At 42.5% G+C, this 144,179-nt stretch overlaps 1 protein-coding gene across 1 annotated transcript; it reads right to left on the bottom strand.

The window, feature by feature from the left end:
* Positions 1 to 16,057: 16,057 nt before the first annotated feature.
* LOC135052734 (vomeronasal type-2 receptor 116-like) lies at positions 16,058 to 101,788 on the bottom strand. The gene is made up of 6 exons (XM_063957445.1): positions 101,730 to 101,788; positions 94,667 to 94,766; positions 92,827 to 93,129; positions 45,371 to 45,595; positions 17,429 to 17,552; positions 16,058 to 16,965 (listed from the first exon to the last, which is right to left on the bottom strand). Exons 1-6 carry the CDS (start codon positions 101,786 to 101,788, stop codon positions 16,058 to 16,060), a joined length of 1,719 nt encoding a protein of 572 aa, XP_063813515.1.
* Between the last annotated feature and the right edge of the window lie 42,391 nt (positions 101,789 to 144,179).

Here is a 144,179-nt window from a genome sequence, read left to right on the forward strand (position 1 = left end):
GACATGGGCCTGTTAGCAGGATTGTCAGGGGTTCCATGTCGAAGGAGATGTCCGTCCGTGACTTTTCCTGACCACAACCAGCCCCTCTATACAAATCTGATGCTTGGATCAGGAGCCAGGGCAGTGTGGTGGTGCAGAAATCAAATCCATGCTTCACATGGTAGGCCACAGGGTGAGCTTGTAATGGAAGAGAGGGTAGTCCTGGGCTAGTGGATGTTAGAACCTGGGCCCCCTACATCACTTTCCTGGGTGGCTGAGCAGTCAGGCAGGCAGAGGACTGGTTGGGGCATCTTTCACATGTTGCGTCAACAGTATGGTATGAGTGGAAAGGACCCCCTTGTTTATCAAAGTGTCTGGGCCCAGGACTGTTGATGGTGGCCCCTTTGATGGTGGCCATGTAGGCAGCAATGACTGGTGCTGTGGCTGATACACTTGGCTCTGCTGCATCAGCCCCACATAGCATGTGTTCTCTGTCATGTGGTCTGGTGCCTGCAGTTGATGCCATCTGTATCCACACCATACAGACAATCAAGCACCTTACTGACAACCAGTGGAGCCAAGGGGGGAGTGGGTACTCTTTACTTGGGCCTATTGGAGTGGCCTGGGTGGGCCTAGGAGGGCATGCGTCCTGCTGCCCTCCTCTCCATTGTAGACAGTGACATCTTGGGGTGGGGAGAGAGAGGGTTGTCTGCTGCAGAAGCCTCTCTCCCCAGTCCAGCACACACTCTGTTGTATGATGTGCTGGGGACAGTGTTAGTTGCAGAAGCAGTCGATCCTCTCTCTGCCTGATGTGCGGGTGATGATTGTACTCCCGCCGTGGGTGGTGACACCCCAACCACCGCCTGTCCTCAAGATGGCGATTCCCTTCCCTGCATGGGTGGTTGCTTTGCGGCTACACATTAAATACTATTTTAAATATTTCACAAGGAGGGAAGCTGGCCACACCTCTCTGCATTGGCCATGCACTATCCCATTACATGGTCCCAGCACAGCTGTCAGTGCCCCTGCTGACAACAAGGGTCTAAAACTTGGGTCACATCCATTCATACTTCAGGCAACCCAGGTCACTCACAGGAAAAACACTGGTACCAAGCAGGGTTGCAGACCTGGCTCCCACAGTCTAGGTTGGCTCTCTTCTCTTACAGCCAAAACCCAGATCAAGCCTTCTCCATGGGAAAAAATGTTTTTGCTGTATGTGTAAAGGGTTATAAGTTATATTGGAAAGACTAAAAAGGATCTTAATATCATACTATATCATTCTCAGAATAATAAATGTGGCTTAGGAAACCATAGCCTTCCTCATCACTTTATACATTAACATAACTGTAATACAGATCTTTTGTTATGTAAGGGAATGGAATTTGTAGTACCGGACAAAAAAGGATGGTATTAAGCTTAAAAAATTAACTAGAAAAAATATTCTTAGGATAATTATACATTATACTGTACACTACTGTATGTCCTAGTGGTGTAAAGGAAAAATATGAGATACTATATACCCTTTCCTGTGATGTTTTATGTGAATGTGCTGCCTATCCTCTGGATAATAGGCACAATTGTTTAGAGTCCTGTAACCTCTATTGTCCCTCCATTAATAACTTTCCTTCCTTTATTGTCTTCCTCTTCGATAAACTTGTGAGCTGATACTGTAGGTGCACTTGTTAATTCCTGGCTAAAACACACGCAATGTACAGTATGCTATAGGGCACACACACACACATATATATATATATATATATATATATATATATAGTTGTAATGTTCTGATTTTTTTGTCCTGTATAAAAGAAAATATCCTCATTTCATTATTGTTTAAAAATGTTAATTTGATTCTTAATAGCAATATGTAATGCAGTCAAATGCAATAATTAAAAAAAACTTGATAAAATGCCTGTTTTAATTAAGGTTAAGAATAAATAATATAAATGATGCATAATTTACAAATAAACTTGGAACAAAATCAATTCATTTTGTGGCACAAATATATTATCTGAAATAGTACTAACTATCTAACTTTTATTAACTGCTATTTAAAAATGAGAATATATTTGAAAAAATATTTATGCTCAAAAGTGAAATAGAAATAAAATCAAGAAGTGAAAAGAAAAGAAAAAATAAAGATCAATTTAAAACCAAAGAGTTGTCCACAGGTGTTTGTGTATTTATATTTCATAATTGTATATAATATATATTGACCACAGTAACAATTTGCAGGAAATATTCTGTAATTTTCCTCTTTTTCCTTAATACTGATTCAAAAATGGACTTCATAAGAAGACAACCCAATGCGTTTCATCTTTTCTCCAAGACTTCATCAGGGGTGAATCGATGATTGTATAAGAACTTATCAATAAAACATTCATAATTGTGTATAATAGATATACAGAACATCTCACATAAAAACATAAAAAAATGTGCAGTATATACAAAAGAGCAGACAAAAAACATAAAGTGAGAAAAATCATGGACAACCTTCCCAGATAACATAAATACATCTTTGGAACGTACCTCAACTGAATGGTAAGTATGAATAGTGTATGGAACCACAGTCTAAACAGATCATTCGTGAATGCTTGATGACAAGACCTTATATGCGATTAGGACTTCAAATTGGCCAGTCAGTCAAGCCTAATAGGAAACAATTCCATCAAGTGCATTAAGCCAAATGATGCTATACATAAGACCCGATTAACTGGTCCAGGAAAAAACACAAACCTTGTAGTAAGACAATTTGCACATGGAAAATCAGATGCTCAGGTTCAGAGACAAATCACTTAACAGGCGAACCTAGCAAGTTCATATCAGTAAGTTAATTAATGGAATTCAATCAATATATATTAATTAATTTAAATTGATATCAAATTGATAAATGTTCGACCCATAGAATGACTATTTAACACCATAAAAGACTTTACACCGCACTTAAATTCATATGATGGTCCAATATAGCATATCCCCTCTCATAAATGTCTTGCGGGGAATAGTGCTTATGAAGATAATGCATATCGTAAAGTATTAAATTATATGTTGGAAAAAGGGGTGTCATTAAAAACACAGTGATTTTCTGACCTTACACTGAGATTCATTGGTGTACTTAACATCATAAATCCTTCAATTATTAAATCCACTGACATACATTGTCGCAAGATCTGTGATAACATTCTAACAAATATAAACATAGTTTACATAGTATCCAAAGCATAATTTACATAGTATCTAAAGCAAAGTTTACAAAGTATAAAAAAAAATAGCAGGAACCTAATTCACAACAGTGCCTTAATACTTTAGAAGTAATCCTTACCCTCAATGGATCTGCAAAGGTGGTTCAGCATCTGTGTAATGAAACACTGAGCCACAAAACTGCTTTATAAAGGGAATAAAAATGACATCATCACACTTGTTAATGTGATTGGTGCACCAAAAAAAACAAAAAACAGTAATTTAAAAAGGGCTATAAATTTACCATCAACTTAGTGAATATTAATAATTGGTGTGCAAATTCATAATCACTTAAAAAGCTTATAATACTTATAAACTACTGAGAAAAACGTTTATTGGTGTTATACCCATAATGCCATTCAAGAAAATCATTACACCCACACCTTGATTGACAGTCCCCAGCCACCAATAACTTATATGCAGGTCGGGATGCTGGACTGTCAGTTCATTTACACCTCATGGGCATGTAGCGGCTAACAACCACAGCCCATCCTTGAAGCATAAAGGTGTGCTACCTAGCACACACATCTACTCGCGGCAGACTATACTGCCGCGCTCGATCTCTGCGCCCACACGCTGCCGCTGGCCAGAGCCCATGCATTCCAGCACCATTACTATGCACTCCCCAGGGACGGCCAGACTCTTCCTATTATGTGCTCCCGTCACATGACCCTATCACTCCAATAGCATAACTCCAGGGTTCTGAGCACCTAGGGATGACGGCTAACAGTCTTTATTCTTAAAAATGAAGATTCCTCCGTTTAGGATAAACGGGACCCATAGATACAAACCTTTGAATATATATATATATATATATATATATATATAGTGAAACTATAAACCCCAGTGAATATATTATAAATACCTAAAACAACCCCTGTCCCGGAAGCATCTGTCAATTATCACCTATCTCTGTGTTACATATATATTATACATAGGCACAACGATACTTAAACATTAACACAACAATACTTGTACATGAGTTCCTAAATTAGGGGATAAATAATATAGGGGTTAATTCATTAATTATTATTCATGGACCCGCTCTTTATTCATGAACTTGTTCCTAACTAGAATACAGTGAAATTAATTACCCTATTTATCTACTCTATTCGAAACAGTGAAATTAATAACCCCATTAAGCTACTCTATACGTAACACAACAATATTTGTACATAAGGTCCTAAGCTAGGGAATAAATAATTTCGGGGACAAATCATTAATGATTAATTATGATCCTGCTCCTAATTACAATACAGTGAAATTAATTAACCTATTCAGCTACTCTATTATTCATAGACCCACTCCTAATTACAATACCGTGAAATTAATTACCCTATTTAGCTACTTAAATGTGAATCCTATTTAGTTGTATCACACAATGAATAGTTTATTCAATTTATTTATTATCTAGCATGTGACCAAAACAAGACAAAAAGACATATAAAATATTACATATGAGATGCACACATAACCACTTTATCAAGAATTATCTATCTATAATTTAGATCCAAGGCACTATTATGAAATGAAGGCCACTACTGTACAATAAAAGATCGATATCAATTTTTTATAGTCACAAAAGGATATCATGGAACGTTAAATATAACTATATATAATACCTAATCTAAATATACTCAATAATACAACTATACCCCCTGTGCTGAACACAATTCTTCTATTGTGTTATATTTTTATTTTCAGTTCCTTCTAACGGGGAATTTAGAAGAATCAGACTGCCATTTCTACATCTAGTGCAGTAATTTGCATTGAGTATACTACACTTACCAGTGCAGAAGGAGAGTATTGATTTGGTATGTATGTATATATATATATATATATATATATATAAGTTCCAAACAGTCCACACTCTGGCCTTTCAAGTATATGCTGGGGTGACTTCCATTATAGTGATAGGTATTGACCCATCACTTTCCAATATACATCCAAAAGTAAAGGAGCACTCACCAGTCTTCAAAAGCAAGTTTTCTTTATTTTCAGTGGATCATATGAAACAGGGGTGTATCGACGTTTCGGTCCCCAGTTTGGACCTTTGTCAAGAACATCTAGTATGGTGAATAGCCCTCATTTATACCCAAATGTGGCCCTCCCACCAATCATCCAATTAGAGGGATCCCAAATTTTATACATTAAAATACAGACATAGTACAACAAATACAAACAAGACTTACTAACATATAACAATAAATGTGCAAATCTTACTTTAAAATCATATATCCATTGTGAACCGCCATATAGACTGCTGTGATCACTGCAGAAGCGGCGTGCGTTCCACTGCGTCCCGTACTTCCGGTCTGTGGAACGCACGCTCCGGTCACATGACCGGAAGTGTGTACTGAAAGCTGGTATAGATAGACTTAGAGTGCTCTGCAAATCTCAGTACTTCCTGTCTCTGGAACGCAAGTTCCAGTATCTTATCAGGAAGTGATAGGTGTATGTAAACAGTTGCCTCCGTTGTCATAGCGATCAATAGTCTAAAACGAGATTCTAAGAGTATTCATATATTAGCAAGTATCACCATGGATATATGTATCTCAAACAAGGCCATATTTGGCTAATATTACAAAGACTCTGGTATGATTTAAATTACATTCTAATATTGTAAAACTATATTATTGTTATCTAGTTTATTTATCTGTTAACAAACTTCAACAATTAAGGGCATGGGCACAGACCATCCTTATTATGGAAATCCAAAGTCGCAAAAAAAATGTGATATTAGGAAAAACAAAAAACAAAAATAAAAATAAAAATAAAAATAAAAAATAAAGATAAAAATAGAAATATGTATTTGCTGAAGACGTGAATTTAGAGAATTATTCCAAAAATATCCCATAATGAATGCCTTCATTTAGGCCTCGCGGGCGAATAGTGTCAAGCCGGTAGATCCATGATGCCTCTCGTTGCAACAATAATTTTGCTCTGTCTCCTCCCCTTTTCAGTGGTAGTATCCGATCTATGATCATGCATTTGAGTGATGCCAGAGTATGTTTCGCTTCATAAAAATGCCTTGCGACAGGCTTGTCTGAATGTCCAACACTTAGTGCTGTTCTGATGGATAGGCGATGATTCGCCATTCTCTCTCTAAATGGACGAATCGTTTTGCCCACATACATCAGAGAGCATGGGCACATAAGTATGTAAATGATGAAATCAAACATACAGCTTACTCGCTGCTGAATCTTAATTTTCTTTCCAGTATGCGGATGATGGAAGTATTCACCAGAATTCATACTTCTGCACGTAGTGCAGTTGACACATCGATAGCACCCCATTTTCTGTGGTTGTAGCCATGAGTCAGAGTCAGATTTTAATAATCTATCAGGTTGCATAAGGATATCTTTCAAATTTCGCCCCCGTTTGAAGCTAATTAGAGGCTTAGTTGGTAGATATTTGTTGAGAGCAACATTGCGCCATCGTATGCTAATTTATTTATGGATATCTATGAGAATACACAGATACTCCCGCTGTTTGGAGATAGTATCGGCTTCTACCGTCGCTTTATAGACGACATATTCCTGATTTGGACGAATAATGTGGTGGCATTGCAAAATATGTTGAAAAGCCTTAATGAGCTGGACTCTCCAATCAGGCTGACTATGGAGTTCAGTAGAAATGAAATTAACTTTTTAGATGTGACCATCTATGCCACAGAGTTTGGGTATGGACACAGACTATTCAGGAAATCCACGGATCGCAACACTCTGCTGCAGTTTGGAAGTTACCATCCTGGTTCCCTTAAATTAAACATGCCGGTCTCACAATTTTTGCGAGTACTTCGCAACAATTCAGACCCAGATACAGCCAATATACAACTTGAAGAGATGAAGTTGAGATTTTCCTCTAGAGGATACAGCGAACAGATTATCAACAACTGCTTGCATAAAGCACGGAAGATCTTCTCCTCTGGAAATCGGAGGAAACAGAAGGTGCAAAATCCATTTGTGGTCACTACGACATTTGATACTGCAGGTTCAGCAGTACGACAAGCAGTAAAAGATCTCTGGCCGGTGGTGAAGAGTGATCCAGCTCTCAACAAATATCTACCAACTAAGCCTCTAATTAGCTTCAAACGGGGGCGAAATTTGAAAGATATCCTTATGCAACCTGATAGATTATTAAAATCTGACTCTGACTCATGGCTACAACCACAGAAAATGGGGTGCTATCGATGTGTCAACTGCACTACGTGCAGAAGTATGAATTCTGGTGAATACTTCCATCATCCGCATACTGGAAAGAAAATTAAGATTCAGCAGCGAGTAAGCTGTATGTCTGATTTCATCATTTACATACTTATGTGCCCATGCTCTCTGATGTATGTGGGCAAAACGATTCGTCCATTTAGAGAGAGAATGGCGAATCATCGCCTATCCATCAGAACAGCACTAAGTGTTGGACATTCAGACAAGCCTGTCGCAAGGCATTTTTATGAAGCGAAACATACTCTGGCATCACTCAAATGCATGATCATAGATCGGATACTACCCCTGAAAAGGGGAGGAGACAGAGCAAAATTATTGTTGCAACGAGAGGCATCATGGATCTACCGGCTTGACACTATTCGCCCGCGAGGCCTAAATGAAGGCATTCATTATGGGATATTTTTGGAATAATTCTCTAAATTCACGTCTTCAGCAAATACATATTTCTATTTTTATCTTTATTTTTTATTTTTATTTTTATTTTTATTTTTGTTTTTTGTTTTTCCTAATATCACATTTTTTTTGCGACTTTGGATTTCCATAATAAGGATGGTCTGTGCCCATGCCCTTAATTGTTGAAGTTTGTTAACAGATAAATAAACTAGATAACAATAATATAGTTTTACAATATTAGAATGTAATTTAAATCATACCAGAGTCTTTGTAATATTAGCCAAATATGGCCTTGTTTGAGATACATATATCCATGGTGATACTTGCTAATATATGAATACTCTTAGAATCTCGTTTTAGACTATTGATCGCTATGACAACGGAGGCAACTGTTTACATACACCTATCACTTCCTGATAAGATACTGGAACTTGCGTTCCAGAGACAGGAAGTACTGAGATTTGCAGAGCACTCTAAGTCTATCTATACCAGCTTTCAGTACACACTTCCGGTCATGTGACCGGAGCGTGCGTTCCACAGACCGGAAGTACGGGACGCAGTGGAACGCACGCCGCTTCTGCAGTGATCACAGCAGTCTATATGGCGGTTCACAATGGATATATGATTTTAAAGTAAGATTTGCACATTTATTGTTTCATATGATCCACTGAAAATAAAGAAAACTTGCTTTTGAAGACTGGTGAGTGCTCCTTTACTTTTGGATGTATATATATATATATATATATGTATATATATATATATAATGTTATAACTCTCTTTTATAAATGCATTGTAATATCTGGTGCTTGACATGTTTCATTTATGTGTTGTAAGAAATATGTGTTGAATATATCTTTGTGGCTAGTCTGTGTGAATGCGTAGGCTACCATATATCGCTGTGCATGCTGCGTGTATGCTCCATCTGTTTGGAGTTTATATGTGGTGTGTATGTAATATTTTTGACTTTCACAGTCCACCCTTTGTCAATAGACAATAACTGTCATAACTGACACACTAAAAATAATTGAAAAAAAATATTTCAAACACACAATCTATGACCTAGACACACGTATGTATTAATTTCACAAATCAGACATTGACTATATTTGGGGAAGACAGGGATGAGGATGGGACATCCTCTATATGCACTCGGCAGTCACGGGACAACTGGTTGGATGTGGGATGACATTAAACCTGTAGAGTATGCTGAAACAGTGCTATGGCCTATGATGTCTGATTTGAACAAACGTTGCACACATACATGTACTTACATCTTTGCAAACTGATGTTTGGATTCTATAAATGTTTTGCTGGGTAGAGGGAGAAAACACAAACAAATCGTGAAAGAGACATATAAAATATTCCTGGTATATATTCCTATCATTTCCTGAACATTGTTTCCATTTCTGGAACGTATGCTAGGTCTGTTTAATCATTGAACAAAGTTTATTATTTCAGTTATTGTCCTTCCTAGATAACATAAACCTTCGGAGTTCGGGGAGAGCAACTCAAAAACTTTTCTTCCACATATATTAATGAGCTCTTTATCTGCTATGTGTGAATAGGCCATTGTCTTATTGTTCTTGATTACCTCCCAATTTCCTGATTTCTTGAAATTGGTGAGATTTAAACATACCAGGGATTTATATATGGTACTGGTGGATCTTAATACTAGCAGATCTAGTTATATTATATTCCTTGTCCACCGGTCCCCCCCCCCTCAGTATCATTCAAGTACCTCAGCTAACTCTAAAGAATATGACTCTAGTCCTGCATTATTTTGTATTAGAGGTACCTGTGAGCAGATGCAACATTACATTTGGTTTAAGACCTTACCCACTAGTGAGTGGTAATCACTCAAGGGATGTCTGTCAAATGCTGCCTTATTGCTAGACTGACATCTCTGGATGCACTCATCTTCAAGTATAGGGTCCCGATGACTACAAAATACAGTATTCCTCAGACAATAGCCACATTACCTCTGAACTCCGTAACTACTAGACCTTTGATTTTCTCTGGCTTTAACAAAGTGATAGGCTGATCCTGGGATCCTATAAAGATATCACTCCTTTCTCCAGAACCAGTTCCAGTTCCACACTCGACTCCTCATGAGACCTCACAAAAATAGAATGTCTTGAAAAAAATATTTGTCAATGGGAAAAAGAAAGATAGAACAAAACAAATCTTGCTTATAGCAAATCCATTACTACGACTTGTCTTTTTGCAATTCTTTAGTACGCACAGGTAGTGTTCAGTGCCGCCTCTCAGTCTTCACGGAACAGACTCTCGGGTGATACTTCTGCAATCTCACTCCCTTTACAAGTTCCTTCTGGACTACTGACTTTCCTGCAATGGGAATTCGTGGACCCAAGTCTCTCTCTCGGCTACTTTCACTAGGATCGTGCTGTCAACAAAACTTGATACGGTCCTTCCCACCTGTCTATTAGGCAACCTGAGCATAAGAACAATCAGACAGTCTCTTGGTTCACAATCAAGACAGTTAGTAGTTGGCATATCAGGAATCAACAGTTTCAAGTTCTTTTGTTACGTTCTCAAATGCTGGCTCATCTCGATAAGGTACTGTACTGTCACCTCATTGGTGTATTTCTGATCATGGTGTGTATAGATCATGACATTTGGTTGTCTTCCAAAAAAACACATTTTTTTTTAAAGAGGGTGATTCGTTAAGTGGGGATCTGGGAGTGGTTCCGATGCTACATAACATTAGTGGTAGTGTCTATGACCACAATAGTCCAGTTTCAAGCTATCCCTTTGCTCCTAATCCTAGGGGTACCATATCTACACACAAATATCTGCACAATTTTCTTTGCGGTAAACACAGCAGTATTTGTGGTGGCAGGAAATGCATCTTCCCAATTTGAGAAAACATCAGTGCACACCAATACATATTTCAAATTCCTACAGGGTGTTAACTGTACGAAGTCGATTTGTATTACCTGAAAAGGTCCGTCTGCAGAAGGAGTATGGGATGGCTCTGTCAGTGATACCTTACCAAATGTTCTTCCTCATGCAAGTAAGACAGGTCATTGCTTTCCTTCTTGCCTGAGAAGAGAACCCTGGTTTATGCCAGTATTCTCTTACCAATTTGCACATACCTTCCCTACCCTAGGTGAGTCAGAACATGTGCTGCCTCAGCTAGGCCTAGGAGATACATCCTGGGGGCCACTGGCTTACCTTGTCCATTTCTCCGGAGTCCTGAGGACTCCTGAACATACCCCTTTGCATTCCAGACCTCCTTTTCCTGTAGGGAACACAAATTTGCATCTTAATTTAATTGTTGTATGATTGCAAATATAGAGTACCATGAGCATAACTCAAAAAAAAAGAAAAAAAATCTCTAGAGAGAAAAAAAAGAAAAGATATCAGGTCTGCATTAACCAACGGGCTGTCACTGATGTCTGGTCTCGTAGTAAAGGTCTGATTCAGATATTCCATACCATCATGCATATCAGTGTCTATACAAAAATGTCCCTTCACCAGTATTCTCATCCTCCACCCTTTGTGCATGGCAAGGCACACTGAAGTAATATACTGGTGCCATCGTGCTGATGAGACATACCGGGTTCGGACAGAACTTTGAAGGACCAATATGGCATGTGGTGTATGAACTGTCAAATCATGTACCAGTACTACGACCCAGGTATTTGACCCTTGTCCCACACAATTGCAGTTTATCCCTTAAAACCTGGTGTCCTGTCTGGAAAAGACGAAACAGAAACTGCTTTGTATCTGCCAGGGACGACTCAAATGAATCAGTGCATAACAACAAGTCATCAACATATTATATCAGCACCGACCCATTCTCAGGCTGAAAGGTCTGTAAACAGTCATGTAGGGCAAGGGAGAAAATACTCAGGCTGTCACTTGAAACCTTGGGAGAATAGGGTCCATGTATTGTACCCCCTTTGTGAACGCAAAAGATGAAGAGGAAACTGTGAAGAAAACAGAATAGAGGTTGGTGACAGATAAGTTTGTAGAGGTGGAGAGGATTTTATAAAAATGACAGCTGGATTGGGCACTACGGGGAATTGATTCACTACTTGGTCTACCTCCCCTTAAAGCTTGTTCTTGCTGTTTCACTACTGGGACTACCTCATCCATTCCATCAATCCAGTGTCCTGTCCATCCTAAGTTCATAGGGAACCCGGTATCTGTGAGATAATTTCCTCTACCTGTTATGGACATGAATCTAGAACAGTGGAATGCAACATTAGTCTTTGAGGAGTATCTAACATACCTGTTACCTTCTGAGCAGGAGTACAATATATGTATTACACATTTCAATTTACATAACAAAATCTCTGTCGATTAAGTTAGTCAGGGGCCACTGCTGCTAGGGAAATAGAAAAAGGTTTAGCATCATAGATGCCCAATCGTAACTTCAGCAGGTTTTGTCAAAGGGTAATGTTGCAGTTCTCTCGTTCCTCCCATTTGCCGAATTAGTGTTTACCAGTAATCTTATCCTGACGGGGAATTTTCTAGTACTAAAAAAACAACCAAATAAGCTTCTAGGTCATGCAAAGTATTCATTCAATCCTTCTCATCCCGTATTAAGGGTCTGTATATGGTCCAACAAACATTTCAGAGATTATGTAGACAAGGGCATTCCTAGAAATGAATACTTCTTATGTGGTAATTAAAAATAAATTCCCGGGGTTTACCCCATCTCGGTCTGCTTTCCTACTGGGAAATACTAATGTGCAGACAGGATAATCTCCATTTATGTCATTTCTTTCTTGATTTTTGTTTTATTTTTGTCTATATCTGTACTTGAATGGCTCCATACTTACCAGTTCCACTGGTCTCAGCCACTTCCCCTGCAGGCTACAGCTCCTCTTTTACCAGGTTGGATACTACTCCTCTGAATGCATGAGAAATGGCTGAAACCAGTCAGGTCACCTTCTCCTCCTAAATAAAACTTTGACATTCATTAGTGCATATATATTGGTTACATTCATATTTTTCATATTTTTATTATTTTCTATAGTTTGTATACTGGCTGTAACTGCTTCCACATCCACATATGGCAGTGTACTTGCTTTCTATTTTTACTTACTTATTTTTGCTATGAGTTCAAACAGTTATTATGTTTTTGTTCTTGTCTTATATGACTTTAGTTAAACATACTACCTGCAACCTCATGATCAAAACCACCAATCACTTGAAAATGATATTCCACCATTCATACGTACTCAATCATTACAAAAAGCCTTTGTGTGTGGACTATATTTCCCACACATATTACACCGAGTGGACCCTCTTAGCCTCTGCTCCTCAGCCTGAACCCTGGCTCCTGAACGCCTCTCGGTTGCGCATTTGGCTCCCATTGTGGGCTTTTTTCACAACCCCAAATGGACAATGCAAGCAAACGATGAAAGTTCTCAGAGTTATTTCACCAACTCCTTCTCCTCTGGAAATACCATGGGCATCTTCTGTAGTGACTACCGCGTACCCAGTGAAGATCCCTACCAGACACCTCAGCAATGGAAGTATGACATATTAACAGCAAAAAATCAATACTAACAAATTTGCAGCAGCGTTCAGGTCTGAATTACCCCAACAGTCCTCTGCGCCAAATACAAAATTGCAAGCAATGTGGAAGCTTCTATGAAGAATCCTACTTCTACTGGCTCCATAAAGCAAACACAAGGCATCTCCAATGGCAAGCAAACCACACAGATGAAAGTCCTCTACCAGCAAATCGGTGCAGGCAACAATACAGGAAACGTGCCTCCAAGCCATGGACCTACAATCAAGCTACATAATGGTATGGTGTTCAAATGCCTGTACAAAATATTTTCCTCATGAATACTGAATTTTAAAAATCACAGTGGTTACACTCATGGTTAAAGTTGTGGATAAAATGTGTTCAAGAAATGTTTTAAAAGGTATTGAAAAGGACTACATTAGTTTATTGTGTGGTCAATCAAAATTATTTCTCATGACTGGAAGGGAATGACTGTTGCCAGATAGGTGATTTGCGTAAAATATATTTTAGGAATATTGAGATTAAAGAGATATTGTCTGAATTAGAATATTGTTAAGGATGAAAGGTGGTTTTAACCCAAGTGAACAGTATGGAAATACATTTTATAGTAAGAAACAGGTTTAATAGGTTTGAACATAGGTAAATGTTTAAATTGTTTTGGAAATAAAGTTTTGTATACAGTATGTGTGTTTATTTGTGTTTACTGTAAGACATTGTGTAGGGAACAGGTTTATTCCACTCAAGCCATAAATTAGGCTAGTGAGGTTACAATATAACAAATAATTGTTTCACAATCAAATGGACCCTGTAATCCACAAGTGTATATTTTAATCAGATTCAAGATTTGCAATACAGTACCTTTGGTATTTATAAACAATCTGGCCTATTGCCAATGTATACTGCAGACCAGAGACAATGACAACATAACAACATAACATTTTTTATCTACTACCAACAAGTCCCAATTGTTGATGCTAACAACCAAGGCAAACACATACATTTACACTTTGATGATTAACACATTTTATGACCCCAATATATATGTACTGTTATCCACCTTGGTGCAGAACAATTACACATGTTTTAGGACACTTTTGAATCTGGCAGCAATCCGTTACAAGGGAACCAATAGGAATATGCCAGTTTGAAATGGTTATGTTATGTATACATGTAGATGAGTTAGTTAGAGTCAAGAGATAAAGGAAATCAGAAGGACAGAGGAAGATGCAGAGAAAAAGCTAAGTGCAGGAGGAAAGGAGACATGGTCAGACAGAGAAAAGGATCTTAAGATGGTAACTATGGAACTGCAAGTGTACAATTTGTGTTAGTAATTGTCTAATAATTTCATGTTTTTTATTAAGGAAGCACAAGTATAAATATTAATAGTGTGTATGTATATATATATATATATATATATATATAAAACTATATATCACTACTGTGTATATCTTATTCTGTATGATTTGAGTTTGCCTGTGAATAAACAATGAGATGATAAGATCTGTGAATACCATGTTTGAACTCCTTTTGGAATCATGATTTCATAACTCATATGTATGAGAACTGCATATATGTATCAGCTGGATAGTATCTAAGTCATACATAATATATTTGCAGATAAATATGATAAACGTATATTATAAAATATACATATAGATTCTACTTTTCAATAATTGGCACTCCAGACACTACTATAAAAGTATAAGATAATATAAGATTCCTCAACAAGTATCCCCTGCCTCACCCCACCGCACGTCACGGCTCTACGCTAGCATGCAAAGAGGGGCTATCTTTGATATAAATAGGCACTACTACTCCCAGTACTTTGGAGAGGGGAGAGGCAGGCACTTAATCATGTTATGTATAAAGGGAGATCCAGGGCACCACTCAGTATGTCTCTGTTGTTCCTGCTGGAGGGATGTGTTGAAGAAGGTTACATTTGTGAACCAAAATGTTGACTCTATGTATTAAAGTGGTGATGTGAGTAATAAAACTCTGAAATATTGCTTGTGAAAAAAACTGCAACCAGCAATAGATCCTCTTAGTGTACCCTGTCTCCGCTTTATATAATTTGTGGACCCCAGGAAATAAATATATCTGGAATTAATGGATAAGAAGAGGGCGCCCATAGTGCAAATCAATTTTTTTATTTAAAAACAGTTCTTGTAAAACACCACAATACAAAATACACCTTCTGACCAAGAATCTCACCGCTGTGGGCTGGACACCACAAGATGTAAAACAGAAAGCCACGGCAATAATGTAATACTTCACTAGGGAAAGAGTCAGGACCATAGACTGTATCTACTGGTCACCATAGGGTCCATCTGGACACTGCTCACTACCAGCATGACAATAATCTGGGCACACACAACATTGGATAGGCCAAAATCTTATGTGTTCCATGTAATCACTTTGTCAGTATAACGAGGCTGCAATCTCTCTTGTGGTGTTTTAAAAGAACTTTTTTTAAGTGAATTAAAAAATTCACTTGCAATATGGGTGCTCTCTATTCCCACACACAGACATATATATATATATATATATATATATAAATATTTTTTTTTCCTTTGTCCATGTCACTAAATCCAGATCTTTCTATACGTATTTACATAAACCAATTTAGAATGAAAATATTGTTAATGAAGCAAAATTTAAGGAAAACAACAGGTTTTGAATCGTATAATGGTAATGTACAGTATCTGATGGTTTATATAGTGTTTTTCCCCAGTATTGTTTTTCTGGAGTTAAATGCAGGTTTTCTAAGCAAAATATACAGTTTTGGGAAAAATATACAGCCCAGAACACCAGCACATGAGGTCAGTATGGCGAATATCTCCACAGCCACCATGTATTTCCCTTTGGTGCTCAGATAGGCTGGGATCATTGCAATCCAGACACTGCAGAACACCAGCATGCTGAAGGTGATGTACTTGGCCTCATTAAAGCTGTCTGGTAATGTCCTCACCATGAAAGCCAGAGCAAAGTTCACAGATGCCAGGATCCCTATGTAACCCAACATAGAGTATAACCCAAGCACTGACCCCTCATTACACTGAATGATGATCATTCCCTTATAGGAGTGATGGTCATACTCCTGGTATGGAGAAGAAACAGTCAGCCAGATACCACAGATCAGAACTTGGAGAGAGGAAAACACAATGACCACATGTTTAGATACTTTGAGTGTGACCCACTTCCTCCAGGAGCTTCCGGGTTTGGTGGCTTTGAAAGCAATGAAGACAGTGACAGTCTTGGCCAGTACAGAAGAGACAGCTGTGGAGAAGAAGATCCCAAATGATGTCTGTCTGAGTCTGCATGTTATATCCACCGGCTGGCCAAGGAACAAGAACACACTGAGGAAGCTCAGCAACATGGAGATCAGTAGAATGAAGCTTACAGCCCGGTTATTGGCTTTCACAATTGGGGTGTTCCAGTAATAAATAAAGTTCCCTAATATAAATAATGTTATTGCAGAGAAAGATGAAGCTGTTACTGCAGATATTTGCACCACAATGTCCTTTTCATAGGACAGAAAGTCATATATTTTGGGTACACATCTCACTCTTCTCTCATCCGGCCACTCTTCATCAGGACATCTATGGCAGATCTCACTATCTAATGTAATATAAAACCATACATATAATCTCGGTGGGTCAGTTCTTTTGTTCGTTATAAACAATCAAACTGTATGTATATTCAATATAAATCTGCAAAAAAAATTAATGTGTTTTGTCAGCAAAGGGAGCATTGGACATTTGTTCTTCTGAAATGTTTTCATGGGGTATGTACCCAAATGGGGTGTATCAGAGTATTTTTTTCTTTATTGTAATACTTCTGTCTCTCAATAAAAAGTGGTAATTAACTGAAACAAAGTACTGCAATATAATATGTAGTGAATTTGGAATGTGGTATTTTATACTTTAATGTGAGAACATCAATATAGTTTTGTGCTATTTGTATTGTGTTTTTATTCTATGGTACAGTTTGTCTTCTATACTTATATGTTACTATGACAATTGTTAAATCTTTACTCTATTATGTTGATTTATCTAATGTATATACTGTAACACATTCCTACCTGTTGTATTAGATATTTCTCCCTCAGAACATGGGACACAGTCATAGCAGCAGACATGGAATCCCCCATTAAAAGCTTTTCTGTATCCAGGAGGACATCTGTCATTGCACCGAGATGTTGGGATCTTGTACATGTATTAAAATATAAAATATGATTCCGGTTTTTTATAAATCATTTAATTTAATTATTGTTTCTTTTTATTTGCAAAACCGTTTACTATTTTTTAAAATTTCTCTTAGGGATATAATATACTGATATGACCTCATCCTCCAGTGATAACATGGACCATATCTTCTGTCCCTCAAGTCTGTTTCCTCTTTGGCATTCTAAAATTCACTTTCTCCTTCTCTCCCCACATTAACGCTTTATTTTAATACTGACGCCAGATTAGGGGTATAAAATATACCTTTTTATTAAAGCATTTCATCCTTCCTGTTTATTTGATTCTCCAGCCCTGCACAATATATATTTCTCTGGTCACCCTCCAGCTGTTTTTCCCTTCACTTTAGAGTGTAAGCTCCTCCTTCTTGTTCTTCCTTAGTACACCGCCTTTCACCAGCACTCCATGGCCTTGTCTCCTTCCTACTGCCACTCTGATTCTTGTAGCTTGCCCACATGCTGGGTACAGGATCACTGCACTGCCCTGACTCCCACCTTTGCCTCCAGCTATCTTCAATGAGTTGTCATACAGTATGTAAGCCCCAATTGTCACTTCCAGTCTGGTGTAAGCTTCTTTTTTGACACTTATGTTATGGCGTTCCTTTGTGTATTTTATGTAAAACCTACTGTAATGCCCTGTTAATGAGAAATGTTTTGTATGTGTACTCTGTACAGCGGTGTGTACATTTTGCGGCACCTAATAAATAAAAGGTAATAATAATACTGTGGGATTACACACATGAGAAATTGCACCTATTGAAATATACAGTAAATAGACTAAATTCTGTAAATCCTAGAACTTGTTTTGTTGGTGTTACATTGTACACAGCAGATCATTCATAATAATGTTTACAACGTATTTATTTTCTAATCATTCCTAACATATTCCAGCATTCATTGTTCTGTGTATAATCCACATCCCTCCTGCACAACAGCTCTGACCACTTACTGCATATCAAGGAAAGATGCTTCCCCCGGTCACACACTCCACATTGTGATCACTCTGCAGCTTATTTCTAATATATAATAATTTATGGTCAGATATCACTCTGACTCTTATTATAGGATTTACTATCAGACATGTAACAGTTTCCAAGTACTTCTAGAAGATGGTTTACATATAAGACTGATTACAGCAGTACATGTCCTTATTACTTATATTATTATTATTTATGTATGTAATTTACAGATGCTGAGGTAAGTAGATGAGGGTGCACAATCCCACACATCTATACCAGCTGCAGGGGTTGCAATGTTATCAGGGGGCTCTGGTTCCCTGCACCTGGCTGTTACAATCAGGGCCGGCGCTACCACTAGGCAGCTTTAGGCAGCTGCCTATGGGCGGCGACCACTGGAGGGTGGCACTCAATGAAACAGAGAACGCTTTCTTTATTACCCTGCCTCGCCTCAGCTCAGCCAAGCTCCTGCTCTACTTTAAGAGACGAGGAGCAGCCAGGGATGTTGTATGCGCCCAATTGTCTCGGTGCGGGTGCTGACAATTGTTCGTGAGTGAGTCAGTGAATCCCTCCCTCTCTCCCTCCCTCCCCTCCCTTCCTCCCCCCCTCCACGATTGTGCTCCCGAATGTTACCTCCCCCCCTGCAAGATTATGCTCCCCTCCGCATTATTACCAGCCCCCACTCCCGAGATTGTGTACCCAAACATTACCCGCTACCTCCCCACCGCCTGCATCTTGTTACCATCCAGGGCTGCCAGGGCCAGGCTGAGGAAGGTCAAGACCTCCCCTTTGCACTCAAAACACGGCAGCATTAGGACCCGGGACATCCTCCATGACCATGCGCCCTCCCGCCCCCCGGCTGTTGCTGCTGTGTGGCTGAGCCTGACATCGAGCGGAGCTGAGCTGCCCTGAGCCACTGAACAGCGGTCACACCAGCTGCAGCTACTGTGCCACACTTTTCCAGTTATCTGGCTGGACACATAGCACCTGCGAATGACATCTGCCTCCCGGGCTCCTCACAGCCAGCTGCGCAGTGCGAGGTGGCACTAGGTGAGCACTACTGGGTGCATTGTTTGTGTGTGGGTGACATTGTGGGTTACATTGGGTGTATGCTGTGTATGGGTGCCAGTGAATGACTGCTGTGTGTGGGTGCCAGTGAATGACTGCTGTGTGTGGGTGCCAGTGAATGACTGCTGTGTGTGGGTGCCAGTGAATGACTGCTGTGTGTGGGTGCCAGTGAATGACTGCTGTGTGTGGGTGCCAGTGAATGACTGCTGTGTGTGGGTGCCAGTGAATGACTGCTGTGTGTGGGTGACATTGGGTGAATGCTGTGTGTGGATTACTGCTGTGTGTGGGTGTCAGTGAATGACTGCTGTGTGTGGGTGCCAGTGAATGACTGCTGTGTGTGGGTTACATTGGGTGAATGCTGTGTGTGGGTGCCAGTGAATGACTGCTGTGTGTGGGTGCCAGTGAATGACTGCTGTGTGTGGGTGACATTGGGTGAATGCTGTGTGTGGATGACTGCTGTGTGTGAATGTGTGTGACAGGGGGTGACTCCTGTGTGAGTGACTGTGCTAAGTTTAAATTTCCACCATATCTGCCGTGGTGCTCCTGATTTGAGATTTCTATGTCCCTGCTTGGGGAAGGAGCTGCATTGGATGATAAATCGCATTGGGGAGAGGGGCTAGGGGTTAAAGAAAAGAAAGCTAGTTAGAGGTGTGGGGATGAGTGAAGGAATCAGGTGGGGCAAGGAAGCAGGCAGGGAGTGAAACAAGCAATGAGAGGTGAGGGAATGAGGGGGGGCAGGGGTAGAGAGGGAAGAAGGAGACAAATGGGTAGCAGGCAAAACGCGAGGTGTAAGTAAAGGTGAGAGACACCGGCATTCAGACACTAAGGAGAGCAAATGTTTTTTGGGATTTTTTTTTTTTTTTTGGGGGGGTGGGGGTGTTAGGCTGAAGTTTTGCCTAGGGTGCCGAGATACCTTGCACCAGCCATTGTTACAATCACATAAGATCAGGCTACTGCTGACAGGGTCAGGGCTATGGTTGTGTGTCAGCGTCTGCTCCAGCCTTTAGTTTCCCAGCCCTCAGCTACTGCCTGTGGATGTGAGTTACTGATAAGCTGTAACTGGAGTATGTCCCTCTCACACACACGCTGCAGCAGCCCTGGCAGGGAGTGGGAGGAAGATGGAGGCTGGGGCTCTTCACTAGCTTTGCATGGATTTGTTATAGGGTCTGGTTGTTCTGCAGTGCCAGGAATGCTGAGTGATGCCACTGAGGTCAGGAATGCTGAGTGATGACACTGAGGTCAGGAATGCTGAGTGATGACACTGAGGCCAGGAATGCTGAGTGATGACACTGAGGCCAGGAATGCTGAGTGATGACACTGAGGCCAGGAATGCTGAATGATGACACTGAGGCCAGGAATGCTGAGTGATGACACTGAGGCCAGGAATGCTGAGTGATGACACTGAGGTCAGGAATGCTGAGTGATGACACTGAGGCCAGGAATGCTGAGTGATGACACTGAGGCCAGGAATGCTGAGTGATGACACTGAGGCCAGGAATGCTGAGTGATGACACTGAAGCCAGGAATGCTGAGTGATGACACTGAGGCCAGGAATGCTGAGTGATGACACTGAGGCCAGGAATGCTGAGTGATGGTACTGAGGCCAGGAATGCTGAGTGATGGTACTGAGGCCAGGAATGCTGAGTGATGACACTGAGGCCAGGAATGCTGAGTGATGACACTGAGGCCAGGAATGCTGAGTGATGACACTGAGGTCAGGAATGCTGTGTGATGACACTGAGGCCAGGAATGCTGAGTGATGACACTGAGGTCAGGAATGCTGAGTGATGACACTGAGGCCAGGAATGCTGAGAGATGACACTGAGGTCAGGAATGCTGAGTGATGACACTGAGGCCAGGAATGCTGAGTGATGACACTGAGGCCAGGAATGCTGAGTGATGACACTGAAGCCAGGAATGCTGAGTGATGACACTGAGGCCAGGAATGCTGAGTGATGACACTGAGGCCAGGAATGCTGAGTGATGGTACTGAGGCCAGGAATGCTGAGTGATGGTACTGAGGCCAGGAATGCTGAGTGATGACACTGAGGCCAGGAATGCTGAGTGATGACACTGAGGCCAGGAATGCTGAGTGATGACACTGAGGTCAGGAATGCTGTGTGATGACACTGAGGCCAGGAATGCTGAGTGATGACACTGAGGTCAGGAATGCTGAGTGATGACACTGAGGCCAGGAATGCTATGAGATGACACTGAGGTCAGGAATGCTGAGTGATGACACTGAGGCCAGGAATGCTGAGTGATGACACTGAGGTCAGGAATGCTGAGTGGTCAGTAATGCTGAGTGACGACACTGAGGTCAGGAATGCTGAGTGATGACACTGAGGTCAGGAATGCTGAGTGATGACACTGAGGTCAGGAATGCTGAGTGGTCAGTAATGCTGAGTGATGACACTGAGGTCAGGAATGCTGAGTGATGACACTGAGGCCAGGAATGCTGAGTGATGACACTGAGGCCAGGAATGCTGAGTGATGACACTGAGGTCTGGAATGCTGAGTGATGACACTGAGGTCAGGAATGCTGAGTGATGACACTGAGGTCAGGAATGCTGAGTGATGACACTGAGGTCAGGAATGCTGAGTGATGACACTGAGGTCAGGAATGCTGAGTGATGACACTGAGGTCAGGAATGCTGAGTGATGACACTGAGGCCAGGAATGCTGAGTGATGGTACTGAGGCCAGGAATGCTGAGTGATGGTACTGAGGCCAGGAATGCTGAGTGATGACACTGAGGTCAGGAATGCTGAGTGATGACACTGAGGCCAGGAATGCTGAGTGATGGTACTGAGGCCAGGAATGCTGAGTGATGGTACTGAGGCCAGGAATGCTGAGTGATGACACTGAGGTCAGGAATGCTGAGTGATGACACTGAGGCCAGGAATGCTGAGTGATGACACTGAGGCCAGGAATGCTGAGAGATGACACTGAGGTCAGGAATGCTGAGTGATGACACTGAGGCCAGGAATGCTGAGTGATGACACTGAGGTCAGGAATGCTGAGTGGTCAGTAATGCTGAGTGATGACACTGAGGTCAGGAATGCTGAGTGATGACACTGAGGTCAGTAATGCTGAGTGATGACACTGAGGCCAGGAATGCTGAGTGATGACACTGAGGACAGGAATGCTGAGTGATGACACTGAGGTCAGGAATGCTGAGTGATGACACTGAGGTCATTAATGCTGAGTGATGACACTGAGTCCAGGAATGCTGAGTGATGACACTGATGCTGAGTGATGACACTGAGGCCAGGAATGCTGAGTGATGACACTGAGTTCAGGAATGCTGAGTGATGACACTGAGGCCAGGAATGCTGAGTGATGACACTGAGGCCAGGAATGCTGAGTGATGACACTGAGGTCAGGAATGCTGAGTGATGACACTGAGGTCAGGAATGCTGAGTGATGACACTGAGGTCAGGATTGCTGAGTGATGACACTGAGGTGAGGCTCAGGCTCCCTATCTGGGCTGTCACATGCCAGGTGTCTGTGAGACAGGGAGCATAGCCACTATGGTATTACCCTCAGTATTCTCCCATAATATACTGTATGTGAGCAGACACCTAATGCTGGCATCCTTCCTCAGTGATAAACTCACACAGATCCCATAGGAGGGATCCGGTTAGGATCCCGTCTATCGGGATACCAGCTGTCAGAATACTGATGCTGGAAACACGACACAGCGGTTAATTCAGGTTGCATTGCTGTCATGATGGGACCGTAATTCGCCCTCCATGGTGCCAATGCGCAGGCGCAGGTTCCATCCTGCATATGCGCACCCACCAAATGTGATAGGTGCGATTTCCTCTGCCTGAATTACAGGCATACAGTAGGTGTTCGCGGGGCATGTGCGGGGTGGCGACGGACCATTGTGGGGGCAGTGTGGGGAAACCAGAGGCGGGTCAGCTGCATTTTCAGGGTTGCGGCATGACATCACACACAGCCGCTCTGATGTAAAAAATGTTGGCTGCCCTCCTGCATATACATCCCTAATTTCTGCATGAGCAATGAAATCGCAATTGTTTTCCAATTGCATCGCCAGGCCCGCCAATTATCATGCCGGGAGGCCTTGCCCTGCGATGGGCAGCCCCCAGAATGCCACAGAAGGAATTGCAGACCCTGTTTTTTGCAAAATCTGCAATCTCTACTGAATAACCCCCACTATTAGGAATGCTGACACCAGCATCCCGATTAGGTGCACCATCCCAGCACCGGAATCCCATCAGCCAGGATGCCAAATGGCAAGCCAGCGGGACGATGCAGGGATGGGGGAAGTTAGGGTAAGGCTGCCGGGGGAGGGTTAGGTTTAGGCTCTGGTGAGGGAGGGTTAGGGGGCCGGGGGGAAAGGTAAGGTAGGTATATATACTCTGTATATAGATGATCAAGCTGCTGCTGCAGGTACAGGGGGGTGGGAGAGGAGCACTGGAGCCCCCAGGAGGACACATCAGTTCAGCTCCTACTGCCTGGCCGCGCACCTCATAGCACCCTACACATCATACTCAGTATAGATCTACCCCAGGCTGCCTGCATCAGTGTCCATGCTGTGAGTTACCCCCCAGCAGACACGGACATGGACACCACTGCACTGAAGCTGGATGTGCTGAAGTTCACAAAGCTGTGTTCCACTACAAGGTATGATCCCAGCCCCGGCTGCCTTACCCTGTACACTGCAGCGTACACCTGCGTTGTGGCAAGCTGCATTACATCACTTACCCATGTTGCTGTACACTGTATATAGATCATGTATGTTGTGTGACAGTAAGCACCTGTCCCCATTCCAACTCCTGTGCACAGTGATACCCAACAGTGGAGAAAGTGACTATTTACTCTCCTAGAACAAAGTTGTCATTTTATACAATCCTGGCCGTAATGAGCATAATGTGTAAGGGCCACTACAACTGCTCTTTTCCCATGAGCGCCAAAGTATATCAAAGCATACCAAAAAATATGCTTCGGGCCAGCCCTGTGTGTGCCTTAATACTTTACTGCTTGCATAACATCTTTACAGTGAGACTGGCACGACTTTTGGATATAATAGAAACTGTAGCACCTTTTATATAATGCCACCAGAACCACTGTGTTCATACACTGTATGCTGGTGTAAATCCAGGTCTGTTATAAGCCAGTGCCTCCACCAGTCATTGACCTCACCGCACATCACTGATAGTGAGCAGGGAGTGTACACAGCTTTTATGCTGGCTGATTATAATAAATAGATGTTGCTATTATTAGTATCTCAGATGGAACTGTGTAGTAAGATATTTGGGGTATTGTATTCATTAGCGGGTGAAAGGGGAAACCTGTCAAGTCATTAGATAAATTATCTAATGTGAATTAGTACTGCACCAAGCAACACAGGCCATGAAAGTATTATCTGTTAAGACACTGAAAGTAATCTTACAGGAGGGCTATAAAGCCTAGAGGCTTACCCATAGCAGATCAGTTCCGATCAAAGCTAGTTTTGTCTGCAGCGGATATAGCCTTCCACAAATCCCCTCCAGCTTTTAAATTGAGACAAAGTTAATAGGCGGGACCCTGGAGAATCAACTGAACTTCATTTTTTAAACTACTTAATCAATGACCATCATCTGGGACATATCCTAAACCATCTGAGATAAGAGCAAAGTATTCTCATTTGTTCATGCTATTATTGTAACTGAGTATAACTTGTTACTTTCATGTTTTTATTGATGTAACTTAGATAAATAAATGCTTATCCTTTTTTAAATGTCCTGTGTAAATCTCCATATTTAATACATTGTATCCCAGAACCTGGGTCTCTTGGGTTTTTTACACAAGATGCCTCCTGAGGAGTAACCATATGGTCACACAGCAGCTGCACACAAAGATGAAATGGTTGCAACAGTAGCGTTCACCTCTGAATTAGCTCCTGGATTTTGGAGGTGGAGTGTGTAGAAAGTCAAGAACAGATTGTGAGGGAGGGGGGGGGGGGGCAGAAAGCCTGACAAGGAAGTTAATATTGACATGGCAGAACTGTTCGATGAGAGCATGAATTTGAAGTTGCAGAAAACAGTGTGACTTCATTGACTGTAATTCAGTGGAAAGGGAAAATTGCATAGGTCGGAGGAATGTAAAGTGTGTCATGGTTGATGTGGTAACCACCAATGCTTAATAGCAGCAACCAGGACAGTAATATCTAGATCAAGGTAAATGTGTAATTAAAGAGTAAAAAGGCCTCTTTGGGGCAGAAAGGATATCCATGTACAAATAAGAGAGTTAAGAAAATAGTAGAATGTAATAAGTACAACTGTTAGGCGCCGAGGGTCCGCCCGTCAGTGTGGCCCGGCGCCTAGCAACTAGGGACGCCGCATGCGGACAGCCGCCGGCTCCCTAGCAACGTTAGACGCCGGGCGCACGGAGCCGCTCAGACCCTAGCAACGGGGACGCCACTGTCGGACCGCGTTCCCCGTTGCTGGGTCTAGATTAATCACCTCATTGGTATCCTGGCCGTGCAGCATGCAGCTGCACGGCATGATTGGTAATTACCCTGTCTGGCTCCTGATTGGAGAGCTCCCAGTTAAAAGCACTCTCTGGACTTCTCACAGACGCCGGTAATAGCTTCCTGTTTGCTGTGTCTGTTGCAGAGAGTTTTCCAGTCCTGTCTATCCGGTCGTTCTTGTCCTCAGTGGTCCAATACTCGGAAGTTGTCATCTTTTCCTGGAGTCCTGACCGAGCACCTTTAACATCCTGTGGTGTTCGTGAGTCGCGGCGTAGCCGTGTGTTGCGGCTTGACCGCTTACTATTTATTATTTGGTTATATTGTGTTTCGGAGCTTTTGCGGAGGATTCCGCTCCCACAAATCCACTCTGGTATCCAGCGATGCTGGATAGGAGTAACGGATTCGTGGATTTTTGGTTGTCCTTTTCCCTGGCGGTTTGTCCGCACATACTTCTGGTTTAAGTTAGTTAGCTTGTAGCCCCTGGCCTGGTTGCTTAGTCAGAGGGCCCCTTGTTATCACCCTGTCTCGGATTTCCCTTTGTCTCCCATTAAGACCTGAGGGGGCATCGGAGTTGGGCAGACATAATCCGCCCTTCAAACGCGGCTGCCATGGGCTCAAGCAACCATAGTCTCGCAGGGGATTTCTGATAACACGGGCGAGACAACGGAGTTAGGGCGCCAGGGGTTACTAGGCTATCCTGCTCCCGTAACCAGCATTCCATTCCAGTACTCTGACCTCCGTCATAAGATCACCTCTGGTCAGACGTACTGGTATCATAACATTATTACCGGCCTGACTAAAATTTAAAATTAAACAGGGTTTGATTTTTTCCCTTATTTCAGTTTGGAAGATTTGTCGGCCTCATGAATCCCACTGGTGTAGGGCCAAATCCTGGCCAGCTTCTAGTTAGTCAGATTCAAGAACTTACTCAGATGGTTCAGGATCTATCCCTTCGGGTGAGGTCACAGGAAGATCTGTTACGGACTTCCCCGAGGGTCGTTCCTGAACCAAAAATGCATTTGCCTGACCGTTTTTCTGGGGATTGAAAGCAGTTTTTTAATTTTAAAGAGTCTTGTAAACTTTATTTTCGTTTAAGACCAGTCTCCTCAGGTACGGAATCTCAGCGGGTCGGAATTATTATTTCTTTACTTCAGGGGGATCCCCAGACCTGGGCTTTTGGTTTAAGAACAGACGATCCGGCATTGTTGTCTGTAGACGCCTTTCTGGGGTCTTTAGGGCTATTGTATGATGACCCTGATAGAGAGGCATCCGCCGAGAGTCATTTGCGTGCTCTCAGACAGGGTAAGAATCCCGCAGAGATTTATTGTACGGAGTTTCGCCGTTGGTCGAACGACTGTGGATGGAATGACCCAGCCCTGCGCAGTCAGTTTCGCCTCGGCTTATCTGAGTCTATAAAAGACAGTCTCCTTCAGTATCCCGCTCCTGAGACTCTTGATAAACTCATGGAGCTTTCTATTAAGATTGATCGTCGTCTCAGAGAGCGGAGGGCTGAAAAAGGAGCATCTGTCGGGTCTACTCCTGGTGTTTTTTCCATTCCTGTGGACATAGAGGAGCCCATGCAGATAGGTCTCTCCAAGCTGTCTCCTGAAGAAAGAACCAGAAGGCAAAATTCTGGTCTTTGTTTGTACTGTGGGAGTAAGGGACATTTTGCCCGTAATTGTCCGAACAAGTCGGGAAACGCCTCGACCAAGTGAATTGTGAGGGGGTTCACTTTGGTCTGCAGCTTATCTCCTCAAATAATTCACTGTTAGTCCCAGCTAAAGTTTCCTTTGGCAGCCTCTGTTCCTCGGTGTCAGCTTTTGTTGACAGTGGAGCTGCAGGGAACTTTATGGACTTAACGTGGGCCAAGGCCTTAGGTATTCCTCAGTTAGCCTTGGGTAGGTGTATCACCATGCATGGTTTAGATGGGAGTCCCTTGTCCAATGGGGTTATTTCTCTCTGTACACCTCCTGTACTATTTTCGGTAGGAGCTCTTCATTCCGAAAAAAATTGAATTTTTCCTTACCCATTGCCCAGCAGTTCCAGTGGTTCTGGGTCACCCTTGGCTGGCCTTTCATAATCCCATCATTGATTGGCAGTCGGGGGAGATCTCACAGTGGGGTACCATCTGTAATAAGGAATGTATTACGCTTCCCATCAGAATAGCTGCTGTCATTCCCGCACCCATTCCTGTGGAATACCAGGATTTTGTTGATGTATTTTCCAAGGGCAATGCGGACATTCTGCCTCCCCATCGGCCTTATGATTGTGCTATTGAGCTAATTCCTGGTGCCACTTTGCCTAAGGGAAGGTTATATGCATTGTCCGGACCAGAAACTGTGGCCATGAATGAATATGTTAAAGAAAGCCTAGGGAAAGGATTTATCAGGCCGTCTAAATCCCCTTTAAGTGCAGGCTTCTTCTTTGTGGAGAAGAAGGATGGATCACTCAGACCTTGCATTGACTTTAGAGCCTTGAATAAAATCTCAGTAAAAAATACTTACCCTTTGCCGCTGATTTCTGTCCTCTTTGATCAGCTACGTTCGGCTGTGATTTTTTCTAAGATTGACCTGAGAGGAGCATATAACCTCATCCGAATCAAGTCAGGGGATGAGTGGAAAACGGCATTCAGTACTCAGTCGGGTCACTATGAGTATCTGGTTATGCCATTCGGCCTGTCTAACGCTCCGGCAGTTTTCCAGGATCTCATTAACGATGTGCTCCGTGATTTTCTTGGAAGATTCGTAGTTGTCTATTTAGACGATATCTTGATATATTCTGACTCTATTGAACAACACGTTACCCAGGTGCGTCAGGTTCTAAAAAAATTACGTGAAAATCACCTATATGCCAAGCTGGAGAAGTGTGAATTTCATGTCACGGAGGTATCCTTTTTAGGGTACATTATTTCCCCTCGGGGATTCTGTATGGAACCGAAGAAGCTCCAAGCCATCCTTAGTTGGGCGCAACCCACCAACTTAAAAGCAATTCAGCGCTTTTTTGGGTTTACGAATTATTATAGAAGATTTATTCACTCTTTCTCCGACCTAGTTGCTCCCATTGTGGCACTGACTAAGAAGGGAGCGGATCCAACCAACTGGTCACGTGAAAGCTGAGTTATCTTTTCAGGCCTTGAAACAAGCCTTTGTCTCAGCCCCGGTCCTCAGACATCCCAACCCAGAATTGCCTTTCATTGTTGAGGTTGATGCCTCGGAGGTTGGATTAGGGGCTATCCTATCTCAGAAGGATCCGGATTCTCTAGAATTACATCCTTGTGCCTTTATGTCCAGGAAATTCTCATCTGCTGAATCCAACTACGATGTTGGTAACCGGGAATTACTGGCTATTAAATGGGCTTTCGAGGAGTGGAGGCATTGGCTTGAGGGAGCAACACATACCATTTCAGTTTTGACTGATCACAAAAATCTTCAGTACATTGAATCAGCTAGACGGCTGAATGCCCGGCAAGCTCGTTGGGCTTTATTTTTTACTCGTTTCAAGTTTATTATCACCTTCAGGCCAGGTTCCAAGAATGCCAAGGCGGATGCCCTGTCACGCAGTTTTCTTCCAGTTCATGATAACAGTCCTGTTACTCCCATACTTCCGTCTTCAGTCATTCGGGCAGGCCTCACACAAGATTTATTTACCCAGTTAAAGCAGCTTCAACATCAAGCTCCTGGAAATACTCCTGCTGGTCGTCTTTATGTCCCTGAGTTTTTGAGAGCAACTGTTTTGACGGAGTTTCATGATAGCAAAGTTGCCGGGCATCCGGGGATCGCTAAGACTTTGGAATTAGTCTCCCGCTCAGTATGGTGGCCTGGTCTTTCCAAAGACATTAAGGAGTTTGTTTTTTCGTGTCAGGTCTGTGCACAGCATAAAGTTCCCCGTTCCTTGCCTATCGGTCAACTTATGCCCTTGAATGTTCCTCTCAGGCCATGGTCTCATATTTCCATGGATTTTGTGGTGGACCTTCCTCTGTCAGCCGGATGCCGAGTCATATGGGTGGTAGTTGACCGTTTTAGCAAGATGGCCCATTTCATTGCCCTTCCCCGATTGCCATCTGCCCAGGGATTGGCAGTTTTGTTCCTCCGCCATGTTTTCAGACTCCATGGGTTACCCACTGATATTGTTTCTGATCGGGGTCCACAATTCATTGCACAATTTTGGAAGTCTTTTTGTGCCTCTTTAAAGATGAAATTGTCTTTAACGTCTGGCTACCATCCCCAATCCAACGGGCAGACTGAGCGAGTTAATCAATCATTAAAACAATATTTGCGTTTGTACTCGGCCAAACTCCAAAATGACTGGTCCGAGTTTCTTCCGTTGGCGGAGTTTGCTTACAACAATGCCTGTCATTCCTCCACCAATGTGTCTCCATTTTTTACAGTTTTTGGTTTTCACCCCAGAGCTAATTCCTTTTTTCAACATTCCTCTGTCTCCTCACTGACCTTGACCGCTCATCTCAGACTCATTTGGAGAAAAGTGCACCTTGCTCTCAGAAAAGCGGCATTTCGGGAGAAAAATTTTTCTGACAGGCTCCGGCGGCCGTGCACTTTTAAAGTTGGAGATAGGGTGTGGTTGTCGACTCGCAACATTAGACTTCGACAAACCTCAGCCAGATTGGGCCCTAAATTTATTGGACCATTTCATATTATAAAAAAAATCAATCCAGTTGCTTTCCGGTTACGTTTACCAAGAACTCTCCGGATCGGAAATACTTTCCATTGCTCCTTGTTGAAACCATACGTTTCTTCCAGTAGATTTCCTCGGAAGATCTCTCAGGGGAAATCACCAATAGATGTACAGGGTCAGCAGGAGTTCTTGGTGGAGAAGGTTCTCGATTCCAAGTTGTCCCGGGGTCGGCTTTATTTTTTGGTACATTGGAGAGGTTATGGTCCAGAAGAAAGGTCTTGGGTCCTGGATGAGGATCTCCATGCCCCGAGGCTCAAAAAGGCATTTTTTCGAGAATTTTCTCAGAAACCTGGCCTTAGGGGTTCCTTGACCCCTCCTCAAGGGGGGGGTACTGTTAGGCGCCGAGGGTCCGCCCGTCAGTGCGGCCCGGCGCCTAGCAACTAGGGACGCCGCATGCGGACAGCCGCCGGCTCCCTAGCAACGTTAGACGCCGGGCGCACAGAGCCGCTCAGACCATAGCAACGGGGACGCCACTGTCGGACCGCGTTCCCCGTTGCTGGGTCTAGATTAATCACCTCATTGGTATCCTGGCCGTGCAGCATGCAGCTGCACGGCATGATTGTTAATTACCCTGTCTGGCTCCTGATTGGAGAGCTCCCAGTTAAAAGCACTCTCTGGACTTCTCACAGACGCCGGTAATAGCTTCCTGTTTGCTGTGTCTGTTGCAGAGAGTTTTCCAGTCCTGTCTATCCGGTCGTTCTTGTCCTCAGTGGTCCAATACTCGGAAGTTGTCATCTTTTCCTGGAGTCCTGACCGAGCACCTTTAACATCCTGTGGTGTTCGTGAGTCGCGGCGTAGCCGTGTGTTGCGGCTTGACCGCTTACTATTTATTATTTGGTTATATTGTGTTTCGGAGCTTTTGCGGAGGATTCCGCTCCCACAAATCCACTCTGGTATCCAGCGGTGCTGGATAGGAGTAACGGATTCGTGGATTTTTGGTTGTCCTTTTCCCTGGCGGTTTGTCCGCACATACTTCTGGTTTAAGTTAGTTAGCTTGTAGCCCCTGGCCTGGTTGCTTAGTCAGAGGGCCCCTTGTTATCACCCTGTCTCGGATTTCCCTTTGTCTCCCATTAAGACCTGAGGGGGCATCGGAGTTGGGCAGACATAATCCGCCCTTCAAACGCGGCTGCCATGGGCTCAAGCAACCATAGTCTCGCAGGGGATTTCTGATAACACGGGCGAGACAACGGAGTTAGGGCGCCAGGGGTTACTAGGCTATCCTGCTCCAGTAACCAGCATTCCATTCCAGTACTCTGACCTCCGTCATAAGATCACCTCTGGTCAGACGTACTGGTATCATAACAACAACAACAGTGCGGAAGCTACTCCTAATCAGGGCTTTTTTAGAGAAGGATGGAAGGGAGACCATGAAAATATGGTACAGGAGAGGAGAATGAGGCTGAGAATGAGGCTGGACAGAGATTTTTTTAATAGCCAGAGACAGCATAGAGGGAATGTACATAAACATGGATAAGAGATGAGATCCATTTACATTGTGTAGAGTTAGACCATTGCAGAAGAATAAAAAGACTGGAGGCAGCAGGTTCAGAAACATTGTCAGTTGGGATGTTAAAGAACAAAACATGAGAAAGGGAAGGTTGTAAGAGAAAAAGAAAGGTATCCAAGTGGCAAAATTATCAAGGAATTCATAGACTATTTTAGTTATGCAAATGTTGAATAGGTGATAGAGACAGATAGGGAGGACATCAAAGGAGGATGAGAGGGAAGATTCAGGGCAAATAACCTGGAAGGTGTAGTTGAGGATAATGAATAATCTTTTTGTTGCTTGTCAGGTCAGGGATTATAGAAAATGAACAAAATTACAAAGAAGACAGCAGTATGCCGGTTGTGTCATGTGAGGACAGCAAAGAAGTTAAGAGAATTAGAGATTAAGTAATCATGAACAGAAAGTACAGTATGTTTGGTGCACATCACTTTGTTATTACAAAGTGCACAAGAAAGAGGGAGAGAGAAAAAAAATGGTGGTGATATTTCGGGTTTGCAGGGTGGGCAATGTTTTTATCAAAGAGGTTGATATAAAGAGTAGAGGGAAATGAGTCAAGAAACAGAAAGGGAGGGAGATCATCAGTAGACTGGATCGGAAGAAGTGTGAGTGGGACATACTATTTTGTGATGTTGTGTTGAAAAGAAAGAAGAGTTAAAGAATCAAAGTGAAAATAAATGCTAGAAAACATTTAGGTTATTGCTACAAAAATAGAAAAAAATCACAAAATTGTTCACTAGCTCACACTGGGGCAGATGTATTAACCTGGAGAAGGCATAAGGAAGTGATAAACCAGTGATACGTGCAAGGTGATAAAGGCACCAGCCAATCAGATTCAAACTGTTAATTTACATAATGGAGCTGATTGGCTGGTGCCTTTATCACCTTGCACATATCACTGGTTTATCACTTCCTTATGCATTCTCCAGGTTAATACATCTGCCCCCACTGGCTGGTACATCAATTCACATAATAATAAAATCTTTACAAAAACAATTAAAAACAGCAAAAATTCAAAGTGAATTAATTTCATTAGCTGCTGTATTCAACATTAAGCTATGAGTATTAAAATTCACTAGGATATTTCATGTAAGCATATAAAGGGTTAATAGTATCAGGGCCGGACTACCCATCTGCCCTCCGGCTCTCTTGTTTGGCCACCCTTGCCTGAAGTGTGTGTCTCAAGAAAATTGAGGTGTACTGTGAGTACACGCCCCCTAACTCATGGTACACCCCTGTGAGCTTTGTTGCAAGCCCTTGTCCCCCCCATCTGACGTGTCTGTTTCAAGGGAAATGTGGGTGTGCAATGAGTACATGCCCCCTGATTTGTGTGTCTGTGCGCTCCCCCTGTGACATGTGCACACACTCACAAATGTCAGTGCTGATTTGTAGCCCCAGTACGTCCTTAAATAGCATATAACATAATCTGGCTTTCTTGTTATGCACATGCATGCACATATGGATATAGTTTGTATTTGTTTTGTAGCATGGAAGCTTATCTAGCTTTCTTATTGAGTACACATAGGGTCTAATTCAGACCTGATCTCTGCGGCCCTTTTGCATAGATAATAGTAACGGTTCCTGATTGCCTAATCATGCTGGCTAAATGGTAAAAACTCTCACCCTCCGTCTTACACGTAGACAGATTCAGCTGGAGATACACTGCACTGCCGGTCAGGTGCGGCTAGGGAGCTCCGGACGTCTCCGGCCCCCAACGTATGAAATGCCGCTGCAGTCCAAAGTGAAGCCGCTGGCTTCCGGCGTGGTGCAGTGATTCTTAGGTGATAATCGCAATGAATGATATTGTCATCAGATGTCACTTCTTTCCTCTGACTAGTTTCGCTCGTCACTGGAGCTTCCTCATAGAGTCTATGCAAAATGAATTGCTTGAGACTTTGTAACAATGAGTTTTCAGTGTAATAACACAAGGAGCCGTTCTGAGACTTTGTAACAACGAGTGTTCAGTGTAATAACACAAGGAGCCGTTCTGAGACTTTGTAACAACAAGTGTTCAGTGTAATAACACAAGGAGCCGTTCTGATACTTTGTAACAACGAGTGTTCAGTGTAATAACACAAGGAGCCGTTCTGAGACTTTGTAACAACGAGTGTTCAGTGTAATAACACAAGGAGCCGTTCTGAGACTTTGTAACAACGAGTGTTCAGTGTAATAACACAAGGAGCCGTTCTGAGACTTTGTAACAACGAGTGTTCAGTGTAATAACACAAGGAGCCGTTCTGAGACTTTGTAACAACGAGTGTTCAGTGTAATAACACAAGGAGCCGTTCTGAGACTTTGTAACAACGAGTGTTTAGTGTAATAACACAAGGAGCCGTTCTGAGACTTTGTAACAACGAGTGTTCAGTGTCATAACACAAGGAGCCATTCTGAGACTTTGTAACAACGAGTGTTCGGTGTAATAACACAAGGAGCCGTTCTGAGACTTTGTAACAACGAGTGTTCAGTGTAATAACACAAGGAGCCGTTCTGAGACTTTGTAACAACAAGTGTTCAGTGTAATAACACAAGGAGCCGTTCTGAGACTTTGTAACAACGAGTGTTCAGTGTAATAACACAAGGAGCCGTTCTGAGACTTTGTAACAACGAGTGTTCAGTGTAATAACACAAGGAGCCGTTCTGAGACTTTGTAACAACGAGTGTTCAGTGTAATAACACAAGGAGCCATTCTGAGACTTTGTAACAACGATTGTTCAGTGTAATAACACAAGGAGCCGTTCTGAGACTTTGTTACAACGAGTGTTCAGTGTAATAACACAAGGAGCCGTTCTGAGACTTTGTAACAACGAGTGTTCAGTGTAATAACACAAGGAGCCGTTCTGAGACTTTGTAACAACGAGTGTTCAGTGTAATAACACAAGGAGCCGTTCTGAGACTTTGTAACAACGAGTGTTCAGTGTAATAACACAAGGAGCCGTTCTGAGACTTTGTAACAACGAGTGTTCAGTGTAATAACACAAGGAGCCGTTCTGAGACTTTGTTACAACGAGTGTTCAGTGTAATAACACAAGGAGCCGTTCTGAGACTTTGTAACAACGAGTGTTCAGTGTAATAACACAAGGAGCCGTTCTGAGACTTTGTAACAACGAGTGTTCAGTGTAATAACACAAGGAGCCGTTCTGAGACTTTGTAACAACGAGTGTTCAGTGTCATAACACAAGGAGCCGTTCTGAGACTTTGTAACAACGAGTGTTCAGTGTCATAACACAAGGAGCCGTTCTGAGACTTTGTAACAACGAGTGTTCAGTGTCATAACACAAGGAGCCGTTCTGAGACTTTGTAACAACGAGTGTTCAGTGTAATAACACAAGGAGCCGTTCTGAGACTTTGTAACAACGAGTGTTCAGTGTAATAACACAAGGAGCCGTTCTGAGACTTTGTTACAACGAGTGTTCAGTGTAATAACACAAGGAGCCGTTCTGAGACTTTGTAACAACGAGTGTTCAGTGTAATAACACAAGGAGCCGTTCTGAGACTTTGTAACAACGAGTGTTCAGTGTAATAACACAAGGAGCCGTTCTGAGACTTTGTAACAACGAGTGTTCAGTGTCATAACACAAGGAGCCGTTCTGAGACTTTGTAACAACGAGTGTTCAGTGTAATAACACAAGGAGCCGTTCTGAGACTTTGTAACAACGAGTGTTCAGTGTAATAACACAAGGAGCCGTTCTGAGACTTTGTAACAACGAGTGTTCAGTGTAATAACACAAGGAGCCGTTCTGAGACTTTGTAACAACGAGTGTTCAGTGTAATAACACAAGGAGCCGTTCTGAGACTTTGTAACAACGAGCGTTCAGTGTAATAACACAAGGAGCCGTTCTGAGACTTTGTAACAACGAGTGTTCAGTGTAATAACACAAGGAGCCGTTCTGAGACTTTGTAACAACGAGTGTTCAGTGTAATAACACAAGGAGCCGTTCTGAGACTTTGTAACAACGAGTGTTCAGTGTAATAACACAAGGAGCCGTTCTGAGACTTTGTAACAACGAGTGTTCAGTGTAATAACACAAGGAGCCGTTCTGAGACTTTGTAACAACGAGTGTTCAGTGTAATAACACAAGGAGCCGTTCTGAGACTTTGTAACAACGAGTGTTCAGTGTAATAACACAAGGAGCCGTTCTGAGACTTTGTAACAACGAGTGTTCAGTGTAATAACACAAGGAGCCGTTCTGAGACTTTGTAACAACGAGTGTTCAGTGTAATAACACAAGGAGCCGTTCTGAGACTTTGTAACAACGAGTGTTCAGTGTAATAACACAAGGAGCCGTTCTGAGACTTTGTAACAACGAGTGTTCAGTGTAATAACACAAGGAGCCGTTCTGATACTTTGTAACAACGAGTGTTCAGTGTAATAACACAAGGAGCCGTTCTGAGACTTTGTAACAACGAGTGTTCAGTGTCATAACACAAGGAGCCGTTCTGAGACTTTGTAACAACGAGTGTTCAGTGTAATAACACAAGGAGCCGTTCTGAGACTTTGTAACAACGAGTGTTCAGTGTAATAACACAAGGAGCCGTTCTGAGACTTTGTAACAACGAGTGTTCAGTGTAATAACACAAGGAGCCGTTCTGAGACTTTGTAACAACGAGTGTTCAGTGTAATAACACAAGGAGCCGTTCTGAGACTTTGTTACAACGAGTGTTCAGTGTAATAACACAAGGAGCCGTTCTGAGACTTTGTAACAACGAGTGTTCAGTGTAATAACACAAGGAGCCGTTCTGAGACTTTGTAACAACGAGTGTTCAGTGTAATAACACAAGGAGCCGTTCTGAGACTTTGTAACAACGAGTGTTCAGTGTCATAACACAAGGAGCCGTTCTGAGACTTTGTAACAACGAGTGTTCAGTGTCATAACACAAGGAGCCGTTCTGAGACTTTGTAACAACGAGTGTTCAGTGTAATAACACAAGGAGCCGTTCTGAGACTTTGTAACAACGAGTGTTCAGTGTAATAACACAAGGAGCCGTTCTGAGACTTTGTAACAACGAGTGTTCAGTGTAATAACACAAGGAGCCGTTCTGAGACTTTGTAACAACGAGTGTTCAGTGTAATAACACAAGGAGCCGTTCTGAGACTTTGTAACAACGAGTGTTCAGTGTAATAATACAAGGAGCCTTTCTGAGACTTTGTAACAACGAGTGTTCAGTGTAATAACACAAGGAGCCGTTCTGAGACTTTGTAACAACGAGTGTTCAGTGTAATAACACAAGGAGCCGTTCTGAGACTTTGTAACAACGAGTGTTCAGTGTAATAACACAAGGAGCCGTTCTGAGACTTTGTAACAACGAGTGTTCAGTGTAATAACACAAGGAGCCGTTCTGAGACTTTGTAACAACGAGTGTTCAGTGTAATAACACAAGGAGCCGTTCTGAGACTTTGTAACAACGAGTGTTCAGTGTAATAACACAAGGAGCCGTTCTGAGACTTTGTAACAACGAGTGTTCAGTGTAATAACACAAGGAGCCGTTCTGAGACTTTGTAACAACGAGTGTTCAGTGTAATAACACAAGGAGCCGTTCTGAGACTTTGTAACAACGAGTGTTCAGTGTAATAACACAAGGAGCCGTTCTGAGACTTTGTAACAACGAGCGTTCAGTGTAATAACACAAGGAGCCGTTCTGAGACTTTGTAACAACGAGTGTTCAGTGTAATAACACAAGGAGCCGTTCTGAGACTTTGTAACAACGAGTGTTCAGTGTAATAACACAAGGAGCCGTTCTGAGACTTTGTAACAACGAGTGTTCAGTGTAATAACACAAGGAGCCGTTCTGAGACTTTGTAACAACGAGTGTTCAGTGTAATAACACAAGGAGCCGTTCTGAGACTTTGTAACAACGAGTGTTCAGTGTAATAACACAAGGAGCCGTTCTGAGACTTTGTAACAACGAGTGTTCAGTGTAATAACACAAGGAGCCGTTCTGAGACTTTGTAACAACGAGTGTTCAGTGTAATAACACAAGGAGCCGTTCTGAGACTTTGTAACAACGAGTGTTCAGTGTAATAACACAAGGAGCCGTTCTGAGACTTTGTAACAACGAGTGTTCAGTGTAATAACACAAGGAGCCGTTCTGAGACTTTGTAACAACGAGTGTTCAGTGTAATAACACAAGGAGCCGTTCTGAGACTTTGTAACAACGAGTGTTCAGTGTAATAACACAAGGAGCCGTTCTGAGACTTTGTAACAACGAGTGTTCAGTGTAATAACACAAGGAGCCGTTCTGAGACTTTGTAACAATGAGTGTTCAGTGTAATAACACAAGGAGCCGTTCTGAGATTTTGTAACAACGAGTGTTCAGTGTAATAACACAAGGAGCCGTTCTGAGACTTTGTAACAACGAGTGTTCAGTGTATTAACACAAGGAGCCGTTCTGAGACTTTGTAACAACGAGTGTTCAGTGTAATAACACAAGGAGCCGTTCTGAGACTTTGTAACAACGAGTGTTCAGTGTAATAACACAAGTAGCCGTTCTGAGACTTTGTAACAACGAGTGTTCAGTGTAATAACACAAGGAGCCGTTCTGAGACTTTGTAACAACAAGCGGTGATTACTGCATCTGATTATTCCGTCTCTCTACAAGCAGTTAGTGGACAATCTGAGAATACTGATTTGCACAGCAACTAATAAGTATATCCCCTATTGCACATATTGTGGTTATTATATACGCATGAGAGCTGATCCATATTTTATTTTAGGTGCATATAGAAATCCGGCTTTTGAAAATAAGAATTAATTAGAGTTGTTGAATTTATATATGCATATGATAGCTTTTTTTATTAGATTAAGAATTTTAGAGATTTATGTGATTAATCCAGAATAAAAAGGTGTTTTTATGTATATATGTGAATTCACTTTATTTGGAGTCTGAAAGGTTCTTAAATAGCGCAGAGTGTTCTTTTCTTATATTGTCTAGTTGGTAATTCCCCCTTTCTTAAAGGGGAACCGCTGATTTTATGCTTACACTAGCACAATTAACATTCAGCAGCTGATTAATATCTGTATTCCTATTAACTATTAAGGTTTGTTTTAGAATAAATATAACATTTAAAATTTAGTACTAGCGCCGTGAGACATTCTTGTATGAAGATTCTACACTGTGTTAATTTATCCATATTATTCCTCTTTCTGTTGATCATTATCAGTGTCCTACTACACAAATCAAGAGGTTCATATTTCAACTACTTCTATTATTTATTATTATCCTTTATATGACATCACAAGGAATTAACAACACCCAATTACAGAGTACATAAAAAAATACGCAAAACAGGCAAACAGTGACTTACTGTCAAAGACAATGTAGGACAAGTACAGGGTAAATAACATATCTGCATCAGCTCCCGACACTGAACTAAGTGTCATGGTGTCAGAAAACTGTGTGATTTGATGCTGTTGAAGATGGTTAAAGTAAGAGAATGAAAAGCACATGAGGAAAGAGGACCCGGCTCATGAAAACTTACATTCTAAAGGGGAGAGACCGACAGATGTGATGCAGATGAGTGAGCATGGAACAGAATGTTATGATGAGATTTGGCTGCAGTTGTTGGGTATCGAGAGCCAATTTAAAGTTTTGTAGAGAGGTGGAGATTCTGAGGGGGAGATACAAAGAATTCCATAGAAAGAGAGTGGCACAAGAAAAATATTGGAGCTTGGAGTGGGAGGAAGTAATCAGTAGGCAGTGCCTTAGCGGAGTGAAGAGTGCAGGTGGGAGTGTAAAGGGAGATAAGTTCAGAGATGTAAATGGGAGAAGAGTGGGTAAGAGCTTTGTAATGTAGCGTGAGAAACTTTACTTGTATTCTGAAAGGGAAGGAATGTTAGTTATGGGCTTGTAGAAGAGATGAGTTGGACAGTTTTGTTTGATGAGGTTGATAAACTGGGAAACAGCATTGAGGATAGATTGGAGTAGAGAAAGGCATTTTTCAGGGATTCCAGATAGAAGGAGATTACAGTACTCCAGTCTGGAGATGATCAGTGAGTGAATTAAGGACTTGGTAGCATCCTGGTTGAGAAAGGGTCTGATCCTGGAAATATTTACAGATGAAAATGGCAGGTTTGTGAGAGGTGATACATTTGTGGTTTGAAGTAGAGAAAGGAGTTAAAGATTACTCCAATACAGCACACTTGGAGGCTAGAGGATACAATGGTGCCATTAATAGATAAAGAAATTGTGGTGGGTGAGGTTGTGTGGAAGGGTGGAAAGATGATCAGGTCAGTCTTAGTCATGTTATGTTTAAGAAAGTGCTGGGACATCTACGAAAAGGTAGCATAAAGAGAGTTGGAGATATAGTATGATGGAGGAGAGTGAAGGAGAGGTCAGGGGACAAAAGGTAAATTTGAGTATCATCAGCATAGAGAGGAATTGGTAGTCAAAAAAGCTGATGAGTTTACATAAAGAGGACATATAGATAGAGAAAAGGAAATAACCAAGAACAGAACCTTGAAAGACAACAACAGTTAGTGAAAGTGGAGGTAAAGTGGCATCATGAGAGGAGAAAGAGAAGGAACAGTCAGAGATCAGACCAAGAGAGTGAAGGATATGCAGAAGAGGGTAGTCCACACTGTCAAAAGCAGAGTTTAAAATTAATTATCAGAGATCAGTGTCCCTTAAATGTTGCAGCATGAAGGTCATTGCAGACTTTGTGATGACAGTTTCAATGGAGTAGACAGGACAAAATCCAGACTGGAATGGGTCAAGCAGGGAGTGGGAGGATAGAAAGGCAGTAATGCAGTTGTACAGAATATGCTCAAGTAGTTTGTAGTGAAACATGAGGAGAGAAATGTGTCAGTACATGGAGAGGGTGTTTGGATCAATGGTAGGTTTTAAGAATAGGGGAAATGAGTGTATTCTTGAAGGCATAGGGTACAGTGCCTCATGAGAGGGAGATATTGAGGAAGTGAGTCAAATGGAGAGGTGGTGGTGAGAAGGAATGGATGATGGTTATGAATTTATCATTAGTTATAAGGAAGAAAGATGTTAGAGCTGATAAGAGGGACAGGGAGGGGTGTTAAGGGACAGGAGGTTGCTGATGGACTGGTAGGATGTGAAGTCCTAATGTACAGATAGGTCCTCCATTATCTTTGCTGACTGAGGCATTAGTCGCGATCGGGCATACGCAGCGTGCCTGGGCGCAAGGAGGCGCGCCTAGTTGAAGGGATGCGCACAGAGCGTTTAGTGTTACCTTTGAGTGTAATACCTAAGATCATCCACCAGATGTCGCTTTTTAAAATCACCAATGCGCATGCGTGTGGTCTCCATTAAAATACAATACTGAACTACAGGGTAAGAACTACTTTACTGGTGCGTCTCATTACGCTACATTATGCTACAGTATGTCATAAAGTATATAACAGTATATACAGTACAGATGCAAATAGTACAACATATACAGATGCAAACAAACGTGTTACAGATACAGTGTGGTCTATTGATGTTAGGAATATGTGAGCGTCCAAATCCCATAGTATTAAGTATAATGGGGAGAGATAAAAGATACTCCCTAAGTTCCTGGATGCCAAATCACTGTGTGAATAGTTTATACAGATGAAAATGAACATTTTAAAACACTTGTGTATGCAGACGCAACTAATGTGTGAAAGGAATAATGTAGCTCATTGACTTTACAGTATGTACAGTGCACTAAATGAGCAGCCGAGTCCCCTAATGGCATAAATGAAAACCAATAGGAAGGAATCACTGCTTGCATTACTTTTACACATGAACTTGTGTATCTTCCATGCAGCGACGTAGGCTATCAGTGAAGGCTCCCACCTCCCATGCTGAGGATCCCGGCTTCGATTCCCAAAGTGCCAATCTATATATTTTTTTCCCCTTACATTCACTTTATTAATTTTGTTTTTCTGTGTAATATATTGTAAAACATTCAATGGAAAGGTGCACACAGGTTTCACATAAATCAGGGTTTTTAGTGAACAGCTAATTAGTACCATAATAGAACATACTGTACAGAGATACTAAGGACGGTGATTTGGCACCCAGGAACTTAGGGAGGAGCTTTTATCTCTCTACACTATACATAGAAAGATTGCAATGGAGAGAGATAAAAGCTCCTCCCTAAGTTCCTGGGTGCCAAATCATCATTCTTACTATCTCTGTACAGTATATTCTATTAGGGTACTAATTAGCTGTTCATGCTAATTAGTTGTTCACTAAAAACCCTGATTTATGTGAAACCTGTGTGCACACTTCCATTGAACGTTTTACAATGGATTACACAGGAAAAAAAGAATATGAAAGTGATTGTCAGGGTAAAAAAAATTCACACTTTAGTTAGAAATTAGAACTACATTATTCCTTTTACACATTAGTTGCGTCTGCATACACAAGTGTTTTAACATGTTCGTTTGCGTCTGAATAATTTTTTTACATTTTTTTTACTCTCTCCGTCTGACCATTGGTTACCATCTATGAGTACACTATGCAGTACAGGACTATATTAAAATTACAGTCATCACTGACCATTTTCCAGAGCTTGTACTGTAGATCAATCCGCCGCTATTCAAACTAAAGTACTGGATTAGTGGAGCATTAGCCACCCAGTGGTGGAGATGTGTATTGCATGCTGAGTATCTAGTCATGCCTCAACGCGCCTGTCCGTGATTAAACTCAGCAACATAAGCTATCGCCTCGGCGTGACTAAACCTCCGTCTATGTGCTGAAACAATCAAGATAATGGAGGACTCATCTGTATAGAGTACATTTTGGATGTGAAGTAAGTGGAAAAATCAAGAGCCTAGAATGAGGAGGGGAGATGAGTTTTTGGTTATGTAAACTTCTCTAGACACATGCATTTAATTGTAATATCCTTGATATTCAAAGATTTATCTAATCACGACAGGTTTCACAGACTAACAGAGCAACATCTGCGATCCCAGAATGTCCAAGTTATTCAATATTGAACACAGTTTGATTAACGATAGAGAATAATGGAGATTTCGATAAGTTTACTCTGATGAATTCCCCCAATGAAAAGAGTAAAGATTCTTCAAAAATATTTATTTTATTGAAATCCCTTTGGCATTTTGTTTAATTATAAATGAATTCCAAATTGGAAAAAATATTTTCCCTTTTGTTATCTTACTTTTTACAATTTTACTTTGCTATTATATAAATTTATATTTTTAAAGAAATAATTCACTGTGGGGGAATTCCATAGTGCTTGAGGTTTACTGAGGTCAAACAAACAACTCACATACTGTACCTCACACCTGATTTTGGATTACCACAGTTATGAAGGAATCTAATATCTATGGGATCTAATTATAAAAAAAACTATGGTTGAAGGTTTTTCAGCTCTGAAAAAAATATACTCATCTCTCCATGCAGAATATCAAGATTGTATGTTAATATTTCAGATCTCAAAGCTGTGAACATAAGAACAGTCTGCACATGTTGACATGTTCATTGTTGTCATTTTATCAATGTTCAAAATACCAAAATCCTAATTTAGTCTACTATCTTGATGGCAGTGACGATAGGCAGACAGAACCTGGGGCAAAAAAACCATGGTATGGTTGACACAACGTTTTCTCAATTTCTCCTTTACCACCAAATTCAGCTCAATTTTCAGAATTAAAAGCATTAACCAAGTCTTGACTTATGTCAGAAGAGAGGACCATAAATACTCATACAGAAAGTTCATATGATTTTGTTGTATTACTTGATTTTGGCGATTCATATAAAAAAGAGACTTCATAACAGTAACAAGCAACCAATATGTACATGTTAAAGCAGTTAAGGAGTTGCCAGAAGTCATACAATTAAAACCTACTCTTGGCTGCTACAAATACCAATCCCAGGACAAGATAAAACTAATAATGTAAATAACTGTGTGCAGTTATAGCATCCATGAGTAATCTGATTAAGACCTACTGATATAGTAATATCTTCACATTATTTCTAGACGTATACTTTGTCTCCTGTATTGTCTATTTGCAAATTAAAAAATCAGTAAGGAAGGTTAAAACACTACCTTCATATATTTCCTTTTACACATCCTATAACCAAATGTAATTCAAGTTACAGAGGCTAGAATGACTCAGTGTGATTTGGTATCGGATGAAGGGGACAGTATGTCATTGCTAAGGCACAAGATTATTTCTGTATGTATAGTATGCTAATGTAATACCATCTGTTCAAAGTACACATTTTACTACACTACTTTAAAAATAAACCAAATAATCTGTAACATTCGCAAGTGGGAGAGGTGATGGAAAACTAGTACTACTACTACTACTACTACTACTACTACTACTACTACTACTACTACTACTACTACTACAACAACTACTACTACTACTACTACAACAACTACTACTACTACCTATTACTACCAACACTTCCACAACAACTAAAACTAATTCTACCACTATCACTAATACTACTACTACTACTACTACTATTACTTACTACTACAACTCCTACTCCTACTACTACTACTACTAATAATAATAATAATAATAATAATAATATAAAATTGATTTAATCACAATGTTCTTGTATATTCTTTGTTGTCTAACAAATTTTGGGAACCTAACTTCAGTGCTTCATGAAACTCAAAGTGCTTGAGATGACTAATAATATGATCATGTGTTTTATATCTGCACAGTGTGCCTTCATCAGTTTGCCATAAAGGTGGCACCTACTGTTTGCCCTATCACACTATGCTGCACCAAGAGGCTCTCTGAAAAATCCCTTTAGCAAATTTACTATTTTCTCTCACTAATCTCGGCTAGGAAGATATTCCATGTCCAGTCAAAATAATTCATTACACAGAAGTTAATGATGTTTTTCTTTGTGTAACAAATTTGTTGCCAGATGTCATGTATCTAGGCTTACCATACATACCGTGTAACTGGGGCACACATGAAACACACAGATTCTCTAGCTGAGTAATACCAGGTGAAATGCAAGTTTGAAGTCAGCCAGCGACAGAATATGTGTGATTCATGTGTCCTGGTATAAAGGGATAGTACGGCACATCTGCATGTATAATACACCAACTGCATTCCTACTGTATATGATATACTGAATTTCATCATCTCTTACCATGCCATTTTTCCACGTGATTTCTCCTGCTTTTATATTATAAAACTGGTCATCTTGTGATTCGTCAAAGATGGTCACAGGCTTTATAACAAATTCATATGATGTATTAGTTTTATATATAACCCAATTTTCCATTAACCACTTGGAGGGCAGATCTCCTCTCTCATTGAAGGTCATCTCTTCTCCAGTGGGATCTGTGTAATGAAGGTTTCTCATAGAGTGCTGCTTTCAATAGGAAATAAAAATGTCTGTATAAGTAATGGCACAAACACAGTAAATGTTCTGGACATATAAATCCACTTATAGCATAACTGTGGCCATAGATTTTATAGGTAATGAGAGAATGGGTCTATTTACAAAACATAGGAAGTAGAGATGAGTGGGTTCGGTTCTCCGAGAACCTAACCCCCCCGAACTCCACGTGGTTTACACGGGTCCGAGGCAACTTCGGTTCTTCCTGCCCGACTTGGAAAACCCGAATGAGGCAAAACGTTATCATCCCGCTGTCGGATTCTCGCGAGATTCAGATTCCATATAAAGAGCTGCGCGTCGCCGCCGTATTCACTTGTGCATTGTAGACAGAGCGGAGAGGACGTGGCTACGTTCTCTCAGTGGAAATCTCAATATCAGTGCTCAGTATCAGTGCTTACTGATAACTTATTGCTGCTCAGTAATACTTCTAGTTGTGTGTCTCTCCTGCTCAGTGTCAGTTCTAGTATCCTCATCAGTGCTCAGTATCACTGCTCATTGTCTTGTGCTACATTGTGTGGTGCTCAGTATATTTCAGTACATTACTAATAGTCCAGTGCTGCATCTTGCTGCTCAGTGTCAGTTCTTCTCAGTATAATCCTCATCAGTGCTCAGTATCACTGCTCATTGTCTTGTGCTGCATTGTGTGGTGCTCAGTATACTACAGTACATTATTAATAGTCCAGGGCTGCATCATGTTGCTCAATGTCAGTTCTAGTCCGCATCAGTGCTCAGTATCACTGCTCATTGTCTTGTGCTACATTGTGTGGTGCTCAGTATACTACAGTACATTACTAATAGTCCAGTGCTGCATCTTACTGCTCAGTGTCAGTTCTAGTATTCTCATCAGTGCTCAGTATCACTGCTCATTGTCTTGTGCTGCATTGTGTGGTGCTCAGTATATTTCAGTACATTACTAATAGTCCAGGGCTGCATCTTGCTGCCCAGTGTCAGTTCTTGTATCCTCATCAGTGCTCAGTATCACTGCTCATTGTCTTGTGCTGCATTGTGTGGTGCTCAGTATGTTACAGTACATTACTAATAGTCCAGTGCTACATCTTACTGCTCAGTGTCAGTTCTAGTATTCTCATCAGTGCTCAGTATCACTGCTCATTGTCTTGTGCTGCATTGTGTGGTGCTTAGAGATGAGCGGGTTCGGTTTCTTTGAATCCGAACCCGCACGAACTTCACTTTTTTTTCCACGGGTCCGAGCGACTCGGATCTTCCCGCCTTGCTCGGTTAACCCGAGCGCGCCCGAACGTCATCATGACGCTGTCGGATTCTCGCGAGGCTCGGATTCTATCGCGAGACTCGGATTCTATATAAGGAGCCGCGCGTCGCCGCCATTTTCACTCGTGCATTGAGATTGATAGGGAGAGGACGTGTCTGGCGTCCTCTCCATTAGAATAGAGATAGATAGATTAGATAGAGAGAGATTGTGCAGAGTCGCAGACAGAGTTAGTTTACCACAGTCAGTGACCAGTGCAGTTGCTAGTTAACTTTTATTTAATATAATATATCCGTTCACTTCTCTCTGCTATATCCGTTCTCTGCCTGAAAAAAAAAACGATACACAGCACAGTCAGTCACACAGTGTGACTCAGTCTGTGTGCACTCAGCTCAGCCCAGTGTGCTGCACAGTCATCAATGTATAAATTAAAAGCTTATAATTAATTGTGGGGGAGACTGGGGAGCACTGCAGGTTGTTAGCAGGAGCCAGGAGTACAATTATATTAATTAACAGTGCACACTTTTGCTGCAGGAGTGGTGACCAGTGCCTGACCACCAGTATAGTATTGTTGTATACTACTAATATCTCTTTAAATATCAACCAGTCTATATTAGCAGCAGACACAGTACAGTGCGGTAGTTCACGGCTGTGGCTACCTCTGTGTCGGCACACGGCAGGCAGTCCGTCCGACCAGAATTGTATTATTTATTATTATATACCTACCACCTAACCGTGGTTTTTTTTTCATTCTTTATACCGTCATAGTGTCATCCTAATTGTTACGAGTATACTACTATCTCTTTATCAACCAGTGTACAGTGCGGTAGTTCACGGCTGTGGCTACCTCTGTGTCGGCACACGGCAGGCAGTCCGTCCGACCAGAATTGTATTATTTATTATTATATACCTACCACCTAACCGTGGTTTTTTTTTCATTCTTTATACCGTCATAGTGTCATCCTAATTGTTACGAGTATACTACTATCTCTTTATCAACCAGTGTACAGTGCGGTAGTTCACGGCTGTGGCTACCTCTGTGTCGGCACACGGCAGGCAGTCCGTCCGACCAGAATTGTATTATTTATTATTATATACCTACCACCTAACCGTGGTTTTTTTTTCATTCTTTATACCGTCATAGTGTCATCCTAATTGTTACGAGTATACTACTATCTCTTTATCAACCAGTGTACAGTGCGGTAGTTCACGGCTGTGGCTACCTCTGTGTCGGCACACGGCAGGCAGTCCGTCCGACCAGAATTGTATTATTTATTATTATATACCTACCACCTAACCGTGGTTTTTTTTTCATTCTTTATACCGTCATAGTGTCATCCTAATTGTTACGAGTATACTACTATCTCTTTATCAACCAGTGTACAGTGCGGTAGTTCACGGCTGTGGCTACCTCTGTGTCGGCACACGGCAGGCAGTCCGTCCGACCAGAATTGTATTATTTATTATTATATACCTACCACCTAACCGTGGTTTTTTTTTCATTCTTTATACCGTCATAGTGTCATCCTAATTGTTACGAGTATACTACTATCTCTTTATCAACCAGTGTACAGTGCGGTAGTTCACGGCTGTGGCTACCTCTGTGTCGGCACACGGCAGGCAGTCCGTCCGACCAGAATTGTATTATTTATTATTATATACCTACCACCTAACCGTGGTTTTTTTTTCATTCTTTATACCGTCATAGTGTCATCCTAATTGTTACGAGTATACTACTATCTCTTTATCAACCAGTGTACAGTGCGGTAGTTCACGGCTGTGGCTACCTCTGTGTCGGCAGTCGGCAGGCAGTCCGTCCATCCATAATTGTATTATTATTATAATATATACCACCTAACCGTGGTTTTTTTTTCATTCTTTATACCGTCATAGTGTCATACTAGTTGTTACGAGTATACTACTATCTCTTTATCAACCAGTGTACAGTGCGGTAGTTCACGGCTGTGGCTACCTCTGTGTCGGCAGTCGGCAGGCAGTCCGTCCATCCATAATTGTATTATTATTATAATATATACCACCTAACTGTGGTTTTTTTTGCATTCTTTATACCGTCGTCATAGTGTCATACTAGTTGTTACGAGTATACTACTATCTCTTTATCAACCAGTGTACAGTGCGGTAGTTCACGGCTGTGGCTACCTCTGTGTCGGCAGTCGGCAGGCAGTCCGTCCATCCATAATTGTATTATTATTATAATATATACCACCTAACCGTGGTTTTTTTTTCATTCTTTATACCGTCGTCATAGTGTCATACTAGTTGTTACGAGTATACTACTATCTCTTTATCAACCAGTGTACAGTGCGGTAGTTCACGGCTGTGGCTACCTCTGTGTCGGCAGTCGGCAGGCAGTCCGTCCATCCATAATTGTATTATTATTATAATATATACCACCTAACCGTGGTTTTTTTTTCATTCTTTATACCGTCGTCATAGTGTCATACTAGTTGTTACGAGTATACTACTATCTCTTTATCAACCAGTGTACAGTGCGGTAGTTCACGGCTGTGGCTACCTCTGTGTCGGCAGTCGGCAGGCAGTCCGTCCATCCATAATTGTATTATTATTATAATATATACCACCTAACCGTGGTTTTTTTTTCATTCTTTATACCGTCGTCATAGTGTCATACTAGTTGTTACGAGTATACTACTATCTCTTTATCAACCAGTGTACAGTGCGGTAGTTCACGGCTGTGGCTACCTCTGTGTCGGCAGTCGGCAGGCAGTCCGTCCATCCATAATTGTATTATTATTATAATATATACCACCTAACCGTGGTTTTTTTATACCACCTAACCGTGGCAGTCCGTCCATAATTGTATACTAGTATCCAATCCATCCATCTCCATTGTGTACCTGAGGTGCCTTTTAGTTCTGCCTATAAAATATGGAGAACAAAAAAGTTGAGGTTCCAAAATTAGGGAAAGATCAAGATCCACTTCCACCTCGTGCTGAAGCTGCTGCCACTAGTCATGGCCGAGACGATGAAATGCCAGCAACGTCGTCTGCCAAGGCCGATGCCCAATGTCATAGTACAGAGCATGTCAAATCCAAAACACCAAATATCAGAAAAAAAAGGACTCCAAAACCTAAAATAAAATTGTCGGAGGAGAAGCGTAAACTTGCCAATATGCCATTTACCACACGGAGTGGCAAGGAACGGCTGAGGCCCTGGCCTATGTTCATGGCTAGTGGTTCAGCTTCACATGAGGATGGAAGCACTCAGCCTCTCGCTAGAAAACTGAAAAGACTCAAGCTGGCAAAAGCACCGCAAAGAACTGTGCGTTCTTTGAAATCCCAAATCCACAAGGAGAGTCCAATTGTGTCGGTTGCGATGCCTGACCTTCCCAACACTGGACGTGAAGAGCATGCGCCTTCCACTATTTGCATGCCCCCTGCAAGTGCTGGAAGGAGCACCCGCAGTCCAGTTCCTGATAGTCAGATTGAAGATGTCAGTGTTGAAGTACACCAGGATGAGGAGGATATGGGTGTTGCTGGCGCTGGGGAGGAAATTGACCAGGAGGATTCTGATGGTGAGGTGGTTTGTTTAAGTCAGGCACCCGGGGAGACACCTGTTGTCCGTGGGAGGAATATGGCCGTTGACATGCCAGGTGAAAATACCAAAAAAATCAGCTCTTCGGTGTGGAGGTATTTCACCAGAAATGCGGACAACAGGTGTCAAGCCGTGTGTTCCCTTTGTCAAGCTGTAATAAGTAGGGGTAAGGACGTTAACCACCTCGGAACATCCTCCCTTATACGTCACCTGCAGCGCATTCATAATAAGTCAGTGACAAGTTCAAAAACTTTGGGTGACAGCGGAAGCAGTCCACTGACCAGTAAATCCCTTCCTCTTGTAACCAAGCTCACGCAAACCACCCCACCAACTCCCTCAGTGTCAATTTCCTCCTTCCCCAGGAATGCCAATAGTCCTGCAGGCCATGTCACTGGCAAGTCTGACGAGTCCTTTCCTGCCTGGGATTCCTCCGATGCATCCTTGCGTGTAACGCCTACTGCTGCTGGCGCTGCTGTTGTTGCCGCTGGGAGTCGATGGTCATCCCAGAGGGGAAGTCGTAAGCCCACTTGTACTACTTCCAGTAAGCAATTGACTGTTCAACAGTCCTTTGCGAGGAAGATGAAATATCACAGCAGTCATCCTACTGCAAAGCGGATAACTGAGTCCTTGACAACTATGTTGGTGTTAGACGTGCGTCCGGTATCCGCCGTTAGTTCACAGGGAACTAGACAATTTATTGAGGCAGTGTGCCCCCGTTACCAAATACCATCTAGGTTCCACTTCTCTAGGCAGGCGATACCGAGAATGTACACGGACGTCAGAAAAAGACTCACCAGTGTCCTAAAAAATGCAGTTGTACCCAATGTCCACTTAACCACGGACATGTGGACAAGTGGAGCAGGGCAGGGTCAGGACTATATGACTGTGACAGCCCACTGGGTAGATGTATGGACTCCCGCCGCAAGAACAGCAGCGGCGGCACCAGTAGCAGCATCTCGCAAACGCCAACTCTTTCCTAGGCAGGCTACGCTTTGTATCACCGCTTTCCAGAATACGCACACAGCTGAAAACCTCTTACGGCAACTGAGGAAGATCATCGCGGAATGGCTTACCCCAATTGGACTCTCCTGTGGATTTGTGGCATCGGACAACGCCAGCAATATTGTGTGTGCATTAAATATGGGCAAATTCCAGCACGTCCCATGTTTTGCACATACCTTGAATTTGGTGGTGCAGAATTTTTTAAAAAACGACAGGGGCGTGCAAGAGATGCTGTCGGTGGCCAGAAAAATTGCGGGACACTTTCGGCGTACAGGCACCACGTACAGAAGACTGGAGCACCACCAAAAACTACTGAACCTGCCCTGCCATCATCTGAAGCAAGAAGTGGTAACGAGGTGGAATTCAACCCTCTATATGCTTCAGAGGTTGGAGGAGCAGCAAAAGGCCATTCAAGCCTATACAATTGAGCACGATATAGGAGATGGAATGCACCTGTCTCAAGTGCAGTGGAGAATGATTTCAACGTTGTGCAAGGTTCTGATGCCCTTTGAACTTGCCACACGTGAAGTCAGTTCAGACACTGCCAGCCTGAGTCAGGTCATTCCCCTCATCAGGCTTTTGCAGAAGAAGCTGGAGGCATTGAAGAAGGAGCTAACACGGAGCGATTCCGCTAGGCATGTGGGACTTGTGGATGCAGCCCTTAATTCGCTTAACAAGGATTCACGGGTGGTCAATCTGTTGAAATCAGAGCACTACATTTTGGCCACCGTGCTCGATCCTAGATTTAAAGCCTACCTTGGATCTCTCTTTCCGGCAGACACAGGTCTGCTGGGGTTGAAAGACCTGCTGGTGACAAAATTGTCAAGTCAAGCGGAACGCGACCTGTCAACATCTCCTCCTTCACATTCTCCCGCAACTGGGGGTGCGAGGAAAAGGCTCAGAATTCCGAGCCCACCCGCTGGCGGTGATGCAGGGCAGTCTGGAGCGACTGCTGATGCTGACATCTGGTCCGGACTGAAGGACCTGACAACGATTACGGACATGTCGTCTACTGTCACTGCATATGATTCTCTCAACATTGATAGAATGGTGGAGGATTATATGAGTGACCGCATCCAAGTAGGCACGTCACACAGTCCGTACTTATACTGGCAGGAAAAAGAGGCAATTTGGAGGCCCTTGCACAAACTGGCTTTATTCTACCTAAGTTGCCCTCCCACAAGTGTGTACTCCGAAAGAGTGTTTAGTGCCGCCGCTCACCTTGTCAGCAATCGGCGTACGAGGTTACATCCAGAAAATGTGGAGAAGATGATGTTCATTAAAATGAATTATAATCAATTCCTCCGCGGAGACATTGACCAGCAGCAATTGCCTCCACAAAGTACACAGGGAGCTGAGATGGTGGATTCCAGTGGGGACGAATTGATAATCTGTGAGGAGGGGGATGTACACGGTGATATATCGGAGGGTGAAGATGAGGTGGACATCTTGCCTCTGTAGAGCCAGTTTGTGCAAGGAGAGATTAATTGCTTCTTTTTTGGGGGGGGTCCAAACCAACCCGTCATATCAGTCACAGTCGTGTGGCAGACCCTGTCACTGAAATGATGGGTTGGTTAAAGTGTGCATGTCCTGTTTTGTTTATACAACATAAGGGTGGGTGGGAGGGCCCAAGGATAATTCCATCTTGCACCTCTTTTTTCTTTTCTTTTTCTTTGCATCATGTGCTGATTGGGGAGGGTTTTTTGGAAGGGACATCCTGCGTGACACTGCAGTGCCACTCCTAGATGGGCCCGGTGTTTGTGTCGGCCACTAGGGTCGCTAATCTTACTCACACAGCTACCTCATTGCGCCTCTTTTTTTCTTTGCGTCATGTGCTGTTTGGGGAGGGTTTTTTGGAAGGGCCATCCTGCGTGACACTGCAGTGCCACTCCTAGATGGGCCCGGTGTTTGTGTCGGCCACTAGGGTCGCTTATCTTACTCACACAGCGACCTCGGTGCAAATTTTAGGACTAAAAATAATATTGTGAGGTGTGATGTGTTCAGAATAGGCTGAAAATGAGTGTAAATTATGTTTTTTGAGGTTAATAATACTTTGGGATCAAAATTACCCCCAAATTCTATGATTTAAGCTGTTTTTTAGGGTTTTTTTAAAAAAACACCCGAATCCAAAACACACCCGAATCCGACAAAAAAAATTCGGTGAGGTTTTGCCAAAACGCGGTCGAACCCAAAACACGGCCGCGGAACCGAACCCAAAACCAAAACACAAAACCCGAAAAATTTCCGGCGCTCATCTCTAGTGGTGCTCAGTATATTTCAGTACATTACTAATAGTCCAGGGCTGCATCTTGCTGCCCAGTGTCAGTTCTAGTATCCTCATCAGTGCTCAGTATCACTGCTCATTGTCTTGTGCTGCATTGTGTGGTGCTCAGTATATTTCAGTACATTACTAATAGTCCAGGGCTGCATCTTACTGCCCAGTGTCAGTTCTCAGTATCATCCTTATCAGTGCTCAGTATCTCTGCTCATTGTCTTGTGCTGCATTATGTGGTGCTCAGTATACTACAGTATATTACTAATAGTCCAGTGCTACATCTTGCTGCTCAGTGTCAGTTCTAGTATTCTCATCAGTGCTCAGTACCACTGCTCATTGTCTTGTGCTGCATTGTGTGGTGCTCAGTATACTACAGTACATTACTAATAGTCCAGGGCTGCATCTTGCTGCTCAGTGTCAGTTCTCAGTATCATCCTTATCAGTGCTCAGTATCACTGCTCATTGTCTTGTGCTGCATTGTGTGGTGCTCAGTATACTACAGTACATTACTAATAGTCCAGGGCTGCATCTTGCTGCTCAGTGTCAGTTATAGTATCCCCATCAGTGCTCAGTATCACTGCTCATTGTCTTGTGCTGCATTGTGTGGTGCTCAGTATATTACAGTACATTACTAATAGTCCAGGGCTGCATCTTACTGCTCAGTGTCAGTTCTAGTATCCCCATCAGTGCTCAGTATCACTGCTCATTGTCTTGTGCTGCATTGTGTGGTGCTCAGTATATTACAGTACATTACTAATAGTCCAGGGCTGCATCTTGCTGCTCAGTGTCAGTTCTAGTATCCCCATCAGTGCTCAGTATCACTGCTCATTGTCTTGTGCTGCATTGTGTGGTGCTCAGTATACTACAGTACATTACTAATAGTCCAGGGCTGCATCTTGCTGCTCAATGTCAGTTCTAGTATCCTCATCAGCGCTCAGTATCACTGCTCATTGTCTTGTGCTGCATTGTGTGGTGCTCAGTATAATTCAGTACAGTACAATAGTCCAGGGCTGCATCTTGCTGCTCAGTGTCAGTTCTAGTATCATCCTTATCAGTGCTCAGTATCACTGCTCATTGTCTTGTGCTGCATTGTGTGGTGCTCAGTATACTACAGTACATTGGCCCTCATTCCGAGTTGTTCGCTCGGTAAAAATCTTCGCATCACAGCGATTTTCTGCTTAATGCGCATGCGCAATGTCCGCACTGCGACTGCGCCAAGTAAATTTGCTATGCACTTTGTAATTTTACTCACGGCTTTTTCATCGGTCTGGCGATCGTAATGTGATTGACAGGAAATGGGTTTTACTGGGCGGAAACAGGCCGTTTTATGGGCGTGTGGGAAAAAACGCTACCGTTTCCGGAAAAAACGCAGGAGTGGCCGGAGAAACGGAGGAGTGTCTGGGCGAACGCTGGGTGTGTTTGTGACGTCAAACCATAAACGACAAGCACTGAACTGATCGCAGATGCCGAGTAAGTCTGAAGCTACTCAGAAACTGCTACGAAGTGTGTAATCGCAATATTGCGATTACTTCGTTCGCAATTATAAGATGCTAAGATTCACTCCCAGTAGGCGGCGGCTTAGCGTAAGCAACTCTGCTAAAATCGCCTTGCGAGCGAATAACTCGGAATGACCTCCTTTACTAATAGTCCAGGGCTGCATCTTACTGCTCAGTGTCAGTTCTAGTATTCTCATCAGTGCTCAGTATCACTGCTCATTGTCTTGTGCTGCATTGTGTGGTGCTCAGTATATTACAGTACATTACTAATAGTCCAGTGCTACATCTTGCTGCTCAGTGTCAGTTCTCAGTATCATCCTCATCAGTGCTCAGTATCACTGCTCATTGTCTTGTGCTGCATTGTGTGGTGCTCAGTATACTACAGTACAATAGTCCAGTGCTGCATCTTGCTGCTCAGTGTCAGTTCTAGTATCCTTATCAGTGCTCAGTATCACTGCTCATTGTCTTGTGCTGCATTGTGTGGTGCTCAGTATACTACAGTACATTACTAATAGTCCAGGGCTGCATCTTGCTGCTCAGTGTCAGTTCTAGTATCCTCATCAGTGCTCAGTATCACTGCTCATTGTCTTGTGCTGCATTGTGTGGTGCTCAGTATACTACAGTACATTACTAATAGTCCAGTGCTGCATCTTACTGCTCAGTGTCAGTTCTAGTATCCTCATCAGTGCTCAGTATCACTGCTCATTGTATTGTGCTGCATTGTGTGGTGCTCAGTATATTACAGTACATTACTAATAGTCCAGGGCTGCATCTTGCTGCTCAGTGTCAGTTCTCAGTATCATCCTTATCAGTGCTCAGTATCACTGCTCATTGTCTTGTGCTACATTGTGTGGTGCTCAGTATATTACAGTACATTACTAATAGTCCAGTGCTGCATCTTGCTGCTCAGTGTCAGTTCTAGTATCATCCTTATCAGTGCTCAGTATCACTGCTCATTGTCTTGTGCTGCATTGTGTGGTGCTCAGTATACTACAGTACAATAGTCCAGTGCTGCATCTTGCTGCTCAGTGTCAGTTCTAGTATCCCCATCAGTGCTCAGTATCACTGCTCATTGTCTTGTGCTGCATTGTGTGGTGCTCAGTATATTACAGTACATTACTAAGAGTCCAGTGCTGCATCTTGCTGCTCAGTGTCAGTTCTAGTATCCCCATCAGTGCTCAGTATCACTGCTCATTGTCTTGTGCTGCATTGTGTGGTGCTCAGTATATTACAGTACATTACTAATAGTCCAGGGCTGCATCTTGCTGCTCAGTGTCAGTTCTAGTATCCGCATCAGTGCTCAGTATCACTGCTCATTGTCTTGTGCTGCATTGTGTGGGGCTCAGTATATTACAGTACATTACTAATAGTCCAGTGCTGCATCTTGCTGGTCAGTGTCAGTTCTAGTATCCTCATCAGTGCTCAGTATCACTGCTCATTGTCTTGTGCTGCATTGTGTGGTGCTCAGTATATTACAGTACATTACTAATAGTCCAGTGCTGCATCTTGCTGCTCAGTGTCAGTTCTAGTATCCTCATCAGTGCTCAGTATCACTGCTCATTGTCTTGTGCTGCATTGTGTGGTGCTCAGTATATTACAGTACATTACTAATAGTCCAGGGCTGCATCTTGCTGCTCAGTGTCAGTTCTCAGTATCATCCTTATCAGTGCTCAGTATCACTGCTCATTGTCTTGTGCTGCATTGTGTGGTGCTCAGTATATTACAGTACATTACTAATAGTCCAGTGCTGCATCTTGCTGCTCAGTGTCAGTTCTAGTATCCTCATCAGTGCTCAGTATCACTGCTCATTGTCTTGTGCTGCATTGTGTGGTGCTCAGTATATTACAGTACATTACTAATAGTCCAGGGCTGCATCTTACTGCTCAGTGTCAGTTCTAGTATCCTCATCAGTGCTCAGTATCACTGCTCATTGTCTTGTGCTGCATTGTGTGGTGCTCAGTATATTACAGTACATTACTAATAGTCCAGTGCTGCATCTTGCTGCTCAGTGTCAGTACTCAGTATCATCCTTATCAGTGCTTAGTATTACTGCTCATTGTCTTGTGCTGCATTGTGTGGTGCTCAGTATATTACAGTATATTACTAATAGTCCAGTGCTGCATCTTGCTGCTCAGTGTCAGTTCTAGTATCCTCATCAGTGCTCAGTATCACTGCTCATTGTCTTGTGCTGCATTGAGTGGTGCTCAGTATAATTCAGTACATTACTGATAGTCCAGTGCTACATCTTACTGCTCAGTGTCAGTTCTCAGTATCATTCTTATCAGTGCTCAGTATCACTGCTCATTGTCTTGTGCTACATTGTGTGGTGCTCAGTATACTACAGTACAATACTAATTGTCCAGTGCTGCATCTTGCTGCTCAGTGTCAGTTCTAGTATCCTTATCAGTGCTCAGTATCACTGCTCATTGTCTTGTGCTGCATTGTGTGGTGCTCAGTATACTACAGTACATTACTAATAGTCCAGGGCTCCATCTTACTGCTCAGTGTCAGTTCTAGTATCCTCATCAGTGCTCAGTATCACTGCTCATTGTCTTGTGCTGCATTGTGTGGTGCTCAGTATAATTCAGTACATTACTAATAGTCCAGGGCTGCATCTTGCTGCTCAGTGTCAGTTCTAGTATCATCCTTATCAGTGCTCAGTATCACTGCTCATTGTCTTGTGCTGCATTGTGTGGTGCTCAGTATACTACAGTACAATAGTCCAGTGCTGCATCTTGCTGCTCAGTGTCAGTTCTAGTATCATCCTTATCAGTGCTCAGTATCACTGCTCATTGTCTTGTGCTGCATTGTGTGGTGCTCATTATACTACAGTACATTGGCCCTCATTCCGAGTTGTTCGCTCGGTAAAAATCTTCGCATCGCAGCGATTTTCTGCTTAATGCGCATGCGCAATGTCCGTACTGCGACTGCGCCAAGTAAATTTGCTATGCACTTTGTAATTTTACTCACGGCTTTTTCATCGGTCTGTCGATCGTAATGTGATTGACAGGAAATGGGTTTTACTGGGCGGAAACAGGCCGTTTTATGGGTGTGTGGGAAAAAACGCTACCGTTTCCGGAAAAAACGCAGGAGTGGCCGGAGAAACGGAGGAGTGTCTGGGCGAACGCTGGGTGTGTTTGTGACGTCAAACCAGGAACGACAAGCACTGAACTGATCGCAGATGCCGAGTAAGTCTGAAGCTACTCAGAAACTGCTACGAAGTGTGTAATCGCAATATTGCGATTACTTCGTTCGCAATTATAAGATGCTAAGATTCACTCCCAGTAGGCGGCGGCTTAGCGTAAGCAACTCTGCTAAAATCGCCTTGCGAGCGAATAACTCGGAATGACCTCCTTTACTAATAGTCCAGGGCTGCATCTTACTGCTCAGTGTCAGTTCTAGTATTCTCATCAGTGCTCAGTATCACTGCTCATTGTCTTGTGCTGCATTGTGTGGTGCTCAGTATATTACAGTACATTACTAATAGTCCAGTGCTACATCTTGCTGCTCAGTGTCAGTTCTCAGTATCATCCTCATCAGTGCTCAGTATCACTGCTCATTGTCTTGTGCTGCATTGTGTGGTGCTCAATATACTACAGTACAATAGTCCAGTGCTGCATCTTGCTCTCAGTGTCAGTTCTAGTATCCTTATCAGTGCTCAGTATCACTGCTCATTGTCTTGTGCTGCATTGTGTGGTGCTCAGTATACTACAGTACATTACTAATAATCCAGGGCTGCATCTTGCTGCTCAGTGTCAGTTCTAGTATCCTCATCAGTGCTCAGTATCACTGCTCATTGTCTTGTGCTGCATTGTGTGGTGCTCAGTATACTACAGTACATTACTAATAGTCCAGTGCTGCATCTTACTGCTCAGTGTCAGTTCTAGTATCCTCATCAGTGCTCAGTATCACTGCTCATTGTCTTGTGCTGCATTGTGTGGTGCTCAGTATACTACAGTACATTACTAATAGTCCAGTGCTGCATCTTGCTGCTCAGTGTCAGTTCTAGTATCCTCATCAGTGCTCAGTATCACTGCTCATTGTATTGTGCTGCATTGTGTGGTGCTCAGTATATTACAGTACATTACTAATAGTCCAGGGCTGCATCTTGCTGCTCAGTGTCAGTTCTAGTATCATCCTTATCAGTGCTCAGTATCACTGCTCATTGTCTTGTGTTGCATTGTGTGGTGCTCAGTATATTACAGTACATTACTAATAGTCCAGGGCTGCATCTTGCTGCTCAGTGTCAGTTCTCAGTATCATCCTTATCAGTGCTCAGTATCACTGCTCATTGTCTTGTGCTACATTGTGTGGTGCTCAGTATATTACAGTACATTACTAATAGTCCAGTGCTGCATCTTGCTGCCCAGTGTCAGTTCTAGTATCCTCATCAGTGCTCAGTATCACTGCTCATTGTCTTGTGCTACATTGTGTGGTGCTCAGTATACTACAGTACATTACTAATAGTCCAGGGCTGCATCTTGCTGCTCAGTGTCAGTTCTAGTATTCTCATCAGTGCTCAGTATCACTGCTCATTGTCTTGTGCTGCATTGTGTGGTGCTCAGTATACTACAGTACATTACTAATAGTCCAGTGCTGCATCTTGCTGCTCAGTGTCAGTACTCAGTATCATCCTTATCAGTGCTCAGTATCACTGCTCATTGTCTTGTGCTGCATTGTGTGGTGCTCAGTATATTACAGTATATTACTAATAGTCCAGTGCTGCATCTTGCTGCTCAGTGTCAGTTCTAGTATCCTCATCAGTGCTCAGTATCACTGCTCATTGTCTTGTGCTGCATTGTGTGGTGCTCAGTATATTACAGTACATTACTAATAGTCCAGTGCTACATCTTGCTGCTCAGTGTCAGTTCTCAGTATCATCCTCATCAGTGCTCAGTATCACTGCTCATTGTCTTGTGCTGCATTGTGTGGTGCTCAATATACTACAGTACAATAGTCCAGTGCTGCATCTTGCTCTCAGTGTCAGTTCTAGTATCCTTATCAGTGCTCAGTATCACTGCTCATTGTCTTGTGCTGCATTGTGTGGTGCTCAGTATACTACAGTACATTACTAATAATCCAGGGCTGCATCTTGCTGCTCAGTGTCAGTTCTAGTATCCTCATCAGTGCTCAGTATCACTGCTCATTGTCTTGTGCTGCATTGTGTGGTGCTCAGTATACTACAGTACATTACTAATAGTCCAGTGCTGCATCTTACTGCTCAGTGTCAGTTCTAGTATCCTCATCAGTGCTCAGTATCACTGCTCATTGTCTTGTGCTGCATTGTGTGGTGCTCAGTATACTACAGTACATTACTAATAGTCCAGTGCTGCATCTTGCTGCTCAGTGTCAGTTCTAGTATCCTCATCAGTGCTCAGTATCACTGCTCATTGTATTGTGCTGCATTGTGTGGTGCTCAGTATATTACAGTACATTACTAATAGTCCAGGGCTGCATCTTGCTGCTCAGTGTCAGTTCTAGTATCATCCTTATCAGTGCTCAGTATCACTGCTCATTGTCTTGTGTTGCATTGTGTGGTGCTCAGTATATTACAGTACATTACTAATAGTCCAGGGCTGCATCTTGCTGCTCAGTGTCAGTTCTCAGTATCATCCTTATCAGTGCTCAGTATCACTGCTCATTGTCTTGTGCTACATTGTGTGGTGCTCAGTATATTACAGTACATTACTAATAGTCCAGTGCTGCATCTTGCTGCCCAGTGTCAGTTCTAGTATCCTCATCAGTGCTCAGTATCACTGCTCATTGTCTTGTGCTACATTGTGTGGTGCTCAGTATACTACAGTACATTACTAATAGTCCAGGGCTGCATCTTGCTGCTCAGTGTCAGTTCTAGTATCCTCATCAGTGCTCAGTATCACTGCTCATTGTCTTGTGCTGCATTGTGTGGTGCTCAGTATATTACAGTACATTACTAATAGTCCAGGGCTGCATCTTGCTGCTCAGTGTCAGTTCTAGTATCCTCATTAGTGCTCAGTATCACTGCTCATTGTCTTGTGCTGCATTGTGTGGTGCTCAGTATATTACAGTACATTACTAATAGTCCAGTGCTGCATCTTGCTGCTCAGTGTCAGTTCTCAGTATCATCCTTATCAGTGCTCAGTATCACTGCTCATTGTCTTGTGCTGCATTGTGTGGTGCTCAGTATACTACAGTACATTGGCCCTCATTCCGAGTTGTTCGCTAGGTAAAAATCTTCGCATCGCAGCGATTTTCTGCTTAATGCGCATGCGCAATGTCCGCACTGCGACTGCGCCAAGTAAATTTGCTATGCACTTTGTAATTTTACTCACGGCTTTTTCATCGGTCTGTCGATCGTAATGTGATTGACAGGAAATGGGTTTTACTGGGCGGAAACAGGCCGTTTTATGGGTGTGTGGGAAAAAACGCTACCGTTTCCGGAAAAAACGCAGGAGTGGCCGGAGAAACGGAGGAGTGTCTGGGCGAACGCTGGGTGTGTTTGTGACGTCAAACCAGGAACGACAAGCACTGAACTGATCGCAGATGCCGAGTAAGTCTGAAGCTACTCAGAAACTGCTACGAAGTGTGTAATCGCAATATTGCGATTACTTCGTTCGCAATTATAAGATGCTAAGATTCACTCCCAGTAGGCGGCGGCTTAGCGTAAGCAACTCTGCTAAAATCGCCTTGCGAGCGAATAACTCGGAATGACCTCCTTTACTAATAGTCCAGGGCTGCATCTTACTGCTCAGTGTCAGTTCTAGTATTCTCATCAGTGCTCAGTATCACTGCTCATTGTCTTGTGCTGCATTGTGTGGTGCTCAGTATATTACAGTACATTAATAATAGTCCAGTGCTGCATCTTGCTGCTCAGTGTCAGTTCTAGTATCCTCATCAGTGCTCAGTATCACTGCTCATTGTCGTGTGCTGCATTGTGTGGTGCTCAGTATATTACAGTACATTACTAATAGTCCAGGGCTGCATCTTGCTGCTCAGTGTCAGTTCTCAGTATCATCCTTATCAGTGCTCAGTATCACTGCTCATTGTCTTGTGCTGCATTGTGTGGTGCTCAGTATATTACAGTACATTACTAATAGTCCAGTGCTGCATCTTGCTGCTCAGTGTCAGTTCTAGTATCCTCATCAGTGCTCAGTATCACTGCTCATTGTCTTGTGCTGCATTGTGTGGTGCTCAGTATATTACAGTACATTACTAATAGTCCAGTGCTGCATCTTGCTGCTCAGTGTCAGTACTCAGTATCATCCTTATCAGTGCTCAGTATCACTGCTCATTGTCTTGTGCTGCATTGTGTGGTGCTCAGTATATTACAGTATATTACTAATAGTCCAGTGCTGCATCTTGCTGCTCAGTGTCAGTTCTAGTATCCTCATCAGTGCTCAGTATCACTGCTCATTGTCTTGTGCTGCATTGTGTGGTGCTCAGTATAATTCAGTACATTATGTCACGATCCGGGTATCTGGACGCCATTTCTTACCCATCAGATGCCTCCTAAGGCTGGCTCAGCGCTCCAGGACCGGATCCCATCTGTTATCCTAATGTTCACATTCCTGCATCCTCTCCTGTCTCTCTGAGACGCTGTCACAGTAACGCCTTATTACATCTGGCATGGCGTCTCCCGCGGCCTCCGCCGCCGTCCCTGAGCTTCTGCATGCAGAGTGTCAGAGTGGCGATTACGTCAGCCGCGGCCTCCGCTGTGTCCGCGTGGTTGGATGTGCACTTGTCAGCCTGGCGTCTCCTGTCTCCAGTGGCCGGCGCCGCCATTACTGTTTTCATTACCACATGGATTACAAACCAAACTTCCCTCCAAGTGTCTGCATGGGCGCAGCCATCTTGGATTCTGTCAGCTGATCATTTCCTCCAATCTGTTGTCAGTATTGTTAATCTGCATAATTGCCTAGCCAATCCCTTCCTTGCTGCAGGTATAAATACACTGTGCCTGAGCAAGGAAGGCGTCAGTGCTTTGGTTGTCAAACCTAGTTCCTGTTTGTCTCTCTCCTGTGATTGTCTTCCAGGTTCCAGCTCCTGTCTCAAGACTTCCACCATAGAGACCCGCACCAGCATTCCACCTGCGGTGTAGCTTGACTCTCCAATCCATTGTGGATTCATCTGTTTCCAGCTACAACATTACCTGCTTCCAGCTCAGCTTCCAGCAGAGTACAGCTTCCCTTAAAGGGCCGGTGTCCTTTCTACACTTTACCACTCTCCACCGGTATTATTATTTCTCCGCTCTCAAGTTCTACATTTCAGTTCATATTTCATCGCTCCCAAGTTCATTTATTATTTAACTGGTTCCAGCCAGTATCCACTCCGTGCTAACAACAGTCTGGTTCCAGCCAGTATCCACAGCAGCTGTTTTACCTTCAGCAACCCAGCTTTTCCTGGAACACCAGCTGACACAATCCTGGGTTATCTCCATTGCTACAGTCGGGCCTGGTAAGGACTTTCCATCTAGAAGATCATAAGAACTATCTCACACTACCAGTGCCCTGTGGCTCCTGCCATCCTGTAGTACCCAGGAACTGTATTTATTATTTGCTGACTTTTACGTTTTCTTTTACTGCTGCTGTGTTGCGGAGTTGTCATAATAAACATCATTGACTTTTATCTAAGTTATTATTATTTTATTATTATTATCATTTATTTATATGGCGCCACAAGGGTTCCGCAGCGCCCAATTACAGAGTACATATGCACATAATCAAAACAGTGACTTACAGTTGAAATCAATTTTGGACAAGTACAGGGTAACTAAGCATAACTACACCAGTAAATGACAGAGATAAGTTCCAGGTGGCCCAAAAACTGTGATTTGGGCAGTTGAGAATTATTAAAGAAGAAAAGGGTGAGCACATGAGGGAAGAGGGCCCTACTCGTGAGAGCTTACATTCTAGGGGTAGGGGTAGACAGACAGGGGTGACACAGATGGGGTACATTGAGAGCATGGAACAGGGGGTTAGGATGAGATTTGGCTGGGTTTGGTAAAGAAATGGGTCTTGAGAGCCCGTTTGAAGTTTTGTAGAGAGGTGGAGAGTCTGAGGGGGAGAGGTAAAGAATTCCAAAGGAAGGGAGCAGCACGTGAAAAATCTTGGAGATAGGAGTGGGAGGAAGTAATCAGGGGACAGGAGAGGCGGCGTGCATTAGCAGAGCGAAGAGGACGGGTGGGAGAGTAAAGGGAGATAAGGTCAGAGATGTAAATGGGAGAGGATTGGGTGAGAGCTTTGTAAGTGAGAGTGAGAAGTTTGAATTGGATTCTGAAGGGGAAGGGAAGCCAGTGAAGGGCTAGTAGGAGAGGGGAGGTGGATGTAGTGCGTTTGGTGAGGAAGATGAGCCGAGCAGCAGCATTGAGGATAGACTGGAGTGGAGAGAGGTAATTGTCAGGGAGGCCAGTTAGGAGGAGATTACAGTAGTCCAGTCTGGAAATAATCAGTGAGTGAATAATGATCTTAGTGGCATCCTGGGTGAGAAAAGGTCTGATCCTGGAAATGTTTTTGAGATGAAAATGACAGGTTTGTGAGAGGTGCTGAATGTGTGGTTTGAAGGAGAGGGAGGAGTCAAGGATTACACCAAGACAGCGTACTTGGGGGCTAGAGGAGATAGTCGTGCCATCAATGGATAATGAGATTGTGGGAGGTGAGGTTGTGCGGGAGGGTGGGAAGATGATCAGCTCAGTCTTAGACATGTTGAGTTTAAGAAAGCGCTGGGACATCCAGGAAGAGATAGCAGAAAGACAGTTAGAGGCACGAGTGAGGAGAGCCGTGGAGAGATCAGGGGAGGAGAGGTAGATTTGAGTGTCATCAGCATAGAGGTGGTACTGGAAATTAAAAGAACTAATGAGTTCACCTAAAGAGGACGTATAGAGAGAGAAAAGGAGAGGCCCAAGAACAGAACCTTGGGGGACACCAACAGTTAGTGGAAGTGGGGGCGAGGTAGCATCATGAGAGGAGACAGAGAAGGAACGATCGGAGAGGTAGGAGGACAGCCAGGAGAGGGCAGTATCACGTAGACCAAGAGAGTGAAGGATTTGCAGAAGAAGAGGGTGGTCCACAGTGTCAAAAGCAGCAGAGAGGTCAAGAAGAATAAGCAGAGAGTAGTGGCCCTTAGATTTGGCGGCATGGAGGTCATTGCAGACTTTTGTGAGGGCAGTTTCAGTGGAGTGGAGAGAGCGGAAACCAGACTGGTATGGGTCAAGCAGTGAGTGAGAGGAAAGAAAGGCAGTAAGGCGATTATAGACAATACGCTCAAGAAGTTTGGAGGCAAAGGGGAGGAGAGAGATCAGTCGATAGTTGGAGAGAGTGTTAGGATCAAGGGTAGGTTTTTTTAAGAATAGGGGAGACAAGAGCATGCTTGAAGGCAGAGGGGACAGTGCCTGATGAGAGGGAGAGATTGAGAAGGTGGGCAAGATGGGAACAGGCAGAAGGGGAGAGGTAGCGAAGGAGGTGGGAGGGGATAGGGTCGAGTGGGGAGGTTGTGGGGGGGGAGGAGTGTAAGAGGGCCATGACTTCCTCACCAGATACTAGGGAGAAAGATGTCAGAGTTGGTAAGAGGGTAGGGGAGGGGTGGCAAAGGATGGGTGGTGGCTGGTTGCTGGACTGGTGGGATGTGATGTCCTGACGTATGGAGTCAATCTTGGATGTGAAGTAAGTGGCAAAGTCAAGAGCAGACAATGAGGAAGGGAGAGGAGGTGGTGGTGGGCAGAGGAGGGAGTTAACAGTGGCAAAGAGGCGCCGGGGGTTGGAAGAGTGGGTAGAGATGAGGATTTTGAAGTATGATTGTTTAGCAAGGGAAAGGGCAGCACTGAAGGATGAGAGCATGAATTTGAAATGGAGGAAGTCTGCTTGAGAGCGTGATTTCCTCCAGTGTCGCTCGGCAGTACGTGAGCATTTTTGTAGATATCTGATGCATTTGGTGTGCCAGGGTTGAGGTGTTGATCTGCGAGGGTGAATAGTGGTTGGCGGAGCAACAGAGTCAAGGGCTGAAGTAAGAGATGCATTGTATAGAGATGTGGCTTGTTCAGGGCATGTGAGAGAGAGAAGAGGAGAGAGAATCGAGTCAAACAGGGAGGATAGGGATGAGGTGTCAATAGCCTCAATATTACGCTTAGTGATGGTAGCCTTAGGAGGGAGAGATGGGGGAGCAGAGATAGATAAGTTGAATGAGAGCAAGTGGTGGTCAGAGAGGGGAAAAGGGGAATTGGAGAAATCAGAAATAACACAGCGGTGAGTGAAAACCAGATCCAGTGAGCTCCCGTTCACATGGGAGGGTGAGGAGGTCCACTGGGAGAGACCAAGTGAAGAGGTGAGGTTAAGGAGTTTAGAGGCAGGTGGTTTTGTGGGGTTATCGATAGGGATGTTGAAATCACCTAGGATAATGGTGGGAATGTCAGAAGAGAGGAAGTGAGGAAGCCAGGAGTCAAAGTTGTCGAGGAATTTAGAGGAAATGCCAGGTGGACGGTAAATGACAGCAACTCGAAGATTAGTGGGTTGGTAGAGGCGAATTGCATGGACCTCAAATGTAGAGAATGTAAGAGATGGTTCTGGAGGTATAAGTTGGTATGTGTAGCTTGAGGGTAAAAGGATCCCAACACCACCCCCATGACGACCCCCAGGTCGGGGTGTGTGTGAGAATGTAAGGCCCCCAGCCGAGAGAGAAGCAGGAGAAGCGGTGTCATAGGGTGTAATCCAGGTTTCAGTAATGGCCAGGAGGTGCAGGGAGTTGGATATGAAGAGGTCGTGAGTGGGGGTCAATTTGTTGCAAACAGATCTGGCATTCCAGAGCGCACAGGATAGGGGGTATGAGTTTGTTGGAGAGATGTGAATGAGATTATCTGGATTGCTATGGCGTTGAGGTAAGCTTGATGGGGAAGGAAGGGATAAAGAGGGTGAATTGATGGTGCTGGGGCCTTGGCTAGGAAGGGAGACTGCAGGAGTGAGGCAGGGAGGGAGTGCAGTATGATACTGGTGGAGGAGAGGTGAGGAGACAGGCAGAGGAGGGAGAGAGCAGGGTTGAGTGCTGGGGTATAAATGGTGTGAAGGGGCAGAAGTGAATTGCAGTGGGGAAACAGAAGAGGAGGGGAAGGGAGGCAGACAGAGGAGAGGAGACAGCATGAGATGTAGGAGACTGGGAGAGAGGGATAGAGGTGGTAACAGGGGACAGAAAAAAGGAATAGGAAGACGAGGATTAATGAGGGATGTTGCCAGCCTGGCCATAGTGTGGATGGGGTAAATAGTGGTAGCAAAATAAGAGTAGGAGGAGGAGTGGTGGCTGAATAAGAGAGCAGTGAAGTTTGCAGAAATAAATTCAATGTTAAACTGTCGTTATTATCTACAGGTAACAGTAAATCAAATATTTGCTGATGTTAGTTGGAAAATTACACAGTGTTGGCAAACTGCAAGTCAGTGTTACTTCATTAAATATGCTTCTCAGTGACCCATTTGTTGTCCAGGTGTTTGCAGGGTCAGAGTAGAAGTTGCAATGCAGGTGTTTGTGCAGAAAGTGAATGTATAGTTTTACAAATAAGTGAGGTTTGGAGAATATTAGGAGTAAACAAACATTTGTAGCTGCAGTCCAAGTATTGGGGTTTGTGTTGTTTTTTTGTGTGCAATTGATGGTGCTTCCTTTCAGTTTCCGTCCAGTAGAAGTCCAGTAAAAGTCACAGATGACACCCTTAGAAAGTTTATCCCTTTGAAAGCTTTCACCCCACACTGAATCAGCTACGCTGTTTCAGCTAGACTACAAGCTAATATAAAGAGCAACAAACATGTGTATGTAAGCACATTGATTGATTGGACCCACCCCTAGCCCATCACCCACTTAAAGCAATAAAACTTACACAGACAAATGGTGTGGGGGTATGAAACCATCACACATTCCCCAAATGCAAAAAATAAAGTTTGCTTAAATCTGCTAATGATTAATAAGCTAAACATACCTATTGCTAAGCATTCATGAAAGTCATATATGATAATTAACAGATGCAGTGTTGCTTGCTGGCGCTTGTAGTCCCACTAGACATACCTATTGCTAAGCATTCATGAAAGTCATATATGATAATTAACAGATGCAGTGTGGCTTGCTGGCGCTTGTAGTCCCACTAGACATACCTATTGCTAAGCATTCATGAAAGTCATATATGATAATTAACAGATGCAGTGTGGCTTGCTGGCGCTTGTAGTCCCACTAGACATACCTGTTAAGAGAACAATGAGATATGAGGTTACTTCATACTCCTTGCAAATTGATCACTAATTTTCCAGTAAAAGTCACAAAGTTGTCGTGGTCACGCCTTCGGGCAGTTATTATTCATGTTACTTACATGTCCAGGGGTCTGATACAACCTCCCAGGTTCCGGTACATCTCAGCCCCTACAACTGAGGCTGCCTCCCGTCAGCTCAGGCCCTCAGTTGTGACACATTACTAATAGTCCAGTGCTACATCTTACTGCTCAGTGTCAGTTCTAGTATCCTCATCAGTGCTCAGTATCACTGCTCATTGTCTTGTGCTACATTGTGTGGTGCTCAGTATATTACAGTACATTACTAATAGTCCAGTGCTGCATCTTGCTGCTCAGTGTCAGTTCTAGTATCATCCTTATCAGTGCTCAGTATCACTGCTCATTGTCTTGTGCTGCATTGTGTGGTGCTCAGTATACTACAGTACAATAGTCCAGTGCTGCATCTTGCTGCTCAGTGTCAGTTCTAGTATCCCCATCGGTGCTCAGTATCACTGCTCATTGTCTTGTGCTGCATTGTGTGGTGCTCAGTATATTACAGTATATTACTAATAGTCCAGGGCTACATCTTACTGCTCAGTGTCAGTTCTAGTATCCTCATCAGTGCTCAGTATCACTGCTCATTGTCTTGTGCTGCATTGTGTGGTGCTCAGTATACTACAGTACATTACTAAGAGTCCAGGGCTGCATCTTACTGCTCAGTGTCAGTTCTAGTATCCCCATCAGTGCTCAGTATCACTGCTCATTGTCTTGTGCTGCATTGTGTGGTGCTCAGTATATTACAGTACATTACTAATAGTCTAGGGCTGCATCTTGCTGCTCAATGTCAGTTCTAGTATCCTCATCAGTGCTCAGTATCACTGCTCATTGTCTTGTGCTGCATTGTGTGGTGCTCAGTATATTACAGTACATTACTAATAGTCCAGTGCTGCATCTTACTGCTCAGTGTCAGTTCTAGTATCATCCTCATTAGTGCTCAGTATCACTACTCATTGTCTTGTGTTGCATTGTGTGGTGCTCAGTATATTACAGTACATTACTAATAGTCCAGTGCTGCATCTTGCTGCTCAGTGTCAGTTCTAGTATCCTCATCAGTGCTCAGTATCACTGCTCATTGTCTTGTGCTGCATTGTGTGGTGCTCAGTATATTACAGTACATTACTAATAGTCCAGGGCTGCATCTTGCTGCTCAGTGTCAGTTCTCAGTATCATCCTTATCAGTGCTCAGTATCACTGCTCATTGTTTTGTGCTGCATTGTGTGGTGCTCAGTATTAGAGATGAGCGGGTTCGGTTTCTCTGAATCCGAACCCGCCAGAACTTCATGTTTTTTTTCACGGGTCCGAGCGACTCGGATCTTCCCGCCTTGCTCGGTTAACCCGAGCGCGCCCGAACGTCATCATGACGCTGTCGGATTCTCGCGAGGCTCGGATTCTATTGCGAGACTCGGATTCTATATAAGGAGCCGCGCGTCGCCGCCATTTTCACACGTGCATTGAGATTGATAGGGAGAGGACGTGGCTGGCGTCCTCTCCGTTTAGAATTAGAATAGATTAGAGAGACACTTGATTTACTAATTTTGGGGAGCATTAGGAGTACTCAGTAGTGTACAGTGCAGAGTTTTGCTGATAGTGACCAGTGACCACCACTTTTATTTATAATCCGTTCTCTGCCTGAAAAAAGCGATACACAGCACACAGTGACTCAGTCACATACCATATCTGTGTGCACTGCTCAGGCTCAGGCCAGTGTGCTGCATCATCTATTATCTATATATAATATTATATATATCTGTCTGACTGCTCAGCTCACACAGCTTATAATTGTGGGGGAGACTGGGGAGCACTACTGCAGTGCCAGTTATAGCTTATAGCAGGAGCCAGGAGTACATAATATATTATATAGTGAGTGACCACCAGACACACAGTGCAGTTTATTTAATATATCCGTTCTCTGCCTGAAAAAAGCGATACACACAGTGACTCAGTCAGTCACATACCATATCTGTGTGCACTGCTCAGGCTCAGGCCAGTGTGCTGCATCATCTATATATATTATATATCTGTCTGACTGCTCAGCTCACACAGCTTATAATTGTGGGGGAGACTGGGGAGCACTACTGCAGTGCCAGTTATAGGTTATAGCAGGAGCCAGGAGTACATAATATAATCCGTTCTCTGCCTGAAAAAAGCGATACACAGCACACAGTGACTCAGTCACATACCATATCTGTGTGCACTGCTCAGGCTCAGGCCAGTGTGCTGCATCATCTATTATCTATATATAATATTATATATATCTGTCTGACTGCTCAGCTCACACAGCTTATAATTGTGGGGGAGACTGGGGAGCACTACTGCAGTGCCAGTTATAGCTTATAGCAGGAGCCAGGAGTACATAATATATTATATAGTGAGTGACCACCAGACACACAGTGCAGTTTATTTAATATATCCGTTCTCTGCCTGAAAAAAGCGATACACACAGTGACTCAGTCAGTCACATACCATATCTGTGTGCACTGCTCAGGCTCAGGCCAGTGTGCTGCATCATCTATATATATTATATATCTGTCTGACTGCTCAGCTCACACAGCTTATAATTGTGGGGGAGACTGGGGAGCACTACTGCAGTGCCAGTTATAGGTTATAGCAGGAGCCAGGAGTACATAATATTATATTAAAATTAAACAGTGCACACTTTTGCTGCAGGAGTGCCACTGCCAGTGTGACTAGTGACCAGTGACCTGACCACCAGTATATAATATTAGTAGTATACTATCTCTTTATCAACCAGTCTATATTAGCAGCAGACACAGTACAGTGCGGTAGTTCACGGCTGTGGCTACCTCTGTGTCGGCACTCGGCAGCCCGTCCATAATTGTATATACCAGTGACCTAACCGTGGTTTTTTTTTCTTTCTTTATACATACATACTAGTTACGAGTATACTATCTCTTTATCAACCAGTCTATATATTAGCAGCAGACACAGTACAGTGCGGTAGTTCACGGCTGTGGCTACCTCTGTGTCGGCACTCGGCAGCCCGTCCATAATTGTATATACCAGTGACCTAACCGTGGTTTTTTTTTCTTTCTTTATACATACATACTAGTTACGAGTATACTATCTCTTTATCAACCAGTCTATATATTAGCAGCAGACACAGTACAGTGCGGTAGTTCACGGCTGTGGCTACCTCTGTGTCGGCACTCGGCAGCCCGTCCATAATTGTATATACCACCTAACCGTGGTTTTTTTTTCTTTCTTTATACATACATACTAGTTACGAGTATACTATCTCTTTATCAACCAGTCTATATATTAGCAGCAGACACAGTACAGTGCGGTAGTTCACGGCTGTGGCTACCTCTGTGTCGGCACTCGGCAGCCCGTCCATAATTGTATATACCACCTAACCGTGGTTTTTTTTTCTTTCTTTATACATACATACTAGTTACGAGTATACTATCTCTTTATCAACCAGTCTATATATTAGCAGCAGACACAGTACAGTGCGGTAGTTCACGGCTGTGGCTACCTCTGTGTCGGCACTCGGCAGCCCGTCCATAATTGTATATACCAGTGACCTAACCGTGGTTTTTTTTTCTTTCTTTATACATACATACTAGTTACGAGTATACTATCTCTTTATCAACCAGTCTATATATTAGCAGCAGACACAGTACAGTGCGGTAGTTCACGGCTGTGGCTACCTCTGTGTCGGCACTCGGCAGCCCGTCCATAATTGTATATACCACCTAACCGTGGTTTTTTTTTCTTTCTTTATACATACATACTAGTTACGAGTATACTATCTCTTTATCAACCAGTCTATATATTAGCAGCAGACACAGTACAGTGCGGTAGTTCACGGCTGTGGCTACCTCTGTGTCGGCACTCGGCAGCCCGTCCATAATTGTATATACCACCTAACCGTGGTTTTTTTTTCTTTCTTTATACATACATACTAGTTACGAGTATACTATCTCTTTATCAACCAGTCTATATATTAGCAGCAGACACAGTACAGTGCGGTAGTTCACGGCTGTGGCTACCTCTGTGTCGGCACTCGGCAGCCCGTCCATAATTGTATATACCACCTAACCGTGGTTTTTTTTTCTTTCTTTATACATACATACTAGTTACGAGTATACTATCTCTTTATCAACCAGTCTATATATTAGCAGCAGACACAGTACAGTAGTTCACGGCTGTGGCTACCTCTGTGTCGGCACTCGGCAGCCCGTCCATAATTGTATATACCACCTAACCGTGGTTTTTTTTTCTTTCTTTATACATACATACTAGTTACGAGTATACTATCTCTTTATCAACCAGTCTATATATTAGCAGCAGACACAGTACAGTGCGGTAGTTCACGGCTGTGGCTACCTCTGTGTCGGCACTCGGCAGCCCGTCCATAATTGTATACTAGTATCCAATCCATCCATCTCCATTGTTTACCTGAGGTGCCTTTTAGTTGTGCCTATTAAAATATGGAGAACAAAAATGTTGAGGTTCCAAAATTAGGGAAAGATCAAGATCCACTTCCACCTCGTGCTGAAGCTGCTGCCACTAGTCATGGCCGAGACGATGAAATGCCAGCAACGTCGTCTGCCAAGGCCGATGCCCAATGGCATAGTACAGAGCATGTCAAAACCAAAACACCAAATATCAGTAAAAAAAGGACTCCAAAACCTAAAATAAAATTGTCGGAGGAGAAGCGTAAACTTGCCAATATGCCATTTACCACACGGAGTGGCAAGGAACGGCTGAGGCCCTGGCCTATGTTCATGGCTAGTGGTTCAGCTTCACATGAGGATGGAAGCACTCAGCCTCTCGCTAGAAAACTGAAAAGACTCAAGCTGGCAAAAGCACCGCAAAGAACTGTGCGTTCTTTGAAATCCCAAATCCACAAGGAGAGTCCAATTGTGTCGGTTGCGATGCCTGACCTTCCCAACACTGGACGTGAAGAGCATGCGCCTTCCACCATTTGCACGCCCCCTGCAAGTGCTGGAAGGAGCACCCGCAGTCCAGTTCCTGATAGTCAGATTGAAGATGTCAGTGTTGAAGTACACCAGGATGAGGAGGATATGGGTGTTGCTGGCGCTGGGGAGGAAATTGACCAGGAGGATTCTGATGGTGAGGTGGTTTGTTTAAGTCAGGCACCCGGGGAGACACCTGTTGTCCGTGGGAGGAATATGGCCGTTGACATGCCAGGTGAAAATACCAAAAAAATCAGCTCTTCGCTGTGGAGGCATTTCACCAGAAATGCGGACAACAGGTGTCAAGCCGTGTGTTCCCTTTGTCAAGCTGTAATAAGTAGGGGTAAGGACGTTAACCACCTCGGAACATCCTCCCTTATACGTCACCTGCAGCGCATTCATAATAAGTCAGTGACAAGTTCAAAAACTTTGGGTGACAGCGGAAGCAGTCCACTGACCAGTAAATCCCTTCCTCTTGTAACCAAGCTCACGCAAACCACCCCACCAACTCCCTCAGTGTCAATTTCCTCCTTCCCCAGGAATGCCAATAGTCCTGCAGGCCATGTCACTGGCAATTCTGACGAGTCCTCTCCTGCCTGGGATTCCTCCGATGCATCCTTGCGTGTAACGCCTACTGCTGCTGGCGCTGCTGTTGTTGCCGCTGGGAGTCGATGGTCATCCCAGAGGGGAAGTCGTAAGCCCACTTGTACTACTTCCAGTAAGCAATTGACTGTTCAACAGTCCTTTGCGAGGAAGATGAAATATCACAGCAGTCATCCTACTGCAAAGCGGATAACTGAGGCCTTGGCATCCTGGGTGGTGAGAAACGTGGTTCCGGTATCCATCATTACTGCAGAGCCAACTAGAGACTTGTTGGAGGTACTGTGTCCCCGGTACCAAATACCATCTAGGTTCCATTTCTCTAGGCAGGCGATACCGAAAATGTACACAGACCTCAGAAAAAGAGTCACCAGTGTCCTAAAAAATGCAGCTGTACCCAATGTCCACTTAACCACGGACATGTGGACAAGTGGAGCAGGGCAGGGTCAGGACTATATGACTGTGACAGCCCACTGGGTAGATGTATGGACTCCTGCCGCAAGAACAGCAGCGGCAGCACCAGTAGCAGCATCTCGCAAACGCCAACTCTTTCCTAGGCAGGCTACGCTTTGTATCACCGGTTTCCAGAATACGCACACAGCTGAAAACCTCTTACGGCAACTGAGGAAGATCATCGCGGAATGGCTTACCCCAATTGGACTCTCCTGTGGATTTGTGGCATCGGACAACGCCAGCAATATTGTGTGTGCATTAAATATGGGCAAATTCCAGCACGTCCCATGTTTTGCACATACCTTGAATTTGGTGGTGCAGAATTTTTTAAAAAATGACAGGGGCGTGCAAGAGATGCTGTCGGTGGCCAGAAGAATTGCGGGACACTTTCGGCGTACAGGCACCACGTACAGAAGACTGGAGCACCACCAAAAACTACTGAACCTGCCCTGCCATCATCTGAAGCAAGAAGTGGTAACGAGGTGGAATTCAACCCTCTATATGCTTCAGAGGTTGGAGGAGCAGCAAAAGGCCATTCAAGCCTATACAATTGAGCACGATATAGTAGGTGGAATGCACCTGTCTCAGGCGCAGTGGAGAATGATTTCAACGTTGTGCAAGGTTCTGATGCCCTTTGAACTTGCCACACGTGAAGTCAGTTCAGACACTGCCAGCCTGAGTCAGGTCATTCCCCTCATCAGGCTTTTGCAGAAGAAGCTGGAGGCATTGAAGAAGGAGCTAAAAGGGAGCGATTCCGCTAGGCATGTGGGACTTGTGGATGCAGCCCTTAATTCGCTTAACAAGGATTCACGGGTGGTCAATCTGTTGAAATCAGAGCACTACATTTTGGCCACCGTGCTCGATCCTAGATTTAAAGCCTACCTTGGATCTCTCTTTCCGGCAGACACAGGTCTGCTGGGGTTGAAAGACCTGCTGGTGACAAAATTGTCAAGTCAAGCGGAACGCGACCTGTCAACATCTCCTCCTTCACATTCTCCCGCAACTGGGGGTGCGAGGAAAAGGCTCAGAATTCCGAGCCCACCCGCTGGCGGTGATGCAGGGCAGTCTGGAGCGACTGCTGATGCTGACATCTGGTCCGGACTGAAGGACCTGACAACGATTACGGACATGTCGTCTACTGTCACTGCATATGATTCTCTCAACATTGATAGAATGGTGGAGGATTATATGAGTGACCGCATCCAAGTAGGCACGTCACACAGTCCGTACTTATACTGGCAGGAAAAAGAGGCAATTTGGAGGCCCTTGCACAAACTGGCTTTATTCTACCTAAGTTGCCCTCCCACAAGTGTGTACTCCGAAAGAGTGTTTAGTGCCGCCGCTCACCTTGTCAGCAATCGGCGTACGAGGTTACATCCAGAAAATGTGGAGAAGATGATGTTCATTAAAATGAATTATAATCAATTCCTCCGCGGAGACATTGACCAGCAGCAATTGCCTCCACAAAGTACACAGGGAGCTGAGATGGTGGATTCCAGTGGGGACGAATTGATAATCTGTGAGGAGGGGGATGTACACGGTGATATATCGGAGGGTGAAGATGAGGTGGACATCTTGCCTCTGTAGAGCCAGTTTGTGCAAGGAGAGATTAATTGCTTCTTTTTTGGGGGGGGTCCAAACCAACCCGTCATATCAGTCACAGTCGTGTGGCAGACCCTGTCACTGAAATGATGGGTTGGTTAAAGTGTGCATGTCCTGTTTTGTTTATACAACATAAGGGTGGGTGGGAGGGCCCAAGGACAATTCCATCTTGCACCTCTTTTTTCTTTTCTTTTTCTTTGCATCATGTGCTGATTGGGGAGGGTTTTTTGGAAGGGACATCCTGCGTGACACTGCAGTGCCACTCCTAGATGGGCCCGGTGTTTGTGTCGGCCACTAGGGTCGCTAATCTTACTCACACAGTCAGCTACCTCATTGTGCCTCTTTTTTTCTTTGCGTCATGTGCTGTTTGGGGAGGGTTTTTTGGAAGGGACATCCTGCGTGACACTGCAGTGCCACTCCTAGATGGGCCCGGTGTTTGTGTCGGCCACTAGGGTCGCTAATCTTACTCACACAGTCAGCTACCTCATTGCGCCTCTTTTTTTCTTTGCGTCATGTGCTGTTTGGGGAGGGTTTTTTGGAAGGGACATCCTGCGTGACACTGCAGTGCCACTCCTAGATGGGCCCGGTGTTTGTGTCGGCCACTAGGGTCGCTAATCTTACTCACACAGTCAGCTACCTCATTGCGCCTCTTTTTTTCTTTGCGTCATGTGCTGTTTGGGGAGGGTTTTTTGGAAGGGACATCCTGCGTGACACTGCAGTGCCACTCCTAGATGTGCCCGGTGTTTGTGTCGGCCACTAGGGTCGCTAATCTTACTCACACAGCTACCTCATTGCGCCTCTTTTTTTCTTTGCGTCATGTGCTGTTTGGGGAGGGTTTTTTGGAAGGGCCATCCTGCGTGACACTGCAGTGCCACTCCTAGATGGGCCCGGTGTTTGTGTCGGCCACTAGGGTCGCTAATCTTACTCACACAGCTACCTCATTGCGCCTCTTTTTTTCTTTGCGTCATGTGCTGTTTGGGGAGGGTTTTTTGGAAGGGACATCCTGCGTGACACTGCAGTGCCACTCCTAGATGGGCCCGGTGTTTGTGTCGGCCACTAGGGTCGCTAATCTTACTCACACAGTCAGCTACCTCATTGCGCCTCTTTTTTTCTTTGCGTCATGTGCTGTTTGGGGAGGGTTTTTTGGAAGGGCCATCCTGCGTGACACTGCAGTGCCACTCCTAGATGGGCCCGGTGTTTGTGTCGGCCACTAGGGTCGCTAATCTTACTCACACAGCTACCTCATTGCGCCTCTTTTTTTCTTTGCGTCATGTGCTGTTTGGGGAGGGTTTTTTGGAAGGGCCATCCTGCGTGACACTGCAGTGCCACTCCTAGATGGGCCCGGTGTTTGTGTCGGCCACTAGGGTCGCTAATCTTACTCACACAGCTACCTCATTGCGCCTCTTTTTTTCTTTGCGTCATGTGCTGTTTGGGGAGGGTTTTTTGGAAGGGACATCCTGCGTGACACTGCAGTGCCACTCCTAGATGGGCCCGGTGTTTGTGTCGGCCACTAGGGTCGCTTATCTTACTCACACAGCGACCTCGGTGCAAATTTTAGGACTAAAAATAATATTGTGAGGTGTGAGGTATTCAGAATAGACTGAAAATGAGTGTAAATTATGGTTTTTGAGGTTAATAATACTTTGGGATCAAAATGACCCCCAATTTCTATGATTTAAGCTGTTTTTTAGTGTTTTTGGAAAAAAACACCCGAATCCAAAACACACCCGAATCCGACAAAAAAAATTCGGTGAGGTTTTGCCAAAACGCGTTCGAACCCAAAACACGGCCGCGGAACCGAACCCAAAACCAAAACACAAAACCCGAAAAATTTCAGGCGCTCATCTCTACTCAGTATATTACAGTACATTACTAATAGTCCAGTGCTGCATCTTGCTGCTCAGTGTCAGTTCTAGTATCCTCATCAGTGCTCAGTATCACTGCTCATTGTCTTGTGCTGCATTGTGTGGTGCTCAGTATATTACAGTACATTACTAATAGTCCAGTGCTGCATCTTGCTGCTCAGTGTCAGTACTCAGTATCATCCTTATCAGTGCTTAGTATTACTGCTCATTGTCTTGTGCTGCATTGTGTGGTGCTCAGTATATTACAGTATATTACTAATAGTCCAGTGCTGCATCTTGCTGCTCAGTGTCAGTTCTAGTATCCTCATCAGTGCTCAGTATCACTGCTCATTGTCTTGTGCTGCATTGAGTGGTGCTCAGTATAATTCAGTACATTACTAATAGTCCAGTGCTACATCTTACTGCTCAGTGTCAGTTCTCAGTATCATTCTTATCAGTGCTCAGTATCACTGCTCATTGTCTTGTGCTACATTGTGTGGTGCTCAGTATACTACAGTACAATAGTCCAGGGCTGCATCTTGCTGCTCAGTGTCAGTTCTAGTATCCTCATCAGTGCTCAGTATCACTGCTCATTGTCTTGTGCTGCATTGTGTGGTGCTCAGTATACTACAGTACATTACTAATAGTCCAGGGCTCCATCTTACTGCTCAGTGTCAGTTCTAGTATCCTCATCAGTGCTCAGTATCACTGCTCATTGTCTTGTGCTGCATTGTGTGGTGCTCAGTATAATTCAGTACATTACTAATAGTCCAGGGCTGCATCTTGCTGCTCAGTGTCAGTTCTAGTATCATCCTTATCAGTGCTCAGTATCACTGCTCATTGTCTTGTGCTGCATTGTGTGGTGCTCAGTATACTACAGTACAATAGTCCAGTGCTGCATCTTGCTGCTCAGTGTCAGTTCTAGTATCCTTATCAGTGCTCAGTATCACTGCTCATTGTCTTGTGCTGCATTGTGTGGTGCTCATTATACTACAGTACATTGGCCCTCATTCCGAGTTGTTCGCTCTGTAAAAATCTTCGCATCGCAGCGATTTTCTGCTTAATGCGCATGCGCAATGTCCGCACTGCGACTGCGCCAAGTAAATTGGCTATGCACTTTGTAATTTTACTCACGGCTTTTTCATCGGTCTGGCGATCGTAATGTGATTTACAGGAAATGGGTTTTACTGGGCGGAAACAGGCCGTTTTATGGGCGTGTGGGGAAAAACGCTACCGTTTCCGGAAAAAACGCAGGAGTGGCCGGAGAAACGGAGGAGTGTCTGGGCGAACGCTGGGTGTGTTTGTGACGTCAAACCAGGAACGACAAGCACTGAACTGATCGCAGATGCCGAGTAAGTCTGAAGCTACTAAGAAACTGCTACGAAGTGTGTAATCGCAATATTGCGATTACTTCGTTCGCAATTATAAGATGCTAAGATTCACTCCCAGTAGGCGGCGGCTTAGCGTAAGCAACTCTGCTAAAATCGCCTTGCGAGCGAATAGCTCGGAATGACCTCCTTTACTAATAGTCCAGGGCTGCATCTTACTGCTCAGTGTCAGTTCTAGTATTCTCATCAGTGCTCAGTATCACTGCTCATTGTCTTGTGCTGCATTGTGTGGTGCTCAGTATATTACAGTACATTACTAATAGTCCAGTGCTACATCTTGCTGCTCAGTGTCAGTTCTCAGTATCATCCTCATCAGTGCTCAGTATCACTGCTCATTGTCTTGTGCTGCATTGTGTGGTGCTCAGTATACTACAGTACAATAGTCCAGTGCTGCATCTTGCTGCTCAGTGTCAGTTCTAGTATCCTTATCAGTGCTCAGTATCACTGCTCATTGTCTTGTGCTGCATTGTGTGGTGCTCAGTATACTACAGTACATTACTAATAGTCCAGGGCTGCATCTTGCTGCTCAGTGTCAGTTCTAGTATCCTCATCAGTGCTCAGTATCACTGCTCATTGTCTTGTGCTACATTGTGTGGTGCTCAGTATATTACAGTACATTACTAATAGTCCAGGGCTGCATCTTGCTGCTCAGTGTCAGTTCTAGTATCCTCATCAGTGCTCAGTATCACTGCTCATTGTCTTGTGCTGCATTGTGTGGTGCTCAGTATATTACAGTACATTACTAATAGTCCAGGGCTGCATCTTGCTGCTCAGTGTCAGTTCTAGTATTCTCATCAGTGCTCAGTATCACTGCTCATTGTCTTGTGCTGCATTGTGTGGTGCTCAGTATACTACAGTACATTATTAATAGTCCAGTGCTGCATCTTGCTGCTCAGTGTCAGTTCTAGTATCCCCATCAGTGCTCAGTATCACTGCTCATTGTCTTGTGCTGCATTGTGTGGTGCTCAGTATAAATTTAGTACATTACTAATAGTCCAGGGCTGCATCTTGCTGCTCAGTGTCAGTTCTCAGTATCATCCTTATCAGTGCTCAGTATCACTGCTCATTGTCTTGTGCTGCATTGTGTGGTGCTCAGTATACTACAGTACAATAGTCCAGTGCTGCATCTTGCTGCTCAGTGTCAGTTCTAGTATTCTCATCAGTGCTCAGTATCTGGTGGTAGGGGATTCTATCATCAGGTAGGCAGATAGGGCAATCTGCTACCGGGACCGTGATCGCCGTACAGTCTGTTGTCTCCCGTCTGCTCGGGTACGGCACATCGCGGACCGGGTAGATAGATTGTTGGGAGGGGCTTGCAAAGACCCGGCGGTCTTGGTGCACGTTGGCACCAATGACAAAGTTATCGGAAGGTGGGATGTCCTTAAGAAAGATTATAGGGACTTAGGAATGAAACTGAAGACAAGGACATCTAAGGTAATATTCTCGGAATTATTACCCGTGCCACGCGCTAGTCCAGGGAGGCAGAGGGAGATTAGGGAGGTAAATGTGTGGCTTAGGGATTGGTGCAGGAAAGAGGGGTTTGTGTTCCTGGAACACTGGGCGGACTTCTCAGTCAGGCGCCATTTTTTTTGTCGTGACGGATTGCACCTGACTGAGGAGGGGGCAGCGGTGCTGAGGGGAAGGATGGTTAGAAGGTTGGAGGAGATTTTAAACTAGGAGCCTGGGGGGAGGGTTAAGCTAGAAACTACGGGTCATGCAGTGAGAATAGTGGGGATGGCGGTAGTAAACGAAATGGGGGAGAAGTTGGGGGGAGGGTAAGAGCAGGCGGTAAGGTTACTAACATGGGTACTAAAAGGGATTTTACTAAAGCACTAACCAATGACGATTACAGGTCATCCTTGCTACATAAGGTGAAAGATGTCCCTAACGCAAGGGAAAATACTTATCTTAGTTGTATGTATGTAAACGCCAGAAGCACTACTGGTAAAAAGGGTGAACTAGAAATACTTGCAGCAAGCAAACAGTATGATATTATAGGCATTACTGAAACTTGGTGGGATGAATCTCATGATTGGACAGTCAATCTAGAGGGCTATACACTGTTTAGGAGAGACAGACTAAATAAAAAGGGTGGAGGGGTGTGTCTTTACGTAAAGCCGTTTTTAAAACCTAATATATGGGAAGATATTCAGGAGGGGACTGTAGACACTGTCGAGACTTTATGGGTAGAAATTGCATGCGGAAAAAAATTAATAAAAAAGTTAGTATTGGGTGTATGCTATAGGCCGCCTGGTATCAACGCATCTGATGATGAATTGTTACTAAAGCAAATTGAAAGAGCAGCAGGAGTAGGAGACATAGTAGTGATGGGAGATTTTAAAAATCCAGAGATAAACTGGAAAAACGACTTATGTGATACTGCTAGGGGCAATATGTTTTTAAACACACTTAATGATAACTACTAAGTCCAACTAATTGAGGAACCAACTAGGTACAATGCAATCTTAGACCTGGTATTAACAAACAATGGGGATTTGGTATCAGGTATTATAGTAGGAGAACCCATAGGAAACAGCGACCACAATATGGTCACATTCAATATCAGTTTCTATAAACAGCCCTATACTGGCTCAAGTAGGACTTTAAACTTTAGCAAAGCGAATTTTGAAAAGATGAGAGTATTTTTCAGGGATATTGAATGGGAAGGTTTGTTTTTAGGAAAAAATACTACGGAGAAATGGGAGGTACTAAAATTCCTGCTAGCTAAAAATACACTCAAATGTATTCCTATGAGTAGCAAAAAAAGGAATAAAAATCATAAACCGATGTGGCTTAACAAAAAGATTAAGGAACCTATGGGCAAGAAAAGGTGAGCATTTAAAAAATACAAATCTGACGGGGAAGCAGAGTCAATTCAGCACTATAAGGAATGTAACAAAATTTGCAAAAAGGAAATAAGAGCGGCTAAAGTAGAAACTGAAAAACTAGTAGCAAAGGAAAGCAAAGCGAATCCCAAAAAATTCTTTAAATACATTAATAGCAAGAGATTAAAGAAGGAGAGTATAGGCCCTTTAAAAGACAAGTTGGGAGTCTTAAGCAAAAATGGTAATGACATAGCAGACACACTAAATGAGTTTTTTTCAACAGTATTCACTAGAGAGGACCCAATTCAGGGACTGACACACAATCTCAATAATAAGAATATGACACTGATAGGTACTTATTTAAGCGAGGAAGTAGTCTGTGACCGATTAAAACATTTAAAGATTAATAAATCACCAGGGCCCGATGGCATTCATCCAAGGGTTCTAATGGAGCTTCACTCTGAACTGGCAAAACCGCTATCTTTGATCTTTAAGGATTCAGTTATATCAGGTATGGTTCCCAAAGACTGGCGTATAGCGGAAGTAGTGCCTATATTCAAAAAGGGAAGTAAAGCTGAACCAGGTAATTATAGACCAGTTAGTCTTACATCTATAGTGGGGAAAGTATTGGAAGGTATTCTAAGAGATAGTATTCAGAAGTTCCTTGAAACCAATATTTTCATTAAAAGGAATCAACATGGGTTTATGAAGGACAGATCCGGTCAAACCAACTTACTTGACTTTTATGAAACAGTAAGCGCAAACCTAGATCAGGGTAAAGACGTGGATGTAATCTTTTTAGACTTTGCCAAAGCGTTCGATACTGTACCATACATGAGACTTATCTACAAGCTACAAGAATCAGGGCTAGGAAGCACAATATGCACTTGGGTCAAAACTGGTTAGATAATAGGGAGCAGCGCATTGTGGTTAATGGATCTTTTTCAACTTGGACTGAAGTGCTAAGTGGTGTGCCGCAAGGTTCAGTATTAGGACCGCTATTGTTCAATATTTTCATTAACGACCTAACAGAAGGTCTAGAGAGCATGGTGTCAATTTTTGCAGATGATACCAAATTGTGTAAGGCTATAAATACAGAGGAGGATGCCGAGTCTCTTCAGAACGACTTAGTTAAATTAGAAGCATGGGCAGCCAAATGGAGAATGCGCTTCAACACAGACAAGTGTAAGGTAATGCACTGTGGTAACAAGTACAAAAATTACACCTACCTACTAAATGGGGTCAAATTAGGGGATTCTGTACTGTAAAAGGACTTAGGTGTCCTCATAGTTAGCAAGCTAAGCAGTAGTACCCAAAGTAGGACTGCAGCAAAGAAGGCTAATAAGATATAAGCATGCATAAAATGGGGTATTGATGCTAGGGACGAGAGTATTATACTCCCGTTATATAAATCACTAGTGAGGCCACACCTTGAATACTGTGTACAATTCTGGGCATCGTACTACAAAAAGGATATCCTGGAGCTAGAAAAGGTACCGAGGAGGGCGACCAAACTAATTAAGGGCATGGAGACGATGGAATACAAGGAAAGGCTTGAAAGACTAGGCATGTTTACATTGGAAAAGCGGAGACTAAGAGGGGATATGATCAACATCTACAAATATATAAGGGGACAATACACAGAGCTAGCGCGGGACCTGTTTTTGGTTAGATCAACACAGAGGACTCGTGGACACTCGCTCAGGTTAGAGGAGAGGAGATTCCGCACAATACGGCGTAAAGGCTTTTTCACGGTAAGGACAATACGTGTTTGGAATTCCCTGCCCGAGGGAGTTGTAATGGCGGAATCTGTCAACACCTTTAAGAATGGGTTAGATAAATTCCTAATGGATAAGGATATCCAGGGGTATGGTGCATAGTCATGCATTATAGTTACTATAAATAGGGATAAAATGCAACGGCTGACAGCAGCATCAGTCAGAAATTTTAGTCAAATCATCATGCATAGGAGACCACAAATAGGTTGAACTCGATGGACAATTGTCTTTTTTCAACCTCAGATACTATGTTACTATGTTACTGCTCATTGTCTTGTGCTACATTGTGTGGTGCTCAGTATACTACAGTACATTACTAATAGTCCAGTGCTGCATCTCGCTGCTCAGTGTCAGTTCTAGTATTCTCATCAGTGCTCAGTATCACTACTCATTGTCTTGTGCTGCATTGTGGTGCTCAGTATAATTCAGTACATTACTAATAGTCCAGTGCTGCATCTTGCTGCTCAGTGTCAGTTTTCAGTATCATCCTTATCAGTGCTCAGTATCACTGCTCATTGTCTTGTGCTACATTGTGTGGTGCTCAGTATACTACAGTACATTACTAATAGTCCAGTGCTGCATCTTGCTGCTCAGTGTCAGTTCTATTATTCTCATCAGTGCTCAGTGTCACTGCTCATTGTCTTGTGCTACATTGTGTGGTGCTCAGTATATTACAGTACATTACTAATAGTCCAGTGCTGCATCTTGCTGCTCAGTGTCAGTTCTATTATTCTCATCAGTGCTCAGTGTCACTGCTCATTGTCTTGTGCTACATTGTGTGGTGCTCAGTATATTACAGTACATTACTAATAGTCCAGGGCTGCATCTTGCTGCTCAGTGTCAGTTCTAGTATCATCCTCATCAGTGCTCAGTATCACTGCTCATTGTCTTGTGCTACATTGTGTGGTGCTCAGTATATTACAGTACATTACTAATAGTCCAGTGCTACATCTTGCTGCTCAGTGTCAGTTCTAGTATTCTCATCAGTGCTCAGTATCACAGCTCATTGTCTTGTGCTGCACTGTGTGGTGCTCAGTATAATTCAGTACATTACTAATAGTCCAGGGATGCATCTTACTGCTCAGTGTCAGTTTTCAGTATCATTCTTATCAGTGCTCAGTATCACTGCTCATTGTCTTGTGCTGCATTGTGGTGCTCAGTATACTACAGTACAATAGTCCAGGGCTGCATCTTGCTGCTCAGTGTCAGTTCTAGTATCATCCTCATTAGTGCTCAGTATCACTGCTCATTGTCTTGTGCTGCATTGTGGTGGCAGTATACTACAGTACATTACTAATAGTCCAGTGTCTTGTGCTGCATCTTGCTGCTGTAGGGTGCTGTGGTAGTGTCCTGTCACTGTGCATAGGTCATCATCATTCCAGTCACAGTGGTATCTGATATCTATCTAGTGGTATCTAATTCCAGACATTACTGCCATCTAATTCCAGATATATTACTGGCATATAATTCCAAACATAAAAAAATGGAGAAAAAAATTTGGAGCGTAAAATAGGGAAAAATCAAGATCCATTTCCACCAAGTGCTGAAGCTGCTGCCACTAGTCATGGCAGAGACGATGAAATGCCATCAACATTATCTGCCAAGGCCGATGCCCAATGTCATAATAGAGAGCATGTAAAATCCAAAAAGCAAAAGTTCAGTAAAATGATGACCCAAAAATCTAAATTAAAATCGTCTGAGGAGAAGCGTAAACTTGCCAATTGGCCATGTATGACACGGAGTGGCAAGGAATTGCTGAGGGCCTGGCCTATGTTCATGGCTAGTGGTTTAGCTTCACATGAGGATGGAAGCACTCATCCTCCCACTAGAAAAATTAAAAGAGTTAAGCTGGCAAAAGCACAGCAAAGAACTGCGTTTTAAATAACAAATCCCCAAGGAGAGTCCAAATGTTTCGGGGGGTGCGATGCCTAACCTTCCCAACACTGGACGGGAAGAGGTGGCTCCCTACCACCATTTGCACGCCTCCTGCAAGTGCTGGAAGGAGCACCCACAGTCCAGTTCCTGATAGTCAGATTGAAGATGTCACTGTTGAAGTACACCAGGATGAGGATGTAAAATAAAAAAGGGGGAGACTAGATGGGCCAAGTGGTTCTTATCTGCCGTAAAATTCTATGTTTCTATGTTTCTATATGGGTGTTGCTGGCGCTGAGGAGGAAATTGACAAGGAAGATTCTGATGGTGAGGTGGTTTGTTTAAGTAAGGCACTCGGGGAGACACCTGTTGTCCGTAGGATGAATAAGGCCATTGACATGCCTGGTCAAAATACAATAAAAATCACCTCTTCGGTGTGGAATTATTTTAAAAGAAATGTGGACAACTGGTGTCAAGCCGTGTGTTGCCTTTGTCAAGCTGTAATAAGTAGGGGTAAGGACGTTAATCACCTAGGAAAATCCTCCCTTATACGTCACCTGGAGCACATTCATCAGAAGTCATTGACAAGTTCAAAAATGTTGGGTGACAGCGGAAGCAGTCCACTGACAACTAAATCCCTTCTTCCTCTTGTACCCAAGCTCCTGCAAACCACCCCACCAATGTCAATTTCCTCCTTAGACAGGAACGCCAATAGTCCTGCAGGCCATGTCACTGGCAAGTCTAACGAGTCCTCTCCTAACTGGGATTCCTGCGATATATCCTTGAGTGTAACGCCTACTGCTGCTGGCGCTGCTGTTGTTGCTGCTGGGAGTCGATCATCATCCCAGAGGGGAAGTCGGAAGACCACTTGTACTACTTCCTTTAAGCAACTGACTGTCCAACAGTCCTTTGCGAGTAAGATTAAATATCACAGCAGTCATCCTGTTACAAAGCAGATAACTCAGGCATTGACAACTATGTTGGTGTTAGATGTGCGTCCGGTATCCACCATTAGTTCACAGGGACTTAGAGAATTGCTTGATGTAGTGTGTCCCCGGTACCAAATACCATCTAGGATCCACTTCTCTAGGCAGGCGACACCAAGATTGTACACAGATGTCAGAAAAAGAGTCACCAGTTTCCTAAAACATGCAGTTGTACCACGGACATGTGGACAAGTGGAGCAGGGCAGACTCAGGACTATATTACTGTGACGGCCCACTGGGTAGATGTATTACCTCCCGCAGCAACAACAGCAGCAGCGGCACCAGTAGCAGCATCTCACAAATGCCAACTCATTCCTAGGCAGGCTACTCTTTCTATCACCGCTTTCCATAAGAGGCACTCAGCTGACAACCTCTTACGGAAACTGAGGAACATCATTGCAGATTGGCTTACCCCAATTAGACTCTCCTGGGGATTTGTGACATCGGACAACGCCACCAATATTGAGCGTGCATTACATGTGGGCAAATTCCAACACGTCCCATGTTTTGCACATACAATGCATTTGGTAGTGAATAATTTTTTAAAAACCACAGTGGAGTGCAGGAGATGCTGTCGGTGGCCCGAAGAATTGCGGGCCACTCTTGGCATTCAGGCACCGCGTGCTGAAGACTGGAGCACCAGCAAACACTCTTGAACATGCCCTGCCATCAGCTGAAGCAAGAGGTGGTAACGAGGTGGAATTCAACCCTCTATATGCTTCAGAGGATGGAGGAGCAGCAAAAGACCATTCAAGCCTATACATATGCCTATGATATAGGCAAAGGAAGGGGAATGCACCTTACTCAAGCACAGTGGAGAATGATTTATATGTTGTGCGAGGTTCTCCAACCCTTTGAACTTGCCACACATGAAGTCAGTTCAGACACTGCCAGCCTAAGTCAGGTAATTCCCCTCATCAGGCTTTTGCAGAAGCAGCTGGAGAGAATGAAGGAGGAGGTAAAACAAAGCGATTCCGATAGGCATGTGGGACTTGTGGTTGGAGCCCTTCATTCGCTTGGGTGGTCAATCTGTTGAAATCAGAGCACTACATTTTGGCCACCGTGCTCGATCCTAGGTTTAAAGCCTACGTTGTATCTCTCTTTCCGCCAGACACAAGTCTGCAGATGTTCAAACACCTGCTGGTGAGACACTTGTCAACTCAAGCGGAACGTGACCCGCCAACAGCTCCTCCTTCATTTTCTACCACCACCGGAGCTGACAGGAGAAGGATAACAATTCCAAAACCACCCCTGGTCGTGATGCAGGGCAGTCAGGAGCAAGTGCTGACATCTGGACAGGCTGAAGGACCTTCCAACGATTACTGACATGTCGTCTACTGTCACTGCATATGATTCTGTCACCATTTAAAGAATGGTGGAGGATTATATGAGTGACAGCATCCAAGTTGGCATGTCAGACAGTCCGTACGTATACTGGCAGGAAAAAGAGGCAATTTGGAGGCCCTTGCACAAACTGGCTTTATTTTACCTAAGTTGCTCCAGTGTTTAGGGCAGCCGGTAACCTTGTCAGCGATCGGTGTAGGAGGTTACTTCCAGAAAATGTGGAGAAGATGATGTTCATCAAAATGAATTATAATAAATTTCTCCGTGGAGACATTTACCAGCAATTGCCTCCAGAAAGTACACAGGGACCTGTGATGGTGGATTCCAGTGTGGACGAATTAATAATCTGTGAGGAGGGGGATGTACACAGTGAAAGGGGTGAGGAATCTGACGATGAGGAGGAGGTGGACATCTTGCCTCCGTAGAGCCAAATTGTGCAAGGAGAGATTGATTGCTTCTTTTTTGGTGGGGGCCCAAACCAACCAATCATTTCAGCCACAGTGATGTGGCAGACCCTGTTGCTGAAATGATGGGTTTGTTAAAGTGTGCATGTCCTGATTATACAACATAAAGTTGGGAGGACCCAAGGGCAATTCCATCTTGCACCTCTTTTTTTTATTTATCTTTGCATGATGTGCGGTTTGGGGACTATTTTTTTATCTGCCATCCTGTCTGACACTGCAGTGTCACTCCTAGATGGGCCAGGTGTTTGTGCCGCCCACTTGGGTCGCTTAGCTTAGTCATCCAGCGACCTCCGTGCACATTTTAGGACTAAAAATAATATTGTGAGGTGTGAGGTGTTCAGAATAGACTGGAAATGAGTGGAAATTAGGGTTATTGAGATTAATAATATTATAGAATCAAAATTACCCCAAAATTCTATGATTTAAGCTGTTTTTGAGGTTTTTTTAAAAAAAATCCACCCGAATCCTACATAAATTTGAAAGGAAGGTTTTGCCATAACGCGTCCGAATCCAAAACACGACCACAGAACCGAATCCAAAACCAAAGCACAAAACCCGAAAAATGCCCGCTGCACATCTCTAATAGGAAGGTGATAAAGTACCAACCAACCAACTGCTGTCATTTATCACACACAGCCTGTAACATGACAGATAGGAGCTGAGTCTCTGGTACTTTATCTCTGTCCACTTTATCTCTCTCCACTGCTTAGTAAATAGGCTACTTTGTTCTTAAGGGGGGCATGTACAAAGAAGTGATACAAGTAGAGAATTGAGCGAGTGGAGAAGTTGCCCATGGCAACCAATAAGCTGCTCTGTATGCTTTTATAGTATGCAAATTATAAATGTTACGTCAATGCTGATTGGTTGCATGGGCATCTTCTCCAATGGCTCACTTATCCACTTTATCACTGCTAAGTACATGTCACCCTTAGTTTAGAATGTGCCAAATGCTGACCCTGTCAGTCCTGATATCTCTGAATAGCCCATTTTTCCCCTGACCAGGGATGGTGTGATAGTCAGCAGTTTGCCCCTTGTGTATTCTGTCATCTTCTATGAATGACTGCACAGATACAGTAGAACATATTGTAATGATGATTTTTTTCAACTCTGTTCAGTCTGCTGAAATAAGTAACTTAGGCCCTCATTCCGAGTTGTTCGCTCGCTAGCTGCTTTTAGCAGCCGTGCAGACGCTAAGCCGCCGCCCTCTGGGAGTGTATCTTAGCTTAGCAGAAGTGCGAACGAAAGGATTGCAGCGCGGCTACAAAAAAAAATTAGAGCAGTAGCTTCAGATCTACTCCTAGCTAGCGATCACTTCAGACTATTTAGTTCCTGTTTTGACGTCACGAACATGCCCTGCAATCGGCCAGCCCCTCTCCCGTTTCTCCAGGCACGCCTGCGTTTGTATCTGACACGCCTGCGTTTTTCAGCACACTCCCTGAAAACTGTCAGTTACCTCACAGAAACGCCACATTCCTGTCAATCACTCAGCGATCAGCAGTGCGACTGAAAAGCGTCGCTCGACCTTGTGTGAAACTGCATTGGCTTTTGTGAAAGTACATCGCGCGTGTGCACTGCACCGCATACGCATGTGCAGAAGTGACTATTTTTAGCCTGATCGCTGCGCTGCTAATGACAGCAGCTAGCAATCACCTCGTTAGTCTGCTGATTTAGTGGAAACAATGTGCTAGTTCCATGCCAAAAAAACCACAATCTACTGTAGATGCTAGATCTTCTCCATATGCATATTGCTAGGTAATAAAGGGAACATTACATGTATTTCTATGTAGAGGTTGTTGCTTTGTCAGACAACTTTATTGTTGTTTGTCTTTATGTTTTCCACAGAACTAAGAAAAACTGTTTGACAGAGTAAATGTGACTGATGTAGGACCTGAGAGATTGACATGTTACCATGCGAGGGCCAAAAGTCAGTGTCAAACAATTATCTCTCAATTTATTACATACATACAAATAAAATATCTGGGGTGGTTACTGGGATTGTAACACACAGCAGCACATTGGGAACTTAATTCCAGTGCTCCAGCCAGTCGCTACTAGTATATTGGAGTTTTGGAACAAGCCCTGTACTTCACCAACAGTACTTTCTAGATACAGCAAATCTTCTACAGTATATACAGAAATACACCTACATATCCAGTTCTAGTGATACTTGTGGTAATTCAGATCTGATTGCAGCAGCAAATTTGTTATCTAATGTGCAAAACCATGGGGGTAATTCAGACCTGAACGCTAGGTTGCGTTTTTGTACAGCCTGCGTTCATGTCTGAACTGCGCATGCCTATGCAACGCAATGCACAGGTGTGTTGCACGGGTAAAAATCAGATCGCCGCTCAGCAATGGGTTTGTGTGAACAATCCATTTGCACGCATGAACGCAAGGATATTGACAGGAAGAAGGCATTTGTGGGTGGCAACTGACCGTTTTCAGGGAGTGGTTGCAGGCATGTCCAATGGTTTGCAGGGAGGGTGTCTGACATCAATTCCAGTCCTGGACAGGCTTAAGTGATTGCATTGGCTGAGTAAGTCCTGGGCTGTGCAGAGACTGCATAAGATCTGTATGTATAGCTCTGTTACACATGCGTTTGCACACTTGCACAGCGAAAATACACTCCCCCTGTAGGTGGTGACTATCTGATCGCAGCAGTGCAAAAATCACCTACTAGCAATCAGGTCTGAATTACCCCCCATGTGCACTGCAGGGGGGCAGATATAACATGTGCATGGAGAGAGTTAGATTTGGGTGGGTTATATTGTTTCTGTGCAGGGTTAATACTGGCTGCTTTATATTTACACTGCAATTTAGATTTCAGTTTGGACACGCCCCACCCAAATATAACTCTCTCTGCACATGTTACATCTCCACCACCTGCACTGCACATGGTTTTGCCATTAGCTAACAAATTTGCTGCTGTGATCAGATATGAATGAGGGTCACTGTCCTTTAGTTGTGTCTGAACATGCTACTGTGTATCTGCCAATTACTGCTAATGATCTCTGTGACTTATCTGTCCTCTCCAGTCCTGGCTTTACACTGATGACTTATCTTCCTGAGATGCCTGCCTCAGACATAGATTGTTTCCCATCTGCTCTTCCCACCACCCATGACCATATGTAGATCACTCCTTGACTTCCAACCACATTACCTAATTAGTTTGTCTATGCCTCCTGATATAATATACTCCCGTCTTCTTTGTCACATTAGCTGCTTACCTGGGGGACTATGACATATGCAGCACAGCAGAAAGGACAACATGGAGGGATCAGCGACATGTATATACTGGGTGCGGTATGATATACTGACAGCGGCAACCCACCTGTTGGTATATAAGCAGTGAGGCATCCTGTGTTTGCTGTTCTTGCTGCACTTTGGGCCCGGTGGTGAGATTTGCTCACAATAGATTCTATTCCCACTCGGTAGGTGGTGTGGAACCAACAACTGAGTGTGAATTAGAGGAGGTGTAGGGATTCTGACCGCTGGTAAAATGTCAGAGGTTTTGATTCCGGAGTCAGTCTCCTGAACACCGGAATCCTGACCACAAGCATTATAAGTACATCCTGTTTATACTCTATACCCTGAAGATAAACAAGACCAATACAGACTTATGAGTCTGCAGAACCACTGACTGGATAATGATGTATAATTATGCCACCATTCAATCGATTTGAGCCTAACATCATGGCAATAGTGTTGGCAAATCAAATTCAAGTTCTCAATACGGACAATTATCTCGTTACTCTCTTACATACACACAACTTACTGTTTGTTTTAATTCAAATGTTTTATCTTTATTTTTATGCAGATTCATTCTGTTCAGAGCATGAGCCAGAGCATATACTGACATGTATGTATAGTGGGGCTTCAATTCTGCAACGCCATAAATTGTCCCTGGAAGATGATTTTTGCCACTGCAATTATGTCCAGAAAACTGATACATACGCTGATAAACAGTATTTTTGAAAATATTTTGTGAAAGACATTTATAAAACAGGAGCCAAATATCTTCCAGTATTGGGTCATTTGTTCTTTCAAATGGGATTGCATTGTTAATAAAATTATTAATATTGGGGAATTTTTTAGGAGGTAATATAAAAATTAAGCTACAATTTATGGATGGGAAGAAGATATCATCAAAATATTTTACATAAGTCCATTTGTCACTGAGGATTAATGTAAAATTTTCATTAAAAGCTTCATTCTCAAAAAAAATATTAAAAAAATGCATGGAACCAACACCACACATTACTAGAATTCTAGCTGTAAATTGTTTCATCTCCTGAAGTTTCTTTCTATTAACGTCTAAATCAAAGGAAAGTTTCGTGATAAACTCAATGCAGATCCCTTGTTGGCTCATCAGTTTACTCATTTCTAGTAATTCCATGTCCCCACTACCATCACTTGGTGTAATGACTCCAACCCAGTTCCAACCAAAATGTAGCAGACACTTAACAATAGCTGCATAACGGTCCTGATCATCTGGGACAATCCGGGAAAAAGTTGGATATAATAGTCTGTCATTTAGGACAGGGTCAGTGGCTCCATAATTGATCTATGGAAATGAAATATACTGTTAGAAGTAGTAGCTTAGTATAATAGCAGTAAAAAATGTAATCACTGGGGTAATTAGCAATATTCTAACATGGTACAGTATTTTGTGAATTTGAGATCAGTGCTCCAGCCATATGCTTTTAGTATACTTGAAGTTTTGGAACAACTCCTGCTCTTCAACTATTATTTGGCTGCAAGGAACCTTAAAACCAGATTATCTGAACACATTTATAATGTGAAAAAAGGTTTAGAGACACATACGGTTTCTAAGCACTTCAAAATCAAGCATGCATGTAAACCTTGTCATTTTAAGTCCTTTTGGGGCATCCAAACTATAAAACCAACCCCACGTAATAAAGAAACTGAAGTCACCTTATCCAAAACGGAGATGAAGTGGATTTATAAACTGAAAACTCTAGTACCTTTGGGCCTCAATAGTGATTTTAAACTGAAGTGGTTTTTATGAAAACATTTTTAATTAATTAATTTTTTTAATTAATTAAATGTTTTAATTAACTTTTTTTAATAATTGTATTTTAATTTCTTGCGAAAGAATAATTTTTAAATCGTTTAAATGATTTAGTGGATCTCCGTTAAAGGACTAATTCCGTGTTAAGATCTACCTCATCTCTTCTTTGTAATTATTTATCTCAATCCCATTTAATGTAGATGTTTACATGTGTTTTATAAGAATGTAATATTGATTTCTTATTTTTGAGATATGGATCAAACATGTTGCCGATCATTTGTTATTGAAAACGGGAAATGGAACGCAAGTCACGCTAGTCGTGACACGCAGACGTCACTTCCGGTAATGCCACTTCCGGGATTGTGAAGTGAAGCGCAAACGTCACTTCCGGTGATGTGTACGTGACGGCCGGGAGGACTTCAATGAATCAAACAGCTGTGTCCATTCTCCTAAATCAGTGTGCTATTTAAAGGTTGCTAAGTTGTGCTGTCCCTCACGCTTCTGAAGAAGGATAAATGATCCGAAAGCGCTTAAGCCTGTGGGACCTATCTGTGCGGCATTTACGGAGGATCCGGAGGACACACTTGACAGTTTTGGGACACCTTTAGTTACCGGGACTTTGGGTGACTATATCTCCACACTGTCCGCTGCAGTTTTCTGGATATCTTCTGTTATATGCTGTTTTTTAACCTTTGTTTGTGAGTGCGTCTTGTATTAAATTTATTTTAAATCATATACACAGACGGTATTGCACTATCATTATTTTCTATTTAAGCTTCTTATGGGAACACATTTAAGAAGTAAAAACCAGCCAGAATGAGATTCTGCTTACTACATGCAAATTTACCAGCTATACTATCCCATTGTTAATCAATCTGGAGCTGGAACTATTCTATCAAATTTATTGTGTAAGCCTTTCCTTGACCATCTAAATCTTGTTGTGATAAGGTTGCGCCACTTGGTTTCACTAATTTTGGGTGTATATTATTTGGCTGCAGTCAAAATCCTACACATGGTAAATACACAATGAAGGAAGTATATGTATTTACTGTAGTTCTTGTAATATTACCTTCTCCTTGGATTGTGTGAACCTGCTGCTGCTTACTTGAAAATTACTGTTTTTGGCCCAGACCTCTTTGAATTCTATAGCATCTGCAATCCTGACCTTGCTTGATCAGTGGAGGAATATACAGATGTGTCCACATACACCTTTCCAATAGCCTGTCACGTATGGCACAGTTTAGCATGCCATGGACTCAGAGATTTAGCTATGTTTTGTGATTTTTCTTTATTGGCTTCTTTAACATACTACTTTATACATATTATTATGGCAAACAAAAATTCTAAAATCCATCCACTCGCTACTCGTAAAAAAAAGTTAGCTGTGCTATACATGACGCTCCAACTGTAGCAAAATATATAAGGTGAAAGTGGTCACATCTGTAGCGCAGAGTCCTGTACTGCAGGTGCTCTTCTTGAGACTGTGAGTGAAATGATCCAACCTTATGTAGTCAGCAGAGGACAGGTACACACACCATTTCCATTTCTGAGGAGTCTGGTCAGAAGTGGTCTTCATGGAAGAATTGGGGCCAAAAAGTTATACCTTTGATGTGGAAACTATGCAATCAGCTTCACTATTTATGAAAACATAGGAACTGGGGTACAGAAAAATGGCAGCAGGCGCTCTAGACTGATGATTCAAATGTTGAAATATTTGGCAGTAACAGAAGGCAGATTGTTCACTAAAGGGCTGGAGAGCAGTACAATAATGAGCGTCTGTAGGCAACAGAGAAGCACAGTGGATGCCTTTTGCAGAATATGGACTGCATTTCAGCAAATGGTGTCCTGAATGCTGATTAATACAGACAGGTACTTCTTCAGCATCATGACTATCTGGGATTACGTAATGAGACTGAAGTATTTGAGCAAGCCTACATCCACAGTAAATCTGTATCCAATAACTTAAAAAACCTCCACTGTGAGGAGCAATCAAGTATAAAAATCTACCAAGAAAAGACTACAGTCCTTCAAATGGATCTAAATACAATGTATAAATTCACAGATCCAATTCCTTCCCCTTTCGGATAATCCCCAGTGCATCCAGAGGCCTACGTATGTAGCACAGAAAAGCACATGATTAGGTATTTATCATATCATTTCAAACTCTTTGTACCTAAGCATAGTGTATTTATATAAACCATTTGGTCTCAAAATCTGCATTTAACCCCTGTGGGTACAAAGTCCTCATAGTATATAATTTTCATTTCAAGTTTGGCCAGTGCAGTTTCTGCATCTCGAGTTCTTCAATGTGGTTTAGCTATCTTAATGTCACATATATTTCTCAATTCCTTAATGTCACAGTTATGTTTGTCTTGGAAATGTGCAGAAACGCTATGCCTATCATATCCCTTCCTAATGTTACGATTATATTCATTCAGCCGCTCCTTTAATGATCTACTTGTACTATATGTCCAACATATTGTAGAGCGCAACTGCATTTTAATAAATACACATTTTTGCTCCTACATGTAATAAAATCATTGATTTTTTCTTTTTTATTGTTTACATTTGAAACATATTCAGTAATTTTACTTTCTGTTTTGCACATAATGCGCAAATTTTGATCCCAGTGGGACTATTATATCGGAAGTCTAGTGAGAGTCAGGAACACTAATACAGTTTAACAATCATTTATTTACAATACCATTGACAAGAATTCAAATATACTTATCCACGTTCCTTAAGGTAGTTATATAGGATGGTCAGAGTCCTAGCATAAGGTGTAGTCCCAGGGAGCCTTCTGTCGCTGCATAGCTCATAGGTCTTGTCAGTCAAAGGAATCCTATTGCCAATCTCAGGTCTCAATGGAGGCTGCTATCAGTATGACATGACCCTCTATTTAACCTAGAATTCTAGGAGGTGATCAAAGGATCATATCTCTATACACATGTCATTGGAGTCCCTGGTCACTCGTACAATATTGTGAAATCTGTTGTTGTATTGTATTCTAATGTAAGACAAATAGCCTTTTACCTTTGCGTATTTTAGATGTCTAGGCCACTTGATCAAAGGTAAACATCTATTTGTTGACCACGAATAGACATATTGGGGTATATGCAATTGCGGTCGAATTCCCGAAATTGTCGAAAAACTGGACTTTTTCGCCAAAGAAAAAAAATCGACAATGCAATTCAGTACTTTCCGTCAAAAAAACGGACTTTCAAAATTCGACTTTTGGAAATTCGACATTTGTCAAATTCGAAATTTCTGCAATGGTACAAATGCGGCAATTCGACAAAAGTATATTCAATTGAAGTTTGGAAATTCGACAACAGTGCTTTTAGACAGTAAATTCGTCATTTTCAATCCGCCACACTTTGGTGGGGTAATTGAATAAAACATTTTTAAAACATGTTTTTTTTGGTGTTTTTTTTTTATTGGTAATAGCATATCTATTTATATTAGAAGGGATTAGGTACTTGGATTGTCTTTTTTGTAGGCACAAGTATTATTTATATATTTAAAAAAAAAATATATATATATTTTTTTAGATGGAATGGTAAAATCCCGGAAAAAAATGGCGTGGGGTCCCCCCTCCAAAGCATAACCAGCCTCGGGCTCTTCGAGCTGGTCCTGGTTCTAAAAATCCAGGGAAAAAATGGACAGGAGATCCCCCGTATTTTTAAAATCAGCACCGGGCTCTGCGCCTGGTGCTGGTGCAAAAAAAAAAACGGGGGACAAAAAGAGTAGGGGTCCCCCTGGTACCTGTAGTACTACTGGAAAAAAAATACCCAAATAACCTTCAGCCAATCAGCGAGCGCAACGTCCTGGCACTCTGCTGATTGGCTGCGCGTCTGAGCTGTCAGACAGCGCATCGCAAAGCCTCTCCATTATATTCAATGGTGGGAACTTTGCGGTTAGCGGTGAGGTCACCTGCGGTCAGCGACTGACCGCGGGTAACCCCACCGCTGACGGCAAAGTTCCCACCATTGAAAGTAATGGAGGGAGCTGTGCGATGCGCTGTCTGACAGCTCAGACGCGCATACAGCCAATCAGGTGAGTGCCACGAAGTAGCGCTTCCTGATTGGCTGAAGGGACCTCTGTGACAGCAGTCACGTGGGGTCCCGGAATTCAGGGAAAAGGGTCCCATGTGTAAACATGGGACCCCTTTCAGTCCGGCTTGGTCGGGTGTTCGTTTTTCTTTTTGCCAAGTACGAGGATTTATATCTGGACACTGGATTGAGATGAGTATAATTTTATTTACAGGTACCCCGGATCGTCGGATCAGGAGACGTTGGAGTCGGCATGTCAACATAGGTAAGTATGTGTGTGTCAGCAGGTGTGAAATAAAGTTTTACTCTCAAGGTGTGTGTCTCCTGTTTTTATTTGGGTATTTTTTTTCCAGAAGTACTACAGGTACCAGCGGGCCCGTTTTTCTCCAACATGCTGGTACTTGTGGTTCTCCAAGTACCAGCTTGCGGGGGAGGCTTGCTGGGACTTGTAGTACTACAGGAAAAAAACAATATTCTTGACAACTACTCAAGGCTATCAGCCCCCATCCGCAGCCCTTGTATGGAAGGGACAGCCTCAGGCTTCACCCCTGGCCCTTGGGTGGCTGGGGGGGACCCCTTGATTGAAGGGGTCCCCACTCCCCCAGGGTACCCCGGCCAGGGGTGTCTAGTTGGATATTTAATGCCACGGCCGCAGGGCGCTGTATAAAAGTGACCCCCGGCTGTGCATTATCTGTCCAGCTAGTGGAGCCCGATGCTGGTGTAAAAAATATGGGGGACCCCTACTCTTTTTGTCCCCCATATTTTTTGCACCAGCAACAGGAACAGAGCCCGGTGCTGGTTTTAAAAATACTGGTGATCCCCTGTCCATTTTTTTCCCGAATTTTTAGAACCAGGACCAGCTCGAAGAGCCCGAGGCTGGTTATGCTTTGGAGGGGGGACCCCACGCAATTTTTTTGGGGTTTTTTCCAGTTTTTTACCGTTTTTTTTAAAAATCAGATCAAAATCCGTCAAATCGGCCGTTTTTCGACAGCGGGACTGTCTAATCCGTTTTTCATTGAATATGGTGAATTTCGGCACCCACTTGCCAGAATTCAATGGTCGAATTGTGTCGAATAAAAATACGGGCGAAAAATTTCAGCGATTCGCCGCTAATTGCATATACCCCATTGTCTGGCACACATTCTCTGTATGCTCCCAGTGTGACTAGGTGGACGGATCATGCTGACTACGCTGGAATGCGATGGAGCCGCATCAGATGAGCGTGGCTCCATCTGTACAAAAAAGTTACTAACAGGGACATGATACAAACTACCGGATATTAGTGTGAATGGGGAATTACAACTCTTGCAGCAAATCAAAAATGCTGCAAGACTGGGGAAGGTACTAATCATTAGTGATTTTAACTATCTGGATATAAATTGGAAAACCAAATCAGATGATACAGCCAGGGAAAACAAGTTCTTAACAATGCTAAAAAATCATTATTTGTCTCAAGTAATCTAAGAACCAACTAGACTAAGGACTATACTGGATCTGGTACTAACTAATAATGTGGCGATAATATCAAATACTAAAGTAGGGGAGACCTTGGGAAAAAGCGATCATAATACAGAATGGTTACATTCGACAATAGTTTCAAAAACAGCTCTATATGGGCACAACTAAGATCTTAAACTTTAGAAAAGCAAAATTCAAAATGCTGAAACATACACTAAAGGAAATTAATTGGAAAACTATGGGGGTTATTCAGAGTTGATCACAGCAGCAAAGCTGTTATCAGGTGGGCAAAACCATGTGCACTGCGGGTGTGGCAGATATAACATTTGCAGAGATAGTTAGGTTTGGATGGGTTATTTTGTTTTTGTGCAGGGTAAATACTGTCTGCAATTTAGATTTCAGTTTTAACACCCCCCACCTAAATCTAACTCTCTCTACACATGTTATACCTTCCCCCGCTGCAGTGCACATGGTTTTGCTCAACTGCTAATAAATTTGCTGCTGCAATCAACACTGAATTAGGCCCTTTGTTTCATTTTAAGGATCCAGATGAAATGTGGGAGGCTTTCAAAACTTTACTGAATAAGAACATTGAAAAGTTCATTCCCATGTGCAGCAAACGTAGGAGTAGTAAATTCAAACCAATGTGGCTTTATAAAAGGATAAGGTACAAATAAATTAAAATAGGCATGCGTTCAAATCATTTAAATCCACCGGGAAGGCAGAATCATTCCAATAATACAAAGAATGTAACATAAAATGAAAAAAGGAATCAGAGCTGCTAAAATTGAAAACAATTAAAGTACTGTATATAAACAGTGAAAGGTTAAAAAAGGGGAACATAGGACCATTATAGGGTGAGTTGGGTGTCTTGATTAATGAGGACAAAGAAAACGATGAATTATTTAACTTTTTTTTCATAGGTATTTACTAGAGAGGTTCAGTTTGTTGGAGTAATGCACAACAAAAGCCATGATAAGGTCCCGTTGCTAAGTGCTTTGTTAAATGAGTAAGTAGTCCAGGAGAGACTAAGTAAAATTAAGATAAATAAATCTCCAGGTCCTGATGGTCTTCATCCAAAGATTCTTATGGAGCTTCACTCAGAATTAGCAAAGCCTTTATATTTGATTTTCTATGATACAATTCCATCAGTCTTGGAACCAAAGGGCTGGTGTATAGCAGAGGAAGTCCCAATATTTAAAAAGGGAACTAAAACTCATCCCGGAAATTATAGACTTGTAAGTTTGACAAATATAATGGGAAAAATATTGGCAGGTACATTATAATAAGGTATAGCATACAGGAGTTCTTGGAGACCTCCAAAGTTATTAATAGGAACCATCACGGTTTTGTGAGGAATAGGTATTGTCAGACTAACTTAATTAGTGTACAGTATATGAAAAAGTAAGTGATAATGTAGATCAGAGAAAGCAGTACTGGAACTGATGTCAGACACCCACCCTGCAAACGCTTGGACACACCTGTGTTTTTTCAAATATTCCCAGAAAATGGTCAGTTGACACTCACAAACACCTTCTTCCTGTCAATCTCCTTGCAATCGGCCGTGCGAATGGATTCTTCGTATAATCCATCGCCCAGCAACTATCCGCTTTGTACTCGTATAATGCACCTATGCATTGCGGTGCATACGCATGTGCAGTTCTGAACTGATCGCAGCGCAGCAAAAATCCAAGTGTGTGATCAGGTCTGAATGATCCCTAATGTGTACATTTCTGGGGTTATACTATAAAAAAGATATCATGGAACTTGAAAAGGTTCTGAGGCGAGCCACCAAATTGATTAAGGGGTTAGAGGAACTGGAATATGAGTAAATGCTTGCTAGGTTAGATATGTTTACACTCAAAAAGAGGCATCTAAGAGGAGAAATTATTGATACTTACAAATTTATAGCGGGACAATACAAAGAGCTATCAGGCGATTTAAAAAAAATCTGTACACTGAACACGCGGTCACCCTCTGATGTTAGAGGAGAAAAACATTTTATACCCAATGCAGGACAGGACTCTTCACAGTAAGTGCAGTAAGGATTTGGAATTCTCTGCCAGAAAATGTAGTATTAGTGGAATCAGTCAATATGTTTAAAAATGGATTAGATAAATTTCCTAACCAAAAGAAATATCCCAGTATTTAGCATTTAAAAAAGAACATATTTGAGAAATATTGTGAATTACAGTTTTTAGTTAAACTTATTAACATAGCTACACCAGGGTCATTATAGGGGTATGGGACTCAGGGTGGACAGTGTCTAGGTTGACACCCAATAGGTTGACACCTATTGGTCTACAGTGGCTAGGTCGACACTTGAAATATGTCGACATGAACAAGGTCGGCAAGAAAAAATGTTGACAAGTTTTGATGTTTTTTGTGTTGTTTTCTTCGTAAAGTGATGAGGAACCTCAATTAGTGCCCCGTGTCCCTTCGCATGACTCTCTTCACTTCGGGCAAGGTGCTTCGCTATGCTACCGCTGTGCTCGGCACAGGTTACAGGTCCCAATTGTAGTCCACATGGAAAAAAACAAAGAGGAATTTTGACATGGATTGGGTCTCTATATTATTGTGCATCTTTATTAGTTGCTTTATTACCACATACTGGTATCTTACACAACAACCATCCCTCTGGCATCATGGGCTGAATCAGGAGAGCCGGTTACTTCACTCATGTTTATAAATGTCATTATATTTATCAGCCAAATTGCCCAATATTGTGCTCTGGTGCTATCTATTGCATAGTAATAGATTACGTTTGATGTTTATAAGTATAAATATGTGCTCTATTCAGCTCATTAAGCTGCTGCTGGTGCTCTGATTGTTCCTGCAGGGTTATCTCAGTCAGGTGATGAATTGTATTGTGTAGGTGGGAGCAGAACATATCATAACCATGGTCACCCATTTTTGATACTTCTACACTGCCCCATATGTTTTTGGGTACTCAAAAAGTCATCACTAACAATTTCCTATTATTAGAAAGAGCTTAGAAATCAAAATTGATCATCTAAGATCAGTCTAAACAGTTTGGGATTTGGGGTTTGATTTGGAGTTCGATTTAGAGTTCAATATCAAATTGAACTTTCTTAAATTAGGGGATTTCATGTTGGTCTATGGGAAAACATTGATATTTTTAAGAAATGTGATTTCTATTGGGATATGAGTTGAATCTGTCTTTATTATTGACATTTTATTTGGTCTTTAATAAATCAACTAAAACCCACATTGAATGGAAATCAAATTGAAACAGAATGCTAAATCACTTAAATCACCAAAATCCAACTTTAGTAAATTTGGCCCTTGGTTTCAAAATATTTGGAAAAAAAGATGTATTAGCACCTCGACTTTTAAAAACCAGCATCAGGCTCCACTAGTCCACAGCCAAGTGTCACAACTGAGGGCTGAGGCTGACTGAGGGAAGCCTCAGATGTAGGGGCTGGCATGTAGGTGAACCATTGAGATTGAGATTAGGTTCCTAGACATACAGGATGTTAGAACACCATAAACCCGAAGGCGTGACCACAACAATGGAGTAAAATATAACAGTCAGTTTATTGAACACACAGTATAAATCTTGGCAATGAGAAATCCTCAACAGTGAGTGCAGAATGAAAATGCCGTACAGTTCCTGGGAATGTAACTGGTATTTGAGACTGTGGCTATGCAGAACAAGAAAACAAAGTCCTTTCCAAAATCCGGAGTTGGAAAGTCCGTGGCCACAGCTAACTGCTGTAATGAGGAATGAGCAAGTACTGCACAGTAGGTGGCAGACAGGAGACTGGGATAGGCACTGATACACTGAGGTTGAAAAGCTGTAGGTAGGATTGCCAGAGACTACTGGACGAAACTGGTGTGAGGAAAGATGTGCTGAACTCACCACTGGAGCAACAGTTCGATGGTGAGCATCGATAGATACTGTGGTCCGATGTTGTGTGGAATGATATGCAGGATGATATATGAATACCGCTGGAGATGATATGATGCACCGCTGTAGGCAGATGGTAACACCAATCCCTGCTGGAGGCTGAAAGCGATGTAAGTGACATGCTGGAAGCTTGAAGCCAGTGACACTTTACCACAGAAGCTAGTGAACGATGCTGTAGATAATGGAAGCAATAACGATACCAGGACACCACTGGAAGCTGGAGGCAGAATAGAACCAATGCTAGAAGCCGATGTCAGGACCGCAGCAGTAGAAAGCCAGGAAGCAGAGCTGGAACACTGCAGGATTCAGGCTGCACCGCAGGATGGTGATTGCTGCCGGTATTTTGTAGAAGCTGAATCACAGGAGCTGGAATATCTGGAAAGTCAAGCTGAGAATTCACCAATCAGGAGAGACATGTATGCAGGATTGACAACCAAAGCACTGACGATTATTCAGCCCTGGAGCAGGATATTTGTACTAGCTGATGAGCAAGGATTGGCTGGATAATTAAGGCAGAGTCCAGACTGCAGAGGATAGGCTGAAAACAACATGTGATGAAAAACAAACATGGCTGCGCCCATGTTTGAAACTGGAGGGAAAGTCTTTGTACTTACATGTGAGAACCGGCAGTAATGGCGGCGGAGGCCGTGCATGGTAGGAGACGCCGTACTTTAAACAAATGGATATTTTGTATAATGTGGCCGATGTACCGAGGAGCAAACTTCATACTTGGAACTCTTAAACTCAGATTTTTAGTAGACAGCCAAATACGGTCACCTGGTTTGAGGGCTGGAATTGCTCTACCCTTCTTGTCTGCAAACTTTTTGTACCTTGAGGAAGCTTTCAAGAGAGCTGTCTGGATATTCTTCCAGTTTTTAGAAAACTGACAAAAGGCGACATCAGCTGCAGGTACTGCTGTTGCTGGAAGCGGTTGAAACTCTGGAACCTTTGGATGGAGACCGTAACTGGCAAAGAATGGCGTAGAAGAGGATGAAGAGTGGTACTGGTTATTATGACATAATTCGGCCCATGGAAGAAGATGAATCCAGTTGTCTTGAGAAGATGATATTTAAATTCAGAGGAAGGACTCCAAGTCCTGATTCACCCTTTCGGTTTGCCCATTTGTTTGGGGGTGATAAGCGGTGGAAAACTTTAGCTTGACTTGGAGTGGTGAACACAGACTTCGCCAGAATTTGGCTACGATCTGGACACCTCTATCAGAGATAATCTCTTCTGGAAGACCATGTAGTCTGAAAATTTCTTGAATAAAAACTTGAGCCAGCTTGGAAGCTGATGGAAGACCGGTGAGAGAAACGAAGTGATCCATCTTGGTGAACCGGTCAACTGCAACCCAGATGTATTATATTTGTTACATTCAGGAAGATCTGAAATAAAGTCCATAGATAAATGGGTCCATGGGCGATGAGGAAACGACAAGGGTACCAGTTGTCCAGCGGGCAACTGGCGAGGTACCTTGTGCTGGGCACATTTAGGGCAGGATGCGATAAACTCTGCAGTGTCTTTCTTCAGGGTCGGCCACCAGTATGATCTGGAAATCAATTTAAAGGTTTTCTAAATACCCGCATGTCTGGAGAAGTGAAAGGAATGCACCCACTGCAAGAGCTTCCTTCTAAGGGACGGTTTCACATAGCTTTTCCGTGGCGGATGCATAGAGTCCACTCTCTCAGCGGAGAATACCACTGGATCGAGAATGGGATATTTACCAGTAGACTCAGACTAATTTTCTTGCTCCCAGGAGCGGGAAAGAGCATCAGCCTTACGATTCTGTGACCCTGGACAAAATGAAAGTTTAAAGTCAAACCTGGAAAAGAAGAGTGCCCATCTGGCTTGACGAGAGTAGAGGCATTGGGTGGCATTTAAGTACAGAAGGTTCTTGTGGTCTGTGTGGATAGTGATGGTATGAGAAGCTCCCTCCAGTAGATATCTCCATTCTTCATGAGCGAGTTTAATAGCTAAAAGTTCTTGATCACCAATGGCATAATTACGCTCAGCAGACGAGAACTTCTGTGAGAAGAAGCCATAGGGATGTAAGTGGCCATCCTCGTCTGTTTGAGAGAGCACAGCGCCGACTCTGACTGAAGAGGCATCCACCTCTAAGGTGAAGGGTGAGCTGGTATTAATCTTTTTCAGAACTGGAGTGGAGACAAACTTCTGTTTTAGTAGATAAAAAGCTTGAGTAACTTCTTCCGACCACTTGGAGGGATTAGCACCTATTCTTGTAAGAGCAGTGAGAGGTGCTACAATAGTAGAGAAGCCCCGAATGAACCTCCTGTAATAATTGGTAAACCCCAGAAATCTTTGAACACCCTTGAGAGTTGTGGGTATTCGCCAATCATGGATAGCCTGAAGTTTCTCAGGATCCATCTCTAATCTGGAACCGGACACGGTGTACCCCAGAAACGGAATTGACTTGACCTTGAACACACATTTTTCCAATTTACAATAGAGATGGTTGGCACGGAGATGGGACAGAACTTCCTTGACCCAATGATGATGCTCCTTTTTGTCATTAGCAAAGATAAAAATATCATTGAGGTAGACCACAACATGTCGGTAGAGGACATCACAAAAAATGTTGTTCACAAAATGTTGGAATACTGCTGGAGCATTACTTAGTCCAAAAGGCATGATGAGGTACTCGTAATGTCCATCACGGGCGTTAAACGCGATCGTTTACTCGTCACCCTTACGGATACGTATGAGATTGTATGCACCCCTCAGGTCCAACTTGGAAAAGATGGTGGCTCCACTGACACGATAAAAAAGCTCGGAGATAAGAGGCAAAGGATACTGATTTTTCACTGCGATGTCGTTGAGCCCACAGTAGTCAATACAGGGTCGCAGACCACCATCTTTCTTTTTCACAAAGAAGAAGCCTGTGCCAACCGGTGAGGAGGAAGGTAGAATGAAACCTTTGGCAAGGTTTCCTTTTATATACTCTTCCATGGAGTGTGTCTATGGAAGCGACAACGGATAGGTGCATCCTCGAGGTGGAGACTTCCCTGGAATGAGATCAATGGGACAATCCCACTCCCTGTGAGGAGGAAGAATATCTGCAGAGAATTTACTAAAAACATCAGTGAAATCTTGGTACGGTGAAACATCTGTAGACTTGGAAGAAGAGGTGCAAGCTGGAAGTACCTTTTTATAAGACAAGTCTCTGAACAGGAAGGACTCCATGTAAAGATATGTGTAATCTTTCAATCAGTTTGTGGATTATGGAGACGAAGCCATAGAAGGCCTAGAACCACAGGATGCATGGCTTTTGGAATGATCAGAATAGATATCAACTCAGAGTGAAGAGCTCCTAACTTCAGACGGATAGGCAGGTTCTTAAGATTAATGACTGAGTCGGAAATCCTGCTGCAATCCACCACAGTCAGGCATATGGAGGATGAGAGTCTCTCGGTGGGTAGGGACCACTGCTCAACAAATTCCGCAGTCACAAAGTTTCCGGCTGCTCCAGAATCCAACAGAGCGATGAGATTCCTGGAGCGCTGAGATGCCTGAAGAGAAACTGGAAGGTTACAGTTACATAAAGATTGAGAGGAATTAATTACTCCTAGCTGACCCTCTCCTTGATTGGCTAGGATTTGGAGTTTCCCTGACGCTTCGGACAAGCGTTGATGACATGAGATGGAGCAGTACAATATAGACACAGGTGTTCTGATAAGCGTCTTCTATGCTCTGCAGGAGACAGACGAGAGTATGTTGTACTGCATGGGCTCATCTTTGGGTGGAGATAACTGACGAGGAGGTATAACACTGGAGGTTTTAAGAAGTGTGGACCATCATCGTTCAATTGCCCTTTCACAGAATCTGAGATGAACTTTGATGCATAGGGATATGAGCTCATCAATTTCAGGAGGTAAGTCTCTAGTAGCAAGCTCATCTTTAATTCGCTCAGAAAACCCTTGCCAGAAAGCTGTGTAGAGAGCGTCATCATTCCATGAGAGTTTACATGAAATGATCTGGAATTGTACTAAATATTGACTGACTGTACATGTTCCCTGATGTAGCTGGAATAGATCAGTGGAGGCAGATGTCACATGTCCTGGCTCGTAGAACATGCGCCTGAAGGTTGCCACGAAAATTGTATAGGAAGAAATCAGGACATCAGACTTCTCCCATAGAGGTGAGTCCCAATCCAGAGCAGGACCACTGAGGAGGGAGATGATGTAGGTAACCTTGGTGAGGTCGGTTGGAAAGTTGTCATGCTGCAACTCAAAGTGAATTTCACACTGGTTTAGAAAACCTTGACAGGCTTCAGGGGAACCATCAAACTTGGCTTGTGTCAGCAGATGAAGACGAGGAGCAGAAACGGGACTTGTGGGTGGGGTTACCACCAAAGGTACTGTAGTCGGCACACTGAACGCCCCTGGACCACAGAGGGTTGTTTGAATCCCATCCAGCCAGGAGGAGAGGTCCTGGAGACAGCAAATCACTTGCCTCCTGATGTTCTAAACGGGCTGCAAGTTGTTTTATCAGGCTGATAGCTTGGCCCTGGTCTCTGGCTGTATCCATATGGTCAGTGCTTACTGTCACAACTGAGGGCTGAGGATGACTGAGGGAAGCCTCAGATGCAAAAGCTGGCATGTAGGTGAACCGTTGAGATGAGATTAGTTTGCTAGACATACAGGATGTTAGAACACCATGAACCTGAAGGCGTGACCACAACAACGGAGTAAAATTAAACAGTCAATTTATTGAACACACAGTATACATCTTGGCAATAAGATATCCTCAACAGTGAGTGCAGAATGAAAATGCAGTACAGTTCCTGGGAATGCAACTGGTATTTGAGACTGTGGCTATGCAGAACAAGATAACAAAGTCCTTTCCAAAATCCGGAGTTGGAAAGTCTGTGGCCACAGCTAACCGCTGTATTGAGGAACGAGCAAGTACTGCCCAGTAGGTGGTAGACAGGAGACTGGGATAGGCACTGATACACTGAGGTTGAAGAGATGTAGGTAGGATTGCCAGAGACTACCGGACGGAACTGGTGTGAGGAAAGATGTGCTTAACTCACCACTGGAGCAACAGTTCGATGGTGAGCATTGATGGATACTGTGGTCCGATGTTGTGTGGAATGATATGCAGGACGATATATGAATACTGCTGGAGATGATATGAAGCACCGCTGTAGGCAGATGGTAACACCAATCACTGCTGGAAGCTGAAAGCGATGTAAGTGACATGCTGGAAGCTTGAAGCCAGTGACACTTTACCACAGAATAACAAAAGAACAATACTTTGAAAAATTGTGCGCACTAGGTAGAAGTGCAGCTGAACAATTCACACATAAATGTGCACCCAAAAACACATTTAGATTAGTACATTTGGAAGAAGATAGTGTGAACAGATAATAGCGCTCTCCAACCACCATGAAAAAGGAGAAGACCTTTTGTCAGTGCAACAATAATAATAAAAACAAATCACCCTATTAATGGATGAAATAAATGCCAGTGGAATAGTCATAGGCATCCAGCTCAGTCCTTATAGAATAGTCGATCATCCGTTCTTATATCTTTTCTGAATAGCCGTGAACACCTGAAAAAAAGTATCTCTCTAGTCCCTGTTGCAAGGGACAAATTGAGAGATACTTATAAGGAACAGATATAGTGTAGACGTCCTTAAAATAAAGACAACTTTTTATTCTTTCAAGGTTCCACTTACAGAAAGACAAAATTAAAACAGCATAACATATACTCAGTGGGATATATCACCAATCCAGATGGCACAAGAAAGGGGGGAAACCTCTGACACCCGATGTATGTGGTGAGGATGGGTCCCGGTTCCGGATACACGGCTCCCAATACAAGAGGTCCTCCCAGGAGATTGGATCAGCCCACGAGACACACAGCAGACACGAGCCACGCTCTACGCGTTTCGGACCGTTGGTCCTTCGTCAGAAGCGTGGTTTAAAATGGCTTGAGTCCCCTTATTTAAACCCTACAAACGAGTGTCCTCAGCTGGGGTTCATTGCCGCTAATCGGCAAAAAAACCCGGTGACGCGCTTCCGTTCTCGGACGCGTTACCGGAAGCGGAAGTCCTCTGCGGTCCATATGCGTTCCACCAATGCCGGAAATGTCCTCCTTCGTGCGTTCCACTCGATGATCAGTCGCACAATTCTTTCAGCAAGGTGGTATACAATGTCCATAGCAGAAAAAAGTCCACAAGCCCTAGGGCTCAGTCCAGGTATATACAAAAAATAGAATAATAAACAAGTATAAATAAACCATAACAGTTAGTTTACAAATTAAAATTAGTTAAGGTAAGAAACATTTGAGTTCAAATTCACCGTTTAGGCCCCTCGGAACAAGGGTCCCCAAACGGTGAATCCACCTCATCTCAGCCTGTGCCAGTCTTTTTTCTATATCTCTGGTTCTCCAGACTGGGAGGATCAACTGAATAGCACAGAAAATTTTTAAAAAACATTCCTTAGTGTTATGGATTTTTTTTAAATGTGAAGAAACTGTGTGGGTTTCTAGGCCTTTGCGTATATTGTAGATGTGTTCAGCCCATCTCACCTTGGCACATCTACTTGTTCTCCCAACATAAAACAAACCACATGCACACTCCAGGATGTATACAACATTTCTGGAGTGGCACGTGATGAATTCCCTTATTGGGTATACCTGGCCATTCACTTTAAATTCAGTTATTTTTCTCAAAGGGGATTTCACAGTCTTACACATCAGGCAGTCGCCGCAACGGTGAAAACCCTTAGTCCTTATGCTTTGCCTGGACTCGCTCTCTACACTGCTCCTAACCAGTTGGTCCTTTAGAGATGGTGCCCTTCTATATACGAAGACAGGCTTCTCTGGTAACAGGGGTCCGAGAATTGCATCTTGTTTGAGGATGTTCCAATTGGATCGGAACACCCGCTCTATTCTCTTGTGTGACTGATTGAATTGGCTGATGAAGGCCCACTGGAATTTCCCATTATTCGACTCTTTTGATTTACATTTGGTTTCCAATAAAGTGTTTCTCTCTATATTGGATACTCTTGATCTTGCTTTATCCAATAAACTGGTGGAGTATCCTTTCTTGATGAAACGGTTCGAAATCTCATCAAACTGTTGATCACAGATATGTATATCCGTGCAGTTCCTCTTAATTCTTGCAAACTGGCTGAAGGGAATCCCATCCAGCTAGTTCGCATGGTGCTCACTCGTTCTATCTATAAAGCCATTAGAGTCTGTGCTCTTCCTATATGTTTTGGTATTGACCTTCCCATTGGCAATATAGATACTCAAATCTAAAAAAGAAACCTCCATGTCACTGATGGTGAAAGTAAACTTGATTGACATGTCATTAGTGTTAAGCTCATCACAAAAAAGTTGAAGGGAAGCATTATCCCCCCTCCACACAAAAAACACGTCGTCAATATAACGCTGCCATGACACCAGGCCCGACCCCAGCTCACCACCGGGCCAGATGTATGTTTCCTCCCAGTAGGCCATGAACAAATTTGCATAGCTGGGGGCGAACCTGGTGCCCATGGCAGTGCCGACACGTTGCAAATAAAACGTACCATCAAAATTAAATAATTATTCAGTAAAATAAATTTGATACTGTCCAGAATAAACTCTTTCAATATTTCGCTCATAGAGCTGGAGTTCAAAAAGTAGGAAACCGCAGTGAGACCTTGGTGTAGATCTATTATTGTGTACAATGTACACACATCTGCTGTACATAGAACATCATTTTCTTCCCATTTATATGACGTTAATCTTCTCAACATATCTCCAGTATCTTTTAAGAAAGCTCTGGTAGACTGTACCAATGGCTGAAGATGATAATCCACCATTGCCGACAAATTGCTTGTTAGGCTGTTACACCCGGAGACAATTGGTCGACCTGGGGGGTGGAGGGGGTCCTTGTGGACCTTTGGAAGGACATATAGAGTAGGAATAGATGGATCTGAGATATTAAGGTAGACAAATTCTTTATCTGTGATTGCCTTCATGTCTAAAGCCTTTGTACATAGGTCGGACAATGCTTTGGCAATCTTTGATGTAGGATCAGACTACAACTTAAGGTAAGTTTTATCGTTCATTAAGTTGCCTATAGATTTCTTGCATATAGGCTTCCCTATTCATAAGGACCACCCCTCCACCCTTGTCCGCGGGCTTAACAATTAATTCCTTGTCATTTTTAAGATTCTTAACTGCCAGGAATTCTTTTTTGGTAAGATTAAGTCTCTTATTTTTTCTCATATTATCCGTCACGATGACTTTCTCTATTTCGTCACACACTACTTTATTGAAAGTGTCCAGACAACTTCCCTTAGCATGTAAGGGATAGAATGTGGAAGGGGGCTTAAAAGATGAGTTTTCACTATTAGTAATAACTACCGGAGGTTCTAAAGAATTGTCCTCCTTAATCTGAAAAAAACGTTTGATGGTAAGCTTCCTTACAAATTTTTGTACGTCTATAAAGGTGTCAAAGGAATTGGGCTTACAGGAAGGCGCAAATTTTAAACCCTTCTGCAACACCTTTTTTTCCTCCTCATCAAGAACACGATCAGAGAGATTGAATATTTTTCCTTCAGTGGAACCCAAATCTGTATCTGGATTATCAATCATCACTGGTATAGTGGTTTTTGGATTTCTTTTAAACTTTCGTTTGAGACCCGCCCTTTTACCTCTTTTATTGGTCTTATGGCGTGCCCCACTTACTACTATGTCGGTAGAAACACCTACCAATGGTCCCTCGGGGTTCTTTGGCCCCACTCTAAAAAAGAAGCCGTTTCTTGTTCGACATATGGACCATTCCGGACTCTATTAAATCTTTTTGGAGAAGATAATCTTCTATCAAAGTCTCGAAATCTGGGTCTGGACCTATATGTGGCCCACCTATCATTTAACCTTTGATGATTGATTTGATTTGGTTCATCCCCAGATCTATTGTGGGGGATGGTGTTATTTCTGTTCGTAGGGGGATGATAGATGTTATCTCTATTAGATGGATTAGAGGATTTCCCTCTTCTCCATGAGGCGATCTTTCCACTCTGACCTGAAGGACCCTGGTGTGGACCTTCCAGGTTAGTTTCTACCGTTTGTTTGACATTTCTAGTTTTTCCCTTTTTCTTATTGATCTTATTTACTATTTGTACCCCTGGATTAGATCCTACGGGGAATACTTCTGTCCCTACATCTGTTGTTTCCACGGAATCCCTTTTAAACTTCTTTAGTTTCCTATCCCTCAATTCCTTCGTACTTTTATTCATCCTTTGTAGGAGTAATTTTTCTAAACCCTGGAATTCTTCTGATTCCTTATAAGGACGTACTAATGATTGTAGTGTGTCTATCTCATCATTCAATTGAGTCATATTTTTCTTTCTCTCTCTGATAATCAAATCTATCAGGGAGAGTGAACAGGAATTAAGGATCGTGTCCCATTCTTTCCTAAACTCTGTTTCAGATGTATTAAAAGTGGGTGGTTTGAGAATTTTGAGACCCTTAGGTATGAGGTGGGAGCTCTGGTAGTGTTCCAGCGTTACTACCTCCCACCACATCCTATTTTCTTTCATCATGGTTTGTTCAAGTTTCTTAAATACTGAATTTAGATCCTCATCTGAAATCTCAATACTACTAGATGTATCAGAAAAGGTGGATTGAATTAATGTATTCCTGCTTTCCCTAAAATTAAACATGGCTGCAGCACAAAATCAAAGAAAGGATGCAAAAAACCAACAATAACAAAAGAACAATACTTTGAAAAATTGTGCGCACTAGGTAGAAGTGCAGCTAAACAATTCACACATAAATGTGCACCCAAAAACACATTTAGATTAGTACATTTGGAAGAAGATAGTGTGAACAGATAATAGCGCTCTCCAACCACCATGAAAAAGGAGAAGACCTTTTGTCAGTGCAACAATAATAATAAAAATAAATCACCCTATTAATGGATGAAATAAATGCCAGTGGAATAGTCATAGGCATCCAGCTCAGTCCTTATAGAATAGTCGATCATCCGTTCTAGGGTGATAGGGTGATTTGTTTTTATTATTATTGTTGCACTGACAAAAGGTCTTCTCCTTTTTCATGGTGGTTGGAGAGCGCTATTATCTGTTCACACTATCTTCTTCCAAATGTACTAATCTAAATGTGTTTTTGGGTGCACATTTATGTGTGAATTGTTTAGCTGCACTTCTACCTAGTGCGCACAATTTTTCAAAGTATTGTTCTTTTGTTATTGTTGGTTTTTTGCATCCTTTCTTTGATTTTGTGCTGCAGCCATGTTTAATTTTAGGGAAAGCAGGAATACATTAATTCAATCCACCTTTTCTGATACATCTAGTAGTATTGAGATTTCAGATGAGGATCTAAATTCAGTATTTAAGAAACTTGAACAAACCATGATGAAAGAAAATAGGATGTGGTGGGAGGTAGTAACGCTGGAACACTACCAGAGCTCCCACCTCATACCTAAGGGTCTCAAAATTCTCAAACCACCCACTTTTAATACATCTGAAACAGAGTTTAGGAAAGAATGGGACACGATCCTTAATTCCTGTTCACTCTCCCTGATAGATTTGATTATCAGAGAGAGAAAGAAAAATATGACTCAATTGAATGATGAGATAGACACACTACAATCATTAGTACGTCCTTATAAGGAATCAGAAGAATTCCAGGGTTTAGAAAAATTACTCCTACAAAGGATGAATAAAAGTACGAAGGAATTGAGGGATAGGAAACTAAAGAAGTTTAAAAGGGATTCCGTGGAAACAACAGATGTAGGGACAGAAGTATTCCCCGTAGGATCTAATCCAGGGGTACAAATAGTAAATAAGATCAATAAGAAAAAGGGAAAAACTAGAAATGTCAAACAAACGGTAGAAACTAACCTGGAAGGTCCACACCAGGGTCCTTCAGGTCAGAGTGGAAAGATCGCCTCATGGAGAAGAGGGAAATCCTCTAATCCATCTAATAGAGATAACATCTATCATCCCCCTACGAACAGAAATAACACCATCCCCCACAATAGATCTGGGGATGAACCAAATCAAATCAATCATCAAAGGTTTAATGATAGGTGGGCCACATATAGGTCCAGACCCAGATTTCGAGACTTTGATAGAAGATTATCTTCTCCAAAAAGATTTAATAGAGTCCGGAATGGTCCATATGTCGAACAAGAAACGGCTTCTTTTTTAGAGTGGGGCCAAAGAACCCCGAGGGACCATTGGTAGGTGTTTCTACCGACATAGTAGTAAGTGGGGCACGCCATAAGACCAATAAAAGAGGTAAAAGGGCGGGTCTCAAACGAAAGTTTAAAAGAAATCCAAAAACCACTATACCAGTGATGATTGATAATCCAGATACAGATTTGGGTTCCACTGAAGGAAAAATCTTCAATCTCTCTGATCGTGTTCTTGATGAGGAGGAAAAAAAGGTGTTGCAGAAGGGTTTAAAATTTGCGACTTCCTGTAAGCCCAATTCCTTTGACACCTTTATAGACGTACAAAAATTTGTAAGGAAGCTTACCCTCAAACATTTTTTTCAGATTAAAGAGGACAATTCTTTAGAACCTCCGGTAGTTATTACTAATAGTGAAAACTCATCTTTTAAGCCCCCTTCCACATTCTATCCCTTACATGCTAAGGGAAGTTGTCTGGACACTTTCAATAAAGTAGTGTGTGACGAAATAGAGAAAGTCATTGTGACGGATAATATGAGAAAAAATAAGAGACTTAATCTTACCAAAAAAGAATTCCGGGCAGTTAAGAATCTTAAAAATGACAAGGAATTAATTGTTAAGCCCGCGGACAAGGGTGGAGGGGTGGTCCTTATGAATAGGGAAGCCTATATGCAAGAAATCTATAGGCAACTTAATGACGGTAAAACTTACCTTAAGTTGAAGTCTGATCCTACATCAAAGATTGCCAAAGCATTGTCCGACCTATGTACAAAGGCTTTAGACATGAAGGCAATCACAGATAAAGAATTTGTCTACCTTAATATCTCAGATCCATCTATTCCTACTCTATATGTCCTTCCAAAGGTCCACAAGGACCCCCTCCACCCCCCAGGTCGACCAATTGTCTCCGGGTGTAACAGCCTAACAAGCAATTTGTCGGCAATGGTGGATTATCATCTTTTCATCCATTGGTACAGTCTACCAGAGCTTTCTTAAAAGATACTGGAGATATGTTGAGAAGATTAACGTCATATAAATGGGAAGAAAATGATGTTCTATGTACAGCAGATGTGTGTACATTGTACACAATAATAGATCTACACCAAGGTCTCACTGCGGTTTCCTACTTTTTGAACTCCAGCTCTATGAGCGAAATATTGAAAGAGTTTATTCTGGACAGTATCAAATTTATTTTACTGAATAATTATTTTTATTTTGATGGTACGTTTTATTTGCAACGTGTCGGCACTGCCATGGGCACCAGGTTCGCCCCCAGCTATGCAAATTTGTTCATCGCCTACTGGGAGGAAACATACATCTGGCCCGGTGGTGAGCTGGGGTCGGGCCTGGTGTCATGGCAGCGTTATATTGACGACGTGTTTTTTGTGTGGAGGGGGGATAATGCTTCCCTTCAACTTTTTTGTGATGAGCTTAACACTAATGACATGTCAATCAAGTTTACTTTCACCATCAGTGACATGGAGGTTTCTTTTTTAGATTTGAGTATCTATATTGCCAATGGGAAGGTCAATACCAAAACATATAGGAAGAGCACAGACTCTAATGGCTTTATAGATAGAACGAGTGAGCACCATGCGAATTAGGCTGGATGGGATTCCCTTCAGCCAGTTTGCAAGAATTAAGAGGAACTGCATGGATATACATATCTGTGATCAACAGTTTGATGAGATTTCGAACCGTTTCATCAAGAAAGGATACTCCACCAGTTTATTGGATAAAGCAAGATCAAGAGTATCCAATATAGAGAGAAACACTTTATTGGAAACCAAATGTAAATCAAAGGAGTCGAATAATGGGAGATTCCAGTGGGCCTTCATCAGCCAATTCAATCAGTCACACAAGAGAATAGAGCGGGTGTTCCGATCCAATTGGAACATCCTCAAACAAGATGCAATTATCGGACCCCTGTTACCAGAGAAGCCAGTCTTCGTATATAGAAGGGCATCATCTCTAAAGGACCAACTGGTTAGGAGCAGTGTAGAGAGCGAGTCCAGGCAAAGCATAAGGACTAAGGGTTTTCACCATTGCGGCGACTGCCTGATGTGTAAGACTGTGAAATCCCCTTTGAGAAAAATAACTGAATTTAAAGTGAATGGCCAGGTATACCCAATAAGGGAATTCATCACGTGCCACTCCAGAAATGTTGTATACATCCTGGAGTGTGCATGTGGTTTGTTTTATGTTGGGAGAACAAGTAGATGTGCCAAGGTGAGATGGGCTGAACACATCTACAATATACGCAAAAGCCTAGAAACCCACACAGTTTCTTCACATTTTAAAAAAATCCATAACACTAAGGAATGTTTTTTAAAATTTTTCTGTGCTATTCAGTTGATCCTCCCAGTCTGGAGAACCAGAGATATAGAAAAAAGACTGGCACAGGCTGAGATGAGGTGGATTCACCGTTTGGGGACCCTTGTTCCGAGGGGCCTAAACGGTGAATTTGAACTCAAATGTTTCTTACCTTAACTAATTTTAATTCGTAAACTAACTGTTATGGTTTATTTATACTTGTTTATTATTCTATTTTTTGTATATACCTGGACTGAGCCCTAGGGCTTGTGGACTTTTTTCTGCTATTAACATTGTATACCACCTTGCTGAAAGAATTGTGCGACTGATCATCGAGTGGAACGCACGAAGGAGGACATTTCCGGCATTGGTGGAACGCATATGGACCGCAGAGGACTTCCGCTTCCGGTAACGCGTCCGAGAACGGAAGCGCGTCACCGGGTTTTTTTGCCGATTAGCGGCAATGAACCCCAGCTGAGGACACTCGTTTGTAGGGTTTAAATAAGGGGACTCGAGCCATTTTAAACCACGCTTCTGACGAAGGACCAACGGTCCGAAACACGTAGAGCGTGGCTCGTGTTTGCTGTGTGTCTCGTGGGCTGATCCAATCTCCTGGGAGGACCTCTTGTATTGGGAGCCGTGTATCCGGAACCGGGACCCATCCTCACCACATACATCGGGTGTCAGAGGTTTCCCCCCTTTCTTGTGCCATCTGGATTGGTGATATATCCCACTGAGTATATGTTATGCTGTTTTAATTTTGTCTTTCTGTAAGTGGAACCTTGAAAGAATAAAAAGTTGTCTTTATTTTAAGGACGTCTACACTATATCTGTTCCTTATAAGTATCTCTCAATTTGTCCCTTGCAACAGGGACTAGAGAGATACTTTTTTTCAGGTGTTCACGGCTATTCAGAAAAGATATAAGAACGGATGATCAACTATTCTATAAGGACTGAGCTGGATGCCTATGACTATTCCACTGGCATTTATTTCATCCATTAATAGGGTGATTTGTTTTTATTATTATTGTTGCACTGACAAAAGGTCTTCTCCTTTTTCATGGTGGTTGGAGAGCGCTATTATCTGTTCACACTATCTTCTTCCAAACTTTACCACAGAAGCTAGTGAACGATGCTGTAGATAATGGAAGCAATAACGATACCAGGACACCACTGGAAGCTGGAGGCAGAATAGAACCAATGCTGGAAGCCGATGTCAGGACGCAGCAGTAGAAAGCCAGGAAGCAGAGCTGGAACACTGCAGGATTCAGGCTGCACCGCAGGATGGTGATTGCTGCCGGTATTTTGTAGAAGCTGAATCACAGGAGCTGGAATATCTGGAAAGTCAAGCTGAGAATTCACCAATCAGGAGAGACATGTATGCAGGATTGGCAACCAAAGCACTGACAATTATTCAGCCCTGGAGCAGGATATTTGTACCAGCTGATGAGCAAGGATTGGCTGGATAATTAAGGCAGAGTCCAGACTGCAGCGGCAAAGGCTGAAAACAACATGTGATGAAAAACAAACATGGCTGCGCCCATGTTTGAAACTGGAGGGAAAGTCTTTGTACTTACATGTGAGAACCGGCAGTAATGGCGGCGGAGGCCGTGCATGGTAGGAGACGCCGTACTTTAAACAAATGGATATTTTGTATAATGTGGCCGATGTACCGAGGAGCAAACTTCATACTTGGAACTCTTAAACTCAGATTTTTAGTAGACAGCCAAATACGGTCACCTGGTTTGAGGGATGGAATTGCTCTACCCTTCTTGTCTGCAAACTTTTTGTACCTTGAGGAAGCTTTCAAGAGAGCTGTCCGGATATTCTTCCAGTTTCTAGAAAACTGAAGAAAGGCGACATCAGCTGCAGGTACTGCTGTTGCTGGAAGCGGTTGAAACTCTGGAACCTTTGGATGGAGACCGTAGTTGGGAAAGAATAGCGTAGAAGAGGATGATGAGTAGTACTGGTTATTATGACATAATTCAGCCCATGGAAGAAGATGAATCCAGTCGTCTTAAGAAGATTGCCTGGATAATTAAGGCAGAGTCCAGAATGCAGCGGATAGGCTGAAAACAACATGTGATGATAAACAAACATGGCTGCACCTATGTTTGAAACTGGAGAGAAAGTCTTTTTGAACTTTTTATGTGAGAATCGGTAGTAATGGCGGTGGAGGTCACGGAGGGCAAGAGACACCATACTTTAAACAAATGGATATTTTGTATAATGTTGCCATGCCAGCACTGCCGCGATCACAGAAGAGAACCTTGAGACACAGACCTGCAGCGCGCTGCCCGCAGACAGCACAGGTGGAATGCAGGCCTGGAATGCCAGGCCAGTTTCAGGAGTTACTTAGCAGGTAAATAATGGGGGCTAATAACCTGGATCTTGACACCTATGACACATTTATACAGGCCCCTGTGGCCATTGCATTACCCCCTCCCAACTACTCAGCCATGGTGGCGTTTTCTTTTGGGTTTTCTGGGTTTGCAAAAACACAGGTGTGCCCAGGCATTTTTAAGGGGGCCTCTGACATCAGCGATGACCACTTCCAGCCTCTTGTGTCACAAGAATGACCTTGCCTTGCACAGATAGCAATTTGTGTGTGGTTTTGTGATCAGACTGCATATTGTGATGCATTCACAATTTCTGCAATGGGTATTTTTTCACTATTTCTGTGCAACAACTATTGTATTTGATCGCAACAACTACTTTGTAGTAGAAATTGCAATACTTAAGGTCTCATGAGCAATTAAAGAACTCACAGGACAATTGTATTATTGCAGGATGTGTGTGCCCTTATAAGTAATGTGCATTATAGACTTGATTCCACTATGATAACATGCATAAAGCAAAGTATTGAAACCCAAGACCCCCAGTACCAGAGTTAGTCATATTATTCAGGAAGTATGTGCCACAATGATGAAATACCTCTATTTGTAATACAAATGCACCTCTATGGGAAAAATACAATGGTCAGGATATATTCAGCAGCCCCAAGAGGCACAGAGAAGAACAACAGCCAATGAGAGAGAGGCACATTGTACAGAGAAATGTGGGGATATTAGCAGGTACTGTATAATAAAATACAGATAAAATACAGAGATCACTTACCTGTGGGTACTGGTACAGACTCAGTAACTGGGCCATCACATGGCTTGTATGAAAATCAGAATCACCAACAAATCCAAACACTTTCTCATGTTTCCTACAGGAATAATTAGGAGCCTCCATCATTTCTCCAGACAATATCTGCAGGACATACTGTAAGGTTTTCTTTCGATCCCCACAAGTGTCATATATGTGATAACCCAGAGTCACATTTGGGAGAAGGTTGGGGTCCTTGTTAATTTCATCAATTGCAAAGATAAATGCCAGGATACTTCTGTACTCTTCAATGTCAGGTCTGCAAAATGTTGAGTATGTGCCACAATTAGTAAGCCAATCACTAATTACAGATATTTAGTTTCTGTAGCCCAATGTTTAGTCAGTACACTCAAGGGCAATAATTCATGGCGGACAGCTGCAAAATTTCTGCCGGAAGTGTCTATCATGATCTCTACCAGATACACCTGAGTTTTGGCTATACAATTTCATGGACATTCCTGTTTCAATATATTTAAAAAATCACTACTCCGGCATTTGATGAATGCTGCAGAGAGCCTCAGTTTGCCCGAATGTGTCTCTTTGGTTCCATAGCATAGACCATTACATGCTCATGGATGACCTAACCTCTTTCATAAAGTTACCTTCTTCTGATTTTGTGGCTACCTGGAATAACTGGTTAGCCTTTAAAGAAACCAGAGGATACGATGAACACATTTTCTTTTACTCATCTACACAGCGTGATTAACTCGAATGACTCTCTTCCCCTTCCAACTTCTGCCCTTTCCTTCCCCTATTTCCTATCACCTTTCTTTTGTCTTTTCTTATCCATTCTTTTGATATTTACTATAGTGATCCTAGTATTGCTTGTGCCAACCACTCACTCTTACTCTATGTTGTAAAAGAAAAAGTACATAGTGAGTATAAAGTCACAAATAAAGCATAATGATATTTAGTGCAGAAGTCTTCTTTTGCATTTTTTACAACTTCATCTCACACATAAGTAGAGGTCCGGTATGATATACCAACAGATGTGTTGCCAGCTGTGAGGCAGCGAGTCCCCTTGTGTGCTCGCCATGCTGTGGGCCTGGTGGCAAGCTTTGCTCATCACAGTTTCTATTGCCACTCAGTTGGTGGCGTGGAACCACCATCCGAGTAGCAATCATTGGTGGGTGTCAGTATGCTTGCCTTCAGCAAAATACCAGCTGTCTGGATACCGTCGCTGGTCTCCTGAACGCCAAAATCCTGACCGCAAGCATTGTGACTGCACCCCAGAAGTACATAACATGCTAGCCCCAGTGGTCACTGCACCCTTACATTGTACTTTTGTTTCATTAGTGATGCCACTGAGATCTATATAAAAGGAAAAATATACTTAGCGCTGCTGAGTCTCAGTGACTGTTTCTTGCAAATGTCGCTATTTGGCGCTAATTCAGACACATCTATATAATGTCACATCTGCAATCTGATCCACATTTTTATTTGTTCTTAATCATATTCTGTATAAATGTGTTAATATTTTTCACAGTCACTGATATATTATTATTTTTAGCATATATTCAGAATTTTGACGCTGTGTAATTGTTGTGGTTCTCTTTTTTGGAAGTTGCATTTTTCAGCTGTAAAAGGATGGTTCAGGCCCTACAGTATGTTGGTTATACAGCTAGCAATCGTTCTTTGTATAGTACAGTAAGTGTCTAGTACAGCAGCTGCAGAACCTCATTACTGCTGAACACAAATCATTATACTGTTCTATAATTCATATTATAATAACAAAGAAAAACAGACAAAGTAAATTTCAGGGTTAAAATATTATCAACAATTAATTTGGGTAAATATCAGGATAACATTTTTAATCCATAAAATTGTGCAGCAACTGTGACCATCAGGACACTTACAGCGTAAGCTTCTCATGTACAGACCACAGTCATCATAGTTTAATACTCACTCCAGATCTATCAGGGCTGCAGCGATGTTCCCTGCCAGAGTCTCATCATATATACCTGTCACTGATCATTATAGTGTAATACTCACTCCAGATCTATCAGGCTGCAGTGATGTTCCCTGCTAGAGTCTCATCATATATACCTGTCACTGATCCCTATAGTGTAATACTCACTCCAGATCTATCAGGGCTGCAACGATGTTCCCTGCTAGAGTCTCATCATATATACCTGTCACTGATCCCTATAGTGTAATACTCACTCCAGATCTATCAGGGCTGCAACGATGTTCCCTGCTAGAGTCTCATCATATATACCTGTCACTGATCATTATAGTGTAATACTCACTCCAGATCTATAAGGCTGCAGCGATATTCCCTGCTAGAGTCTCATCATATATACCTGTCACTGATCAGTATAGTGTAATACTCACTCCAGATCTATCAGGCTACAGCGATGTTACCTGCTAGAGTCTCATCATATATACCAGTCACTGATCATTATAGTGTAATACTCACTCCAGATCTATCAGGGCTGCAGCGATGTTCCCTGCTAGAGTCTCATCATATATACCTGTCACTGATCATTATAGTGTAATACTCACTCCAGATCTATCAGGGATGCAGCGATGTTCCCTGCTAGAGTCTCATCATATATACCTGTCACTGATCATTATAGTGTAATACTCACTCCAGATCTATCAGGCTGCAGCGATGTTCCCTGCTAGAGTCTCATCATATATACCTGTCACTGATCATTATAGTGTAATACTCACTCCAGATCTATCAGGGCTGCAACGATGTTCCCTGCTAGAGTCTCATCATATATGCCTGTCACTGATCATTATACAGTGTAATACTCACTCCAGATCTATCAGGCTGCAGCGATGTTCCCTGCTAGAGTCTCATCATATATACCTGTCACTGATCATTATAGTGTAATACTCACTCCAGATCTATCAGGGCTGCAACGATGTTCCCTGCTAGAGTCTCATCATATATACCTGTCACTGAACATTATATTGTAATACTCACTCCAGATCTATCAGGGCTGCAGCGATGTTCCCTGCTAGAGTCTCATCATATATACATGTCACTGATCATTATAGTGTAATACTCACTCCAGATCTATCAGGACTGCAGCGATGTTCCCTGCTAGAGTCTCCTCATATATACCAGTCACTGATCATTATAGCGTAATACTCACTCCAGATCTATCAGGGCTGCAGCGATGTTACCTGCTAGAGTCTCATCATATATACCTGTCACTGATCATTATAGTGTAATACTCACTCCAGATCTATCAGGCTGCAGCGATGTTCCCTGCTAGAGTCTCATCATATATACCTGTCACTGATCATTATAGTGTAATACTCACTCCAGATCTATCAGGGCTGCAGCGATGTTCCCTGCTAGAGTCTCATCATATATACCAATCACTGATCATTACAGTGTAATACTCACTCCAGGGTCAATATTTACAATAAATTCGAGTTTGTCCATTTTTTTTTCTAAGTCCCAACACGGGAATTCACTAAGCACAAATATCCGCAGTGTTTGGACTATTCGTAATGGTTTGAATGGCAAAGTTCAGAAATACGAATGAATAGACCATCGGTCAAACGCGGCTGTTATTTCATAGAACACGGGTATTCACTATTCATTCGTATTTGGGTGTTAGTCTGTGAGTGCTCAATTGCGGTCGTATTATTTTGCGAATCGTAAAAAAAAACTGCAAAAAAATAGACCTGATTTTTTCAGCCATGTTTACATGTGTTGACACTTACAAATCATTCACACCTGACTTATCATGCCTATAAAAGGGACACAAATTTGTCTCATCCAAAATATTGTATTGCCTTATGTTTGCTTGAGTAAATTTGGAGTTTTAAAAGTCAATACATATTTTTCAACATATATCCATTATTACACACATTAGTGTTAAAAGTTAAAATATTTTTCATTTTGTGGGTTCTGCCTCAGGTTTTTAAATATGATTACTCATTTTTAACACACACAAACATGCCACAACAATAATGTCATTCATTTTGGGTATTACATTTTAAAAATTTACACAAACATATTCGAACACTTTTACACAACTCTATTGTGTTTTTCTTGTAAAGTCGTCTACAGAAGAAATGTAAACCAGTTTTAATTCACATTGTAAGTTGCATTGGTCATGGATGATTCTGCCTGGCTGCCAATTATTGTGTCTGTAGGATCTGAGAATGATTGGAATCTAGAAAGAGTAATGCTTATTAAAAAAATCAAGTGGTCTGTTTACTTCCTGCTAAACATATTCTGCCTGGCTGCCAATTATTGTGTCTGTAGGATCTAAGAATGATTCAATCTAGAAAGAGTAATGATTATAAATAAATCAAGTGGTCTGTTTACTTCCTGCTAAACATATTCTGCCTGGCTGCCAATTATTGTGTCTGCAGGATCTGAGAATGATTGGAATCTAGAAAGAGTAATGATTAGAAAAAAATCAAGTGTCCTGGTTACTTCCTGCTAACATCTATGTGCAACTCAAACAACATTTCCTTCCTCCCAAAAAATTCAAAGATGGTAAAGAATAAATGTGCGTACAAATTTCCTGTTGTTGTTTGTACCACTTATAATTAATTATGTTGTACAAATTGTCAAGGAGCTAAGTGTTATATGTATTATGACAAACATACACACTTACTAAGTATTTTGATTAACTTCTCTGAAATTAAAAATGTGAGGTTTATTTGTTAAGTTTTTTTGGGTAGCTGCTTGTCCTGCCCTTTGCCTTTAACACTGTCATGTTGGCATGCTCTGGTGGAGCGTCTTGGTGGTGATGACACTGGCATGATATTTGGAGTAGTCATACCAGAACTGCTGCTTGTTTGCTGTTGGTGCATGGATCTGAGTGTTTCATTGAGGTTAGTGAGGGTGGCATTGAGTTCATTAGTAGCAGCATTTTGATTGTCTACAATTCGGAATAAAGATTAATTTATATTTTGATTGTTTTGAAAAATTTTGATATAGCTTTGCTGATGTCTGTGCTGTTCTTCCATTAGTCTGTGCTGTTCTTCCATTATGCGCTGTAAGTTGCCCATGGCATGTGTTCCATGGTATTGCCAATTCTCGTGGTTTGTTCATTTTGTTGACTCATATTTTGGATAATTCTTTTGAGGTGACATGGTAGCTTTGCAAACATTTGTGTCTGCCTACACAGGCAATCTTCATTAGTGGCCTGCTGTCTAGCCCAAATGTTCTAAAACACGTGATCAGGGCCTTGTGTTACTGGTGTTGTTGGGCTGTGTTGTGGTGGTGGTGTGCTTTGATGTGGTGGTGTACTCACAGGTGCTGGGGGGCTGATTCCTTGGCTTAATGGCTGCATTTCTAACATGATTGTCTCATCCATATCACTGTGTTGCTGTTGTTGTGGAGGGAAGCTGTTACCAGGACTAGAAGCTGTAATTTAAAAAAAATATCCGTTAGTTATTAGTGATGAGCAGGTTCGGTTCCTCGGAATCCGAACCCCCCCGAACCTCACCTATTTTACACGGTTCCGAGGCAGACTCGGATCCTCCCGCCTTGCTCGGTTAACCCGAGCGCGCCCGAACGTCATCATCCCGCTGTCGGATTTTCGCGAGATTCGGATTCTATATAAGGAGCCGCGCTTCGCCGCCATTTTTCACTCGTGCATTGGAAATGATAGTGAGAGGATGTGTCTGGCATCCTCTCAGTTTTGTTCAGGGGGCTGCAAATATCTGTGCTCACTGCTTTATTGTGTGGACTGGGTAAATAGGAGGAGTATAGTGCAGAGTTTTGCTGACCAGTGACCACCAGTATTATACGTTCTCTGCCTAAAAAATGCTCCATATCTGTGCTCAGTGTGCTGCATATATCTGTGCTCACACTGCTTTATTGTGGGGACTGGGGACCAGCAGTATTATATAGGAGGAGTACAGTGCAGAGTTTTACTGACCAGTGACCACCAGTATTATATGTTCTCTGCCTGAAAAACGCTCCATATCTGTGCTCAGTGTGCTGCATATATCTGTGCTCACACTGCTTTATTGTAGGGACTGGGGACCAAAGGTATTATATAGGAGGAGTACAGTGCAGAGTTTTGTTGACCAGTGATCACCAGTATTATATGTTCTCTGCCTGAAAAACGCTCCATATCTGTGCTCAGTGTGTTGCAAATATCTGTGCTCACACTGCTTTATTGTGGGGACTGGGGACCAGCAGTATTATATAGGAGGAGTACAGTGCAGAGTTTTGCTGACCAGTGACCAGTGACCACCAGTATTATACGTTCTCTGCCTGAAAAACGCTCCATATCTGTGCTCAGTGTGCTGCATATATCTGTGCTCACACTGCTTTATTGTGGGGACTGGGGACCACCAGTATTATATAAGAGGAGTACAGAGCAGAGTTTTGCTGACCAGTGACCAGTGACCACCAGTAGTATACGTTCTCTGCCTGAAAAACGCTCTATATCTGTGCTCAGTGTGCTGCATATATCTGTGCTCACACTGCTTTTTTGTGGGGACTGGGGACCACCAGTATTTTATAGGAGGAGTACAGTGCAGAGTTTTGCTGACCAGTGACCACCAGTATTATACGTTCTCTGCCTGAAAAACGCTCCATATCTGTGCTGCATTGTAGTATATAGTAGGAGTACAGTGCATAATTTTGCTGACCACCAGTATATAATATATAACAGTACGGTACAGAAGGCCACTGCTCTACCTACCTCTGTGTCGTCAAGTATACTATCCATCCATACTTGTGGTGTATTTCAGTTTTGCACAGTTTGCTGACCACCAGTATATAATATATAGCAGTACGGTACAGAAGGCCACTGTTCTACCTACCTCTGTGTCGTCAAGTATACTAACCACCCATACCTGTGGTGCATTTCAGTTGTGCGCAGTATATATAGTAGTAGGCCATTGCTATTGATACTGGCATATAATTCCACACATTAAAAAATGGAGAACAAAAATGTGGAGGGTAAAATAGGGAAAGATCAAGATCCACTTCCACCTCGTGCTGAAGCTGCTGCCATTAGTCATGGCCGAGACGATGAAATGCCATCAACGTCGTCTGCCAAGGCCGATGCCCAATATCATAGTAGAGAGCATGTAAAATCCAAAAAACAAAAGTTCAGTAAAATGACCCAAAAATCAAAATTAAAAGCGTCTGATGAGAAGCGTAAACTTGCCAATATGCCATTTACGACACGGAGTGGCAAGGAACGGCTGAGGCCCTGGCCTATGTTTATGGCTAGTGGTTCAGATTCACATGAGGATGGAATCACTCATCCTCTCGCTAGAAAACTGCAGTGCCACTCCTTGATGTACCAGGTGTTTGTGTTGGCCACTTGGGTCGCTTAGCTTAGTCACACAGCTACCTCATTGTGCCTCTTTTTTTCTTTGCATCATGTGCTGTTTGGGGACTATTTTTTTAATCTGTCATCCTGTCTGACACTGCAGTGACACTACTAGATGGGCCAGGTGTTTGTGTCGGCCACTTGGGTCGCTTAGCTTAGTCACACAGTGACATTGGTGCACCTCTTTTTTTCTTTGCATCATGTGCTGTTTGTGGACTATTTTTTAAATCTGCCATCCTGTCTGACACTGCAGTGCCACTCCTAGATGGGCCAGGTGTTTGTGTCGGCCACTTGGGTCGCTTAGCTTAGTCATCCAGCGACCTTGCGCAAATTTTAGGACTAAAAATAATATTGTGAGCTGTGAGGTGTTCAGAAAAGACTGGAAATGAGTGGAAATTATGGTTATTGAGGTTATTAATACTATGGGATCAAAATGACCCCCAAATTCTATGATTTAAGCTGTTTTTGAGGGGTTTTTGTAAAAAAACACCCGAATCCAAAACACACCCGAATCCGACAAAAAATTTTCAGGGAGGTTTTGCCAAAACGCGTCCGAATCCAAAACACGGCCGCGGAACCGAATCCAAAACCAAAACACAAAACCCGAAAAATATCCGGTGCACATCACTATTAGTTATCCATATGTTTGATAAATTATAACAAATCACTACATATGGAACACATGTCATTGACTGTTGCTTTCAGATATCCTGGCTAGCAACATCATCACTCATAACTTAAATACATACAAATGACTGTTTGTGGCAAATGTGTCTGGTTACTTCATTGTGAAAGTAAACACATGAGTTTTATTGTAGATCAGACATACTCCACCATAAAAACACATTGTAATCCATAATGTGTTACCTTATAGCTTTTCAAAAACAAATATAGTAATGTTTTTATATGTATTTGGCAATGTTAGGTCAAACACACATGTGAAAATGTGTTAAACAACCTTACTATTTTCCAAAATTACACATGAGTTTCTGTTGCAGCATCTTCCACACAATGTGCTACTGTATGGCTGAAGTGGACATACATATCTTTACAGGATGTGGACAAGGCCATTTTGCTAGGATTCCATTTCATGTTTTACTGACTTCGGTAAGTATATCTGATTTTGATGTGTTTGGACTTAATGCATTTAAGTAAAAGTTTTATTATGATCAGAAATGTAATAAATTTATTTCAGTTTGATACTCACAATCAAGATGAGGGGAGTGTGGTTCGCGTCTTGGAGGTGTGTCCAAAATTTGGAGTGGGGGGACCGAACATACTGTCGATAATCTTCGTGGCGGGGAAGCCTGCTGTGGTTGGTCCTGGACATCACACCTTGCTTTCTTTGCTGCCACATGTTTTTTTTTGGTGGTGTGTTACATAAGTCCGCCTTCTGCTGCTCCAGACTTCTTTTGATGGATCTAGTATTGAAAGTTAAATTTTGTTATGGCCATTCCTTTACAAACATACCCTATACTACAATAGACACTTTACCTGCTTCCGTAGCGTCGTCATCATCATCAGATATAGGACGACCAGTACTGCTTTTTTCCAACACTGTAAAACCAAAAAAAAAAAAAAAATGTATTCATGCTATTGTTGATACATCCACCCATTATGCTTATAAACCTTAAATCTGTTAAAAATGCTTGTTTTTTTTAATTAAATAAAACATAAGAACCGTAAACCAAAAAACCACTACATAAAACAATAAACATTGTCCAATAGCCACATTCACTATGGAAAGTGCAACACAGGAAAACATGTACAGGACACAGACATAGGACACAAGTAAAAATACATACACTAACAACCAAAAACACACATCTTCATTTTGTAATGAAAGGAAACAATTTACAGATGCAATAAGGAAATTGCTCTGTGATGTGGCACTCCAAACACACATTACCACTATATGAGCCAAACAAAAACAAAACCCAAATAAAACATAAAAAAATAAAAAAATTAGACTGCAGTGTAGTGTCAGGGTACAAATACAGACTCAAACTGAACAAACAAATAGTGGGATTTAAAAAAAAAAAAAAAAACATTCAGTACTAATGACATTACACATGTAAGTGGTTTCCAAACCACTTTCCACTACTCCAGCCTCTAACATGACAACCACTGTTTTTGCAACATTGCACATAGATAACCTAAATATAAAATCTAGTCCAAATTGAAAACTTAAAAATGTGCAAAAGGAAAACATTATTGCAGGACAATTCAATGACACACCAAGTCCAAACTACACACGGAAAATATACAGAAAAAAAACACATGACATACAATAAAGTAAGGTGTGACATTGGCTTTTGTAGAAAACATTACCAAAAACAATGTATTTGCTGACACACACTTGAAGATGGGAGTAATATGCAACGTCACATGACACACATTTGAAAAAAAAAAACAAAAAAAACAGAAGTAAGGTCATAGAATGTTAATGCAAATACAAATGCTCACCATTCTTCCTGGGCCTATCTGAATCCCGGACATGGGTTGCAGAGACAACTTCAGGAGGTTTTACACTCTGCATGGGCTCCTCATAGTCCAGATATCTTGAAATATAGGGCTGGCCACCACCGGTTTTGCGAGCCGACTTCGCCTCCTTGGCCATTTTGGACTTGATTCGTTGCTTTATGTCAAAGTACCGTTTGCGGCACGTGTGCTCCGTCCGCTTGACCACCCCCTCACTATTGACAGCAGCAACAACTTTCGCCCACAACACTGTCTTCTTCCATGTTGGCACCTTGGCGGGCTCAGGCCCAAATAGCTGCCGCTGATACTTCATCAGCTCCAGCACCAATGCCACATTTTCTGCATAACTAAACTTGACATTCCACCCAGTCTTAGTAGTGGTGCGTGGCTGCGGAGCTGTCTGAATGTCACTATCACTGTCACTTGAGGCTGCTGCAGCAACCTCACCCACCTCCTCCACCTATCTAACCTCACTCACACTCACCTCCTCCACCTGACCGACCTCTTCCTCCTCACTCACACCCTCTACCTCACCCACCTCTGAGTCACACATAATTGTGTGTCTAAACACTTAACACAGAAAAAAAAGACAAACAACACACTCCTCCACTACCACTGCACAACTTTCACACACACACACACACACACACACACACACACACACACACACACACACACACACACACACACAAACACTGACAAGGGACTATAAAGAAAAAAAACTTGGACAAAAAAATTAGACAAAACCACAAAAGACAAGACTACAAGAATGACAAGACTACTTTCTAACACAATACTACACTCAGAAATCGCAAACAACACTCCTCACCAAACCAAAAACTCACCTACCTCCACAGCACAACCTCCCTACTCACCACTAACTAAACCCACGTGGTGCGGACGGTTTGGGGCGTATTTATATGGTTGCAAACAGACACTCCTACATATGAAACACAACCAATCATGAATGGGGATGAAAAACAAAACTAAAAATGAAAATGCGGCCGGGGTTTAAAAAAAAACATGCCGCGTTTAACTTAGAAAATAAACCAGAAAAAACAACAAAAACACGTACGCAAACGACAATGACGGCCGTAAATGTGCCAAAAAAAAAAACGACTGGCATCGACATCGGAAAAAACGATAACCATAAAGTCGACTGCTTCGTAACTTTGCGTATATAGTTTCAAAAAGTTGCATGAAAATGCACCCGATACAAAACGACTTAAAACACTACACAAACCGACTCAAACACGGATATTAGTAAATAATTAAATATAGGCCCAGATCTATCAGGGCTGCAGCGATGTTCCCTGCTAGAGTCTCATCATATATACCTGTCACTGATCAGTATAGTGTAATACTCACTCCAGATCTATCAGGGCTGCAGTGATGTTCCCTGCTAGAGTCTCATCATATATACCTGTCACTGATCACTATAGTGTAATACTCACTCCAGATCTATCAGGCTGCAGCGATGTTCCCTGCTAGAGTCTCATCATATATACCTGTCACTGATCACTATAGTGTAATACTCACTCCAGATCTATCAGGGCTGCAGCGATGTTCCCTGCTAGAGTCTCATCATATATACCTGTCACTGATCACTATAGTGTAATACTCACTCCAGATCTATCAGGGCTGCAGCGATGTTCCCTGCTAGAGTCTCATCATATATACCTGTCACTGATCATTATAGTGTAATACTCACTCCAGATCTATCAGGCTGCAGAGATGTTCCCTGCTAGAGTCTCATCATATATACCTGTCACTGATCATTATACAGTGTAATACTCACTCCAGATCTATCAGGGCTGCAGCGATGTTCCTTGAGAGAGTCTCATCATATATACCTGTCATTGATCATTATACAGTGTGTGACTGTTACACAGTGTGTGTGACATATACAGAAATGAGACACTGTGACACTGTCACCTCTGCAGAACTGTCACATCATCAGTCACACTCACACCTGGAGATACACCTGGTGGTAGCTGCACACATGTTGTGGTGTATCTCGGTACATGTATGTAATAGGAGGCATGTCATCATGGAAATGTGTGTCCCTATTTCACTATTGTAATATTTTTTTCCTGGATAACAAAACAAACAGAACGACCCCTGTAAAACAAGCAATTACAGTATATAGTTAAAATACAGAAAATACACTAAAAAAGACTTACGCTACACATATAGTGCGGAATGTAGACATGCCGTATGCAGATTCATACTCTATGGTTTTGTAATGCGCAGATAATAGTCCTCCAACAATGATGTTTCCATCTTGGTAATATTTAAACTCAAATGCAGACTTTTCTGCAGCAAGGTGACACTGACTGGCTGAGTCCTGTGTTATACTCCCATAACATATTATCAGCAGGATAACTGACCACAGGTAACAGGCATAGTGTACAGGAGACCAGGACATGACACACACAGGCTCTGCACAGTCACTATAATCCCTGACAGCTCTGCAGCTCCTCAGTGCTGCAGTTTATATACATTATCTGGGACTGATATAGGCTCAGAGCTGCAGCTGCAGAATTATAAACAATTGTAATAATTGCGTCTTTAAATTCAAGAATAACATCTATATTTGATTGTGTTTTAATTTTTATAATAAGATATCTTTATTACCTTAATTTTAAGATCTGTGTTTCATCCCGGATGAGTTTAAGACAATTTAAAAATAGAAAAACATGGTTTTCAGAGCATCAGATGAAGGAACTGATGTTGAACTACATGTGTCATTGTGTATTACGTGTATTGTGTACATTTAGAAGTTGAGATTATTTCTAATAAATATTTAAAATGCAAGCATTAATATATGCTGTGGACGCAAGGCACATTTTATTACCATATACGATAAAAATGCGCTGTACATCGCAAACACTACATCCCTTAAGAGAAAACAAGCATTCGCACACATTGTATTACTGAGGTCCAACACTCAGAGATGTATTTGATATTTTTAAAGGGTATGCATACAATATAACACATGTACAATATATATATATATGGTTACAGTTGCAATTACACAAGAAGCAGTTGTAGTTACATAAGGATCAATTACAGCCAGCAAACTTCACCCTGTCCCATGCTCAATGCACAGTCCACTCCATCTTTTAATCTGCCCCAACAGCAACTAACAAAATAACACAGAACTTCTTGGGTGAGGGAAAATACCTCAAAACAGTCAAAAAAGAACACCTGTACAGACAAGCGCTTAATTAGCAGCAAGCGGATGGTGATCCAAAAAAGGGGTGCTACCCTCACCCCAGAAACGTTACCCAAATACTAAAAGAAAATTGGATCTCCTATCCACTGCGCTCTCCCACTATGCAAATTCGTGAAAAAGGGGAAAAACCTCTACTTATCTGAAGGAGTTGGTGTATTTTTCTTCCTCTCTTTCTATCCCACCTTCTTCACTTTAGGATTTAGTGTAACTAATGATAAGTGATATTATTCCAGAGGTCCCATATGAACAACCATGCAAGAGAAAATAAAACACAATCTAGTGTAATACCATCACATAAATCTCTTCATTAGATAAAAATGCAATATGGATCCTTATATTCAAATCTGAAAAAGATATGATCCACACATGTGTATAAAAAATGCAAATTTTTAATGCTAAAATGGTTTTCAATTAAACAGTGTGCTTCAGTCACATAGATGACACTTGTCCACTTTTACATCCAATAATATGTGAGGGTGGCTTCCTACCAGATTTGGGAATTTTGAAGTGCTTATAAAAAAGCTGTGCAGATGTTACAGCAGTCCCAGGAACAATCAGCCTCAGTGGTCAGCACCTCGTCCTTTCCTCTTCCGGTATGTTCGCCACAGATCCTCACCCTCATCCAATGCGTTTCGATCAGTTCCGCTGATCTTTGTCAAGGCATATCCTGGTGGTCTCCTTTCCCAGCTATTTATACCCTCAGAACTATATGTTCCTAATTACTGGGAGGAGCCACTCTCACTTACAGTAAACACGATTTTTTACATTCATTCAATTGTCATCTCCTAATCTAACATCCAAACACTATTCTAAACAGCATCTCTTTAATTCATAATTAACTAAAAAACGAGTCATATAAAACGATTTATAAACATAAAACATAAAATATCGATGACCGGAAGTGCCCTGTGTGAACAGGAACAACTTCCGCCTATGCTCATACAAAGGTTCCACACCGCCAGGCGATGGAATCTGGTCCGTCCGCAATCGCGTCACTTCCTGACACGTGATCGATTAGTCACGTGATCGCGGCTTTCCGCATTAGTGTGGTTTCTGTCCCGTCAAACGGAGTGTCCGATCACATGATGCTGCATGCCCGGAAGTCCCGCAATCGCCATTTTTAAAAGTCCAAGAGAAACTTTAATGGACTGTCATCCTATCATTATACAGGGGCGGAAATATCTACAGCGCCATATTGCTTCCTGGAAAAAACGGGAATTTGCCTTTTATTTCATAGCAATAGTTATATACAATAATCAGATATTCTTAATAGGAAATTACCATACCTACAGTTCACATCCCCCCACTTAATATAGGGACAATGGGCTGGAGAATATAACTGGATAATTCTGGTACAATACAATTCACTTGAAGCTAAACTTAGTTGAGGAACCATTTGACCTCGAAATCTTTATTCAGGCCACCCGGAATTAGGGTTTTCAATGAGTATATATATTGCATTTCGGTTTTTGCTAGAATTGCAGCTGCATTGTTACATCTCCAACTCCCCTTTATTTGCTTTAATGCTCCAAATACTTTTAGCTGTTTGATATCCCGGCCATGGATGTTCCTGAAATGGGATGAAAGCGCATGTGTTTCAACCCCATTTTTTATATTGCGTAAGTGCTCTGAAAATCTTGTTTTTAAATATCTACTAGTTCTGCCGATGTAAAATAAATCACAGCTACACCCCAAATAGTATATCACATTCTTTGAGGTGCAAGTTATGAATTCATTAATTTTATTAGTTTGCCCATTTATTTCAATTTCTGTACATTTCGCTGTACCTTTAATTTCTTTGCACATACAGCAAATCCCACACCTGAAAAAACCTTTCGAAACGCGTTGGATGAGGGTGAGGATCTGTGGCGAACATACCGGAAGAGGAAAGGACGAGGTGCTGACCACTGAGGCTGATTGTTCCTGGGACTGCTGTAACATCTGCACAGCTTTTTTATAAGCACTTCAAAATTCCCAAATCTGGTAGGAAGCCACCCTCACATATTATTGGATGTAAAAGTGGACAAGTGTCATCTATGTGACTGAAGCACACTGTTTAATTGAAAACCATTTTAGCATTAAAAATTTGCATTTTTTATACACATGTGTGGATCATATCTTTTTCAGATTTGAATATAAGGATCCATATTGCATTTTTATCTAATGAAGAGATTTATGTGATGGTATTACACTAGATTGTGTTTTATTTTCTCTTGCATGGTTGTTCATATGGGACCTCTGGAATAATATCACTTATCATTAGTTACACTAAATCCTAAAGTGAAGAAGGTGGGATAGAAAGAGAGGAAGAAAAATACACCAACTCCTTCAGATAAGTAGAGGTTTTTCCCCTTTTTCACGAATTTGCATAGTGGGAGAGCGCAGTGGATAGGAGATCCAATTTTCTTTTAGTATGAGGGAAAATACCTATATACTGTGTATTGGGGGAAGTACATGTCTGGGACTGAGTCTTTTGTTATGGGACCAAGGGAGGGTGATCTCTCATTCATGATGTGTTATTTGTCAGTTCTTATGCAAGCAATGTCCTGCCTTGAAGATCACATCATAGGGATTAGCCATTCTGTTTTTCAGGAAGTTCTTTGTTCAGTTTAAAATTGTGGCTTCATATTCCTGAGTTTAATCATAACTAATCGTTGCAATGTGCTATAATCTACCCATTGCTATCAAATTAACATACTCATTCCCCTGATAATTTTGACAGCAAGCATGACATGTTTAACATGTTCCGTTCCAATAATACACATATATATGATGTTATAACTCTCCTATATAAATACATTATAATGTCTGGTGCTTGACATGTTTAATTTATGTGTTGTATGAAATATGTGTTGAATATATCTTTCTGGTTTGTCTGTGTGAATGTGTATGCTACCATATATCGCTGCGCACACTACGTGTATGCGCATGCAGAGGGACCTATCTCTTTGGAGTTTTATTTGCTGTGTATGTAATATTTTTGACTTTGACAGTCCACCCTTTGTCAGTAGACAATAACTATCATAACTAACACACTAAACATAATTACAAAAAATATATATTTCAAACACGTAATCTGTGACCTAGACACACATATGTATTCATTTAGCTAATCAGACATTGACTATATTTGGGGAAGACAGGGAGGAGGAAGAGACATCCTCTATATGTACTCGGCGGTCACGGGACCACTTGTTAGGTGTGGGATGACATTCAACCTATAGAATTTGCTGGGACAGTGATATGGCCTATGATGTCTGATTTGAACGAATGTTGCACAAATACATGCACCTACATCTTTGTACACTGATGTTCGGAATCGATAGAGGTTTTGCTGGGTAGAGGGAGAAAACACAAACAAATCGTGAAAGAGACATACAAAATTTTCCTGGTATATATTCCTATCATTCCCTGAACATTGTTTTCATTTCTGGAATGTATGCTAGGTCTGTTTCATCATTGAACAAGGGTTATTATTTCAGGTAGTGTCCTTCCTAGATAACATAAATGTTTGGAGTTCGGGGAGAGCCACTCATACACTTTTCTTCCACATATATTAATGAGCTCTTTATCTGTTATGTGTGAAAAAGCCATTGTCTGATTGTTCCTGATTACCTCCCAATTTCCTGATTTCCTGAAATTGGTGAGATTTAAACATACCAGGGATTTATCTATGGTACTGGTGGAATTTAAGACTAGGGGGTCTAGTTATATTATATTCCTTCTCCACCGGTCCCCCCCTCCATGTAATTCAAGTACCTCAGCTAACGCTAAAGAATATGGCAATAATACTGCATTATTCGGTCTTAGAGGTACCTGTGAGCACATCCAACATTCTGTTTGGTTTAAGAACTTACCCACTAGTGAGTGGTAATCACTCAAGGGATGTCTGTCAAATGTTGCCTTATTGCTAGACTGACATCTCTGGATGCACTCATCTTCAATTATAGGGTCATAATAACTACAAAATAGAGTATTCTTCAGACAATAGCCTATCACATTACCTCCGAACTCCGTAACTACTAGTCCTTTGATTTTCTCTGGCTTTATCAAAGTGATAGACTGATCCTGGGATCCTATAAAGACATCAATCCTTTCTCCAGAACCAGTTCCAGTCCCATACTTGACTCCTCATGAAAACCACACAAAAATATAATGTCCTGAAAAAAAAGTTTGTCAAAGGGAAAAAAGAAAGATAGAACAAAACAAATCTTGCCCATAGCAAATCCATTACAACTGGTCTTTCTGTAATCCTTTAGTACGCTCAGGTAGTGTTCAACAGTGTCGCCTCTCAGTCTTCACGGAACAAACTCTCGGGTGATATTTCTGCGATCTCACTCCCTTTATGAGTTCCTTCCGGACTACCGACTTTCCTGCGATGAGAATTCATGGACCCAAGTCTGTCTCTCGGGTACTTTCACTGGGATCGTGCTGTCAACAAAACTTGGTACGGTCCTTCCCACCTGTCTAATAGACAACATGAGCGTAATATCAATCACACAGTCCCTTGGTTCACAATCAAGACAGTTAGTAGTTGGCATATCAGGAATCAACAGTTTCAAGTTCATTTGTTAAGTTCTAAAATACTGTCTCATCTCGATAAGGTACTGTACTGTCACCTCATTGGTGTATTTCTGATCATGGTGCGGATCGATCATGACATGAGGTTGTCTTCCAAAAAAAAGCACTAAAGAAACAAAACAGAAATTTTAAAGATGGTGATTCATTAATTGGGGATATGGGAGTTGTTCCAATGCTACATATCAGTAGTGGCAGTGTCTATGACCACAATAGTCCAGTTTCAAGCTATCACTTTGCTCCTACTCCTAAGGATACCATATCTGCACACAAAATTCTGTACAATTTTCTTTGCGGTAAACACAGCAGTATTTGGAAATGCCTCTACCCAGTTTGAGAAAACATCAGTGTACACAAATACATAATTCCGATTCCTACAGGGTGTTAACAGTATGAAGTCAATTTGTATTACCGGAAAAGGTCCGTCTGCAGAAGGAGTATGGGATGGCTCTGTTGGTGCTACCTTACTAAATGTTCTTCCTCATGCAAGTAAGACAGGTCATTGCTTTCCTGCTTGCCTGAGAAGAGAAACCTGGTGCACACCAGTAAGCTCTTACCAATTTGCACATACCTTCCTTACCCTAGGTGAGTCAGACTATGTGCTGCCTAAGATACGCTTGGGAGATACGTCCTGAGGGCCACTGGCTTACCTTGTCCATCTCTCCAGAGTCCTGAGGACTCCTGACCATAACCCTTCGCCTTCCAGACCTACTTTTCCTGTAGGGAACACAAATTTGCATCTTAACTTAATTGTTGTGTGTTTGCAAATGTAGAATACCATGAGCATAACTCAAAAAAAAAGAAAAAAAAAACATCTCTAGAGGGAAAAAAGAGAAAAAAAATATTAGGTCTGCATTCACTAACGGGCTGTCATTTATATCTGGTCTTGTAGTAAAGGTCTGATTCAGATATTCCATACCATCATGCATATCAGTGTCTATACAAAATGTCCCTTCACCAGTATTCTTATCGTCCACCCTTTGTGCATGGCAAGGCACATTGCAGTAATACTGGTGCCATCGTGCTGATGAGACATACCGGGTTCAGGCAGAACTTTGTAGGACCAATACGGCATGTGGTCTATGAACTGTCAAATCATGTACCAGTACTGCGTCCCAGGTATTTGACCTTTGTCCTAAGCAACTGTAGGTTATCCCTTGAAACCTTGTGTCCTGCTGGAAGAGACGAAACAGAAACTGTTTCGTATCTGCCAGGGATGATTCAAATCAATCAGCGCCCAACAACAAGTCATCAACATATTGTATCAGCACCAACCCACTCTCAGGCTGAAAGGACTGTAAACAGTCATATAGGGCTCGGGGAAAATACTCAGGCTGTCACTTGTAACCTTGGGAGAATTGGGTCCATGTATTGTACCCCCTTTGTGAACGCAAAGATGAAGAATAAACTGTGAAGAAACAGAATAAAGGTTGGTGACAGATAAGTTTGTAGAGGTGGAGAGGATTTTATTAAAATTACAGCTGGATTGGGCACTACGGGGAATTGATTAACTACTTGGTCTACCCCCCTTAAATCTTGTGCTTGCAGTGTCACTACTGGGACTACCTCAGCCATCAATCCAGTGTCCTGTCCATCCTAATTTCATAGGGAACCCGGTATCTGTGAGATGATTTCCTCTAGCTGTGATGAACATGACTCTAGAACAGTAGAATGCAACATTAGTCTTTGAGGAGTTTCTAACATACCTTGTACTTTCTGAGTGGGAGTACAATATATGTATTTCACATTTCAATTAACAAAACAAAATCTCTGTCGATTAAGTTTGTCAGGGGCCACTGCTGCTAGGAAAAAAAGAAAAGGGTTTGCATAATTAGTGTTTACCAGTGATCTTATCCTAATGGAGAATTTTCTAGTACTGCAAAAAAAACAAAAAAAACAACAAGCTTCTAGATCATGCGAAGTATTCATTCAATCCTTCTCAACCCATATTAAGGATCTGTACATGGTCCAACAAACATTTCCGAGCTTATCTAGACAAGGGCATTCCTAGAAATTAATACTTCTTATGTGGCAATTAAAAAGAAATACCCGGGGGTTACCCTATCTTTGTCCGCTTTCCTGCTGGGAAATACTAATGTGCGGACAGGATAATCTCCATTTATGACATTACTTTCTTGATTTTTATTTTATTTTATTTTTGGGGGATTTTACTATATATGTACTTGAATGACTCCATACTTACCAGTTCCACTGGTCTCAGTCACTTTCCCTTCAGGCTACAGCTCCTCTTTTACCGGTTGGATACTCCTCTGAGTGCATGAGAAATGGCTGAAACTAGTCAGGTCACCTTCTCCTCCTAAAAAAAACGTTGACGTTCATTAGGACATATATACTCTAGGTGACATTCATATTTTTATTATTATTATTTTCTATAGTTTATATGCTGGCTGCAACTGCTTCCACATCCACATATGGCAGTGTACTTGCTTTCTCTTTTTTTCTTATTCATTGTTGCTACGAGTTCAAATAGTTATGTTTTCGTTCTTGTCTTATATGACTTTGGTTAAACATACTTCCTGCAATACCTCAGGATCAAAACCACCAATCACTGGAAATTATATTCCACCATTCATATGTACTCAATCATTACAAAAATCCTCTGTGTATGGACCATACTTCCTACTCTTAATATACCGAGTGCGCTGAAAGGATTTGCCCTTATACCTTAACCCTCGATGTGATGGCCTCTTAGACGTCTGGAGTGTAAACTTTAACCACAAGGTACATGCACAACACAAGCAGTAAAAATTCACACTGTTTTATTGAATGTTTAACATTGGTATAAAAAGAGAACACATAAGGGTGTAACTGATAAGTGTAAAAGGGCTCATTGGCTTAGGGGTAGGTGCCTGGGTGGGGTACGTAGGGGTGGTTAATACTTGACATAACATAATTGGATATAGCAGTTGCTAGGCAGATGTTATATACGTTGCATCAGACGGAACTTAACAAAGGATCTTTTAGTAACACACAGAAGTAGAAAAAGCAGGTTTCATCTAGTATAGAGCTGACCTTGGATGCCAGACCCACACAAGCCTGGTATCTGTATGAGAGACAAAGGCATCTAGCACAAGGTAGCACGCATCTATGCAAACACATAACAGTTCATATAGCATGTTTTAACCCTTCATTAGGGAGGTAGAAATATTCACTTTTACACTATACTTATTATAAGGAAATTGATCATATAAAAAGTAATATTTACAAAGACAGAAGAGCTAACCCTTCAATCCCCTCTTAGAATCATGATTATTATATGACATGATTCTTGAGTGAGGCTCCTTTTAAATTTCTCCCTGTGGTGGTGTTAGATGTATAACAGGTATAGTTTCCAGGATATATGGTTATGGTGCTTCCTGGGTTGGGATTTTTTGACAATATGGGATATTCCCTTTTCCACATTTCGCACTGACTGTCATTTGTTTTGGTGTCATTGGAAAGGCTGAAAAAACAATTTTCCTGTTCTAGGGGTATATTAAGGGGCACTGTACCTAGGTGGGGCCTAGATTTGCCACAGACATAACAGTTGCTTTTATTGTGTTTGTTAGCACTATACTTCATCCATTCCAACCAAAAATTAATGTCAGAGAAACCAGTTTCAATAGCTAGGGTGTCTTCAAAGGTAGGGTTAGTAATAGCCACCATATCTTTAGAAGTGGCAATATGGGGCTTTAAAGGTTTGTTTTGGGGAGCAATTTTAGGCTGGTATTTTGGGTTTTTATACATGTCCCACAAATAAAACATTTGCCTTGCACTATAGTATCCTGCTTGCCACCCCACAGCTTCCCAGGAATTGCAATTAGATCCATAATATCTAATGTCATAGTACCATTCGTCAGTAACACAAATATATACTGTCTCAGACATTCCTGATTTCCTCCTTTGTTGTATATAACATAAAATAGTCAAGGATATATGTGGCTACGTGTGTGTTAGAGGAATTATACCACAAGGTGGGGATCCCATTAGTGTGTGTAATATCAACCTCACATATTGTGTGGTGAGTGAGGGCCAGTAGGGCTATCAAGGTAGTCCCCAGGATAAAGATAGGGGACAGGTTCCTCATCTTCTTCTGTTCTTCTTTCTTCGCTAGGTGGGAGGTCAGGGCTGTCTGCCCCGGTTCGTACCTCACTGGAATCACTTGCTTCCCTCTCTAGGTCTGGTCTAGGAACCTTTTTTTACTCGGGATGCATGGATCCAGGTAGGACTTTCCTCTGTCAGGACTGCTGTTCGGGTAACTGCTACGACCTCTGTCTCTGGACCATAGGTGAAGTCTCCTGGGCTCTTGTTCCTGGGGAGCACCTTCACCACGACTCTGTCTCTGACTTTAAAGGGGTGTGTAGGTTCCTGTGGATTCAAAAGGGTTTTTACAAACAACCTCATGTTCAATTTCATTCAGTTTTGTTATCAGGGACCTGACATACTCTTCTCTGATGAGTTCTAGATCTCCTTCCTGTATTACTAGTGGTTTCTTAGCCCAGGGTGTAGGAAAAGGGTCTACCCATTAGTATTTCAAAGGGTGAGTATCCTAGAGTTTTCTGTGGGGTATTCAAGATGCTGGTGTTTAGCTTTATTAGGGTTGTTCCTGAGGCAAGTGATGCATCTGCTAACATACTGGTCCACAAGTGATTTGGCATTAGTAACATAAAAATCATTGGTTAGTAGGAGGAGTGTTGTGGCTTCACCACGGTGACCAACACCACGGCACTGGGCAACGAGCAAAGGGGCACTGGACTGGGGCATACAGGGTTTCCCCTCTTTGCAGATTAATCCTGATTTAGGATTTTTTCTGCAGAATTGGGTAAGTTCAGTCGGAGAGATCAACACAGTATCAGGGAGGGTGACAATGGCATAGCCAGCCTGGTATGTATTGTCATTGGGCCTACTACATGAGCCGTCAACAAAAACTACGTCTGCGCCTGGTATGGGAACGGGAGACATGTCAAGTCTGGGAGAAGTTTCAGCTTCAATGGAAGCAGCACAGTCATGTAGGTCGGGTGGTTCATCCTCAGGACCTTTCAAGCCTAAAAGGGCATTGAGAATGGGTGCAGGGCCAGAAGAACTAGCAGTGTACTCAATGGTAAGGGTAGGGTTACTCAAAAGGAGTATTTCATATCCACTAAGGCGTTGTGCTGACATGTGCTGTGTGTGCAAGCCTTTAAGTATTGCCAGGACATCATGTGTGGTGTGGAGTACTGTGATGTGGCCTAAAGTGAGGGTAGTGGCCATTTCTGCAACCATTGCACAGGCTGCCAAAGCCCTGAGGCAGGCAGGCATACCTTGCACAGACACTGGCATGACTTTGGGGAAAAAATGCCACGGGGCGCAACTTCCCTCCATGAAACTGTGTGAGCACCCCCGCCATGGTTTTACAATTGTCCCTTGCATATAGATGGAAAGGTAGTACATAATTGGGGAGGCCAAGTGCCGGACTTTTTATCAACATACATTTTAAACTTTCATATGCAGTTAACATTTCTTGTGACCATTGTACAGTTTTAGGTTTGTCCTTCAGTGTGGCTTGTCTCAAAATGTTATCATAATAAGAGCAATCAGATATCCACTGTCTGCAGTAATTTACCATACCCAGGAAGGACAGTAGTTCCCTCTGGATAGTTGGGGTGACCAGGCCCAATACAGACTGTATGCGTTGTGGACTGACTTTCCTCTCTCCCTGAGTGAGCACAAAACCTAAGTAATCAACATGCTTTTTTTTACACCATTGCATTTTTATTTTGGACACCTTGTGTCCACATTCACAAAGCCAGTTTAGTAATGAAACACCATCCTCTCGGCAGGCCTCCTCAGTTTTACTACAGAGCAGCAGATCATCTGCATACTGTAGCAGGACTGAACCATGGTGAGGTTGCCAGGGCCTCAATGTGGCCTGGAGACAACAGGTGCGTCAATAATCTGCACCAGGTAAGTTGTTTACCCTCAAAAGAAAAGGCAAAAAGTAATTGTGTCTGTGAATCTACAGGTATGCTGAAAAAAAGGCATTCTTCAAATCAATTACAGAGAAGAACACAGCATCTGCAGGGATTGCAGAAATGAGTGAGTTTACATCTGGAACAATTGGTGCAATTGGGACAATTGGCTGATTGATCGCTCTGAGATTCTGTACAAATCTTATACTGCCATCAGCTTTTGCAACAGGGTTCACAGGAGTACAGTATGGTGATACAATATGTCTGAGAATACCCTGTTGTAAGAATTGCTGTATCATGGGGTGGAGACCTTCTATCTTTTCTGGTGAGAGGGGACACTGCATAGGTCAGAACACAAAACACTGGTTGTTGCACCGCTGTCCACTAAAAAGGGAATTTTACTTCCATTTATAATAAGTGGCAGCAGAGGTGAATCTTTACTATGACGGGAGAGTTGAATAAAGGCTGGGATACCCTCCTCCGGGCCCCGTCAGTGCGCGGGGTCTTTGGAATCTTCCCTGACTGCGGGGTTGGTTCTGTCTGTCAAAGCGTCTGGAGTTCCGATAGTTATGAGTGAGTGGGGAAGTGAGTAAGCTTTCTGAGTTAAGCAAAGGTAAGCCAGCGTCATCTGTCCAGCAGTCCTTAAACCTTTTCCAAAACGCAGTAACAGACTATGAAGGTTTCTGTTTACAAGCTACAGCGACAGGCAAAAAGCACAGGCTTTAAAGACTTCCTTCATATGTGTATAGCTGCGTCCTTTGCAAGCTTTGCGCAAATAAGATATACAGCCATCGAGGGTAATAGTGGGCTTGGGACAGTGTTTTACTATTATCTAAACTCTGGGTTATTGATGCTAGGGATAGAGCTAGTGGACGCACCCTCCAGCAGTGGAGTTGGAGGCGATCCCATTTAGTGTGAAAGGGTTACTGCTGCCAAGAGATTTGTGTCTCTGAGCGCAGGATACATTGGAATGCAAAGGGG

The sequence above is a fragment of the Pseudophryne corroboree genome, chromosome 1 (assembly GCF_028390025.1).
Source record: "Pseudophryne corroboree isolate aPseCor3 chromosome 1, aPseCor3.hap2, whole genome shotgun sequence".
Taxonomy (NCBI): Eukaryota; Metazoa; Chordata; class Amphibia; order Anura; family Myobatrachidae; genus Pseudophryne; species Pseudophryne corroboree.

What these genes read in the sequence shown, in the direction of transcription:
- LOC135052734 (XM_063957445.1), bottom strand. Translation starts at nt 101,788, where the DNA reads ATGAGTGAAGTAACCGGCTCTCCTGATTCAGCCCATGATGCCAGAGGG. An exon ending in AATTTACAGCTAGAATTCTA is followed by an intron (nt 45,596 to 92,826) that starts GTAATGTGTGGT and finishes TCCTATTGAAAG; the next exon opens with CAGCACTCTATGAGAAACCT. An exon ending in AGAAATATCTAATACAACAG is followed by an intron (nt 16,966 to 17,428) that starts GTAGGAATGTGT and finishes ATATTACATTAG; the next exon opens with ATAGTGAGATCTGCCATAGA.